The 144,179-nt window shown below is 35.8% G+C and overlaps 5 protein-coding genes across 12 annotated transcripts in view; all 5 read left to right on the top strand.

Annotated features, from left to right (window-relative positions):
- The window catches only part of LOC120623536 (inter-alpha-trypsin inhibitor heavy chain H3-like), a 41,287-nt gene extending 9,979 nt beyond the window's left edge, over window positions 1-31,308 (top strand). The window contains exons 8-29 of the mRNA XM_039889590.1: window positions 59-259; window positions 1,505-1,640; window positions 1,863-1,982; window positions 2,602-2,739; window positions 5,321-5,487; window positions 6,822-6,968; window positions 8,471-8,650; window positions 10,131-10,209; window positions 11,592-11,705; window positions 14,593-14,640; window positions 15,581-15,622; window positions 16,615-16,662; window positions 17,930-17,980; window positions 19,834-19,911; window positions 21,892-21,957; window positions 22,244-22,297; window positions 23,129-23,182; window positions 24,703-24,768; window positions 27,181-27,225; window positions 28,197-28,312; window positions 29,731-29,891; window positions 31,177-31,308. Coding sequence (XP_039745524.1) covers window positions 59-259; window positions 1,505-1,640; window positions 1,863-1,982; window positions 2,602-2,739; window positions 5,321-5,487; window positions 6,822-6,968; window positions 8,471-8,650; window positions 10,131-10,209; window positions 11,592-11,705; window positions 14,593-14,640; window positions 15,581-15,622; window positions 16,615-16,662; window positions 17,930-17,980; window positions 19,834-19,911; window positions 21,892-21,957; window positions 22,244-22,297; window positions 23,129-23,182; window positions 24,703-24,768; window positions 27,181-27,225; window positions 28,197-28,312; window positions 29,731-29,891; window positions 31,177-31,225 — 2,160 coding nt within the window. The 3' untranslated portion in view covers window positions 31,226-31,308. The remainder of the gene's footprint in view (window positions 1-58; window positions 260-1,504; window positions 1,641-1,862; window positions 1,983-2,601; window positions 2,740-5,320; window positions 5,488-6,821; window positions 6,969-8,470; window positions 8,651-10,130; window positions 10,210-11,591; window positions 11,706-14,592; window positions 14,641-15,580; window positions 15,623-16,614; window positions 16,663-17,929; window positions 17,981-19,833; window positions 19,912-21,891; window positions 21,958-22,243; window positions 22,298-23,128; window positions 23,183-24,702; window positions 24,769-27,180; window positions 27,226-28,196; window positions 28,313-29,730; window positions 29,892-31,176) is intronic.
- Window positions 31,260-52,418, top strand: LOC120623445 (inter-alpha-trypsin inhibitor heavy chain H4-like). Of its 4 annotated transcripts, none has more exons than XM_039889476.1 (21): window positions 31,260-31,320; window positions 34,530-34,670; window positions 36,721-36,917; window positions 38,173-38,283; window positions 38,355-38,608; window positions 39,428-39,531; window positions 40,158-40,298; window positions 40,986-41,186; window positions 41,773-41,884; window positions 42,467-42,571; window positions 43,448-43,585; window positions 44,109-44,275; window positions 44,533-44,676; window positions 45,391-45,576; window positions 46,318-46,414; window positions 46,875-46,940; window positions 47,701-47,754; window positions 47,854-48,096; window positions 48,955-49,100; window positions 50,142-50,320; window positions 52,263-52,418. In XM_039889476.1, the coding sequence occupies exons 1-21, from the start codon at window positions 31,318-31,320 to the stop codon at window positions 52,303-52,305; spliced, it is 2,832 nt and encodes a 943-aa protein (XP_039745410.1). In that variant the 5' UTR covers window positions 31,260-31,317; the 3' UTR covers window positions 52,306-52,418. The 4 variants fall into 4 exon arrangements, with proteins under 4 accessions (XP_039745410.1, XP_039745409.1, XP_039745412.1 ...); XM_039889475.1 differs by having other exon boundaries at window positions 50,139-50,320; XM_039889477.1 differs by lacking the exon at window positions 31,260-31,320 and adding an exon at window positions 33,599-33,692 and having other exon boundaries at window positions 50,139-50,320.
- A 2,381-nt stretch (window positions 52,419-54,799) lies between these two features.
- On the top strand, window positions 54,800-86,781 carry LOC120637764 (inter-alpha-trypsin inhibitor heavy chain H4-like). 5 transcript variants are annotated; one of them, XM_039909774.1, is made up of 24 exons: window positions 54,800-54,957; window positions 56,648-56,791; window positions 58,263-58,459; window positions 58,959-59,069; window positions 60,074-60,327; window positions 60,591-60,694; window positions 65,179-65,319; window positions 66,899-67,099; window positions 67,563-67,677; window positions 69,671-69,802; window positions 70,558-70,695; window positions 72,191-72,357; window positions 73,362-73,505; window positions 73,674-73,862; window positions 74,139-74,235; window positions 75,689-75,754; window positions 76,475-76,528; window positions 77,966-78,040; window positions 80,559-80,651; window positions 80,724-80,792; window positions 82,232-82,321; window positions 83,579-83,724; window positions 85,281-85,459; window positions 86,611-86,781. In XM_039909774.1, exons 2-24 carry the CDS (start codon window positions 56,657-56,659, stop codon window positions 86,651-86,653), a joined length of 2,940 nt encoding a protein of 979 aa, XP_039765708.1. In that variant the 5' UTR covers window positions 54,800-54,957; window positions 56,648-56,656; the 3' UTR covers window positions 86,654-86,781. The 5 variants fall into 5 exon arrangements, with proteins under 5 accessions (XP_039765708.1, XP_039765707.1, XP_039765705.1 ...); XM_039909773.1 differs by having other exon boundaries at window positions 80,559-80,792; window positions 82,253-82,321; XM_039909771.1 differs by having other exon boundaries at window positions 80,559-80,792.
- A 2,890-nt stretch (window positions 86,782-89,671) lies between these two features.
- LOC120637917 (inter-alpha-trypsin inhibitor heavy chain H4-like) lies at window positions 89,672-111,292 on the top strand. Its single transcript, XM_039909984.1, has 22 exons — window positions 89,672-89,897; window positions 93,066-93,233; window positions 94,469-94,665; window positions 95,892-96,002; window positions 96,104-96,357; window positions 96,666-96,769; window positions 96,892-97,032; window positions 97,642-97,842; window positions 98,353-98,503; window positions 99,045-99,176; window positions 99,331-99,468; window positions 100,983-101,149; window positions 101,441-101,587; window positions 101,691-101,888; window positions 102,524-102,620; window positions 103,601-103,663; window positions 104,654-104,707; window positions 105,271-105,300; window positions 106,542-106,559; window positions 107,984-108,150; window positions 109,377-109,552; window positions 111,171-111,292. The coding sequence occupies exons 2-22, from the start codon at window positions 93,075-93,077 to the stop codon at window positions 111,211-111,213; spliced, it is 2,748 nt and encodes a 915-aa protein (XP_039765918.1). The 5' UTR covers window positions 89,672-89,897; window positions 93,066-93,074; the 3' UTR covers window positions 111,214-111,292.
- Window positions 111,293-115,013: 3,721 nt separating this feature from the next.
- LOC120637916 (inter-alpha-trypsin inhibitor heavy chain H4-like) lies at window positions 115,014-140,891 on the top strand. Its single transcript, XM_039909983.1, has 27 exons — window positions 115,014-115,106; window positions 118,393-118,560; window positions 119,435-119,631; window positions 120,890-121,000; window positions 121,102-121,355; window positions 121,697-121,800; window positions 121,922-122,062; window positions 122,652-122,852; window positions 123,412-123,559; window positions 124,118-124,249; window positions 124,443-124,580; window positions 126,169-126,335; window positions 126,628-126,774; window positions 126,877-127,074; window positions 127,882-127,978; window positions 129,103-129,165; window positions 129,884-129,937; window positions 130,554-130,583; window positions 131,116-131,133; window positions 132,111-132,140; window positions 133,750-133,794; window positions 134,604-134,636; window positions 135,202-135,249; window positions 136,735-136,761; window positions 138,264-138,436; window positions 139,006-139,163; window positions 140,695-140,891. Exons 2-27 carry the CDS (start codon window positions 118,402-118,404, stop codon window positions 140,747-140,749), a joined length of 2,928 nt encoding a protein of 975 aa, XP_039765917.1. The 5' UTR covers window positions 115,014-115,106; window positions 118,393-118,401; the 3' UTR covers window positions 140,750-140,891.
- Window positions 140,892-144,179: the final 3,288 nt, after the last annotated feature.

The following is a 144,179-nucleotide window of genomic DNA, read 5'->3' as shown; positions in this document are numbered from 1 at the left end:
TGATGGAAAAGTCACTAAGGTTTAGCCTCAGGTGTAGCTGATGACTTATATATTGCAGGTAAATGATGGATATTTTGTTCATTTCTTGGCCCCGACTTCACTTCCGCCATTGAGTAAGCACGTGGTGTTCGTGCTAGATACTTCTGGATCCATGATGGGCCGAAAAATTGAACAGCTGCGTAACGCCATGGATGCCATTCTATCGGACCTCAACCCAAATGATTATTTCAATATAGTTGAATTTAACTCCGATGTTACAGTAAGTTGACTAAATATGGGTATTATCATAATTTAAGAGCTTAGAAGACTATTTCGTTATCATAAGAGTATTGTGAATTATTGTCTCATCCACCATGATACTAATTAGTGGTTATTTAGGTACGTTTACACTATTTAAAATAGCACCAACATGAAAATCGAACAGTTAATTTTTTTTTTATAGCTGGTAGTAATTGATGGTTAGTTGGAAACCAACGTATCATCATCATCGTCATTATCATATCAACCCATAACCGACCCACTTCAGGCCACGAGGTCTCCTTCTCAATGAGAAGGGGTAGTCCACCACTCTGGCCCAGTGTGGATTGGTGCGGTGGTATAAGCCGAGCAAAACTTACCAGAACAGGCAAACAAGACGTGATACAAAGTTCAGACCGGAACAAAGCAATGCTGCTTTGCGGCATAAATTGGCTTGGCGGAAGTACTTCTCCGGACGAACTCTGTTATAAAATTAAAATGTCTTGATGTGGACCCATTTAGTGCGTGTGCTTATGCATGTGTTAAAAATACCCCTAGGGTAGAGAGGTAAAGAAAGATACAGAGCGAGACTCTCACATCAAAGTTGTCAGGAAAATAAAACTATAAAAAAAGGCGTGGTTTTCCTACATAGGACATAAATTGAAGAACCAAACTGTTTTCTTTAAACGTTATTACAGAAAGCAGTTACTGATTTGTCTTTTACTTTACTTCTATGAAATCTTTAATATATAATTTAGATGATTATAACACATGCGTGCTAGATATTTTACAACAACTATTCTACAATTACTCAGAGAAAAACAATCAAAGAAAGTTTTCAAATGAACGGGTAAGACAAAAAAGGGTTTACGAGTTGAAGAGTTCTTTTCCAAAATGTGCTTAGTTTGAATAATGAACGAAAAATGATGAATTATAACAACTTTTTAGTTTATAAATAATGGACGATGTTGATGATATATTATTATTTTTTTATTAAAAATATAATAATATTTAAAATTACTGATACTTAATTTTAGCAAACTATGCCAAATTAATATTCAATACACTCAGGAATAAAAACTGAAAACAAAATACATAAATGAAAATGCAAAGGTTCAATTTCTTTTTTACTTATTATAGTAACTGCTCTCTGCCATGGACGACAAATCGACTAATCAACTTTTGGTAACATTACCGAAATAATTGGCACTAACCTTAGTTACTGTAATACTTATTTTTATTTATTTTAATAATTTAATACTAACAGGTGCACGAATTGAAGGAGGCCGATGATGTGCAGTCAGATTGGAAGAGTCACGCCACGTTGGTACCACCTTCTCGCGCCTCGCCGGAAAACATTAATAAAGCAAAAGTTATTGTATCCGAGCTCGATGTCTCCGGAGGTAACTTTTGAAGTTATACTTCTTTTAGCGTGCTGGGGAAAAATTATGAGAATAATTTTTTACGATGCGCGCGCACACCATCACATAAAACCGACCTTCTACCCCTTCGTATAACTTATATGCCATATTATGTCATGGTGATCTGTTGAGTATTTAAGGCTTGAAAGCGTGTAAAAATTTTATTTCGTTTCTTTTTACATTTTTTAATTGACGCTTCCGCAGTAACCAATATCTTCAACGCACTGGATGTGGCCATCAATCTTGTTAGACAAGATGTTCCTGAAAGAAAACGAATCAGAATCGACAGTTGGGAACGCGGGTACCAAGGGAACTGTCACAAACATTGAACATGGGATAAACAAAAAAAGTAAGTGTCCACTAAGATCGGTAGAATATCAGATTCTAAGAGTTCACCATAACGTTCATGCCAGCGTGGTGGACTGCGGCCTAAAATTTTCTCATTCAGAGAGGAGACCCGTGTTGTGTACCGGGCAGATGATGGGTTAATGATGATAGTTATGATGATGATAATAGAGAGCGCTTGAAGTGCTTTAGTCTTCTAAATACATATATATCACTATAAACTTAAAGAGCTTTAACTCATATGGGACTTAGATTTATGTAGCGAAGAAGATGCTTAATAACTTATTTTTCCATGACAACACATAAATGTATGGAGTGGCCTGATATAGAATACATTACACATTTTGCTTCCTATTTATTTTAAATATTACATTAAAATATTATTTTATGCTTGATAAAAAATAATGAACCTTACATTTATCCTAATGATCCTTATAGGTACTCTATATCCAACTCTATATCTAGTAGACTGCTTTCAGAAGTTTCACTTCTGCCGTGTGTGAATTGCGCACAAGATTAACTTATTGCATCTGTCTTTATGTCACGATTTATGTTACGTAGAAGATGCTTAATTACTTATTTTTCCATGACCTTTCAGAGGAGTTGGAGCGCATGATAATCTTTTTGACGGACGGAGATGCCAACGAAGGTGAAACTAGCATCGCTCGCATCACTACGTCAATAACTAAGAAAAACTCTGGAGCGAAACGGGCGGCCTTGTACTCATTAGCTTTCGGTACGTATTTGCATCGGGAAGTAGATTATGCACTAGAACAGAAATGATTCTATGGTCATGTAAATTCAAAATTCAAAATTCATTTATTTCAAGTAGGCCTAATACAAGCACTTTTGAAACGTCAAGTCTGTCCGTGTGTAGTGACTCTACCACCGGTTCGGAAGGCAGATTCTACCGAGAAGAAGCCGGCAAGAAACTCAGCAGTTGCTCTTTTCCAACATCAAAAATTTACATTTTATATTTTAACATTAATTTTTCTATCTTGTGAGAGATGAAAGCGGAGCCGGATGCTTCCAAGCAACCTTGTCATTAAGAAACTCATCAATTGTATAATAACCTCGCTGTAATAAATGTGTTTTAACACATTCTTTAAACTTATGGATTGGTAGGTCCAAAATTACCTTAGGAATCATATTATAAAAGCGTATACTCAATCCCACAAATGACTTCTGCACCTTTCGCAGACGATATGCAGATGTCACTAATTTATGACCATTTCTTGTAAGTCGACTGTTTATATCCACTTTTTGTTTATAAAGACTAATATGTTGTCTTACAAATACTATATTGTTATAAATGTATTGTGAGGCTACCGTAAGTATACCAATTTCTTTAAATTTTTCACGGAGGGATTCACGTGATTTAAGTTTATATATTGACCGTACAGCTCTTTTCTGCAATATGAATATAGTTTCAATATCAGCAGCTTTGCCCCATAATAAGATCCCGTAAGACATCACACTATGAAAGTACGCGAAGTAAACAAGTCTTGCTGTTTCTACGTCAGTAATCTGTCTAATTTTCCTGACGGCGTAGGCAGCCGAGCTTAGTTTACCTGCTAGTGTATCTATATGGGTACCCCACTGAAGCTTACAATCCAAGGTCATGCCCAGAAAAACTGTGGAACCTTCCATTTTTAGTGATTCTCCATTTATTATTATATTTTTATTAACTTTCTTTACATTTGGTAAAATAAATTCCACACACTTAGTTTTTTTTGCATTTAAAAGTAAATTATTGACAGTAAACCAGTGCGACACATGCGACATAGCACGGCTTACATCGTCAGAGTTGTCTCTACCTCTATCAGTTTTAAAAATTAGAGATGTATCATCAGCAAACAGTACAATGTCACAGGTTTCACTGACATGGTGTGGTAGATCATTTATATACACCAAAAATAGAAAGGGACCCAAGATTGAACCCTGTGGGACACCCATTGACGTAGCCGACCCCTGCGACTTAATGTCTTTTATGCAAACCCTTTGGGTTCTGTCACTGAGATAAGAGGCAACCAAATTTAGTGCAACGTTTTTGATACCATAATGGGCTAGTTTAAGAAGCAAGGTTTTATGATCGACACAATCGAATGCTTTGGATAGATCACAAAAAACACCAATGGCATTCTGCGAACGTTCCCAGGCATCGTACACATGTTTTAAAAGTTTAGCGCCTGCATCCGTGGTGCTACGACCTTTAGTAAAACCGTACTGCTCCGGATGTAGTAAGTTATTTACATTGAAGTGATTCAAAAGTTGATTTAATATAATTTTTTCAAAGACCTTACTAAGAGCTGGTAAGATTGAAATGGGTCTGTAATTGTTAATGTCGTTTTTATTGCCAGATTTAAATAGAGGTATAAGTTTACTATGTTTCATTAAATTTGGAAAAGTACCTCTATCAACACATTCATTAAAAAGTATGGCTAAGTAAGGGGCAATAACGTCTATAATGTTAGATATTACCATTACAGACATACCCCATAAATCACCGGTTTTTTTCTGTTTCAACAACTTAAAATTCTTTATTATATCATATGCAGATATATGTTTAAAATTAAATAAAACGTTGCACTCATTAACGTTGTTCCTCAATAAACTCTGAGCTGCAGTAGGTGAAGAATTAAGTGAATCAGTCAACAAAATAGGAACACTCTGAAAAAAGTTTTCAAAGGTACTTGCAACCTCACTGTCAGCGGTAACTTTATTATCATTAATAATTAATTCAAAGTTTACGTTGCGAGATTCTAATAATACGTTACGTTGTAGATTATAATAATATCAAAGAATAATGGAGTTTATTTCATTTTCCTAAGTGATTAACACAGTCTTTAAATACTGTATTGTTTTCCTTTATGTGATATTTCTTATAGTATAGTGACACAGCAAGTTTCATAGACTCTCTCCATGTCTTCTTCTGTTCCTGGGCCACTGGTGCGGTTCGGCCAGAGCGGGTAAGACTTCGCCTTACTTTTCGGGGGTATTGAGTTCGATCCCCGATACGCACCTCTAACTTCTCCGAATCTTGTGCGTTTTAATTTAATCAATAAATAGCTTGCTTTAATCATTTGCTCTAACGGTGAAGGAAAACACCGTGAGAAAACCTGCATGTCTAAGACTTCTCCATAATGTTTCCAAAGGCGTGTGAAATTTACCAATTCACACGCCAGCGGTGGTGGACAACGGCATTTAATGATAATTCTGAGAGGAGACCCGTGCCTTTTAGTGCTGGCAATGGGTTTATAATGATGCTGTTTTCTTGTTTGGTTTAGGTCAGTAAAGGATTTTTTTTTTATTTATAGGTGAAGAGGCGAACCGTATTTTTTTACGCGAGCTCTCTCTTCGTAACGAGGGTTTCATGAGGCATATATACGAGGCAGCTGATGCGGCGCTACAGCTGCAAGACTTCTACCGACAAGTATCCTCGCCACTCCTCTCTCACGTACAGTTCCTCTACCCTCGCCGACAGGTAATGTATTCGTTTTATTACTATCTGCTAAATTTAATCTCAAAGGAAATTATCCACGATTCATTTTTGGTCCAAAGTGAAAGTGACAGTCAAAAAAAAAATTTGGTGTATTTTTTTAATACTAAAGCTCTTAATAATAATAATAAATGCTTTAATTCAGGCCAAATACCCATATCACAAAAATGAAAAAATTAAAACAAAAAATACCGTGAAGATAAGCAAATATGTACAGACTATTGTCTATTGTATTGATGTATTTTAAATCAATACTAACTTAAATCAAATTAAAATTGCAAATAATACAAAATAATGAAAAACCATTTTAAAATTTAAATAAATATCAAACTAAAATTACAACATTTCAAAAACTAAAACAATAAAATAATTCTAATAAAGTTTATTTTCGATTCGCAATGCGATGTTGTTTTTACAGATTCTTATTATAATTCAGATCTGATCAGTGACTCTGATTTTTATTATGACTCTAAAGATTTTTTTATAGACTAGAGCTTGACTGCAATCACTCCTAAAAGTGGTAATGAAGCGTTAGGTCGAGCTTGCTTATGGAGATGATTATTCCATTATTATTTAGTCCAGTTTACCCTACGAGTATATATAACTGATACCCGCTAATTATAAGGAAATAGCGGTAATATGCATACACAACTATTTATTTCTTAATAAGTAATAATGTCTGTATTTCTATTATGTTTTACAAAAAACATAGACCGTAAAAATAAACAAACATTTCATTTTTTAGAAAGAATGCAGACTTTAGAACTCAACTTTCAAAAACGACTCAACTATTTTTGTTTGATAAGCGTAATTTTTTTTTATATTGTGACATTAATTTTACAAGTAATACATATTAACATTGTTATGGTTTAACCATAAATTATTACGAATTTTACGGTACACCACCGTGCTGTCGACAACAGTTAATCACGAGAGAAATTGTCCGCGTTAATTACGTTTTCACTGTTTTTCCTTGGATAAAAATTAGCCTGTTACGCTCCGTCCTTTCAACTAACTATATGCCAAAAATCAATTCCATTTGTTGCTTAGTTAGGGCCCATATAATATTAGTTATTTTATACAATATAATATTTATTACTTTCGCATATATAATATAATATTAGTATGGATATGGATTAACCTTACATGTACCGTTAATATGTTTTTTATTAATTTCTCGGATTTAAAAGTAGACAGGATAGTGGTACCTCCGTACTCACTACATCTATATAGATATTTTATGTTGCATTCAATTCTCTTTTCCGTGATTGCAGGCGTGCAAATCTTATACTACGTGATCAATATCGTTACGATTCCAGATAAAAGAAGGTTCGGTGAGTCGTAACCTGTTCCGCACTATTAACTCGGGTGCGGAGGTGGCAGTGGTGGGTCAGATCGCGGAAAATGTTACAGAGATTACGCCGACAGTTCGTGGTTTGCGAAGCAGTGACAATGGCCTCGGCAGGGTATGTATTTTTTACCCTCTTCTTCTTGAAGTTTATCTTTTTAGAATCGTTGTGATTTGAAACTCCATGAAATGGAAATGCGTCACGATAAAGAAAGAAGCAATGAGATAGAACTATATTACCATGGAAACTGAACAATATGTAGATGAAGAAACAAACACAAATTTATGGGAGAGACTGATATAGATAATAGAATACACTACACATTTTAAATATTATATGAAAATATTATTTTATGCTTGATAAAAAATAATAAACCTTACATTTATCCTAATGATCCTGATAGGTACTCTATATCCAACTCTATATCTAGAAGACTGCTTTTCAGAAGTTTCACTTCTGTCGTGTGTGAATTGCGCACAGGATTAATCCATGAATGCTGGAATTCGGTAATTTATTACACTCAAAGAAACTCTTATAGCCTAAAACATACAGGCTAATTGCAACTTATAGGCTTGAATTTTCCATTTTTATGTTCCACTTCAAGACGTAAGTTTCTGCTGGGAGGCTTCGGCCGTGGCTAGTTACCACCCTACCGAAAAAGCCGTGCCGCTAAGCGATTTAGCGTTCCGGTACGATGTCGCGTAGAAACCGATTAAGAGTACGGGTAAATATAACTGGCAAACTCCCTAACAGATTAGGGAAATTGCAGATTAGGGAAATTACCTGGTGAAATTGCAGTCAAAGGCTAATTTGTAGTGAAAAAAAAAATAGTAGTCGCTGGTTATCTCAACTGCTGGTGAATGAAGTGAAGATGCAATAAATGACAATATTTATTTGACATAAAATATGAATCATTCTTCACTTTGGTTTAAGGTAGGTACAAAGTTTTCTTTATAAACATTACCATACCACATTACCATACCACATACCACATATAAATAGCATTAAAATATATGGTAAATACTGTTTTTAAACAACCACACTTATCAGTTACATTAGATACATCTAGACAGGCATTGAATTGTGCATTGTGTCCAAAACCAGTAAAAACACCCCGCCCACGTCTCACTTTACACTCGCGGAATGTTCTAAGTCACAATTTTTTTCACATTTCCCATAATACAGTTTGAAAAGAATAGCGTTATTGAAGTTATACTTATTTTGGCGCGATGGAGAAAAATGATGAGAGTGAATTTTTGCGATGCGCGAGCACGCAAACACCTGAATTCTACATCGTAAAGTTAGTTCTAGGTGGCATGGAAACTAGGTTCAAGTTGTATATTCTAGTATTTTTATATTTAGAACACGTGTTTCGAAACAGTACAAACAGTGTGAATAAATAAATATTATGACGTGAATAAAATCTTTTTGATTATTTTTAATATTTATCGTTAATCACTACTGCATTTTAGTTATTTTTTTTCCATACGTCAAAGAAGTATAACTTCTAACGCGTGTACATAAAGTACACACACTCTTTTTCTTTTTTTTACACCTGTCAATTTAGTTTCGTTTAGGGATCTGTGAACCTACATCTGAATCCAATCCAATGGTTTCAGACACGTTACGAAACAACTTCGAAAGTGGTCGTAAATCGCACTACGGGCGAGTATTTGCCCCTGGAGCGGTTGTGGGCGTACCTCACCATCAATCAGCTGCTGGACAAACGAGATGCTGGAAATTACTACAGCACGGATGAGAACAGCCCCGAGGAGAGGGCGCTCTCTATAGCCCTTACGGTGGGTACAGACCGTCATCGTTGACGTCGAATTGGCGTGGTGGGCGATGACCCTGCTGCTTTCTGAGTCCAAGGCTGTAGGTTCGATCCCACAACTGGACAATGGGTGTTTATCTTGGGTCTCTGGGTGTTTATCTAAACAACGTGTAACTAAACAGCATTTCTGTTGAAGGGTGTATAAGTATATTTCATAAGGTAAAAATATGAAATCATAAACAGAATATTTATTTTTCCATACAAACTTGTTCAAAACATTCTAAGTGCTTACTTATGACAGCTTTATTGAAGATGAAAGACCGACACGTGCATAGTACTTACGCTACGCGACGCGTACTAAATAAGAAAGTGGCAGGAGTCACTTGATTTTACTTTCGTATGTGATGTTAGGGGCTGTGTCTGATTTATTTCAGTAAAAACTTTGGCAATGGTTGTTAAAAAAACTATTGGCCTTTTGGCTTCACAGATAAGTTTCAGAGACAGTAAATAATGTACCTCTAAAGCATATAAAGTATTATATCGGTTCTATTTACACCATGTACATTATTCATATTCAGTACCTACTCATAACACAAGCTACGTTGACTTTGGGTCTAGATGGCGATATGTGCATTGTCGTAATATAATATTTATTTATATATCGTAGCTCTGAAACATCTACTACAATTAAGTAATAGAGAATAAACAAAAATTTAGGGAAAAAAAAAATTATCGGTGCCTTTATCTTACTTCCCTAGTGTCCAAATATTATGAAAAACTTTTTTTATAGCAATAATTAATTATACGGTCTGTTATTTTCTGATGTTACGTGGAAAAATATCGCCTGTGAACAGAGCAACACTTCGCAGGGCATACAAAAACACGTTTGACAAATTGCTGCCCCGTGTCCGTAAACCTGAGGCGCATTTGCAAACACCCTTCAAACTGGAACACAGAAATACTGGAACACAAGGAGGCTTAACATCATATTATAGTAGCTCATATTTAAGTATGTTTTAGTATATATCAGTTTATTCTTATTTATATTTATTATTATTAGTATTTTATGTGTGTATTCTTGATAAGTATTAGTGTGTAATTGTTTTTAAGTATGTTTATAATAATAATACATCCCACCAATCGGTTTCCCTTGGTTTTCCTAATCCTAAGCTTGCCTCGAAGACATCGCTACTAAGCGATAAGGCCGCCCTTTGTATCCTACTTTTTAACTTTATTTTTGTTGTGTCCATTGTTCTTTTTTACTATTTGTGGTGTACAAATAAAGTGTATAAATAAATAAATAAAATAAAAACATTTACGCCTCAAATCGTCGGACACAGGGAGCGTGTTGCAGGACGTGCTCCTTGCAAACCCTGTCTAGTGTTTCTCCGCTTATCGGAAATCTGCTTGGTCCGTTACCATAAAAGATGGACAAATGCTGTCGCGGACTTTTTTTTTTTGAACTTTGAAATGGGAACAATCTAAAGATTTAAGTTTTTTTTTAGTACGCGTTCGTGACACCCGTGACGTCACTTGTAATAGTCAAGCCAATCGCAAACCACTCTGATGTTCACGAAGTACTATGTAAGTATTGCGCTAACGCTATCTTAAAATCACTAAAGATTTAAGGTCTTATTAACAAACGAGGCATAACGTTGGAATAGTAATGCACTTTTGTCGGCCTCCCTAGCTCTAGCTCAGCGGTGAGGGGCAATTTATAATTTTGAATTTTCTCCGGTCCGGTCTGAGGCTTCGGCCACGGCTAGTTACAACCCAACCGACAAAGACCGCAAAGTGCCGCAAGCAATTTAGCGTTCAGGTATGATGTGACTAAAAACCGTTTAGGGCTATGAGTTTGATATTACTGCCATACCCCTAATAGGTTACCCCGTTTACCGTTACATACACCCGTTACATCTTTGACTGCATCATCACTTACCACCAGGAGAGATTGCAGTCAAGGGAACTTGTAGTGGAATAAATATAAAATACATTTTAACTGACAGCAACTTTCAAATGACAGAGCGTGAAAAACCCTCGAAGACACACTGCTGTTATAGCTAGTTTCCCTCGTATTTTATTTGTATGCAATTACACGTAGGTAATCGCTTTGTAATTTCGATAAGTATTATGGCTTACTTTATAAGACTCATTTTCGCTAATAACGGGTCATCACTATGCCCGTGATATATGCACGCATCGCCGTTTTAGGCGATTCAGTTTTCTTTTGAACTCCGCTCTGAACAAGACGATATTGCTACCCTTTCTAATTAAGGAGAACGACCCTGCGCCGCGACAATTTTTGAAGGTGTAAGTGCTGTGAGACTGATTCGCCCTGAAGAAAGACCACCCCCGAAAACGAGTAAATAACGTAAGTCGTAAGTGGCTGTCAAATTTACTTATCGTGTGTATTTGGTATAGATAAATACTTGGGAATCTTTCTATTGCGTTCGTCACCACTCCGCCATATTCAAAATTGTCTTCCGCAAACAAACCCCCCACTATTTACACGCCCCTCCGACTGCCTGTTGACTATTCCGACGTTATGTCAGGTTAATAATAAGGAACTTAATGTTAGTGACAAATATAATAAAGAAAAAGAGTATGTGAGTATTTACATAGGTTATTTCTATGTAATATAAGTCACCCAAAACAAAGGTATGTAAATAAATGTATTGTAGTCACATTTTCTATACTTAAAACTCTTAAAGTTGATAATAATGTTGCACTGAGGACATGACTCGTGCACACTTGTACTACAATAATCAACAAGATGTTACTGGAGGTTTCCATCTCGCGCTTTTCAGCGGCGAAGATGTTAAAATGTCAGACGGCCTTAACTGACGTTTGGGGGAAAGGCGAAAGTATGGCAATACCATAGATTCAAAATAAATGCCAAATATCCCCCCGGATACAAAGTACTTACCACATGGAGTGGAATAAAAGACTAAAATGAAATATTTCAGCTACATCCTCGCGTACACCTCGTACAAGTAACTGGCCAGTTATGAGACCGATTGTTCCACAAGCGATGACGCAAAGCGATCTCGAGAATCAACCTACGGGGCGGTTTCTTGATGGTGAGCAAATAATTTTAATGCCTTAAGCCTGCTTAGCCTTAAGCCAGTTTTTGCTAAATCTCGGAAACGTTTAAGTCGTATGCCTAATGATTTGGATAATGCTTAGAAAAAAAAGTTTCGCCAACTCTTAGATGATGACTGACGTCGTTAGGCGCCATCTAAAGTTAAGACATCGATTTGGCGGTGCGTAATGTTTAGGGAACTCGTAAACTGACACTTGGCAGATAAAATAAATATAATTCGGGTTTCAGGTTTTTAATTATTCACAAGTTAGCTTGTCATGAGTTGCCTAGTGAAAATCGATTGGTGATAAGTAAATGTATGCCCAGGAATCTTCTTTGATTAGCATTACTTACTTAGGTCCTTCATTGTCCGTCTTTAGCATAAACGGGCATTATTCAACGATCAACAATATACAAGATATGCTGTCAGTCGGCTTGTTTTTCTCCTTTAATGAGGGTCAAAAAGCCAACAATTCGACGGACACGCATATTCGCTATTTGCGCTACGCGTTTTATTGCGTAACCATCATGTCATGTCAACAGTTGGAAGACCACTGCTTCACATAGGTATTTTGCAGGGAATTCCAGAATTTCAAATACCAAGGTCTTGTGCTAGCGGCTCCCTTCGACTCTCTTTATGTCATCCGTACATCTCGTCGGGGGTCTAACAACGCTGCGTTTTATGCGTGTGATTGTATTGGCTCAGTTTTGAATGATATAAAAATTTATGACTTAAAAACCCCCGAATTTCAATATAGTGTACCTTATTCTACAAATCAAGCCCTTTTATTTGATACCCGTATTGATTTATCTTTTTATTACTTAAACTATTAAAATTATTGTTCTTCGCATCCTGAAACTCACGTGAGTTTATTTGGACGCTGCACATTCCTCTAAATTCTAATAAGTTTAAATATATACAATATCATATTTTATCATGTTTAAAAGCAATACAACGTACAGCACACTAATAAATCCAGTGTAGGTAATTCTGTACTGCGAGCCATTGCGTCGCTCAGTAGATACAAGCGACCGGTTTGGCGCTGCCCCGTGTGAAAACGTTATAAAGGTGTTCCAATATTACTAAGTGTAAAGGTTTTTTATGTTAGGTTTATTTCATGATAATATTTTTTAAAATTCTTTTTACGTTACTCTCCGTCACTGAATTTCTCAACGTCAGGGGTAGTTCATTTATTAGTCTAGATTGTTCTCTCGCCGTAATAATTATTCCCTCCTGTAAGGTTTTTTTTTCATGTATTCTTCTGGTTATTATTGCCGACTTATACGTATTATTTTCATTGTATTTCAAAAGTTCTCGATGAGTAAATGTAATTTAATTTTTTGTTTTGCTGGGAGTGTTTTGCATTGCTTATAAATCCATGTATCGTCGTGTTTGTGTTTAAGTTTTAAATTGTGAGGTACAATTTGTTTTAATATTCTCAGGTGTAATTTTTTTATTTGTTCAATGTATGTATATTTTAAAAGTGCGTCCGTAGCTGCCAAGGCCATAGTGTAAAATACTTTCGCCTTAAGCTTTATAAAATTGTACTTTAATTTTGAATGGCATTTTTCTTTCTAGTAGACTAATTTTTGATAATAATTCACGCAATTTAGAACATACACTGTCGATGTGTGGGCCCCCGCTTAATCTGTTGTCTATTATTAGACCAAGGTATGAATGGTGTGTAACTTGCTCGATTAATTCACATTTGGTGAATTGCAGTTTGTGAATGCTCTGTTCAAGTGCTCCTTTTTCAGCATTTCTATCTACGGCCAATATGCAGGTGTCGTCTGCATATTGAAAGGCCATACATCTTTGATGACGTTGTTGATATCATTAACATATGCTAGGATGCTAGGTAGTGTAGGGGGCCGAGCACAGATACTGCTCTGTTCAAGTGCTCCTTTTTCTGCATTTCTATCTACGGCCAATATGCAGGTGTCGTCTGCATATTGAAAGGCCATACATCTTTGATGACGTTGTTGATATCATTAACATATGCTAGGTAGTGTAGTGGGCCTAGCACAGATCTCTGAGCTGTTCCTATGGATACCGTAGCCTTCTTACTCCGTGATTACCAACTTTCACTAAATACGAGCGATCCTTTAAGTAATTTTGGTTTCATTTTAGTAATGGGCCTCTAATTCCCGTATCTTCTAATTTTTTTAAGAGGATATCATGTCGCAGTGTGCTAAAATCTATAAAAACCGCAACTACGTGGTTTTAAGCGTTCAGGTTTTCGCATATGTAGTTCGATAATAATTGTGTGGTGCTTTTTTTGTTGAAATACGAATTGGTTTGCGGATAAAATGCTATTTTTATTGTAGATTGTGTGCATTCTATTGCTTATGTATTTTTCTACTAGTTTATCGAGGACTGGTAGTATTGTGATAGTTCGATAATTTGCATATTCGGTCTTTTTACCTTTTTTTAAAATAGGCCTGTCTATTCCTTAGTTAAGGAAGGTTAGTTATAGATTTTAATTCTAGAGGATAGATTCTCTTTTTTTACAGATACGAGTAAGTTGACTAGTTTTGCTACGGCGCGTGCTATATTTTCTGAGAGAGTTTATATTAATTGGATGAATTTGGTCAAAGCCTGTTCGTTTTCATACTTTTTAAGATTTTGAGAATTCTTTGGTTCTAGCCTCTTTATATAGCATTGACACATTGTTCGAGATAGTATAGTCTCCTTTATTTAATAATGGGGTATTAAAAAAGCATTACCCTGCAGTATAGTCTGTTCAAATATGACGTATGACGAACACAGTAGTTATATTATAAGACTTCTATATTAATATAACCTACTAAGTAATTTTAAAGACTAATTATATTTATTTTTTAGATATTAATTGTATTGGGATGAAATCTTTTTTTTTTTGCAGGGAAAAGTTTCAAACCCATGATAAAAAGTGGTTATACTGCATTATCTGGTAAGTTCGTGTCTGACTTTATTTATTGTGATTAAGCAACATGTACCCGATTTACCAAATACTGTTGAAGGGTGCATAAGTATATTTCATAAGGAATCCCTGTAAAAATATTAGATCAAAAGAAGCATATTTATTTTTCCATACAAATACATTCAAAACAATCTAAGTGTTTACTTATGACAACCTTATTTCAGATAAAAGACCAACACGGCATAGTACCTACGCTACACGATGCGTACCTAATAAGCTAACAGTAGTCACTTTTAATTTTGCATGTGATGTTTAGGGCTGGATTTGATTTCTTTCAGTAAAAACTATAGCAGTGGTTTACTCAAAAACTATTAGCGTTTCTGTTTCACAGATAAGTCTCAGACACAGTACATAATGTACCTCTAAAACCTGTGACGTATTATTTCGGTTTTTATATTTTCGTTTTTACACGTTGTATATAAAAGAGAGGCTGACAAATCATCTATATTATAACTCGATTCGATACACAGATTAAATAAACTTAGGTTTGATTTAATAAACTACTGTACAAGTGGCAAACGTAAACTGCGCACATCGCGACTCTATCTGGTCTAGGGCGCCCAGATACTTTTTTTTTTCCATTTTTCGAATGGACATTTGCCGATAACCACCTGAATGGTTGCTACGGCGTCACCAGGGGAGTGGGGTGAGCGCGAGAGCTCGCCATGAGAAGACTCCCAGGGCTCGACGACATCTCGGGAGGGGGGAGCGCCCAGATACAATGAAGCAACCCCTTTTACACGATTTGAGTGGAGGAGGATAGTGACGCATGACAAGCTGTACAATTAGGTTTTGATTATTCGAATCCTGTTGCTATGTCCCGATAAGCATATAAAAGCTTTTTGTTTTACATTGCTGTATTTTGGTTTATCTATTTTACCAGCTCAATTGTTTTTTTTTTCATTTGCAGACTCTTCAAACCCAACAGGAGCTGTAGTTCTAATTTCATCAAGTAAGTAATTCTAAATCAAATAAGTTTAGTCTTGTCTTGTTTTGTTCTTCTTTTCTTGCGACCTAGTGAAAAGCCAAAAAAATAACAATGTGATGTCGTAACAAACATGTTTTTGTGTTATTGTTGCGCATTACAAACGCCGCGCTGGCTAAACCTTAGGAGATAGATCAATGTTTACTATTTCTTATTCCTCAACTAATTAAATAGATACGATGCGCTGTACATTAAATGTGGAAATTAATTTCTTAGAAGATATCAGGGATTTAAAAAGCGCCAGCAGAGTACAGAGCAGCTGGCGGGCCGTAAATCACGTCTGGTCCGGTTAGCAGTGGTTGGTGAGAGCGGGGGGTATGCCTATAAAAAGCGTTCGACTAATCATAACATTATTTATTAATGACTCCAAACTGCCCCATATGCAGTAGTAGAATGGCACCCGTGCGAAGCTGAGGCGGGTCTATAGACTTAACTATAATTTAAAAACTGTAGTTGTTCGTCTGTTCGTAAAATTGGTCCCATCGAGGTTCGCAATGCACAAAGAAACAAATCTAAAGTAGACACGGACCGTGGTATTCTCACGGATTTCATGTGATACTATTGCAAACAGTTTCTAAAATAGTCTAAAATAGACTACGGTATTATCATGGATTTCGTGTATTACTACCTTTGCCCGCAATTTCTAAAACAGACCTTGGCATTCGATTCGATTCGATAGATACGACAAACCGTAAGTTTTCCCGAAATAAAAAAAAAAACTTTTTGGTCTCGAAGATGCAAGCTATTCCTAAGTAAATTTCGCCAATGTAGGTGTGAAGCCATGCTTATAAATGTGAAAGTATCTTTGTTTGTTTGTTACCTATGTTTAGCGAAACCACTGTACCTTGGAGATAGACATTGAATAGTTTAAATGCGAAAAGCACCACCGCGTCGTGCCCGCGGTATTTAAAAATTAAGGCCTTGGTTTCCTATTATTGGTATGTATATTTGTTTTACAGCTCGGCTTCATCGTCCCGAAAGTTGGAATAGCTATAACAGACATCGAGGTAAGTGCTTTAACATTTATAACGTTCATAATTTGGTTTCATTATAATGCACCCGATGCGTGCCGTGGATGTTCGCTCTCTTGGTGTCGTTAAGCGATATTCCTGTATTCTTGAGTGGTAGTAGTCAAAACTCTCTCTGATCAGCGACACTCCTCGTCTCCTGGCCCGGATTCAAACATTTTGTATTGTTCGTCGCGAAGGCTCTACCATTAAACCTGCAGTGCGCTAATTATAACCTTCATGTATCAACGTTACAGCCCAAGTCGCTTTAAGGGCGTCCATGTGCCTCCTCGCACATGGCCAGTTTAATGAACGTCTGCACTGCCTATCGAAGAAACACTAACCAGAAGTTACAAAATTTAAAATCGAAAGAACACCATTTTCGACTGTCTTCAAAAAACAGGATTATGTGTACCCACTTAATTAATAATTTGTTTCAATGCTATCGAGGATGTTGATCACATTTTGGTGGAATGCGTCCGAAGCCAGTTTGAAAGACTCTCAATCAGGGCTCACTTTAAACTTGATTTGCGGGAACTTGGTGTATGTAACACTGTTTGGCGCATCCATTATCTAAGGAGGCCAGAAAACTTTATGACATATATAAAGTGTCCATTAAGCGTAGGCAGTAATGAAAATCCTTTAAGTAGCTCCGATGTGCATCCTTATATTTACAGATTATTAGAATCACTAAGTAAGAGTAATGTCAGTTTATGGTAAAGTTGGCCCTTATTTTCGTGGGAACGGTCAGTTTGCTCGGGATGTCTTTTTATTAAAAGACACATGGCGATCTCGAGTATGCAAGCTATCTTTTTGCAAATATCTCCAGGATCAGTTTAGCTTCAGTTTAGCTGTTTATAAAGAAAAAGAATTTAATAAAAAATAAGATTATAAAGAAGCCATACTTTTAAATGCGAAAACTTATGCATTAACCTTGATAGCATTTTGCACATATATAGCTTGCGTTTTGATGATATACATAGGATACTTTAAATCCCTGAAAAGCACCACAGTGTCTATGTCGTAGTGTTAAAATAAACAATAGATGTTCTCTTCTTTAATTGGTACTGATGTATGTTACACAACAACATGTGGTAGAAGGTGCAAACTGAAAATCAGCGCTGTATGCCCCCACTGTTTGGCGCATGCAGCACAATGCTGAGATGGCACCTTTTTCTAGGTTGTGCCACACTTAACATACGCGGTACTGTAATGTGTGTCGCAATCTTAGAATATTTTTTCTTTCTTTTGTTTTTTTGTTTTATAGATCGTCTCAATCAACTTGGACGTTGGAACTTTGGCAATCACAACCATCAATGTAAGTGCATTGATCACGTTCATATTTTGGAAAATAACTTCTTTTCAATGTATTATCATTGTTTTTTTCTTTTAAAAACATATTATTCCGCCATCTTTCCGCCAAATTTGCAAAGAGTACACAATGTGAAATAAATATCATGATGTTCGTTAAAATATAACGCAAAAAAAAAACAAAGCACTATGCCATTTAGGGTTTGCATGTTTTTAAATTAGCGATTAATGCCCGTTTTCACTAACGACGGACAAGGCAATGTTCAAGTAAGTAACGCCTAATTAAAGAAGATTTTTAGGCATAAATTTACCTTTAACCAATCGATTTTCAGTAGGTAACTTATATTACCTAACTTATCTATGGTTCTTGCCACAAGGTGTGCCAATTTTTAAAACCGAATTTATATTTTTTTCATCTGTCAATTGTCTACGAGTCCCCTAAACTTTGCGATCCGCCGAATCGGTGTTGTAACTTTAGACGGCGCCTAACGTCGTTAGACATCACATGACAGTTCGTGAAAGGTATTTATTACTCTGGGAACCACCTAAATCACAAGGCATCCGATGAATGCGATTCCTAGGTTTAGTGAAAACGGGCATAATTACTAATTACACTTTCGATGGGCTGAGTTCCAATCCCAGCACAGTGCGTTTCAAGCGTTTAAAATATCTGAGAATTTGTCTGAATCTGTCTGAGAATTTTCTATAATATTCTCAAAGACGTGTGGCGTTCACCCATCCGCACTGGGTCAGCATGGTGGACTACGGACTAAACCCCCTTCTCATTGTGAGAGGAGACCCGTCCCTTTTATTGGGCTGGTAATGGGTTGATATGATGGTACCCGCGTTCGCTCATAAAATCAGTACGGGGCGAACGTGTTTACTTCGCCGTTGGAAGTTGGAGTTTTCCCAAATAGGTTATAAACGTTTGCCAAAAATAGAGTGTGAGCTAGCAACATTATAAGGGTGTGAAGAGATACGGGGGGCGTGTGCGGGGCGTTTTCACTACTTTCTACACAATGCATTGCATGCAATACGGGCTGAATGAGGATTCTGTATCTACTTAATTCTATGGTTATATTTACCTATGGCCCTTTGTTTTGTTGTTGTGTACGATTTAATTCTAAAATAATGTCCTTTTATCTTATAAAGATATTTTAATTTTGCCGAAACTGTCTCCAGGATGCAAAATCCATAACTATCTGCTAACCTAAAGATCAGTTTTTTTCCTACTACTAGTTAGCCCTTTTGCTGCACTGCAATTTACCTAGCAGGGGTATGACAGATATATGAAATTCATCACTTCTACCGCACACTGGACGCACAAGCAAATCAAACAAAGACGTCCCGCTAAGCGATTTAGTTTTCCGGTGCGTCGCGTAGAAACTAATTAGGGGTATGACTGCATCATCATGTTTGATGGGGGTATGATATTTATTATTTATGTACCATAAATTGCGATTGTGAACATAAGATACATGAAGTGTACAAAGTAAATCTTATCTCTTTAAGAGATCTCGTCCAGCTACCCCAGGATGTGAGTAAGAATATTTAATTGTGGTATAGGTCAAATAAAGGTACAATATACTTCATAATAACTACTAAGGATATTAAATACCCGCAGTGGACTGAAATAGGCTGATGATAATGATCGGTTTCTAACGCGGCATTGACATCGGCTGGGACGCTCAAATGCTTGACTGCTCGTTGGTAAGGTAGTTGCCATGGCCGAAGCCTCCTAAGTCAGTACTACTATTAGTAGACTAAGGAAACATATACACATCCAAGCATTGACTAAGGCGAGAAAAAGTAACTACTCATTATTCGGTTTATTTTGATAACGTTATAATATTTCCTCAGATGGCAGACCGGGAAAGGAGTCAGAAGCGGTTTATGAAACTACTACTGACTACCATGTCTATGGAAGACATGTTGAAGGTAACTGTAATATTATAAAGGACAAAATTTGTAATATTATAAAGGACAAAATTTCGTAAAGATAGGCTTATTCCACTACAAGTTATCCCTGGACTGCAATCATCCGCCCGCTACCATCTTACACTGCATTATTTTTTTTTATACAGAGAAAATGCCTTACTGATCTTTTGGTAGTAACGGAATAGTTGTGTGGATTGCACCCACTAAAAACTCTGTGCGTCCCTCGACGGATCTATAAGTGAGAGTACCGGATTCACTTGCGTATTCACCGCATTCTCGCCAAGGTTGACATAAAGTATTGTAGTATACGCTTTTATAATATGATTCCTAAGGTAATTTTGGACCTACCAATGCATAAGTTTAAAGAATATGTTAAAACACATTTATTACAGCGAGGTTATTATACAATTGATGAATTTCTTAATGACAGGTGCTTTGAAGCATTCGGCTCCGCTATCATCTCTCACAAGATAGAAAAATGAATGTTAAAATGGAAATTGTTTATTTTGGAAAAGAGCAACTGCTAAGTTTCTTACCGGCTTCTTCTCGGTAGAATCTGCCTTCCGAACCGGTGGTAGAGTCAATACACAAAGACAGACTTGACGTTTCTTAAGTGATTATATTACCTACCTACCCTACTACTTGAAAAAAATGAATTTTGAATTGTTTGGACCGCCAATGTATTCAGGGTGCCATTGTCGTCGGCAGTCTGAAACCAAATACCGCAACATCACTTGGTACGTTATGATGCAGTGTAGTATGGTAGCGGGCTAGTCTACCGTAAACCCATACCACGTCACGTCTTTGTCGGTGGGATAGTAGCCACGGCCAAAGACTGAAAGTTGGATAGAAGCAGGCGTTACGTTGCGAAATTCCATGATATACGGTGAAAATTAAGCTTAATTTGATACACTCCGCAAAAAGCAGGAGAATCTGTAGATCTAAATTTATAATTTCTTCTAAATCTTTAATAATTGTTTGTTAATGAATTATTGTTAAGACTAATTAACAATTATTCATTGGAAAGTCTACATCTCCTGAGGGTGCTCCGGTGTCGGAGTGAAACGTGCGTAGTACATTGCCGAAGATCTGTTTGGTGTGGAGTATAATGATGCAATAAATAACGCCATACAGATTATTCTACTTTTCGCGGAGTAAAGCAAATTAAGCTTAATTTTCATGGTAGGGCCGAAGCTACCGGACCAAAGTAGAAAAAATCAGGAACAGAGTAACGCGAGTGTTCTTACTAATTAATCGGTTTCATTTTCATTAACAGCCTATGACAGTCCACTGCTGGACTTTACCTTTTCCCACAGGGAGGATTTTCCCGTAACCATCACGCTGGGTAGACAGGTTGACGGTCGCAGTAAATGTTAGTAGTAACACTAAGGACGCTGCTGCCCGATCTCAGTTATATTCCTTAGTCGGTACGGTAAGGGGCGGGGTGGTGACTACTGTATTCTGAAATTCCGTCACCACACGGCCATACGGCCGATTGGCGCAGTTTGCAGCCGCCCTGCTTTCTGAGCCGAAGGCCGTGGGTTCGATGCCCACTACTGGAAAATGTTTGTGTGATGAGCATGAATGTTTTTCAGTGTCTGTGTGTTTGTATGTTATATTCTAAGTATTTATGACGACACAAGATACGCTTACTTTGGGGCTAGATGGCGATGTGTGTATTGTCGTAGTATATTTATTTATTTATTTATTTAATTACCATACCTACTAATAAATCGTTTTATGTTGATAATATTTTATTAATGTTACACAGAAGAAGCGGAACATAGGGTTGTTACAAGCAAAAATAAAGGTATATGTAATATTAACGAATATCAGGACTTTACTCAAAAGAAAAAAAAACTATCTAGAAACTTTGATTTACACCCATCGCTATTTACCTGAATACTGTATGTTTCCAGATACGTCGCATTATATTAATAAGAGGATAATAATATTAATAATGTATTAATATATCCACAGATGGTAACTTATTAGAATCAATAGTTCCCAATCCTGTCGTCAAGATTCACAGAAGCAAAAGTCAAGGTAAAAAAATAACGGCATGTTATTATAGAGAGGAAAAGAGTTTATTTAATAGAAGGCAATGGGTCGTAACAAATTGTTATATTATAGCACTAGCGCCGGCAAAAGAGTCTGTACATGTAATTTTTTTACTCATTCAGATTGTACAGACTTGTTCATCGCGGATCTACAAGTCTACCTGCAAGCGCGTCTGTGTCGGTGGTGTAGAAGCCACGACCAAAACTACCAGATCAACTAACTAAGTAACTTTTCTGTTTATGTTGATAATATTATAATATTTTTTCCACAGGTGAAGTATTACAAGAAAATGAACTTAACGAGTACAGACCAAGCAAAATTCAAGGTAAATGAAATATTACGTTATATCAGGACTTTACTTAAAACAAAAAAAAATATCGATGTAGAAACTTACACCCACCGCTATTTATTAATTCTTAGCTGTATCGAATACTGGGTCAAATTAATGTTTTCAACTGGATAATGTGATCAACTGGAGCAAATAAAAATTATTTATTATAATTATTTAGTACAAGCACACCACGGGGTTACCTTAAAGTTGCCTTATTCGTCTTCCCAGGGTTTTAATAGAATTTGGCGAATGTCAAAGAATTATATAAATGACACAAATAGCTATATATTAAATTCAAAGTCCTGACTGACTGATAATCAAACGCACAGCCTAAACCGCTGGGGTTAGAAAATTTGAATTTTGAAAGCAGGTTTCTGTAATCATGAAACCGCACACTAAGAAAGGATTTTTTTGAAAAGCCAAGTGGGTGTAAATAGGGCACACAACTATTTACACCCACTTGGTAATTTTGTATGAACGTCTGTCATTTTCAATTTATATCCATGAATCTTGGTAGGTACTTTAGCACCTAAAATTAAGTGAAGCTAGGTGTGTACCACAGTTTTTTGAAATTTCTACCCCCAGCGGGGTTAAATAAGGGTTAAAATACGGCTGAAAAATGTACACACAGCCTAAACCACTGGTCCAATTATATTTTCATTGAGAATGAAAGACTTGTTCGTCGCGGGTTACTGGCACACCCTACAAGCGCGTCTGTGCAAGTAGACCAAGACCAAAGCAGAGAAATTCAGGAACACACTCAGGCAACAATTCGTTTTATCCTTCTCTGTTTGTGTTGATAATATTATAATAATGTTTCCACAGGTAAAATATTACAAGAAATTGAACCTAAGGAGTACAGACCAATCGAAATTGAAGGTAAATGAAATATTACGGTATATCAGGACTTTACTTAAAACAAAGAAAAACATATGTGTACTTATGTACACGCGTTAGGAGTTATACTTCTTTGGCGTAAAAAGATAAGAACCTTTTCAAAAATTTTATCGCTCGCCTTATTTTACGTTTGCAAAAAAAGACGACACCAACAATAGAAAAAAGGTATTTAACACATTGAAAGTTTAATTATAACGCATTATCAACTTAAATAAAGTTTATTTAAATATTACAAAGAAAAAAATATTTCTACATAATTAAAGAAATGGGCATAATAAACATAAGTAATTAAATTTGGAATACTTATTATCGAACAACCAAGTTTAACTTCACATTAAAATTTGAAATGTATGTACATTTGAATCAATGAAATCACCAGAATGAGCCCGAAGACTTTGACAACGCATCGTAAAAATTTACTCCCATCATTTTTCCCTAACGCGCCAAATGAAGTAAAACTTCAAAAAGATCGATGTACCGGATACTGGATTAAATTTATGATTTCAACTGGATAATGCGATCACTGGGTCAAATGAGAATGCATCTAATATTTATTTATTTAGTAACAGCACAAGGGGTTACCTTAAAGTTGCCCAATTCTTCTTCCCAGGGCTTTAAATGAATTTGGCGAATTGCAAATAATTACATAAATGACACAAATAGCGATATAAAATTAATAAGTAGAGAATAATAATAAATAACGCAAATAATAATAATACTTAACAAAAAAATTTATGAATTAAATCACAGATTAACATCCCCTTAATAACATTTTAATTTTCTTGAAAATAATATCATGTCTAACTTCAGATTATTACGAGTTAGATTATAGAGCATGCGCGCTGCACGAGCCAGTGGGGTGCGCGTAGTCAGTTTATGTCCGTTTTCACTAACGACGAACAGCGCAATGCCTATATAAGTAACGCGTAATCTAAGGGGAGTCCTACGCAAACATCAACCGATCACAAATAGATTTGGTGAAACGTTTATTTTCTTTAGACATCGCCTAAATCGAATGCCTAATGATTTAGGCGATGATGTCTAAAGAAGCCTGGGTTTAGTGAAAACGGGCATTCGTTCTGAAGGTATTTTTTCGCCGTCATGCCTTCGTTCGCTTAACCAGTAAACGCCGAGTTTGAAATTTACCACTTCTACCCATATCCCTCTCCACGAATGTCATTCAGTATTTTACAGGAAGGATGGTGGGGTGTGACACAGATGATCAGTAAAAAGGGCTGTTTCGACGCCTCCTGTAAAACAAAGTGCGGTGTGGTCCACAGGACCTCGGTTGCACAGTTAAGCTATGCCGTCGAAACGGCGTTCATCTGATTGTAACGTACCCAGTTCATGTGAGAACCTCTCAGAACGAGACCTAGTACACGTTCGAAGACGTGGCTCGGTAACCTAAGGAAGTCTTTCATTCCCCAGAGGACTGATATTGCCGTCCAGTACCTACATGCAAACATTATTATAACGGATATTAATAATTAATATTTCAACAGATGATGACACAGTCGCAACATTTGTGCTTAGTCCCGACTTCAATACCTACAGAAGCAAGAATGAAGGTTAGAATGTATGGCATATTATAGAGTTTATGGAACAAATTGTTATGTTGAAGCGCTCTAGCGGCGTTCCGCGGTGTGCGCAGTGAAAAAGTCTATATAGGTAATTTTTGAAGTGAAACTTCTTTATCGGCGTTGGAAAAAAATTTACCGTCACATTTTTCCGTTACGCGCCATCTTTTCCTGTTACGCGCCGTCCTCATTTCTGAGTCACATTTTTCGTTATGCGCAATATTTATTTCTAATACATAGAATACGTGGGTGTAATTATGGTATTTTTTTTAAATTTCGTTTTTGGTCGTAAATATTGGTGAATGTAAATACTTTTAAGCGGTATTTTTAGCAGAAGCGCACTGGGCGCACCAGCGTGGTGGAGACGCGTGCTCTGTAGTGGGCCGGTATATATATGATGATAATGTAAATAATCTTATATCTTTAAACGATCAATTCGTGTATATATATAATTGGAAACTCAGAATCGGCTCAAACGATTTTCATGAAATTTAGTATACAGGGGGCTTCGGGGGCGATAGATCGATCTAGCTAGAATTCATTAATAGAAAATGACATTTTATTTGTGTTTTCCGGTAATAACCGATTTGGTACAGACAAAGTTGCAGGGGTCAGCTAGTTTTATTAAAACTAAAAATTATTAATTAATGCAACTGTAATCTAATAAATATCAAATAATTATAACAATGAAATAAAAAAGTCTACGTGTGTACACTAATACACACACTTTTTTTTTGAGAGTAATTTTTTTCATCGCGTAGCACTGGCGTAGCTTGTATAAAGCTAACTTCGAATAAGTTGGTTCATCGACGTGAATTTCAGTTTTTCACAATTTGCTAACCACGGAGTATCCTGGGTAGGAAGTGGCTACCTATGTTTTAACACATTACACAACATATACCTATAATCTATATACTATTGCTGATGTTTTAAGTGCCATTGTAACTGTTCCAAATGCAGATTTCATTAGATTATATATTATTTTATTATCTTATTTTCTTAAGTGGCACACACAATCCTATGTTGGCAAAAGTTACTATGATATATTTTAATAATAGTAGAAGAGCTTTTTTGTGACAGTGCTCGAAAAAGAAGAAATTTATTTTTTCAAGTCAAGTGCCTCTTTTCGAGTCCCCTAATCCATCTGTATATGCTCGCTATATCTCATGAACATGAAGAGAGTTGTTACACAGCTTCAGTATATTTTTCTGCTTTTTATTATTATTATAGCTGTGGATTTATTTAGTTAGTTTAGTAGTATTCGTTTTATTGTTGTATTTTTTTTTCTTTTCGATTGATTTTTGTTAAACTAAGCATTTAAATTAAAATATTAAAATGTGGTCAGTGGATGGCTACGTATTTCCGTGGTGTTACCTGATACAAGGTGCCAACTGAAAATCAGCGCTGTATGATCTCTGGCGCATGCAGCACAATACTGAGCTGCACCTTTTTTCTAGGTTGTGCCACACATAACATATTATGTGTTGTGAATATTGTAATGTGTGGCGCATTGTAAAAAAAAATTTTTCTTTCTTTCTTTCTTTTTATAACAACTATTGAAAAGAATTAAAAAAAAAATTTTTTTTTTTTTTTCACACATGATGAACTAAAAAGGTAGGTAAATCGGATAATATTCGTTTTAAGGGCTAAGTTAGGCTAATTTTAACCTATCAACCAACCTATAATAATAATTTAAGGTGATTATACTATGGTATCAAGCATGCTTAAGCTATTTATTATATTATGATACCAATAGTGTGAATGTGTATGTGAATCGTTGTTAAATAAGAGCGCTATAACACTAGCGAGTTCCAAGCGAAAAGCAACTCTCGTACTTTACATATTATAAAACAAAGTCCCCCGCCGCGTCTGTCTGTCTGGGCGCGAAAACTGAAAAACTACTATTTACACTAGGTTTTCACTAATGAACAGGGTGGTGATTTCACTAATGAATAAATGAGAGTGGAATCATTATTATCTACAAAAAAGGCTATATGTCTAACTCTTATAGTTCAATCAAAATATCCGCTTTTCGTTATGTTATAATTTATCAAAAAAAACACTGGTAAGATCCAAAGATGGTGACATTTATATGATATTATATCCATGATCCAATCCTTATCCAAAATCCAAATAAACAGTTTGATAATTAAGATTGATTACGTACCTGCAAATTCCTCTAAATTATTCAAACTGGACCTATCGTTTAGAAGTTACGACGGGTATAGAAATGCTAAAAATGCAGGAAAAATTTCACGGACGGCCCGGCCCGGCCTCTTATAATATGGCATTAATTATGCAATTAGATGCTAGGTTTTTTTAATACATTAAAACCGATTTGGTGCAGCCAAGTTGCGTAGGTCAGCTAGTATTGGATAATAATGACACTTTTCTCTTTTACAGAGTCGACAGATCCCAACTATGAAGTTGACTCCAATGAAAATCTTGGTATGCGTACTTAATATTATATGTTACTCCAATACAACGTGATCAAAGTTGGCCGGACTGAAGTTAATCACATTTGGTCAAATATCATCGCTAGCATGCAAAAGTCCACTGCTGGACTAAGGGCCACTTGCAATGGGAGGGTTTGCTCATATTCACCACGCTGGTGACCGCAGTAGATGGTATTAGTAGATGACGCTGCTGCCCGTTCTTCGTTATATTTCCTTAGTCGCCTCGCACGACACCAATGGGAGGCTGACGGGTGGTGACAGATGATTTATAGTTGTCTAATGACGGCAGATCAGAATATGATCTGCCGTCATTAGACGACTATAAATATCCGACTGACACCGGAGCATCTTGAGGAGATGTTGCCTTTACATTGAACAATTCAAGTCATTGTGAAGTCGGTGTCGGAGCAAAACGTGCGAAGAGAGTTCATTGCTGAAAATCAGTTACAAAGTGAAAGTCAAGTCAAAAATACCTTTATTCAAGTAGGCCTAAACATTCAAGTCTTTGTGAAGTCGGTGTCGGAGCAAAACGTTCTTGAGAGTTAATTGCTGAAAATCAGTTCCAAGGTCAAAGTCAAGTCAAAAATAATTCACTTATGATGCGGACATTGCGTGAGAATATCAGTCTATTGTGATGATGGCGATAACCATATTCTTAAACTTAAACCTAAAGCTACGAGGGCTACCAACGCGCCCTGGTCTTAAAAGAAGCCCATAAAAAATTTAGCCGGGTGGTCTTTTTTGTTATCACCGTCTCATATTGTTATTAAATATCATACGAAGAGCGACCTGGATAGAGCAATAATTCACCAAGCTTTTTAATCGGTAACGTTGTCCTTTATACTTTTTGATGTGGAGTATGATAATTTAAGAAAAAAATTTTCCCGCTTTTCGCGGAGTACAGCAAATTAAGCTTTATGTCATTGTATTTGTGATTTATTTTAATTATCTAATCATCCTCAGAGAACGCCATATATGCTTTTGCACGAATAGAATCCGCAGGCAAGAGCAACGAGTCTTTTGTTGTACTCCGAACCAATGAAACCCAAATAACTCTCAAGCTTTCGACGGACGATAACGTGAGTATTATATTCATAGCAGTTTTGATAAATAAAAGTCACATATAAACTTTCATTCTACTACCTACTACGTTGCATCGCCCTCCTTATACGCCAGCTAGTGACAAATATCATAATCAATAAGGGTTATTTATTTCCAGTGTTTTCAAACGGATCACCTGTGAATAGCAAAGTGAATAAAAATTCAATAGTTTAAAAAAATAAAAATTTAAATTACAAAGTTTTTTGAAAAGGATTGCGACATTCTGTAATATTCAATGACAAGGTTATATTGACATGACATCATGACATCATCACTATCTAACCCTTAATTTTCTGCTCTCAATTATTTTAACAAATAAAAATATTTATAATATGTTAAATTGATATTAATGAATTTTAAATAGAATATAAAATGAAATAGTGGATATTAAATGAAAGTGCGGAGTCCTAGGAACATTTTACTCTTTCATCAATAAATAATAATAAAAGTTTTACTTCAATCGCGCGGAAATGTTACACGCACACACTTTTTTTTTGTTATCCCCATCTCACTGTAAATTAATATTAAGATATGAATTTAGAGCAATTCACACCCAAGCTTTTTTATCGTTTAAGTAATCCTTACCATAATAATAGGATTTTTCTGGAAACTTACGTTTTATATAGAAGAATATTTAATTCGGAAATAATTAAATAATAATTAAAAATCATAAAATAATATACAATTGCACTTGCACTAGCAATTTTATGTAGCCTAGTAAACTGCACAACGGATTTATTTTTGCTTCTAATATTTATATTGTTACAGTTCATTTTCTTTTTAAATTTTGTTATATTTTTATGGACATAAATTAAACTACATGTTCATCACTCAAACATTTTTCCAGTTTGAACCGAACCCAAGGCCTTGGAATAGAATAGAAAAACTGTATTGCAACACAACACAATATGAAAAACACAAGGAAAACAGTAATAGTACTTAGTGCTAGGAGTGGACGCAGAAAGCAGGGTCGCTGCCCACTACCTCAAACGGCTGTCTACGTACCACCCTGTGTCTTTCAACCTAGAAAGGTGTTAAGCCTTACGGACCTGTAATGTCACTGGCAACCACGGCAAGACCGGCAGGGTGATTACGTATCTCGCGACAGCAATGCGACAGGCGAAAGGCGTAAATCTTGCAATCACTGCTGTCAAACGTCACTTTTCCGTACAATAAATAAACAAAAGTGACTTTTGACAGTGATTGCAAGATTTACGCCTGTCGCATTGCTGTCGCGAGATACGTAATCACCCTGCGGATAACAACAACGCTGCTTGGCGGCAGGAATAACAACCGAACGAACGAGCGCCGCCACAAAAAGCTCTAATACTACTACTACTACTACTATTAACTTTGTATGCGATGTTTCAGTATTTTTTATGTGTTATGTGAACAGACGCCGAAATCGCATGGGGGAGATGAAGAATGCACGAACTCGATAGCAATGGACGAGAATGGAAACACGGGAGGCTTGTGTGTGTATATCTCGCGGTGTTACGACTTCCGGAGTATATCTGCTGAGGATTATCTAAATAGCTACTGCGTCGTTGACAATAGGTACCTATCATCAATCATTCATTGCTTATTATACTGTCCACTGCTGGACTAAGAGCCTCTCCCAACGGGAGGGTTTGCCCATAGTCACCACGCTGGGTTGATGAGCGCGGTTGGTACATGGTATCAAGTAACTATAAACCCAAAAACTTTGAATTCCTATGTTCTTGAAGTGAGATACGTAGAAATTTGCATGTACTCGTATGTTATGCGCTTTAAATAATGAAAATCCATGTAAATTATTTTGGAAAATCTCGCCTTGACGTAAAAAGTATTTGCTGTTTTTGTTAAGTTTCCATATCTGAAATTTAGAAAAAAGGTTTCTCGGAAAGGTCGGAAATTTTTATGCAAGTCCTATGTTTTAGTATATAGTAGTAAACTTATATTATCTTGTATTACCTTACTTCCCGCGCAAAGAAGAAGCCTCCGTGGTTCGTTTCGTTGGGGGAAATGCAGTGTTATGTTACGATGATATGTCACGTTAGGCATTTTCTGTGTTTAAAAAAAGGAAGGTCTTCAAATGAATTGTTAAGGCTATTCTTTATAAGCCCGGTTTCATGTTTCCCAGTGTTTTTAGAGTTCGTTACCTAAACTGATAAGGTTTTTTATCCCCCCATTGTCTCTACTGAAGCTTACAACCCATGTTCACTTCCAGAAAAACTGTAGAAAGATGGATTTCTCCAATTTGGAAGACACTCCATTTATCATACTTCGTACATGTTAACATGTTTCTTTTTAAATTCACAACTAGATAACTTACAGTGACCTAGTGCGACACATCCCGGTTTACATCCACAGAACTATAAAATACTTTATTTTTATCACTCTTCTGTCAATCATTTGTTTGAAGAACCTTTTAAAATTTAATTTATATCGATGATTCGTACATATGTGCTTAGTTCAACATATTCTGGTAAACATATAAGTATTATATGGTTTGTTGTGATTTAAAGACATGTTTCACGCTTTTGATTTTTTTGGACAGAATAAGAAGTGAAAATTCTAAAGAATCGATTATTTGAAACTCGATGAGAAGAATATACGCCACGATAAAGAAAGAAAAAACGATAAAAAAGAAAAACATAAATGTATGGGAGAGATAACACATTATTTTTCCTATTAAAGTTATAAAATTTTAAAGCTAGCTAAAAAATTATAAACCTTAAAGTTTTTCTAATACTTCCGATACTCTATATCCATCTCAATTTACTAGCCTACTTTTCAGAAATACCACTTCTGCCGTGTGTGTGAAGAATTAATTTCACAGGTTTATTTTTTTATTTTTTAGCTATGCCGGCATTTGCTGCCCAAGAAATCACGTCGATGTCATTTTCTAAAACACCGATCAAGAGCGTGGTGTGCGAGAAACCGGGGCGCTTGAACAAGCTAAAATTAGCATTAAAACCGATGGACACACGGACAGGCGACCATGGTAAAACTATCGGAATTCCTTTTTGACCGCGGCAAAACGTAGATAATTATTAATTAAATCAAATAATATGTTTCCCTATTATGATTTCGTGAAATAATAATGTTTTGTTAGGATCTAGGAATAAAAATACTTTCGGCATTCTTTTTTTTAAAACTACTTACTTACAGTGACAGATGATATTCAATCAATATGTTCTTCTCTTTCCTTATGTAAATCTCTATTGGTAATAAAAAAACAACTTAGCAAAAGGTTTCTGATAAGTTGTCTCCGAATTTTTACCTTTGCCAAGCATAGAATGTAGCTTTCTATACGTGAAAAAGGTCGATCCATTACATCTATACGAAAAGAAAATCATTCTTTCAGCGTTTTTATATAAGTATAGAAATGACGCCATCAAATGGTAATCAATAGAAAGGTTTCACGACATACATAATCATATAACTATTATCTTATATACATATACTATTGGTTACTCAGCAGGGTATAACGTCGGTCATAAAAATCATATTTGGCTCTTTGTGGTTTTTAATTAGCTTCTAAGTTATAATTATAATATTTTGGTAAATATTCTGCGACAATAATTGTAAGTTACAATAACTTTTTGTGAATAATGAAAATATAATACTCTTGTAATTACTAATTTTAGTTTTATTCTTTCAAAACAAACCTTAAGGATGGATTTAGATTAACCTGCAAGATGTTTTCTTTTGTTATTGTTTGAAACTTTGCACAAATCCAACCCTGATTTAATAAATACAATATTTTGTGTCCTCTTTCACCAAACGAGTAACTACTGGACCATTTAAAATATTTGACATTGCCTATATCGTGATAAAAGCAATTATAATAATATATATAAATCAAATGAAGCGGTGATATCCTAGCGGTTAGGACCGTGTTCATTCCGCGGCCTCTAACTTTTCAGAGTTATGTGCATTTTTTTTTTATTTTATCCAAAAAAAAACGCACATAATAATAAATCGTTGGAGGAAACCTGCATGTCTGAGAGTTTTGCATAAAATTGCCACAGGTGTGTGGGGTCTACCAATCGGCATTTTGAAGGCCAGCGTTGTGGACTGTGGTCTACACCCTTTTCATTCAAATTGGAGACCCGTGCCCTGTAGTGGTCCGATAATGGGTTGTTAAAGATGATGTTATTGGATAGAAGCAGGCGTTACTTTGCAGAATTCCATGATATACAATGAAAGTAAAGCTTAATTTGCTATGCTCCACGAAAAGAAGGAGAACCTGTATAGTGTAATTTATAATTTCTTCAATCTTTATACTCCACACCTCAGGAGATTTTAAATAATTGTACAGATTTTCCTTTTATTCGCGGATATCAAGCTTGATTTTTATTTTGAATGATCATGATGATGTACCTAAATCAATAAATATATTCGTAATAACGTATTGACGTCATATAAACTTATAGTTGAATTTGTAGAGCGGCTCTTAAACTAGGCACTATCATAAAAATAAAATTGCCGGTATTATTATATCCACTATTCGTTTAAGGATGGTACTCACCGGGAGTATTCGCTTCGCAAACTTCGTGTTGTAAGCCTTTGTATAGCCAACTGTAGTCGTAGTACAAGATTTGCTCGTCCGCAATCTAGGAGTCGTTTGCACATATCAAATTCGATACGTCAAAGTAAAATGGACCTATGTCCATCGTCGTAGAGTCGCAAATTTTGTACCTCCGATTCTTGTTTCACAAACGTGTCAGCAGCCTGAGCTAAAGAACTGTAGGCAAATTTAAGCTTTACCGAAATGCGAATAAGATCCATTTTACTCCGGTTTTGAAGTATTTCCATACTCGAAAAGACTCTTCGATTGCCAGCGAGCAAATCTTACTAAGGCTACAGGTTCATTTGCGAATCAAACAATGTTATAAAATAATATTGGAATAGAACTTATCTTAATTTACATATATTTACTCTTCAATTAATTGATATAACAAAAGGATTAAATCCTTTTTTCATAGCAATTACTTAACATCCGAACAATATTATTTAAATTAAGTTAGTTTCAATATCTTTTAAGAAATGTATAGTTACAAAGCAAAAAGGCTTCCCATCCCATTGCAATGCCCCGACGCGACGGGGGTCAAGTTTAGATCTCACGCATTCTTTCGCGATTCTTTTTGCTGCACTTTTGGAATGTGCTTTTCGTACCTCACAAAATATTTATGTTTTTGTCGATGCAATAATTAACAAATGTGTTTGCAAAGCGAATGCCCCCGGTGAGTACCATCCATTACGCTGTGCAACCGGTTTACTGAGAACACCTGTATTAAAGACTTAATAAGGTTTTTCCTTATACTGGCATTGGGTGTCTCATATGTGTCTTCTACTGAGCCGAAATCGCAGGTGAGTATGATCATATTTATAAAATTTTGATCTTATTGCACTGGGTAACTTTTATCTCAGCCTTTAGAAAGATCCGTAGCTGTCTTCGGATTTTGCTTCGAAAATTTAACATCATCTCAGCCCCTATCACTCAGTAATCTTCAATGAGTCTTCAATGTTATCGTCGATTCCGCTGTAAAGAAAACAAAATTGTCGTCATCTTCATCAGGACTTCCACTTCCGGGCAAAGGTCTTTTGTAGGGAGTTGAAATACCACAGTCTTATGCTGCTAGGTTCCAGCGGTTCGCTCCGATTCGCTTGATATAATCTGCCCACCTCGTATTCGTGTCTTCAAAACATTTACGGACGCGAGGTCACCATTCCACCACCCTTGGATGCCAACGTCAAAATAAAATTTTAACGAAATTAAAAACTGGAATAATGAAAATTATTAGGGTATCATAGAAAACATTTTTAATTAAGGAGGCGTGTTTAGGGGAAATTACAGTTTGAACTTTAGCATATGCAGATACGTTATTATGTTATTTGCGTGTGTGTTCGTCTGTAGACAATAAATTATTAAAGAAGCCATTTGTTTGTCCTTACTTCACGCCCTAACCAAGCTACTAATGAACTTGATTTTGGTATAGAGTTAGTTGAAAGGACCGAGAGTAACATAGGCTACTTTATATCCTAGGAAAAAAATCGGTTCACCGTAAACCCGTAATAAATGCAGACAACTAGAAAAAGACTAAGTTGCGCGGTCCGGCCAAACTGTTATATTTTTACTATGATTCGATTGTATGAACCAAATTTTCGCTTAAAATAATATTCATATTATAAACTTTTCACATTTAGGTGAGCGTCATGAAGCGTCGATGGATTGGGGCTGTGATATGTGCCAATATATTGCTGTTTGGTGTACACTCAGCATCTGTTGGATTCCCAAACATTCCAAATAAAGACGATTTAAGTGTAGTCGGAGTCAGTATATACAATGTAAGTACCTACCTGTTAACGACGAAGAAAACCCCAATCTTGACATATTGAAATTATTTCGTCAACACCTCGATACCCTTTGTCCTTTATTCGGTCCTGGAGAGATACCAGCGTTCCACCGTTTCTAGCAGTAGTACCAATTCTAAGTAAAAATGTTTGCATTTAGAATGATAAACAGATGGATATAAATACTCATAATTAGACACTGAACCGAACCGGGAGCATGATAGGAAGAATATCACCCTGGGTATCATCATCTTGACGGCCGATTGGCGCAGTTTGCAGCGACCCTGCTTTCTGAGTCCAAGCCCGTGGGTTCGATTCCCACTACTCGAAAATGTTTGTGTGATGAGCATGAATGTTTTTCAGTAGCCGAGTGTTTATATGTATATTCTAAGTATTTATGTATATTATTCATAAAAATATTCATCAGTCATCTTAGTACCCATAATACAAGCTACTCTTACTTTGGGGCGAGATGGCAATGTGTGTATTGTCGTAGTATATTTATTTATTTATTTAAATCAACCCATTGCCGGCGCACTACAGAGCACACGGGTCTACCCCCCTACATTGAGAAGGGCCTAGGCCGTTGTCCACCACGCTGGCCCAGTGCGAATTGGTGGACACCCCCGCACCTGACTTAGGCGCGTTGAGCACTTTTTTGATGAATAAACATCATGGAACACGCGTCATCGTCACCGAACGCTTTTCATGAGCTATATGTATACTGTATAAAATATGTACATACAATTAGTTTCACTTTTATCGGCAGTCCCCAAAAACTGCCCGCGTTTTTTTTTTATTAACTAACGTTTATTAATCATATAAATCGATATAATCGGGAATATTTAATACATTGTAACATGGTGTTAATATAAAGCAGGTAGCGCAACCTTTAAAAACAGGATTACTCGAGAAATACTGCACTATAGAATGTAAACAAGATTTAAATTTAACTTCAACCGGTAATCATCAATGCGTACGTAATTACTTACAAGTTCAAAAGAGGAAAAACAATTTGTACTAGTTTAAATGCAATGGAAATTAAGAATATGTTTTCCTTAACAAATATAATAATACTGTTAAGCACAAACTATGTGACTAACAATTAAAATTAATTAAGTGGTTAAAGGCGGCGATAGCCCAGTTGGTAGGAGCTTTGCTTCACTTTCGGGGAGCCAAGTCCGAATCCCAGCACCCACCTCTAACTTGTCTAAGTTATGTGTACGTTTTAAGTACCCAATTAAAATATCACTTGCTTCAATGGTGAGCGAAATGTCATGAGGAAACCTTCATGACTTAGAGTTCTCAATAATGTTCTCAAAGGTGTATGGCGTCCACAAATCCGCACTGGGCGGACTATGGCCTTGACCCCTTGTCATTGCGGGAGGAGACCAGTGCCTTATATTGGGCCTGTAATGGGTGGATATGACGAAGTGGTTAGGGTTTCGACCTCCATTTCGTGGGAACTGAGTTCGATCCCTCGCACGGACTTCTAACTTTCTGGATTTATGTTATCTTATGTCCTTAATTTAAGCAATTAAAATTCAAATTGCTCTAACGGTGAAGGAAATCATCGTGAGCAAACCTACACGCCTCAGTATTCCCATAATATTCTCAAATTCTCAAAGTGGTAGGTCTACCACTCCGGTCTAGACCAGCATGGACTTGAACCCTTCTTAATGTCAGAGGAGACACGTGCCCTGTCGTTGGCCGGTAATGAGTTAATAATGCTAACCGACAGTCCTCTATCCAGAGCATGCATGGAGGTAAATGAAACACCGACACATTTAAGCTCCGATGTAGAGGAGTAGCAGAGCATTGCGCAGCATACCTTGGCTCCCACGCAGCAACTTCTTAAAGCACTTAGGTTCCTGGGTGGCCTGCTAAGCTTCTAAAGTGGCTGGCTGGAGTGACCCAGCGGGGAGCCGTACCAGTGGCACTACGTACAGCGGAAGGTTCCGGCCGACCAAGTACAAAGACAAGTCCAGTAGAAAGAAGAAGAGTTGACAATGATGGTGATGATGACTAACAATTTATCCCGCAGCCTATCGACGATGACATAACAGATGACGATCCGACTGCGCCCATGAAGATGACGCATATGCGCGTTCGCTCCGAGATCGCTATGCGCTACGTTCGCACGGCCATCATATGCAACGTGCACAACCCCCGTAGGAAATCGCAAGAAGCCACCTTCAATCTACTGCTACCTGACACCGCTTTTATCAGTGGATTCACTATGTGAGTACTATAATTCAAAGATAGGTACACCCGTAGCACCATCGCAAATGCCCTGCATCATCAACAGCGAGATAAATATCTCATTCCTAGCAGTGACGTGCATTAAGGGTTATGCAGATGATATAAAATGAAGAAAGTCTCCAGTACGAGTTATAAATAAGGGTAGGCTTTTAATAACTCTTACAATGCCTATCCTCAAGTTTTTTATAACTCGTACTGGAGGGTTTCCTCATTTTGTATCATGCACGCCATTGATTCCTAGAGACGTCAAACTTCATCATCATCATATCATCATCATCATCTCCCACAGTGAAAAGGTTTTAGGCCGTAGTCCACCACGCTGGATTGGAGGACTTCACGTCAAACTGTATGCTGCGTTTCATTATTAAATAACCTAGCCGCTGGCCGCTTTCTTCGTCCGCGTTTATTAAGTTTTTTTTTTAATAATTAAATTTTTTCTGGGATAAAAAGTACTGTGAGGGCGTTGGAAGTACTTACACTTATAACACGACTTTTTTCGCAGTCGTTTGCAGTTCTTGCTGTTCGACTAAGGAATTCTCTTCCACACAATATCCTCGAGTGTGTTCAAGTCGAAGCCGAAGCACTATCTGGCTTCTCTATATTATTAGTTTATTAGTACATATCTTTCATTCAGTATTTCTTATATTATTGTATGTAATTATACATTATAGTTTACATTTGGTATATATATTATATCTGTGCATATCTATGAATTGTATGTCTTCGTTTCTTTAAGTACCTACTCAGCTCTTCTCTTCATTTCTCATATTTTTGGGCTTCTGGCACAAATCTCTTTAGAGATAAGTTGTCCTTTCGAACGTACTGTCCTTATTTTCTTTTTTTTGTTGATTAATAAATAAATAAAGTCCTTTATATTACTCTCCGGTTTTCAACGACCAATTCAAGTTGATTGGTTGCTAAGTTTGGGCGTACACGCAAGACAAACAAACACACTTTCGCATTTATAACATTAGTTAGGATTTAGATGTTAAGAAAAATAAACTTTATATTATATTTAATATATTTTAAGTAGTAGAACTTTTTGTGACAGAACTCGTCCGGGAAAGTACAACCGCCACGGCGCCATGCAGATAAGTGTGACATCGTGATCCTTGCATGCACTGCAAAGATTTAGTCTTTCTCTGTTTATATTATAGGCGATGGTGGTTTTTTTCTTACCATCAGGTGGGCTATCTACTTGGTCTATTATAACTATCAAAATAAAATGTTTAAGGACGCTCGGTAAAGAAACCTACGACGCATACGTGAAAGAGAAAGAAGTAGCTAAACAAATATACGACGATGCGGTTAAACAAGGAACTTCTGCGGCCCACGTTGCTACTACGTAAGTATATAATTATCTTCTGTTTATTTTATCGATGCTTAAAATTAAACTATGTGACTATACAAACTCAGAGCTCGTGACTCCAACCAATTCACGATAAAATTCAACGTGGAAGGCAGGACTAATGCAACGTACCGCTTGAGGTATGAAGAAATGTTGGTTCGTCGAAATGGCGTCTACAACCATGCTATCAATCTGCACCCTGGGACGCTTGTGCCAAAAATGGACGTCGTTGTACACATAAAGGAATCACAAAAGATATCTGTACTGAGAGTGCCAGAATTAAGGACTGGAAACGAAATTGATGCGACGGAGAAAGATGCACGTGAGTCCTATTTTACATTATCTTAGTTATTTTTACTTCATCAAAATCCACGGTCCTGAGCCGTTTTTCAGCGGCTCATAACGACTAGTTTGTTGATGTTGTCTATCCACCTTGTTGATGGCCGACCCACGCTGCGTTTACGGCAGGGAGTTGCTGTTCCAGCACATTAGCAGTTATCCATAAATACTAATAACTAATTTATAGCAAGTTACTGAATTATTATCAAATAATTAATTTGCTATAATCCGAAAAGTGCAAGAAATCTGTACGATGCAATTGATAAACTTCTCCACAACATTTGTTGGTGCCAAGTAGATTTTTTTATCACAAAAAATACTAAATAGGAACTCTGTTTAACGTTTAGTTTTATAATATCTTAACTAGGAGAGTGTACTTAACTTGTAATTATTACATTTTACATGGCACCGACTTAAGAATGTTCAAAGTCGGTTTTTTTTTGTCTATTTTAGAAACATACAGAAAGAAATTCTCTTTTTACTTTATTTATTCTAACTTACATTTTTCTGTACATAAAAGAGATTATATAAAACACATATAAAAGAGATAGGCATTTTATACGTCAAAATAATCACCTTAGTGATATAATAATAAGTAGGTACTTGAAGTAAATTGCTGAGTGCAGCAGTAAGTGCTAATAGGTACAGCTATGTTTTTATGGCGATATTTACCTTAATTTTTTTTGAATAATTATATTATACCTACCGATATTTTCTCTAATTGTACCTACATAAAACACTCCATTAGAACTATAAAAAAATATTTTTTACTGTACTTGAATTCGAAGTCATAAAATTACAGAAAATACAAAGGCAGTGATTAAAAGAGGCAATAACGAGCGAGAAGCTACAATTACTTTCACTCCTGATCTAGCAGAACAAAAGAGACTTGCTGAAATATATGCGGTAAGTAGATTTTGGACTATAAATTTTTCACTTATTTCTCAGTTCAACTCTTCAATAATCATCGTTTAAAAAGATAAGCGGGCCACTGAAGGGAACGGAAATTCGTATCAGGGTTTTTATGAAAAAAAATGTAGGTACACATTATTTTTAAAAACGAACGTTTACCGACTCCAACAAGAATTCCCTATTATCTATTATTTATTATTTACTAGCTGATACCTGCAACTTCGATCGCGTGGATTAAGGTTTCTATTCCCGCGGAAACTCTCTTATTTCCCGGGATAAAAGGTAGGCTATGTTCTTTTCCATGTCAAAGGCTATATGCATGCCAAATTTTATCCAAATCCGTTCAGCCGTTTTTGCGGGATTGAGTAACAAACATCCACACTTACACTTTTATAATATTATTAAATAGGATTTATATCCTTGGTATAGGTACTTACAGCTAACCAAAGCGTAGACTAAGTCATTACATATTTAAGAAGTACATAAAAGAAAACAAACTCGCTTCCATAACTCTCTTATTTTACATTAACTTTATGTTAGTATGAAATCAGTATTAGGTAGTGATTATATTATAACAGAAAGATTTTGTTCAAAAATAATAAGATTTTGGTCCCTTTTAGGAAAAAAGTATGCGATCAGCCGATCCTGATTTTTTTAGCATTGGTTACGATAGCGGAGAAGAAGTAAACAAGAATGAGGGCCTATTGGGCCAGTTCATAGTACAGTATGACGTGGATCAGCCAAAGAATGGAGAAATATTAGTAAGTTACTTTTTTACACTTTACAGTTATTTTTAAATATTTTTCCATCATAACCTGAAATAGCATAAAGTTAATAGAGGTAAGTATTTAATGTCCATTTATCTTACTAGCGCATTTTTTTAAATATGCAAAATCCTCTGCAAACAAACGGTTTGGTGTTTCTGAGACCTTGAAACCAAATGATGAGAAAAATTATACCTATAATGAGAATGACACCTATTTATACGTTTCCTTCCGGACCTGAAATATAAAATTTTTATAATCTATTTATTTAAGTAACTTGTATAGGTCATGAAGGTTCATTCCAGTCCCTTTGTTATATGAACCTCCTAAAACCTCTTTAAAAATAAATCTTAAACTACTAGAATTTGACGAAATAGCTCACTAACAAATCCAAAATAATTAATCGCAGAAAAACTCAAAGTAATATAAAGCTTATTAAGCCATAGTAGTAAGTAGATCGAATTGTGAATTTCAGTTTTTAAACAAGCGCGGATTTACCATGGATTTTTTTTATTGTTCTTGGCCTCCGTTTTAATCTAATGTTTTATCTGTATTTTGAATGAGTGACAAAAATACGCACTAACATACACTCTTACGCCTTTATAATATCAATAATAGCTTAGTTGAAGCATTCTTTCAACGGTCGAACTATACTGATGAATAATGAAACTATAAATATTTCAGGTGAATGACGGCTATTTTGTACACTTCTTTGCTCCGAAATCCCTACCGCCCCTGAGCAAATACGCGGTATTTGTTCTAGATACGTCCGGATCTATGGGAGGGAACAAGATATCTCAACTGAAAAAAGCGATGAATACAATTCTCTCCGACCTCAACCAGAGAGACTACTTTAGCATCATTGAATTCAATTCACGTGTCACAGTAATGCCATTTTTTTTCTATTCATGCAAAATACTGTTGCCGCGTTTTTAAGACGTCCACGTTCATTACAGCCATCTTGAATTTCAAATTTGTCATAGTGCTGTATTCTACACACAGCGGCGCATATTTAGCGGAACACAAAAAAAAGGTTTGATATCAGTGTCATATAAGGTTGCTGGCTGGTTTATAACAAAAGAAGTGTAGTAAGTAGATTTTAAAATCAAACCATATTTTTTTAATTATGGACCTTTTTTTGTCTGCTAAATATGCCGGTGTGTATATTAGTGAAGCCCTTTTATTTGATACCCATATTGAGGGAGTTGTAAAAAAATATCCGCCATTTTCAAAACCAAAAGTTTTTCAGCGTCATGTATACTGAAATAACTAATTACCATAAAACTCACTTTCCAACTTTTATTACATATAGGTATTACTCAATATTAATTGATCTTAATTCTATCGTCTTATCCTTAACAGAAAATGAGACTTGTTCTACGTCTTAGCATGAATAAATATGACATTTTTGACACTCAAATTGCTAAAATACAATTTGCCGTGGAAGCTTATATAAAATCCTTAACTGTAGGTTCACACCTTGAAAGAAGCTAAAGATAAGAAAAAGATTCAGCATGTAATTGCTTCACCTGAAAATATAGCGGCAGGAAAAAACATAGTATCCAGATTCCGACCTTCTGGAGGTAATTAACTTGAGTTATGTTCTCACTTACTGTAGACGTTGTAGTTCGACCTTAATTAATTTTTATTTTTATTTAAAACATTATTAAGGTTTTATTGTCAAATACTATACTTTTTTAAATTACTGATTTCGTCAAAGCTACACGACAAATTTTTCTGTTTAAAAAAAAAATATAATCCAAAATATGATTAAGTATATGTGCGTATGTGTGTCAAATACATGGTGGTGTGTAAATTTTATTTTTATTGATTCAATGTATGTATAAGGATAATTACATACTTCTCTATATAAACTACCAATTTTCGTAAAAGGAGCACAAAGTTTTTTCTATACATAATTATATATGGATAATGGAGAATCTGCCATATTTTCCGTTCTTTTACTCGATTTAAGTTTCTTAGTTATCAAAGTAAAACAAGTTTTTCACACATTAGGGATAACTATAGTGCGAGTTAATATTATATTTAAGAAAATTTAAATTACTCCGTATCTGGAATAGAATATATGACTATCCGAGTGCTTTTGAAGATTTCAAATAAATTCAGATGAACATCTCAAAACTTGTAATTTTTTCTTCAAATAGGTACCAATATTCTTCATGCTCTAGAGCAGGCTATGAATCTTATCCAAAACGTAGTTCATCGACAAAATCTCTCACATTATATAAACGGAACAGAAACTAAAGGAAGTAAGTATGAAATTATACAATGTACTTAATATTCTTTATCAGCAATTAACATCAAGCTTAATTTGCTACATTCCGCGAGAAGCAGGAGACTCTGTACGATGTAATTTATAATTTTTTCAATCTTTAACATCCACACCAAACCAATCTTGTGCTATGTATTCTCTACGCACGCTTCGCTCCGATGCCAGAACGTTCTCATGAGATGTTGACGTTAAAATAAACAATTGCTCACCAACTTATAAACATTGTTCATTAAAAAGTCCTCAATAAAGTGCATTGTACATATTTTCCTGCTTTTGGCGGAGTATAACAAATTGAGCTAAATGATTTATTAAATACCAGCTGTTGCCCGCGACTTCGTCTGCGTTTGATTTTTTTTTTTGATGTGGCATTGAGTTGAAGATCTAAAAAAAATAAAGTATGTAGTATCGCTAAGCCTTCAATGAGGGGTTTGCTGCTGTCCGCTGAGGAGTTCTGTCCTCTATCTCCAACCACAGTTTGGGCAAAATAAGACACATATTATAACCTCTATAATACAAAAATAATTATTTCAATCGGTTATAATTTGTCGGAGTTATGGTGTAAAATCGTCAAACACTCATCCCCTCACCCAAAGGACCCGAGATTAATGTCGGAATAAAAAGTATCCTATATTACTTCTAACACTTCCAAGAATATGTGTACAAAGTTTCATGAGGATCGGTTAAGTAGTTTTTGCTTGAAAGCGTAACAAACAAACTTACATTGACATTTATAATATTAGTAGGGATCATGGAATTCCGCAAAGTAACGCCTGCTTCTATTCAATATCTTATGTCAGTACTCGAAATAAAGTAAACTTAAAGAAGAAAGTATTCAAATTAGAATCTTTTACAGATGAGTTGGAGCCCATTATTATCTTTTTGACGGACGGTGACCCAACCGTGGCAGAAACTAATACGGATCGTATTATAACTTACCTGTCCGAGAAAAACTCTGGCGAGAAACAAGCACCTTTGTTCTCACTTGCATTTGGTAAATTTTCAATATAATTACTATAAGTTTGACTTTTCGGCGGACTTGAAAAAAATGGAATATTTGTTATGTTATAAACCTATATTGTTTTTTTAATCGATTACATTGCCAATTATAAACCGATCAGGATGATTCTTCTTTTTTAGGTAGGTACGTTATACCTCAGAGGTGGTTCCAATTTTAATTTGTTGGTGGTGTTCTGTAGAAATCGAGGGAACTCTTCTAATATTATAAGCACACCTGAGCCAAATGAGTTTTTTTTTCATGTGCATCTTATTTTAAAAAATTGCAGTGCATCTTATTTTTGTTTCCGAGCGCAGAAATACTTGAACATCGGAGTAAAATATTTGCGGTGTGTCTCAAATATTCTTACAATCTGCTGGAGCTTTTGACAGAACGTTCGTAAATAAAAAAAAACAAGACCAGAATTTGCGACTCTAAATTTACTTTGACGATACAGAGTTTGTTGTACGAAAACTCGATTGCGTGCGAGCAAATATTGTACTAAGGCTAATATAAACAGGCAATGACGCGGACCGCGTTTTCCTGCGCAAGCTTTCTCTCCGTAATGACGGATTCATGCGGCCAATCTACGAGGCAGCTGACGCGGCGCTACAGCTCCACAACTTCTACCGGGAGGTGTCCTCACCGCTCCTCTCAAACGTCAGATTTCTCTACCCTCGCCGACAGGTATTCTTAATTTCTGCCAACATTAGCGTACAAAACAAATAATTCCTTTGTACGATATGTTTCTGACGAATTGTGAAAAAACTTACGATGACCGAGCGAAAAGTAAACCGAAATCTTAAACGGATAGGCACGCACGATTCAGGCTTGCCTAGTGTGGTTTCCATCAGAAACCTATTAATATATAATATTTATGTTCAAATTGTTAACTGTTAATAAAGATTTTTTCAATGTATTGATAATGTGTTTAAAATTTTCAGATAAAAGAAGGGTCGCTCAGCAGTAGCACGTTCCGTACGATCAACGAAGGCTCCGAAGTGGCAGTAGTAGGCAGGATCGCTGAGAATGTAAATGAAATCACGCCACAAGTTCTTGGTTTAAGAAGCGACGGAGATGGTGGAAGGGTGAATACAAATATATAAATAAATAAATATTCTACGACAATACACACATCGCCATCTAGTCCCTAAGTAAGCGTAGCTTGTGTTATGGGTACTAAGGTGACTGATGAATACTTTTATGAATAATATACGTAAATAATACAGATAAACATCCAAAACATTCTAGTTCTTCACACATACATTTCGCAGTTGTGTGTATCGAGCCCACAAACTTGGGATCAGAAAACAGGGTCACTGCCCATTGCACCAATCGGCCGTCGACGTTACTTATATCAATAACGTATTAACAATTTACAGCGTTTGCAAATGAACTCCTCCGGAAATGCTTAACCGATGCTTATGAAATTTTGTGTGTAGGTAAGAGAGTTGGACTTGGTTTACCCTAAGTAGTAAGGGTGATCCAACCAAATTTTTTTGGTCCAAATTTAAATTTTTTTCAAAAAAAGAAAAATAGTTAAAAATTAATTGAAATAAATATAAATATGTATATGATTGAGCATTCATAAATATTTTTGATAACCCCAAATATGAAGAAACGATTTTGAATTTGTTTGAAAGGTGATTTAGGCCAGGAGTGTTCTTAGCAGCTGTTTGATTAAAAACGGTCCAAGATGGCCGCCATAAAATGGCGGATTACATACAGAACTCCCTCAATAGGGGTAAAAATTTACTGCATCGGGGGTTTTTCAAATTTTTAATTGCATTTCTTGTTTATAGAAACTTTACGAGATCAATCCCAAAGTGCCGGTGACTCGTGAGAAGAACGATTACTTGCCCCTGGAACGGCTCTGGGCATATCTCACTATTAAGCAGCTGTTGGACAAAAGCGACGCCGGAGATGATAGCCTCAGCGACGGCAAGTCAGACAGCCCCGAGCAGAAGGCTCTCTCCATAGCATTACAGGTTATGAGCTACAACGATAAAATATATCATCATGATGATGATGATGATATATTTTATCGTTGTCCAAGTGTATTTATCACTAATTATTCATTTATATTTTAATATTTATTACTGCAACGTACATATAAAGTGTACGTCTATGTAGTTTGTTTTTATATTATTTATACATAAAAAAGAAAATAAAATATTATAAGGATATAATAAAAACACATCTATGTAAAGAAAACTATTCCTTGTGTTTGTTTTAATTTATTTTGTATCACTCATGCGGGGAAAGTAGTATCTTGACGCTCGCTGTTGCGGTTGAAAAAGAACCGTTTGCCCATTTTAAAATTTGAGTGCGACAAGAATAATTTTAAAATGGACAAACGGTTCTTTTTCAACCGCAACAGCGAGCGTCAAGATACTTTCCCCGCATGAGTAATACAAAATAGTATGTGCGACATCGATTACCCACTCAAGCGAGTGACCGCACTCGCTTCTCTCGTGCGTTCAACTTCGCTTTCGTGGGCAATCGACAACTTGTCGCACTAGTTGCACAATATACTATTATCACACTTGCTTTTTTATATTTTCTAAATATATTTTACACTAAAGAGTAATAAAATGATTGTTTACATTATAAGACGAATTAGAGAAAATGGAGCGTATATGGACAAACTGCTACATGCTTGCTACGGATTGCCGTATTATTCGAAAATTGTATTAGAATTTTATAGATTTGTGATTTTCTACTTTTAGTACTCGTTCGTTACACCCCTTACGTCGCTTGTGGTAGTCAAGCTGAACAAAACCGATGTTGTGGATGCTGTAAATGTCGAGTCCGTTGACGAACCAAGTGAGTTAATATTATGTAGCCTTAGTATAAGATAGCAATCGTGGAGTCGCTTTCGAGTTTTAAACTCTGTACCTTCAAAGTAAAATGGCTCTAATGACACACTTTTCAGAGTCATAAATCCTGTATTCTTGTCTTGTAAACTTTCTGTCACGAGCCCGAGCTAATGATGAACATTAATGTTTTTCAGTGAGGGTGTTTATATGTATATTATAAGTATTTATATATATTATTCATCAGTTATCTTAGTACCCATAACACAAGCTATTTGGATTAGGCGCTTATTTTGGGGACTAGAGGGCGATGTGTTTATTGTCGTAATAAAATACAGTATTTTATTTATATTTAAACTATTACTGAATTTTAAGAAGTCGTAAAACAATTTTTTTTTAAAAACATTGGATTTTTTTATTTAAACCTGTATATAAATATATGGGTAATAAAAAAGCATTTAATTTTATAGGTTTCATGCCGTATAGATGTGCACCGAGTTCGCTAATGCACAAAACCTATACAGGCGTTGCTTCTGGTAAGTATATTTTAACTGCTTCGTTGGCCACTGGACATAATATTTTAACCATTAGCATGTTAGTATGGATCACGAGGTCCTGAATTCGATTCTCAATCCGCCGGCTAATTATAAGATAGACCAAGCGCTTGGGAATCTGATATAAGTATAGGTTGTAAGGTGTTAGGACTTCGGCTCACTTTCGAGGAGACCCTGTTTGAACCGTGGCACCCACCTCGTAAGTTTTCGAAGTTATGTGCATTTTAAGTAATTTATCTCTTGCTTCAAAGCTGAAGGAAACATCGTGACGAAACCTTAATCCTTATGTATAATTCTCACGCATGAGAGTTATACATAATGTTCTCAGAGGTATGTGGAGTCCACCTAATCCGCACTGGGTCAGCGTGATGGACTACGGCCATTACCCCTTCTCATTGTGGGAGGAGATCCGTGCGCAGTAGTGGGCTGGTAATGGGTTGATATGATAATGATACCTATAAAAACACATGTATACGAAATGGGTATAGTATGATTTAAACATCCAGTCCTGACAGGTATAACAAAATCACCATCATCAATCCATTGATTGCTAGTTCAGGGGAGAGATAGAATGGTACTTGGTGGGATTCGAACTCCAAAAGTGAAATCGAGCTCGTAGTAGCACGTAGCTCGAACTGGGTTATCACCGCTTACAATAATAAATTACATTCTAATATTAATACGTATAATAAGTATTAATTATTTGTGATAATGCGAATATTATATGGAATTATTGTTACAGGTGCCGGGCTTAGCGTGTCCTCAAAAGATGGACCTGTACTGTTTGTTCAGACAGGTAAATTTTTTAATACATTGTTTCACTTAAACATGGCACCGAAACAGTTTAATAACTGTTCTTAGCGTAGAGCGTATTCTTTATTGTTAATTTTTACAGCGCGACGTTTAACAATAAACGGCTATGGCGGTGGTTCCGGAGGATCTAGCAGTGGTTCTGGAGCGAATAAAGAACCTCTTAACATTAGTGGAGGCAATATTGGGCACGGAGGCGGTGGCGGTGGCGGAGGCGGAGGCGGAGGCGGGGGCGGAGGTGGAGGTGGAGGCGGAGGCGGGGGCGGAGGCGGAGGCGGGGGCGGAGGCGGGGGCGGAGGCGGAGGTATTGGTGGTATTTTTAAAGAAAGTAAGTGTTGAGTTCCTTTACATTAATTATATGAAAACATTAATCAAACTCCCTGGCGTCTGTACTATGGTCACAGTAGGTATATATATTGCGGCAGTATAGAAACTATACCCGATTGTTGTAATAATTACTGAAGCCTCTTGGAGTGTTAGGGTTGTCATTGTAAATTATGTAAAATAAAAAATAAATGGTATCTCAGCTTAGGTAATGAGATCATTTTGGATTCATTCATTTTTCATGATCAAAGGATGCCAACGAAAAACAGCTAGCGAGCATTACAGTAGTCGCCTGTGATGAGTAACATCCGATAACTCACCGTGGTAATAAACCCATAATGTTAAATTGACTATTTGACATGGCAGCCATCTTGGATATCTTAAATATCTCTTATAGTTACATGAGAAGCTGAGAGCCCTTAGTAGTTTATATCACTAAACACTACTGACTACTTAACGTCACAGTGGTCCTAAAAGGGTTCCTTTTATACAATTTTATTACCTACGGAATCCAAAAACATAGAAATATCTTGTTACGAATAATAAATTCACCGTACAAAAAAAATGAAGCTTAATTTGCTATGCTCGGCTAAAAGCAGGATAATCAGTACGGTGGATATTGTTGTTTTAAGAATTAGTTATTGTAAAGTCAACATCTACTGATGATGCTCCGGTGTCGGAGCGAAAAGTTTGTAGAGAGTACATTGTCGAAGATTTGTTTGGTGTGGAGACTGGGATATAAAGATTGAAGACATTACAAATTACACCCTACAGATTCTCCTGCTTTTCGTGGATCATGGATTTCCCCAAAGTAATGCCGGCTTCTATCCAAAAAGTACTTTATTTCGTTTTGCTTATTTAGCTTGGGCAGCAAAGAAACCTAATGAAGAAAAAGTTCAAGCTAAAGACTTTGAATGGACTTCGTTGCTAAACGGAAAGGGCAATGATTCTCTTGTCTTTAAAGTAAATGGTACTGAAGTCATCCTTAAACTCACGAAAGATGTGAATGTAAGTACTCAAAGTAATTAGAAATATAGATAAGTATCTACATAACTCGAAGAATTTTACTACGACTAAAATAACGTTTAACTTTTGAAAGTAATCCGAAGTGGCATTTCCCATACAAAAATATAAATAAGGATTTTTCGGTTTATTATAAACCTACCTACCAACCTTATACTAATGCTACGCGCTATCTGACAAACTACCTAAGTATTACAGCAAATAAAAAAAACAAAAATCTTAATATTATTGTTTTAACAGGCTTTTTCATCATCATTATTGACACACAATACCGTCCGACTTTAGAGCAAGGGTATCCTGTCAGAATAAGAAGGGCGTAGAAATTTGTCCATCACACTCGAGAAGCGGAAATTGGTGCTAACTTGCCTTTAAGAATATCATGAAGAATTCTCAGGCATTTAGGTTTCTTAGCGATGTTTCCTTTCATCGTTAAAGCTCCGTTTAATATCAGCTTCAATGTCACAATAATACGGAATAGTAATATAAGACGGCCGATTAGCGAAGTGGGCAATTACCCTGCTTTAGTTTAATGCCTTAGGTTCAATTTCCACAGCTGGAAAATGTTTGTGTGATAAACGTGAATATTTTCACTGTGTTAATCTGTATTATATCACCTATTCATAAATTATTCATCACTGATCTTTCGGAGAAGTTCCTTTTCGCACGAATCGCAGATTTCTCTTATAATTATTGCTCCTAAAAATAAATTAGCCGAGCGAGGAATTAATGATTTTTTTAGTTAGTATCTTAATTTTTTCGTACACTGCCTTGTTTATGAGATTACTAAGAATCACGAGCTCCCTAAACCTGATTTGTCCCCGGGTCGGCTAGCTAGAAATTCACTGGACTATCCCCAAGTTTGCTTTGATCATGTGAGTATGTTGTAGAACAAATTAAGCTGTAGTTTTCATTTACCATCGCTGCCATGTGACAATGATTATTTACTTCTATAGTTCGATATACAGTTACTGAAGTGAACTGATAATGTTTCCCTTTTCTATTTTTATATTTAGTCTGTTTCAGCAGATACCAAAATCGAAAGGAGGAGATACCGAGTGTTTCAACAGCCTACCGTTGACGGCTAAAGCAGTGGTTGCAACGAATAAGGGGCCCGGTAGTGTCTGTGTGTACATCAAGCGGTGCGCCGCCGCGCGAAATATCACCGCAAACGTATACCGTACCAGCTTCTGCTTCGTCAATGATGGGTAATAACTGAGTTATTCAATCTTATGTTATGGCAACACTATCCAAAAATAAATACACACATTCTTTGCGCACAAAGATAATATATATTGTAAACATAAATACAAGAAAAATAAAAATGCGCAAAGGCGGTCTTATCGCTTTAAGCGATCTCCTCCAGACATCCCATTATGAAAGAAGAAAATGATTATGGAAACGGGATAGTGCAATTTTTTAAAAATATGTCATAACATAAACTACGTCAACTATATATAACAATAATACATAAATAGCTAATACAAATACAAATAAAATAGAAATAAATACATACAATATAAATATATATACAGAACAAATATATAACTTTACTAACTGTTGCCCGCGACTTCGTCTGCGTTTGATTTTGTTTTTTGATGTGGCATTAAATTTAGTTGTCGATCTAAAAAAAATTAAGATTTAGTATCGCTAAGCTTTAAATGAGGGGTTTTGCTGCTGTCCACTAAGGAGTTCTATTCTCTATCTCCAACCACAGTTTGGGCAAAATTAAACACATATTATAACCTCTATAGTACAAAAATAATTATTTAAATCGGTTATAATTTGTCGGAGTTATGGTGTAAAATCTTCAAACACTCATCCCCTCTCCCAAAGGAACCGAGCTTAATGTCGGAATAAAAAGTATTCTATATTACTTCTAACACTTCCAAGTTTTTGCGTGAAAGCGTAACAAACAAACTTACATTCACATTTATAATATTAGTAGGGATGACTACGTAGATAAATAATATTCTTTTAAATGACTTTTGAAGATGCAAAATATTTAGTACCTAGTAGAGATTGTTGTGACAGAGCTCGGCCGGTGAAGTACTATCGCCATGCTTATTTCTGCCGCTTAGCATTTTTGCAATGCTGTATTCCGGTCTGAAATTGTCTATGCCTCAAATTGCCATGACACAGGGCGGCAAATTGTAGTATGTACTCCTTGCATGCCTTGTGAAGTGTTGCTCTGTTATAGCCGATGGTTTTAGTTCAGGAGGGCTTGGAATTGGAAATTGGAAAACCCAAAAGTGCACGCCTCATAATCACATTCATTACAATAAAATTGAGATTATTTGTAAATAATAATTAAACTACATCTAATAATACCGTGAAATGTAATAGGCTTCTATTCCTCAAAATGTTGTACGAAAGATTATGTATCTTTTTAATAGATATTAAAGGTGCCCAAAAATGGGTACCAAATTAAAGATTTTGAAATCAACTTTCGTGGTTAATTTTTTTTTTAAATATAATTTAAAAATGTATCCAATTTTAATTACAAGTTTACAGCATTGGTTCGTGTAATAAGTATTAAGATTCCGATTGTTTGCTTAAAAACTTTTTTTGCATTATATTACACCATTTATATAGATAGCCTCGGGCAAAAATATAATGCATTAAAATCTTATTCTTTGTTGTGGAGACTATATATATATATATATATATAATAATTCTACTACCAAGCGGTTGAATTAAAAATCTATACTTATAAAAAAACTGTAACGGGAAGATTTATGTACATTTAGTATATTTTGAAAATTTTGGCCGGGGGATGCTTTATAATTGATACGGAGTTCAAAACAGATTTTTATTTAATTTTTGTCTGTCTATCTGTCTGTCTCTCCGGGCATCATGTGAAAACTACTGAATGGATTTAAATAAAATTTGGTATAGTGGTAGCGATATTCGGGGTCAACATATTGGATACTTTTTATCCCGATAATCTCCGGGAAATGGGTAGAAAGTTTTTCTAAGATATTAAAACGGATAGTAACCGATTTGATGCAGACGAAGTTGCGCGAGTATTCAATAAAGTATGAAATGAAATTGCGGTTTCTTAACATATGATATAATTATGCTTATCCTTGGTAATAAACCCTGTAAACTTATACTATAAAGTACTTTCACATATTGTGTCTCCTTCAGCTATGCTGGGGTCTGCTGTCCAAGGAGTGAAGTTGACAAGTAGAATACTTCGAAGACTGCGATCACCTGTTGATTTTAACAATGCATTTGTAATTATCATCATAAAATCAAAAAAGCTAATACGGTAAATAACTGTATGCACTGATAAAATAAAAAATGTTTAGCTCTATATTTTTAATTTTATTTTCCTGTAACCTACTCTCACACACCAATGATCCAATAATCGGACAGCAGCAGCAGATCAGCAAAATCCTACAGGGTGGTATAATCTGCCCAAAACTCTTTACTGCTGTTTTAAAAAGAAGACTGAAACGGAAACTTAGCACATTTATGATACTACCGAATTTACGTCAAATTCTACAATTCTAAAAGTGGTTAAGCTGATTTTGATGATGATTTTGGTCTTACACCTATTATTGTAACTTGACGGCCGATTGGCGCAGTGGGTAGCGACCCTACTTTCTGAGCCCAAGGCGTGTGTGATGAACTTGAATTTTCTCGGTGCTGGGTTGGATGCAGATAACCTTCGTATTATAAGTATTTTATTCATCAAAATATTCATTTATGTCATACCATCGTAACATACGCTTACTTTTGAGCTAGATGGCGATGTGTGGGTTTTCGTTGTATATTTATTTATTAAATAATAAAACATTAATTTATTACAATGAATTCGAAAGTAAGTTTGCTTGTTTGTCCTTCTGCAAAGCAGCAATACAACAGTAAAGATACAGAACAGTACCTATTACAGTAGAAGAAGAAAACTTTGGATATATGCAAAGAGAAGCCAAACTATTGCTTCCAAGATTAGTCTTGCAAGTTAAGAGTGCAGTAGTCGAAAAAAACGCAAAAAAGGGTGGGTAATTAAACCTTACCATAATATTATAAATGCGAAAGTAGGTTTATTTGTTTGATTGTCCTCCCTTTACGCCCTAACTAAGCAACCAATCGTCTCGATTTTTGAAAGAGAGTTAGTTGAAAGGATGGAAAGTAATACAGGCGTCTCCTGCGATGGCGTGCACGATACCATATTTAGCCCCAAAGTAAGCATAGCTCCGTTATGGGTTCTAAGATAACTGATGAATATTTTTATGAATAAATAAATATACTACAATACACACATCGCCTTCTAATCCGAAAGTAAGCAAAGCTTGCGCTATGGGTTCTAAGATAATACTGATGAATATTTTTATGAATAACATACATACTCGTATATACTTTTAATATACAGATTTAAGAAACAGAACATGTGAACATGTTTAAGAAACATACAGTGTCTGGGCACTGAAAAACATTCATGCCCATCACAAAAACATTTTCTAGTTTTGGGAATCGAGGGACTCAGGAAACAGGGTCGCTGCCCACATATTTTTACACTTACACTAACGCTTTGCTTGGTGAAAATAATCCTATGAAAGGATCGGTGCAAAGCCAAATAGAGGTAACAATTATACAAGCATTGTATGCTTGTATAATTGTTACCAAATAAACTAGCAGACCCACTTAAGTATTTAAAATATTAGTTAGTATGGCTTGAATTAGGATAATAAGCAGGTCATAAGCATAGTATATTGTTGGAGCACGTGGGGACTTGGAATAATACTATATTTCACTTTTACATTTGACATATAAATCATAGTTTCCCCCTACAACTACTTGATACAGAATGAATGCTTGAGAAGGTAATGCTTCTACTTTTATACGGCTCAGGTTACAGCTACCGTTAACAATGTTGACAACTAAACGAACCAATAATAATATTTTACGATATTAGTTTCCGGTAAGTTATTTCACAAAATATATTGTTATTTTTCTATTTGGAAAACATTAAATATTTAGATAAGTATTATTACAAATTATATTTTATATTTATTACGCAACATAGTACTATTAAAGCGATTATATATTAATAAATCTTGTAGTGACGTCACAGCATGTTTATGGCGTAGCGTAGGTATCAGCCATAGGTTGTGATCAACCGCTTAAATAATAATTATTCATAGCTCAAAGCTCGTACATAATGTAGCGCTACTCAAAGGATTTAAATGCAAGTCAATGGTCATCATCATCATTATGACTCATTACCGGCCCACAACAGGGCATAGGTATCATATCAGAATGAGAAGGATGCTAAATGCGTTTTACTAGACTTCGCACGCCTTTGAGATATATAATGGAAAACTTTCAAAGCATGCAGGCTACCTCACTATATTTTCCTTCACCGTTAAAGCTAGTGATATTTTAAATTCTAAATTTTATCGTTTTAAAAAAAAAAATTGCTTAAATTTAAAAATTTACATAACTGCGTAAAATTAGGTGATCAAACTCGGTCACGAAAGGAAAGCCGAAGCTCTAACCACTAAGCTATCACCGCTTCAATTGACTAGTCAATGGTCAGTAAATAAAAAAAACAAGTTACATAATATTTATGATACCTACTTAATAATAATGATAACATTTTACAATATTTTATTTTAAGACTGTTGCTGGTAGTCTTGACCTTTAATGGCCTTGTTCGTATTTTCCTTATAATCGAACTTCACCACAGAGTATCTACTACTGTCTCACAAAAAGTGACCGCAAATTTTGTTTAATATATTAAGTAAGGCTTTGCGAGGGTGGTGGTACCACCAGTCGGCTTGGTGTGCTGTGTCTAATATCGACGGATTTCTGGATTTATAAATATCTACGGCAGGTATCGTACAAATCGTTGACAATCAGAATATTATAAACTTCAGATAGTCGTACCAAACAAAAGTTATATTGTTTGTGTATTTTAAACAGTGATATTAAATTGTGATTTTTTTGAAAACGTACTTAAACTTTATGAAAGACTCAATGTGATTTTTGTAAATGAAATTTTATTTTTTGTAAAATAAATGTCAGTATTTATTACTCCACTGCGCATATCCTAACCTAATTGTTAAAGTGCACTGTGAGCTAAATATTTTAAATTTTCGGTATACCTAATTGACTGTTAGTAAATTACAAGACAGTTCATGAAATAAGAATATAAGAATGTTATGAAACGTGTTATCTGATTTTTTTCATTATTTAGAGAGGGGAGATAACCTTGCTTAGTTATAAACTAGGAATAAGGCGTACGTTAACTACCTTTTTTAACTCCAAATTATAGATATCTGAAAAAAACCAAAAACATGTAAAATATAAAAGGCAAAATAATATTAACTCAACGGTTCAATTCCAGGTGGTATTTAACCGCTATTTCCTTGCAGTTACAGAAATTCCGCGTCAATAATTCAATTAATTATTGACATATTATGAATCCTTTATTATTTTATGTCCTTAAACATTAATTATCAGTTTGAAATCATTAGCAGTATTGAAGACTAGCGGACCCGCGCGACTTCGTCCGCGAATTAGTCAACTTCAAAAAGTACGACTACTTTCTACTATATTGTGGAGGACTGTTTTATAGAACTTTAAAGAAACAATTCCGATATATTTCCGTCTATTATTATATATTTCCGTATACTTACTACATATTTCCGTCGTTTGGCGTATCGTTTACCGTTCACGCATCGCACGCATCGGAATCTCTTAAAAGGATAGTTTTTGCAACATTTCTCATTAATGATGGTAGCCATTGGTCGTAGCGTGATTTTATATAGCCTTATTGATACTAACAATCCAAAAAAAAATCGAAATAGAAATACATTTTCTGAAATTTCAACGTTCAACCAAACAAACTCAAAAGCTAGATAATATTTCAACTATGCCTATCTAAAAAAAACCATGTCAATCTAAAACTCCGTTGCGCGGATTTTTAAAGACAAATGCGGATTTTGATGAAGACAATTGCGATGCTATCCTGTAGGAGCTGTTTGCTTTTCCGGGATAAAAAGAAGCCTATGAGCTATTGCAGGATGGTACGCATGCATTCGATCGTTGTCCCACATGCCTTGCAACTTGCTGTTATCTGTGAAGAGTTATGTCCTTTATCTCCGACAATATTTATCAGATCCTCATTAAAATTAAACTATACACGCTTAATAGTAAACACTTTCAAATAAAAAAAGAATTATTAAAATTGATTCAAATTTAACGGTGGTATGAAGTAAAATTGATAAAAAATTTCATCTCATTTCCCGGGGGAAACTTACTGTTTATCGGGATACAAAATATCCTATATGTTGACCCGGAACATCAGCTACAACTATACCAAATTTTATTGAAATCCGTTCAGTAGTTTTCACGTGATTTCAGACAGACAGACAGACAGACGGAAAAAAATTTAATAAAAATCTGTTTTGGACTCCTATCGTTTATAAAGCATACCCTGGTCAAAATTTTCAAAATATATTAAATGTATAGAAATCTTCCAGTTACAGATTTATTATAAGTATAGATGTCTTTGCTTTCAGATAATCAAAATGTACCGTCAATGGCTGGGGACGGTGTTATGCTTCAATATTTTGCTGCTTAGAGTACATTCAGCAAATAATAAATTCTTCCCGAACATACCAACTACAGATGATTTGAGTGTGGTTCGAGACAGTCAGCACTCTGTAAGTACCTAATAATAATAATATCCATATTGCCATGATATGACCAACTGGGGAGGTATCTCAGTTTGATTTTATGCGTGTTAAGTATAACCGGCGATCTTTCCCGATTATTTAAAAGTATGTGGAAGTTAAGACAATCATGCGTGCGTGCGTGCGTGCGGGCGTGCGTGTATTTGTGTAGACGAACACAGACATGCGTTTATGGGTTAAAATTTATAAAAAAACAAAACACGACTGAATTTTGCACGAAATTTCACATTTGAAAATTGAAGTTGGCTTTTTTATTTCAAAAAATTTATAGTGATATCCCAAGATACCTCACACTCCTTTAAATCTGTTCGGATACTAAGAAATTATGGCGAAATAAATATCCTCACGTATAAATATACACATGAGTAGTGGAACCTAAAGAACAGGAATATCCACCCAACTTCAGAACAACAGGATGCATACCTACCTACCGACTAGATATTTTTTTGCATTTTAATACAACCGACCAACCTCGGTTCTCCGAATACATTACAAGTATTGACGACTCATCTAGACTCCAAGTTTTTTATCCAAAACTTTTGATTTTTGTTGTTTTAGAATCGCTTCCCGATCTCTCTATATATATGCTATTCCGATTTAACAAATATTAATTGCTACGTGATAATAAGATTTAACTTGGCTTCTATAAAATAGTTAAGTGCGCATACAACCAACTTCCAATATAGATTTAAGAAAATAGTGTAATTTGTTCTCTACTTTATGTTTTCTATTAGTCCTAATTACTAATTATTACGATAACGTAAAGGGCAAAGTTTACTAGGTACTTTAACTAAATACCAAAAACAATGAAACTAGATTTAGTTAAATTGGCATTGTGAATATAGTTTCAGGTTTAATAGTTGTTTATGCAACTGTTGTTTAGTAATTCAAAATTCAAATTTAAAAATATTTTATTTCTGTAGACCTTATTACAGGCACTTATGAAGCGTTCATACATTTAACATGTTATACTAATGTTAGTGATGGCGATAGCTGCATTCGTTAACTTAAAACTAAAGTTAGGAGGGTTCCAAACGCGCCCTGGTCTAAGAGAGAGAGAGTAAGGGGTATAAGTTTAGGTTCTTGGCTTCGCCTCGTGTAATAATAGTATCACATGAGTGTTATAAAAATAAGCTAACTGTTTCAGTTTCTTTTATAGAGGATTTAAAGCATGGGAGTAGATAATTTATGATATATTTGGCTATAATGAATGCGTTCCAGCAGTACAGACCACGTACCACAAACGAAATTATATGCGTTTTTAATCTAGGCAATTTATTTAAACACTCATGTTCATCACACAAACAATTTTCAAGTTGTGAGAATCGAAGCCACGGTCTTTTACTCGGAAAGCAGGGTTACTGCCCACTACGTCAAGCGGCCGTTAAATAATGATAATGATGATTAAAAGTCAACTAAACGAAATCAATCAATTCCACAGGATATCGACGACGACATCACAGACAATGAATCAGCTGCGCCCATAAAGATGACGCACATGCGCGTTCGTTCCAAGATCGCTATGCGCTACGCACACACAGCCATCACATGCAACGTCTATAACCCCAGCAGGCGGCCGCAGGAAGCCAGTTTTAATGTCCTGCTACCTGAAACCGCCTTCATCAGCGGGTTTACTATGTACGTATTCAAGTAAAAGATCCTCATCACATCTTATATTTCGATGTACAACAGCCAACCAACAGTAAAAAAAAATTAACAAAAGTAAGCAAACTTTAACAGACTCCAGAGAAGTTTGCTTGAAACAGTTAAGAGTCCTTGGAAGTAAACAGTATTCTTCCAAGGTTATAGATTATTCTCTGATGCTAAGGGCAGACCAACTCGTGTCCATGATTACGTGCAAATTCAAAAGACCAATAACAAACCCCTACGACTTAAGTAAGAGTTTTTAGTAGTTAGAAAAAAGAAAAAAGAAGTTACAAATGTTCACGCTACCGTGGACGAGGGCTGAATGTGTTTGCGCTTGCCTTAGCAGTAGGTCAACATAGAAAATTTTCAAGGTCAACATAGAAAGGACGGATGTAACATTAGTTTTCATCCCAGAAGAACAAACATTTCCCACAGGGTTTATAAAATGCCTGAATATAAAGCTACTTACAAATAAGATCTGACTTTTTAGGACTCTCGGTCAAGAAACCTATGACGCATATGTCAAAGAAAAAGAAGTAGCCAAACAAATTTACAACGATGCGGTTGCACAAGGAGTTTCCGCCGCCCACGTTGCTACCAAGTAAGTAAATCAACATTTATCATACATATTACTAACCCATAAGTGTCCCGATGCTGGCCAAATACCACCTCTCTTATAGGAGAGAGTTGTTAAGGCCTTGGACATTCTACGCTGTTGTATGTAGTATTAATATAACTAGCTAACCCGTGCAACTTCGTCTGCACCAAATCGGTTATTACCGGAAAAAAATGAATAAAATGACATTTTCTCAAAATGAATCCTAGCTAGATCGATTTATGGCCCCCGAAACCACTTGTATACAAAATTTCCTGAAAATCGTTGGAGCCGATTCCGAGATTCCAATTATATATATATTTATATATATATATATACAAGAATTGCTCGTTTAAAGATATAAGATAAATATATTACGATAATACACAAATCGCCATGTAGCCCTAAAGTAAGCGTAGCTTGTGCTGTGGGTACTAAGATAACTGATGAATAATTTATGAATAATATACATAAATACTTATAATAAACAGATTAACAACCAACCAACTGAATCAAACAGAAAATTTCTAAAGATTGTTAAACTTTAAAATGATGTTGGAAAAGAGCAATCTGCTGAGTTTCTTGCCGGCTCTTCTCAGTGGAATCTGCCTTCCGAACCGGTGGTAGAGTCACTACAAACAGACTTGACGTTTCATAAGTGCTTATTAATTAGGCCTACTTGAAATAAATTAATTTTGAATTGAATTGAATTGAACTGAAAAACATTCATGTTCATCACAGAAAAATTTACCAGTTGTGGGAATCGCACCCACAGCTTTTTATTCAGAAAGCAGGATAACTGCCCACTGCCCCAATAGGCCGTCAAAATAACAACAAACAATATAACAATTTATAACTCATGTTAGTTATATAACCCGAATCATCAACTAATTAATTTCAACGTCAATGTCAACTATCAGCAACGATCTGGTGATCCGCAAACAATCAGCTTTATGAAGAGGCTTTTTTAAAGTATGCATTTAAATAAACTTTGAAATAATAAAACGCAGAGCTCGTGACTCCAATCACTTCACAATAAAATTCAACGTGGAAGGCAGGACTAATGCAACGTACCGCTTGAGATACGAAGAGTTGTTGGTTCGCCGAAAAGGCGTGTACAACCATGCTATCAATCTGAACCCTGGCACGCTTGTGCCCAAAATGGACGTCGTTGTACACATCAAGGAATCACAGAAGATCACTGTACTGAGAGTGCCAGAATTGAGGACTGGAAACGAAATTGATCCAACAGAGAACGACGCACGTGAGTCCTTATTGTTTATATTTAGGTAGAGGATATTGCTGTACTACAAAAACCTGCTATCCAATAGGAAGATACAAATCACAATTATACTCAGTTATAATACCATCTGTTACAAAATATTAACATAACAATGAATGACCCAATGCTGAGTACAGACCACCTCTATTATAGGAGAGAGTGGCTTAGACTTTGGAATTTCCACGCTGTTCTATGTAATATTAATATAATAAATATCAGTAAAATGTATTTGGCAAAAATTACAGAAAATACGAAGGCAGTCATTGTAAGAGGCAATAACGAACGAGAAGCTACCGTTACTTTCACTCCTGATCTGGCTGAACAGAAGAGACTTGCTGAAGTTTATGCGGTATGTTGTTGTGTAAAGGGTGTACTCTGATCATCATCATCTGCCTATTTCAGTCCACTTTTGGACTAAGACTCTTCATTAGCACGCTATCTCGGTCTACTGCTGGTTAGCTGAAATTAGTTAAACACAACTACGCTATTCATTCAGTGAACAGAACTTATAGAGAGGACTCGACCGGATACAATTCCAAAACTTTGCAAACTGCATGTTGTTAGTGCTCTTTATAAATAAAAAAATAAAAAAAATAAACTGAAACGCGACCTGCACTTTTAGATATGCACTTTTTTTTTTGTTGCCTCAATATAAATAAACCAAGCCTAGCTGCATCGGAATAAAAGCTTTTGATATAATTAGGGAGTTTTAGAGTTAATTCTTGTAGATACCAAGGTAAAGTGTAAAGCTCTTTCCATATCTATCTATCTATAAATCTATATATCTATCTATAAAGATATTCCAAATCTACATATCTATCTATAAAGAAGTGAATGTACACTAACGAAAATGATAATTATTCCTCCATTTTGTAGTTGTGAATAAAATGTTTTCTTTGCTCAGGTTTTATTTATTTATTTATTTATTTATACTCTTTATTTGCACACAAATAAAAATACAAAAAAAGAATAAAAGAAAACACAGACAGAAGAAGTATACAAAAGGCGGCCTTATCGCTTCGTAGCGATCTCTTCCAGGCAACCTTAGGATAAGGAAAACAAAAGGATAACATACTGCAGGTTGTGCATATTAAAAAAAAATACATACTAATAACTACATACTAATACTTAAACTAGATTACACAAATAAAATAATACATAATAAATTAAATAATAAAAAATAATAATAAACTAATATATACTATAACATATCATAAATACATTAACAACAGTAAATACTATTACAAGTCGTCTTCAATTCAAACTATAGTGGTTTTTGACAGCTTTCTTAAAAATACAAAGTGTCTTAGACTGCCTTATGTCTATTGGGAGCGCATTCCATAGCGCTATGGCTTGCACTGTAAACGAGTGCTCATAGAACTTAGTTCTATGAAAAGGCGTACTCAGAGTCAGCGCGCGACACGATCTTAAATCAGATTGCACTCCCAGAAAAGTAAACTTCTCCTTAAGATAAGAAGGAGTTTTTAAATGAAATAAAACACAGTACAGAAGCGAAAGTACATGCAAATCCCGGCGACGGCGAATAGGGAGCCACTTGAGTTTTTGTCGAAATTCGGAAACGTGGTCATATTTGCGTAGGCCAAATATGAACCGAATAGCAAGATTTTGGAGACGCTCAAGTTTGTTAATCTGGTCTTCAGTCAAATTAAGAAAGCATGCATCCGCATAATCGAGAATTGAGAGAAGGAGAGAATGGGCTATCATAACTTTGGTTGGGATTGGCAGAACAGCACGTAGGCGTCGCAATGAATGCATTGTCGCAAAAGTTTTCTTACTCAGCTCCTTAATATGCGTTGACCATGATAAATCCTGATCTATTTGAATGCCAAGATCTTTAACGGTGGCACTAAAAGGAATAGCGACACCATTATAAACAATAGAAGGGATGTTCTGCCAATCAACTTTTGAAATCATTCCCGGACTGCCAATAATTATTGATTGTGATTTTGCGGGGTTCACCTTCAGCCCATACTGCTTGCTCCATTCACAGATCAGTGAAAGGTCAACATTAACAGCAGTAATAGCAGAGCCAAGATTTTCAAAAGTTGAGTGGCGATAAATCTGGACATCATCTGCATACATGTGATAGAGAGAAGCTATTTTTTGAGTGATAGAATTAATGAATATGGCAAATAGTAAAGGAGATAACACGCCACCCTGAGGTACCCCGGCCGTAACATCACACCAAGATGAAACGGACTCATCAGTCCGAATGCGTTGTCGACGACCAATGAGGTAACTCCGAAACCAGTCTATCGCCGATGGAGATATGTTAATAGAGCGCAGAAGACTAAGCAAGATATCATAGTCAACGGTATTGAAAGCGTTACTAAAATCAAGCAGAGTCAGAACAGTAAGCTGCTTATTATCCATCGCCCACCGAATGTCATCGGTGACTTTGACCAATGCTGTAACCGTACTATGACCAGGACGAAATCCCGATTGCAAGGGACTAAGAAGATTATTTTTATTAAGAAATAGGCTTAACTGCTTGTAAACTAATTTTTCAAGGACTTTTGACAAGAAAGGTAAAATCGAAATGGGACGGAAATCTGAAAGAGAAACAGGTCTAGCCTTTTTAGGGAGAGGAATAATCTGAGCATTTTTCCACGCATCGGGAAATTTGCTACAACAGATTGAAAAATTCAGAATATGAGTTAAAATGGGAGAAATAACATCAAGAATAGGAATGATCATATTACGGCTAATGCAATCAGTACCGACAGCATTCGAGGCGATGGACATTATACTCTTCTTAACATCACATTCAGAGAAAGACTCGAAGTTAAAACAGAGAAAGTTTGGAGTTGAGGGAGAAGAAAGAGTTCTAAGTGTATTTTCTTTATCGACACCATCTATTGTATCGGAGGTAGATAAATGTTTGTTCAGGAGTTCAATATCAATGTTAAAAGAAGTCTTATTAGATGATTTACCAACTCCAAGTGACTCGAGAAACTTCCATGTTTTAGCAGTGCTACCACTTTCGACTGATTTATGTATGTGGCGTCGTTGGGCATCTCTACACAATGTATTACAGCGATTCCGTAATTTATGGTACTTTAAACGGTTATCAACCGAGTTATTAACTTTGTATTTGTATTTTGCGGAGTTCTTTTTATTCATTGAGACTTTGATTTCATCCGACAACCACGGTGCTGGCAAGTGCTTCATCTTAATAGATCTTATCGGAGCATGCGTATCATAAAGCTGCGTTACAAGAGTATTAAATATCTCAACCTTCTGATCAATTAAGTCAACAGCTGTGATAGCATTCCAATCCAAGAGGCTGGCATCATTACAAAGGCGACTCTTGTCAATCCCTCCAAAGTTACGCTGCAGAAGTATTCTCGATTTTGCTTTATGAGGACGTATTTTGTAGGAAAGATATATCAATTCATGATAGGAAAATGCATCAGCAGGACACTGGCCGTGCTTAAAGACAAAGTCCGGAGAAGAAACCATTATAAGGTCAAGAAGAGAGGGAGTACAGCCAGGCGAGTAATGTGTTGCAGTAAGAGGCAGAACAGATAAATTACAGGATTCCGCAACTGACATTAATTTCTTGCTACGAAAATCATCTTTAAGTAAACACGTGTTAAAATCACCCATAATAATAGAGTGGCTGTACAAGGGGACAAATTTTTCAAACATTGATTCTAATGAGCAAAAGTAATTAGAAACAGAGGGCGGGCAGTAAAAAACACCGAGAAGAATTTTGGTATGCGATAGGAGAACTTCCACCATTAAGTGCTCAGCCGCATCAGGTTGCGGGGGTTGTGAAGACAAGCTAACTATAGAGAAAGGAATATGAGAACGCAAGTAGATCGCTACTCCACCACCTCCTTTACCAACCCGGTCATTGCGGATGAGCCGAAAACCTGGCAGTGAGTATGATGTTGAAGGTAAACACGATTTTAGCCAGGACTCAGACACAAGAATGGCGTGTAAATTACGGGAATCAAAAGATGCAAGCATATCAGGATAGTGAGCCGGAATGCTTTGAGCATTAATATGAATGACATTAAAGGTTTTCAGGCAATCTGAGAAACAAGAATCAATGGTTACATCAAGCGGAAGGAAAGATGTACTGTGAAAACTATCATCACTAGAAGACAAAGACTGAAAACAATCACTATCTACACCGTTTGACGACATATAATAAATAATAAATAATAATAATAATAAAAATATATAATATACTATTTAATAATTACAATCTAATTATAGGTACCGAAGAAAAAGATTAAAAAAAAATTAGGTATCTCAAATATTTTCCTAATCCGCCAGCTGCTAACAAAAACACTATAAAAATAACAGAGAAACACACACAATATTACACAGTAAGTAACAAAATATCGAAAATAATTGACAACAAAAAAAAACATCTAAAAATAAAAATAAAAAAAAAATAAAATTAAGTATAAGTGTGCTGCAAGCCTTATATTGAATAAATATGAAAAATTTCTAAACGAGATGTCGAATGTCAAAAGTGATACCTCGGTTGTCAGTATCAATTGTCAATGTCAACAAACCTAAGATGTCAAACGAAAAATTGTAAACACAACAAGATTAGGATTGAACGTTCTTTGATCAAAGATAACAAGTAGAACTGAACTACAAGATTGGCAGTAATAAAATACTTTTATAGCAATAAAATACTTACAGCACACTGAAAAGAAAGTTACAAACGGAAACCAACTGCAATTATTTCTTGATAACTCGCTTAGCTCTCGGGTTGACCGATCTGGAGTCCTTAGGTTTTGTCATCCCTGATTAAAAATTTCTGGTATATTTAATTATTATTCTTTTCAGGCAAAGAGTTTACAATCCGCCGATCCCTATTTTGCTAACATTGGTTACGATAGTGGAGAAGAAGTTAACAAGAATGAGGGAGTATTGGGACAGTTTATAGTACAGTATGATGTAGATCAGCCAAAGAATGGAGAAATTTTGGTGAGTTTCTTCTTTTACCCCAACTTGTAATGTATGTATTTTCAGTGGTGAATTACGGCCCTTCCTATTTTGAAGAGATTCCCGTGCCCTGTAGTGAGCCGCTAATGTGTTGATAATGAAGATGATGAATAGCTTATATCATACCCTATGATATTTTGCAATAGAGTTAATTCATTCATTCTTCATTTTTCCCTTTGCCACGCTGGCAAATTCCAGATTTATTATGAAAATTGAGCCTAATATGCTATAGTCTGCGAAAAGCAGGAGAATCTGTATGGTTTAATTTATAATTTCTTCATTCTTTATACTCCACACCAAGAGATCTTCGGCAATGTACCTTCACGCACGTTTCCCTCCGAAACCGGAGCATCGTCAGGAGATGTTGACTTTACAATTAATAGATAACAATTATTCACTGTGAAGTTAATACTTAATGTGATGGATAGCGGAAAACCATAACCTATAAAAGAGCAACACACCCCAGGGGATACAAGAAACACCTCCTGCAACGTGTCACCCAAAGTCTATCAACTTTATGGGTAGGTGATATTACACTAGCAAACGCGCCCTACAGATCGGAACACAGCAATGCTGCTTTTCTACAGTTATAATTGACGGATCAAGCAGATGGCCCACTTGATAGTAAGTGGAAATCTATCGCCTATAATCAGAGCACTTCTCAGGGCATGCAAGGAGCACGTCCTGCAACATGCCCTGTGTCCATCAGTTTGAGGCGTAGGTTTTGAGCCTCACGTACCTGTTACAGCGGCAACCACGCCTCTCAGACAAGAACACAGCGTTGCAATAATGCTGCTTGGCGGCAGAGATAAGCGTGGAATTAGTACGTCTCCGGTTGATCTGTGTTACAAAAAGCTCCGTACCACTGAACTGCTTTACAACTAAGCTGCTGTGATACTTAAATATGAAATCTTTTTTTTACATCTACACTTATATACACCATAAGGGCTACCTGAATCACCCTCTGTAAGTTCTGCGATTTTGCGTAGTTTTTGAGTTGTGATTTTTTTCTTTTTTTTTTGACCAACCCCGACTTGCAAGAGCCAAGCCCTAGTGGTGTTATATCTCATGTATGAGCTCTGTCACAAAATGCTCTTTCACTACTAAACAAAAACTCCACCAGCCAAACCCTTGAACATCTTTTTCGGGAATGTCCCCGCTTCGGAAGACTCCGCCTGGACCATGAGTTCCTTTGCGGGCACCTTGGGGTGTCCCCCTATGAGCTGCGCTCTCTGAGGCGAAAACGATTTGCCTTGCAATCTTACACCGACATGTTAAACTCCATCCTGAGTGACCTCAAGCGATTCAACGCTACTTAGATTATAAATTTTTTGTAATAATTATTATAAGTGTGTAAATTTTATAGTTTTAGTTTATCTATGTGTATAGGAAGAACAGCCTGGCCGATGTATCATATCGCAGAAGCAGGGTTAAACTTTTCTTTTTCAAAAATTTTATCTTACGAAACTGTTAATTATAAGCATATAAAATAAGATAATGTAAGAAAACTAAATTAATAAAAAAAAATACATCATTCATCATTGCCTCATAAATGTTTCAGGTGAATGACGGCTACTTTGTGCATTTCTTTGCGCCGAGCTCACTACCGCCTTTAAGCAAGTACGCCGTGTTTGTTTTGGACACATCAGGCTCCATGGCAGGAAATAAGATCGTACAACTTACTAAAGCAATGAATTCCATTCTCTCCGATCTCAACCCGAGAGACTATTTTAGCATCATTGAATTCAACACATTAGTAACAGTAAATAATCTACCTTTCATTATAATCTTCTATTTAAAATCTAGAATCTATTGAAATTAACAGGCTTTACTTTTTATGTTTTTTTTTTCCTTTTTGCTTCTTTGTCATAATAATAATATTCTTTAAATTGTTATGCATAGCCTGAGGTTACGTTTGAAAATATATTTTAAACTCAAATAGAGAGTTTATATCTCATGGCTGGATCCAATACTGTGTATTTGCTTTATATTTACACTAGCGGACCCGCGCGACTTCGTCTGCGAATGAATCGTCTTAAAAAAATAGTCGTATGTCCAATATAAAAGATTCCGATATTCCAATATAAATGAATCCTAGCTAGATCGATTTCAAGATATAATCTCGGAACATATATATATATTATATATATATACAAGAACTGCTCTTTTATAGATAATAAAATATTAACTTGAAGGGTTACAGACGTCTTGTTGACACTTTACAGGTTCACGACTTGAAGAATGTCAATAACCAAACGGACAATGCCTCGCCTGTACCTGCTTCGCCTGAAAATATAGCTGCAGCGAAGAATATAATATCTGGATTTTATCCTTCGGGAGGTAAGTAACTTCAATTACTTAGTAAGATGCGTGTACCTAAATAAAGCATACTTATTGCATTATTAATATTCGGTTATTTTTGTGTCATTGAAACTATTATAAATAAATAAATAAATAATAAATATACTACGACAATACACACATCACCACCTAGCCCCAAAGTAAGCGTAGCTTGTGTTATGGATACTAAGATGACTGATGTATATTTTTATAAATAATATACATATAAACACCCAGACACTGAAAAACATTTTTGCTCATCACAAACATTTTCCAGTAGTGGGAATCGAGCCCACGGCCTTAGACTCAGAAAGCAGGGTCGCTGCAAACTGCGCGAATCGGCCGTAATTTATACTATAAGCTCCATACTACTAACTAAGTTGCGGTGATATTTAAAAATGAAAACTTTTTTACATCTACACTTATATAACCATAAGGGCTACCTGAATCACCCCCATGTATGTTCCGCGATTTTGCGTGGTTTTTGAGTTAAGATTTTTTTTGTATTTTTGCACGCCTCATAAGCGAAGCGTTGAGGTGGGTATTACTGTCAGTTTACGCACACCGAGTGATTCTCCAACTTAAAATGTCACTTTTTTTTATTCCTTATTGCTTTTATAAGTGAAATATAAATAGACAAATGTTGATAAAAAATACTATTTTTAAATCCCCTTTTTATTATTTAAACTAATTAAAAATGATTTATGATGATGATATTTCAGGATGAGAAAGTTCTGTCTTGGACGTCCGTGTATGTGCGGATCCCGTATCTTGTGGTCACGATAACGAGCGAAATACTTCACTTTTCGAGTTGGTTTTTTTTTTAAAGGCATCAGTATTTTGAGGAATAGAAGCCTTTTGCTTTTTACGGTATAATTAGATGTAGTTTGATTATTATTTACAAATAATCTCAATTTTATTGTAATGAATGAGATTATGAGGCGTGCACTTTTGGATTTTTATTATTGACTAGTTCCGATTTGCAAGAGCTAAGCCCTAGTGGGACCTCTGGACAACCGCTTGACACTATTTTTTGGGACATTTTTTTGTATATAAGGAATAGCTCAAAGCAGGGCTTCCCAACCTGGGCTCCGTAGGAAGTCCCTACAGATGGGTGCGGCGCGGTTCCTTCGGTACTTAATTTTTTTTTTATATTCTTTGGCCGTAACAAAGGCCGTTGTTGCACGGCTTGTTCTACATTTTGAAAAATTGTTAGTTTTTTTTTCTTCTTAATTCTTTGTTAATAATTTTATAGTTAGTTTCATAAAGCGAGTGTTTTACTTTTTGTCTAGCTAACAATTAGTTACCTATCTTTTTTCTGCCTAGACAAATCTCTTAACTTGTAAGTGCGCCGCTAGCTTAATAAGGTTGGGATCCCCTGGCTCAAAGGATAAGCAAGTTAAAGTGGCAGTGGGCGGGTCACGTCTGTCGTAGGCCGTTGGGGCAGACGGATTCTGGAGTGGGTACCGCGAATAGTTAATGCAGTGGGGGACGACCTCCAGCCCGCTCAACCGATGACCTAAAAAGGTGGTTGGAAGCGGCTGGATGAGAAAGGCGGTGGACCGTGTGTGGTGAAGCGCTCTTGGAAAGGCCGATCTTCAGCAGTGGACGCTTGTAGGCTATTGATGATTATCTTTATAGATCAATGACGGGCGATTGGCGCAGTGGCCAGTGACCCTGCTTTCTGAGTCCAAGGCCGTGGGTTCGATTCCCACAACTGGAAAATGTTTCTGTGATGAACACGAATGATTTTCAGTGTCTGGATGTGTATCTGTATTTTTAAAGTATTTATGTATGTTATTCTTAAAATTATCTTCTTAGTCTTCCAGTCTTCTTAGTACCCATAACACAAGCTACAATTACTTTGGGGTTATATGACGATGTGTGTATTGTCGTAGTATATTTATTATTTACGCAAGATGCCGACTATTTTTAATGCTTAATAATGCTATCAATAAAATTACTAATATAACTTATTTTATTATTTCATTAGGTACAAACATCTTTCAAGCTCTCGAGCAAGCGATAAATCTCATACAAATGCCAGCTCATCAACAAAATCAAACAGAATCAACCAATAGCACGAGTATGGTTGATTGTTTAAACGGAACAGAAACGAAAAAAGGCAAGTATATGAAAATATTTCATTAGCATATATAGCAACGCATTTAATTGGAAAGCCGGTTTTTCTGAGTGTTGATAATAACAGGATTATGTTTAAGATTTTTCACATAAAGCCGGTTCATTTTAGGGGATTAAAAGTAGCCTGTCTTTATCAGGCCCATAAACACTTTTTACAGAAAATCACATGTATCCATCACCATTATCAACATATTTTTTGGCAGTTTTTTAACAGCGAGCGGCGTCTTGGTCTTATCCCAACCTTTGAAGAAGAAGAAGAAGACTTCACCAAGCTCAGCCATTTCATTCCTGGGATGTTAATTCTTTGGCAAAATTTAGTATTTGTTACGGTGTTATTAGTTTTATAATAAAAATGTTTTATTTTTTAGCCTATCTAACAAATAAATAGCTATTTTAACTATTTTAGTAGTTAAAAGACTAGTTAAAAGTAAGTCCGCCGCTAACTTAATAAGATTGAGAACCCCTGGTCTAGTCTGAAACTTCATCGTACCCACAAAAAACTTAGCCGGTATCTGATATTTTTATCCTGACTTTAACCAGGGATAGGGTGTTTTTATTTGTATGTTTTTTTTGTACCTTTTTTGGCTCAACTAGTGCGTTCGATTTTGATGTATTTTTTGTATAATTTTTATCTGGTACATTAAACGGGTACCGTGAGTTTTAAAAAACACGAAACTTGCTGGTTTTACTCTTATCGTATTTTCTTTCAGTATGTTGTTTAATTTTTTTTTTTTGCAGATGAGCTGGAGCCAATGATTATATTCTTGACTGACGGTGAACCAACAGTGGGTGAAATTAATACCGATCATATCATAACTTACCTTACCGAGAAAAATATTGGCGAGAAACGAGCACCGTTATTCTCACTTGCTTTTGGTAAAACTAAATGCAATTAATAATAATAATAAGTTAATTATTTATACCGTAAGTAAAAAAAAATACTAAAAACAACAAACAATAAAAATGGAGTGTGTGTGCAGAATAAAGACAGCACGGCGGAAATTAAAGAAATAACTTTTTTTTTTTTTATAAATAAATATACTAGGACAATACACACATCACCATCTAGCCCCAAAGTAAGCGTAGCTTGTGTTATGGGTACTAAGATAGCTGTTGAATATCTTTATGAATATAATACATATAGATACTTATAATATACAGATAAATACCCAGACACTGAAAAACAATCATGTTCATCACACAAACATTTTCCAGTTGTGGGAATCGAACCCACGGCCTTGGACTCAGAAAGCAGGGTCGCTGCCTACTGCGCCAATCGGCCGTCAAATCTTGGTTTTGTATGCTTATAGTGTTTTCAATGTATAATATAATATACGATTAACTACACATACTAACCTCACAATGTAAACCAAATAATTGTTAAAATTATTATAATTACGTATCAATAATAACTATTGAATTAATAAAGACCTATTTATTAGGTATGAATTGAATAAATAAATATACAACGACAATATACTGGATCAGTGCAACACTGATCCAGTATATTGACACTGATCCACTGAACCACTGATTCCTTAGTGTTGATCTGTTTATAGGCAAAGAGAATACAGAGCAAAAAACAAGAAACAGTAACGTCTACATAATATATATAGTATTTTTTATATTGTCTCATTTTTTAAAAGCGTTCTTAAAATGTTATCATAATCGTATAAAGCGGGCAACAATTTAGCCAGAAGTGTGGTCAAGAATAGTTAGTATATAAAATTTTTTCGCCGTGAAAAACGACATATATTATTGAATAATATTATAAGCATTAAACATGTACAAATAAAAGTTACCTACTATTAACAACTGCCACTTAAGGGCATGGTACCCAAAAGGCTGGTGCTATAACCCCGTTGAATCGCGTGATTTAGTCGTTGGGCTAAATGAGCGCCAGCTACACTGGCAACAATGGTCACATATATATACACAATGGTATATAACAGCCAAAAATGGTCCACATGTCTGGTGACTTGAGTCACCAGACATGTGGACCATTTTTGGGACACGACATTAATTAAATCTATCGTGGCCCATAAATTAATAGCTTAAGTTCTTTCAACCTCATTCAGCAAAACTCAGCACCTCTATGTTTCCATATTCAAAGTCAAAGTCAAAGTCAAAGTCAAAGTCAAAGTCAAAAATATCTTTATTCAAGTAGGCCCATAGGTGGCACTTTTGATGCGTACATAAGAATTACACGGTAGGGAGATGATGGCGATAACCACATTCGTAAACTTAAAACTAAAGCTACGAGGGTTCCAAACGCGTCCTGGTCTAAGAAGAAGCCCACAAAAAACATAGCCGGCTGTTTTTTTTCTTGTTATCACCATCTCACAATGTCATTTTAAATTATTATTAACAGGTGAGGATGCTGACCGCGGTTTCCTGCGCAAGCTGTCTCTCCGCAATGACGGCTTCATGCGGCACATCTACGAGGCAGCTGACGCGGCGCTACAGCTTCACGACTTCTACAGGGAGGTGTCCTCACCGCTCCTCTCTAACGTCAGGTTCCAGTATCCGCGCCGACAGGTATCTAAATTAGCTCCAGAGCAAAATACCAGATTCCCAAATTATCAGATTATCATAATACCAGATTCTCAACTTACCAAATTATCATAATAATAAATAACAATAATAACTTCACAATCTTGTTCCTCCTTCCCCGTTCTACCACAGAACAGCGAAACACCGTGAGCGGTGGCATCCTTATGTGGGTGATATTCCATCAACACGCACGAAACGTTTTTTATCCACGTTTCTGATACGTGCCGCTAAGATGTGGAACGCCCTCCCGGCAACTGTGTTTCCTGCCATGTATAATTTGAGTACCTTCAAGGCTAAGGTGAATAGACTTTTTCTAGGCAAGCGTGCTCCAACCTAGACCTCATCATTGCTTTCTAACGGGCATGACTGTCGTCAAGCGCTGGCCTATCGTTAATAAAAAATAAAAAAAACTACGACAATGCACACATCGCCATCTAGCCCCAAAGTAAACGTAGCTTGTGTTATGGGTACTAAGAAGGCTGATGAATATTTTTAAGAATAATATACATAAATACTTATAATATACAGATAAACAATGTCTGGGTCACTGGAAAACACTTATGTTCATCACACAATCTTTTTCCAGTTATGGGGAGTCGAACCCACGGCCTTTGGACTCAGAAAGCAGGGTCGCTGCCCACTGCGCCAGTGGCCGTCAAAATCATATATATATAGCATCATAATAATAGATTCTGAACATACCAGACAAACAAAATAACATAAGTCCAGTTTAACACAAAACATGATTCAAAATGCATGGTACAACGCACCAGATAAACCTATTTAATTTAAACCTAGTTCTTAAATTAAATTTGTTTGTTACTGCATTTTGCTAGTCTGGTATGTTGAGAATCTGGTATCATGCTCTTGAGCGCCTGCTTATTTTAGACAAATAATTCATAGCGTTCCCTCTTCCAATATGTTTAGAGTTCGAAGACGATGAATATAACATTAACCGTATATAATAGTTACATTATTTAACTTTTCAGATAAGAGAAGGTTCGGTTAGCCGTAGCCAGTTCCGAACAATCAACGATGGATCGGAAGTGGCAGTTGTTGGAAAAATCGCTGAAAATGTCAACGAAATCACGTCAAAAGTGATTGGTCTAAGAAGTGATGGGGACGGTAGTAAAGTGTGTACCTATTAAATGAAACGCATTTCATTTTGTTTCTACACTAAAATTTTACAAAGACTGTACAAATTTTAATACCAACTCAATTTAATACTTTCGTGCAACGTTCTCATTCTATATATGTTTTATGCTATTATGTTTTTTTATATTAATTTATCTGTTTTATAGAAACTTTACGAAATCAATCCAAAAGTGCAGGTGAATCGTGAGAAGAACGATTACTTGCCTCTAGAACGCCTCTGGGCATATATTACTATAAAACAATTGCTGGACAAACGTGACGCCGGCGATGCTAACCTTGGCGACAACAGCTCAGAAGACAGCCCCGAGCAGAAGGCTCTCGCAATAGCATTACAGGTTATGAGATACACTATTATTTAGGAACATTAACCATATTTATCCAATCTTTATTAGTGAACTACTAAAACTAATATTAAAATCTTAATAAATAAAATTCTGAATAATTAATATTGTTTGATCACTTATTTTGATATCGGTTATCTGTTCCGTTGTTTAGTCCGTCCGCCTTTAAACATAGCTTATTTATTGTTTTAAATTCTAGTTAGGCATGGATTTTTTGAAAAGATTTGTTTAAAAAAAAATATTTAGTTTTTTTTTGTTTTCTGCTTACAGTTCTCATTCGTAACGCCACTGACGTCGCTAGTGGTAGTCAGGTTGAACAAAACCGATGTTGTGGATGCTGTGGACGCAGAAAATGTTGAAGAACCAAGTAAGTTGTAGGCTTCCTAACAGCTGCAGGCACATAATATTCTGTAACGCAATAAAACATTTTATACGAGCTTTTAACACAGTGTAGAGTTAATTTTGTTTGATGGACAGAACGAGGCAAGTACCCGCACGCTAGCGCACACATTTATCTACCAAAAGGATGATAATACTAGTAGCCCCAATTTTTAAAACCAGGATATGGCGATCTGTCCACTTTGTCCAATTAAAAAACAATATTTTTAGTTACTGTTATCAGTCAAATTTTGGGAAGACTCTTGCAACCCGAGCTGACTAGGAATTTCAGGAATTTCAGATGACGCTCAAATTGGCTCTCGTGGCGGAGTATCAACGGATTCAGCTATTTTCAGCGACTAATATGTAAATAGAAAACTTTAAGCATATTTCCGAGACTTCAATCAGGCATTCAATCAGGCGTTCAATCTTGCCAACTACAAAATCTTTAGGCGTAAATTTGCCTGCACGCCTAGGGAATTTGTGAATCTATCTGGTACGAAAACCAAAACAACTATGTAAAGGGGGGCAACCCACACTAGCAAATACAGGCTAGAATATGGTGTACGTCAAGGAGGGTTGATCTCTCTGGATTTATTTAAGATTTATGTCAATGGCCTCATTGGGAGGCTAAGAGGCTCTGAAGTCTGTTGTCATGTTAACAATACATTCTATGCAGTCGATATAGTGCTTCTCAGCCCCCCAATAAATGGACTTAGGAAACTGCTAATGAATTTTGGTGAATAGTACATACATAGTCTCGAATATAATGTGGCTAAAACCGAAATGCTCGTCTTTAGTCTTTGTAAAGATTCGGATGTTCTGCAGTGTTTTTAAATGGATCATCCATTCTGTTTGTTAAGAAATTTAAATACTTAGGGCATATTTTGACCGATTATGATCGATAGCACGAAGATTCAGTCAATGCTAAGATGACCTTGTTTAAAGCATTTAGCAGCTACAACGCGCTAAGAATACAATACAATAACGCTTTTCGCATTCTAATGAAGCTGCCACGTTTCTGTGTTAAATCAATGTTTGGTACAGCGCGAGTTCCTGACTTCTTTGCGATTTTCAGAACAAGGACGGCCTCATTCTGGGAAACACTTATACTCAGTACCACAATCATCGTGGGCATTTAGAAACTGAATACTATACCAATATTTGGCTTACATATTTGCCAAATATATTGCGTGCACCGGTACGAGAATAATAATGTTAGATTTTAAGTTAACTTTACACATAAAGTAAAATGTACATACGATTTATATTCTAAAACTAATCCTATGAATATAAATTATTGCCTGGGATTTTTTTTTTATTATAGTTATAAATAGTCAGTTTCAAGCAAGAGATCTGCTACTATACATTGTACATGCCTAATTATAATTTTCGTTATTTATTTATATTTATACAATATGTGCATTTATGTCATTCTGTAGGTTTCTTGCGGTATAGAAATGGGCCGTCTGCGCCGATGGCAAAAGTCTATGCAAGCGTTGCTTCTGGTAAGTTATTTAATGCTATTTAGGTTTGCAAGACTTTGAAAAAATACACTACTAACTCAACGTTTAACGACTTATCTAAACTATTTAGTTCAAGACGATGAAGTAAATAGAAAGAGGTCTATAAGGTAATTTCTGAGATGTGAGTTCCTCCGTGGTCTACACTTTGAACTTTTGTTAAACCTCATTTACATAAATTAGTATAAAAAGAGTTTATGGATTATAACGTACAGATCTTGAAAAAAAATCACAGGAACGAGGGTAGTAGTAAAAACTAGTAAAGGCACTAAGCTTTTTGTGGCAGTGCTCGTCCGGTGAAGTACTACCAACATAGTAGCATTGTTGCAATGCTGTGTTCCGGTCTGAAGGATGTGTAATTACAGTCTCATGAGGCTTAGCACCTACGCCTCAGGTTCAGGACACAGGTCAGCACGTTGCAGGACGTGTTTCTTGCATGTCCTGCAAAGTGTTGCTATGAGCCAAAAACCTTACCTTACTTACCAAGTATGGTAGTGAATCACCGCTTTAGAAACCCCACTAGCCCGATCCGGGCATCGAACCCAGGACGTTGTTATTTCGACAAATCCGACGAGGTAACACCCAGTGTTACCCACTTCACCAACTAGGCAGTAACGTTCCATGCATACAATACTATTATAGACGTAGCATCAACCATCTGTGTTTTATATGTTACGGTTATTTTTTTCTTTTACTCTTTGACAGGAGGAGAATTAAGCCTTAGCTCAAGCGATGGACCAGTACTGTTCGTTCAATCAAGTAAGTTATATTTTCAAATTTTGTTGTCAAAAATCAGATGATCTTCGCACTGCCAGACACAGTGCCTTTCGTAGTGAGCACTACAAAAGGCACTTTGCCAATGTTTTTTCATCTGTCAGCTGTGGAGGTGGCTTACCAAGCGAATTTACAACGCGTTTAGAATAATCGCATTCTAATGAAGCTGCCACGCGTCTGTAGTGTTAAATACAACGCGAGTTCTTATGTACTTTTCGATTTTCAGAACAAGGACGGCCTCATTCTGGGAAACACTTAGACTCAGTACCACAATCATCGTGGGCACTCAGAAACTGAATACATTACCAATATTTGGCTTTTTTTTTATAATTTTTATGAGTGTTTTTAACTGTGTGTGTGTAGTAGATCGAAACTGCAACCGATGTACTGTTCCTACTAGATGACGCTACAGTCGCTATAAGACTGATGTGAAAGGCATATACTAATTTCGCCATTGACGGTAGGAGAGCCGTAGCTTAATTAGAGAAAGCGCTAAAAGACCGCGATTGCCAGAGAGTCGCAGGTTCAAATCCTGAAAATGTTCATATGCATTTTCAATTTATAAAATAAATATTTGGCTTATATATTTGCCAAATATTGGTATTGCGTGCTAAACCAAAAATCTTCAACCGATCCACCAGATCTATCTGTAAGCCGATTTTGACTACGTCCCTGGCGTAGTGGAGTGCTATGATTTTAAAAGTGGGAGGTTCCAGGTTCGATCCTTGGAAGGGCCAATTTGGGAATTCTTTAATTTATAAAACTTTTCTGGTCTGGTCTTGTAGGAAGCCGTGCCGCCAAGTGATTTGAGTACCAGAAACCGATTATAGGTGTGGGTTTCTTATATTGCAGTTAAGTGGCAAGCCGAGTTCCTTACATGCTCTGCTTAATGTTGCCTTGAGGCGATGGCTTTCCACTTACCATCAGATGGGCCATCTGCTTAGTACGTCAACTATCGTCAAATTTATTCACAGCCACGGACGATCTGACTTAAAATTCAAAAAATTCAAAATTCATTTATTTCAAGTAGGCCTAATAAATAAGCACTCTTGAAACGTCAAGTCAGTCTGTTTGTAGTAACTCTACCACCGGTTCGGAAGGCATATTCCACTGAGAAGAGCCGGCAAGAAACTCGGCAGATTGCTCTTTTCCAACATCATTTTAAAGTTTAATAATCTTTAGAATTTTTCTGTTTTGTGAGAGATGAGAGCGGAGTGGCCTGCTTCCAAGCAGCCTTGTCGTTAAGGAATTCATCAATCGTGTAGTAACCACGATTTGTTAAATGTGTTTAAATATATTGTTTAAACTTAGGTAAAGGTTAAAAACATCTCACTTACCCAGAATCTGGTTACGCCCATAAATGGTTCGTTGTAAATTCATCAACTCCTTCACTTTGTTAATGCTTAATGTTTCTTTTTGCAGCTAGACGCTTAACCCTGAACGGTTTTTCCGGAGGCTCTGGCGGCTATAGTGGAAGCGGAAGTGGTGGCGGCAATGGTTTGAACGGTTTTTACAGTAACTTTTCTTTAGTGCCACCAACTCATTAACTGAAGGACGTCCACGGCGGGAAATAGATCGTGTGATATTCCCGCAGTGGACTACTAAAGATACCTATACTATATACCTTAAACATTGAGTGTACTAGTGTTGCCCAAATGCAAGAACAAGACGAGACTTAGCCAGTCTTGGTCTTGGTCTTGCGCCAATACACCTGGTCTTGGTCTTGGTCTTGGTCTTGCGCTCCCAGTCTTGGTCTTGGTCTTGGTCTTGCAGCAAGAGTCTTGCAAGTCTTGCAATTACCTATTAGTCTATTACTATTTATTAAAGTTTACTTTAAATCTTAGAAAAACGTATTAGAATTGGAACATTGTGAGCTTGAATTAACATAGCCATAGTAAAGATCAAGCAGATTAATAAATAACTGAAGATTTGATAAGAAATTCGAAAAATCAACTGACCTATATGTCGTTTTCCATGGAAGTAACTGTTTCTTAATAAACATTTATGATTTATAAGCTTACATTTGCTAAAACAACTTGTAAAAACTTAAGAAATATAATGACTAAATGTACAATAATAGTACCTAAGTAATTAGTTTAAAACCATATAAGTAATCAATATTATAATTACTTACTAGAATGAATTATTATGACATCTACTACCTATCCTCACCATTTTATCCTAATCATAATACTACTTGCGTGATCAGTATAATGTATTCATTTTCATTCTAAGCACTCTGAAACTTATTTATTCTTTGGAACACCTGTAGGTACTCTTAAAATTCGAAATTATTTTGCATGAATAGTGTCAAATGTTATGATTTCGGCGCGGCGGCAACGATTGTTTTAGATTTCAAAAGAAGCCGCCGGCGCGTGTATCATAACCATGTACTTCCGAAAAGCGGCAAATTTCTTTGAGAAGTAAGTACAAAACCTTTGATGCCGCATTATCAAAGTGCCGATGGTTAAAACATAACTATGCATGCACTCAGTTTGATTTTAATAGATATTTTTTTATTCGCTATGTTTATGGTATTAGTCGTAATGCGCATAGGTCCAGTTTTTCATATTCTTTGATATAGTTTTTTGCGTCTCATAGAATTCCTAAGCGTACCTACCTACCTATACACCGAACTGTTACACCTAACTACTCCGTGAAATAGCGCTAAGTCCTAGCTGCAAGACGCAAGAGTCTTGCAGGCTATGTCTTGTTCTTGCTCAAGTCTTGCACGGTCAGTCTTGGTCTTGGTCTTGCTAAAAATACGCGGTCTTGTTCTTGGTCTTGGTCTTGCAAAAACGCAAGAACAAGACCAAGACTGCAAGACCAAGACTGAATTTGGGCAACACTAGAGTGTACCTTCAAATTAAGAGTGAATAGGCATCTTCTAGGCAAGTGTAGCTTAGGCTGCATCATCACGTACCATTGTCTATAAACATAAAAAAACGTGTGTGTACTGATGTACACGCGTTAGAAGTTACACTCCTTTGGTGCAATAAGATTAAAATTAAAAATCTTTTCACAAATTTCATCTTTCGCCTTACTCTACGTTTGTAGAAAAAAGGTATTCCATATATTGAAAGTTTTATTATAATGCATTATCAGTTAGTTACTTAGTTAGTTAAATAAAGTTTATTTAAATATCACAAAAAATATATTTCTATATAATTAAAGAAATATAACGGATAACCAACATTAAAATTTGAGATTTATGTACAATTGAATCACTGGAATACGCCCGCAGACTTTGACAATTGAAAGTATACACTGTCAAACCTTATAGCTTCAGGGTGTTGGTTTTTTGTGACGGTGTGCGCGTGCATCGCAAAAATTTACTTTCGTCATTAAAAATCCATATTTTTTGGTGTTGCTCCACGGTCTTTGTCCACTTGCGTACAGCTCATGCGAATCGCGTGTGGGATCGCCGTTTCAGCACATTGCGACCGTTCTCTTTCGATTTTAGTGAGGTTTATATAAAATCCCTTAGGAACCGTTAGTTTTCCTGTAACAAAAAGTAGCCGCCGTTCTTTTTCCTTTAACTACTCTTACAAAACCAATAAAATACTGTTAACCAATAAAAAATCAAGTTTATTGATTTTCTAGTTATGGCGTGAAGGATAAACAAACACACATACTTTTGCATTTATAATATTAGTTAGGATCGTTAATATTAGTCACAATAACTTTGTTTTTGCCTAAAATTGATTGTAGCGATCTGGCGCTGCTAGCTATGAAGCTGTAATACAAGTGTCAAAGGTACTAAAATTGCACATAAAATACTGTAATACTAGTTCCAGAGTACTTCCATATGTTCACATACGGTGCTTCAAATGGAAAAAAAGATTTCAAATGTCATTTGTATAAGGACAGGTCAAGTGCTATTAATAGAAGTCAGTTTATGTTTTTATATTTTACACAAAAGTAACTTATCATAGCAAAGATCGCTAGATTTATATTAAACAAATAATTTCTTATCACCCAACCGGGCCTATTCTGATTCTAAACTTCCTCATAGGACACACAGGGCAGTCCGGAAGCCCAGGACAGCCCGGAAGCCCAGGACAGCCCGGAAGCCCAAGACAGCCCGGATATCCCGGACAGCCCGGATATCCCGGACAGCCAGGAAGCCCAGGACAGCCCGGAAGCCCAGGACAGCCCGGATATCCCGGACAGCCCGGAAACTCAGTACAGCACCGATACCCAGGACAGCCAGGAGTTCCAGGACGACCCGGAAACCCAGGGCAGCAAAGTATAACAATAGATATTTTCGGACTTCTCCAAAATTCGATACAATGGAATTTTGGGGTGGAAGTAGTATTATGTTAAAATTAAACGTTTAAACGGTGTGCACCAATCCGCACTGAGCCAGCGTGGTGGACTACTGCCTTAACCCCTTCTCATTTTAGGAGGAGACTCGTGCCCTGTAATAGGCCGGCAATGGGTTGATATCATGGATTCCATCCCTAGCAGGGGCATTTTAGGAATCTACTTTTTTAATTACTCTGTCTGGTATAGTGGGAGGTTTCGGCCGTTTATTGTTACCACGCATTCGTGCCGCCAAGCAATTTGCGTTCCTGTACGATTTCGCGTTAAGACCGATTATGGAAATGGGTTTAACATAACTGATATACCAGACTAGAACACATATTTTGAGATTGTTGATGTTTTGTTCGAGAATTAAATCCTTAATAGCTGATAACCGCGAGGATTAAGGTTTCCCGGGATAAAACGTGCTATTCCAATCCATCTCTGTAACAAATTTTAGCCAAATCGGTTTATTCGTGATGGACAAACAAACATACAAACGTTTGCATTAAATTTTTTTTTAAATATTCTTGCTTCTGCGTGGACTTCAGAATTGGGTCCATGAAAGAAATGAAAAATGTGAAAGTAATTTAAAATCCCTGGCCATCTCTTTCCTACGGGAAAACACTGCACCGTTTAGACCGTGATAACCAAATTACACGCAGACGAAGTCGCGGGCAGAACCTAGAATGGTTTAAAATAACAATTACTTCATAAACAAATTATTGGTGTGCAGCAGTTATTTATGCTTTTCCCACGATAACTATTAAAAATCGGGATTAAAAGTAGTACCTAGTAGTAGCTTCTGCCCACGACTTCGTCTGCGTAAACTTCGGAATTGGGTCTAAACCTTAATAATTTTTAATCTTACCACGGAAACTATTTGAGAGGTCGGTATAGAAAGTACATGCCCTTTATCATAGCATAGGTGTCATGCATACCAAATTTCAAAGCTGTCTGCCCGAGGCTTACCTCGTAAACAATTTAAAACTTTCCCTCAGGAACTACTTAAGGAATCGGGATAAAAAATAGCCTATGTTCTTTTGCATGACAAATGCTACAGGCATGCCAAATTTCATCCAAATCTGTTCAGCCGTTTTTGCGTGATTGAGTAACAAACATCCAAACAAACGCTTTCACATTTATGATATAAGTAGGATTCAAGGGGTTCAAAGTCAATGGTTGTCATATGAACTGTTATTTTAAAATCTTCCTGATTTAAGCGATCGTAGCAAGCCCCGTGATGTTGTCATTTGTAACAAACTCAATGCATTTAATAACAAATGAGCATTCGTTGAAATCACAAATTGTAGTTAGGATGAGTTACGATTAGAATTTAATTTCCAATCAAGAGCGTATATGCCAGAATTAACTTTAGACAAGGTTATGTAACTACGCAAACAGGTCCACTATACAGAAGACACTTTGGATTGGAAGAAGAACCCGGCTATCCAGGACCTAAAAGGAAACCAGGTAACACTTCACAAATCGCACAACTAGGTAAATCTCAACAGCCAGGATAATTTGGATACCTGCTCGGTGGATTGAAACAACAAGTTGCTATATCACTAAATGAATGTTGTAACATAATTTTGACCACATCGTTAACGTCACTGAAATTATGTGATAGGTAAAATAATAAGTTAAAATTGAAGATGAGTTACGATTGGAATTTACTCCGCTATCATTGGCACGTATAGCGGTGTAAATTTTATGAAAAGTGACTGTTTTCAATCTGATTCTACGGTTATAGGTCAAGCATATCAAGTATTAGCATTCCCAACCCGTGTGTGAGTCAAACTTAAATCGTAGACATATGCTGCCGCGAAATTTTCTTTAGAACTTTTAAAGAGGAATAATTTCGTCATACATTGTTTTAGCGTAACTTTAACCGTATACGCATCGCATCGGAAGCTCTCAAAAGGAATATTTATTCCCGTTTTTGGAACATTTTTCATTGAACTCTGCTCCTATTGGTCGTAGCGTGATGTTTTATAGCCTACTGCCTTCCTCGACTGTATAACACAAAGAGATTTTTCCAATTCGAACAAGTAGGTCCTGAGATTTGCGCGATGAACGAAAAAAAATTAGTTAAAGTCATTCTGGCATTGCTAGTTTTAAATCTGGAAGAGTATTGAAATAATTAGAGTAGGTACCTCATGGGTACGTTTGGTTCAGGGTACGAATACAATGCGATTCTTTGTAACGGGTTCTTTGTAGAAACCGGTTAGAGGTATGACTACCGTACTCCATAACAGTTTATCTCGCTACCATCTTAGACTGCCTCATAAATAGTTTTCAAGGAACAATTTAAATTATACCAATGTTTATGACATTGAGTTTGTGGGTATTTTGTTATAAATACGACTGCATTATCGATACACTTCATTCCTCTATGGACTCGAACTATGCAAAGATACCTCCCCGTGTCTTATCAATGACGGCTGACTGGCGCGGTAGGCAGCGACCCTGCTTTCTGAGTCCATGGCCGTGGGTTCGATTCCCATAACTGGAAGATGTTTGTGTGATGAACATGAATGTGTTTCAGTGTCTGGGTGTTCATCTGTGTATAAGTATTTATGTATATGATTCATAAAATTATTCAATAGTCATATTAGTACCCATAACACAAGCTAAGCTTACTTTGGGGCTAGATGTCGATGTGTGTATTGTCGTAGTATATCTATTTATATTTTATAAGTTAAAACACTGTGTTTCTGGTGTGTTTAGGTGTTGTCACAACTGCTAACAATGACGATATATATAACCTACAAGCCTATAAATGGACATCATCGATCTACATATGGGGCACCGAGTCTCTCGTGTTGGATGTGAATGGAACTGAAGTCCTCCTCAAGCTCTCGCAAGATATTATTGTAAGTAGTCGTATAGGAGTTCTAAAGTTAGTAAGTAAATATGCTCCTAACCCTACGACCTACAAATACTATACATTCCTATGCTATGTTTGTCTGCTTCTCCTTCTTTCACGCAGCAACATTCCAAAGGAAATAGTCATGCAGTACCTACACAAGGAACACATAGAGGGGTTGAGCTACTATAATTATTTATGCTTATAAGTGGATGCGCGCAACTTTGTCCGCGTAGAATTTCAGTAATCCCGCTTGAAACAAGTCCCCGTCACCAAAAAAACAAGATACAGCCAAATCTGAAAGCAAATAAACGTGAAAACACAAAAAATGGATGGATATATATTTTTTTTGTCTGGTGGAAGGCTTTGGCCGTGGCTAGTTACCTCACAGGTTAGCCCGCTACCATCTTAGACTGCATCATCACTTAAAACCAGATGAGATTGCAGTCAAGGGCTAGCTTGTAGCGGAATAAAACGAAATATATAACTTGAAAAATTAAATATCTTAATATATATAAATCTCCTGTCACGATGTTTGTCCGCGATGGACTCCTAAACTAGTTAACCGATTTTGATAGTCACATATATATCTTTTATATAAATGTATATATTACTATACATATATATACTACTATACATATATGTATATATATACACTACTATACTCATTTAAGGCTTAGCGATACTGAATACTTTAAAAACAAAATCAGACGCAGACGAAGTCGCGGGCAACAGCTAGTTTTTCAGCTAAACCTTTTTTTGTTCATTTTCTCGGGATCATCCTATTTTCGTTTAGAAAGGCGGAAGCTTTTACATCTTATGCAAAATTAATGTTTACATTCCCAATCCTTTGGAGCCCAGATTATAGATAGCTAGGTGGTTGCCCAGCTATCTATAATCTCTGTAAATATGTGCAAAATTTAATTAAGGCTGAGCCGAACATCTTTAATATAAACAATGAAAACATCACTTGCTTTTACGGTGAAGGCATCCTTCCATCCATCCATTATCGTGACGATACCAGCATGCTAGGAAGTTTTCGTAATATGTAGCCTACCACTCCTTACTCCTACGTGATGTACTACGGCCTCATCATCATCATTTCAAATCGACGTCCACTGCTGGACATAGGTATTTTGTAGCGAGTTCCACAATACACGGTCCTGGGCCGCTTGCCTCCAGTGGCTCCCAGCGACTCGCCTGATGTCATCTGTCCACCTCGTTGTGGGCCTTATCGCTTATTTGCGATCTCTTCCAGGCAACCTTAGGATTAGGAAAACCAAGGGAAACCGATTGGTGGGGGTGTATTATTATTATATACATGCTTACGAACAATTACACACTAATACTTATCAAGATTACACACATAAAATACTAATAATAATAAATATAAAAAAATAATAAACTAATATATACTCAAACATACTTAAAAATGAGTTAGAGTTAATCACTGTACTGTGCCGGTAATAAATAATGTGATAATGATAAGACGAAAATTTTAGGTAACGCAAAACTTATAGACTTCCGCATTCATATTGATATGTTTTTGATTTGTTTGAACAGCCACCAAAATCCGAAGGAGGAGACACAGAGTGTTTCAACAGCCTACCTTTAACCGCTGAATCAGTAGTTGCAACTAAAGAGGGCCCCGAAAATGTTTGCGTGTACATCACGCGGTGCGACGCCGCGCGAAACATCAGCGTTGCAGCATACCAGACCAGCTACTGCTTCGTCAGTGATCGGTAATACTGAGACAATTAATGCAACTTTATATTAATTAAAGAACTAAATAAGGTATATTAAAGAACTTTTTTTTTCAGTGCTGATATTTTAATATTTGATATTTTTGAGGGCCGATTGGCGCAGTGTGCAGCGACCCTTGTATGTATATTATTCATAAAAAACAAAATTCATCAGTCATCTTAGCACCCATAATGTGTTATGGGTGCTAAGATATAGAGGTACGCTTACTTTGGGGCTAGATGGCGATGTATGTATTGTCGTAGTATATTTAATTAGAAAAAAAAAAACGTTTTTTTTTTTTATTATTTTACTTTAAGTTAGCCGTTGACAGCAATCGCACCTGGTGGTAGGTGACGATGTTGTCTCAGACGATAGGCTAACCTGTTAGGGAGTATGGTAGTCATACCCTTTTCGGTTACTACGCGACATCGCGCCGGAACACTACGAGTAAATCGCTTAGCGGCATGTTTTTGTCGGTAGGCTGGTAACTAGCCAACGCCGAAGCCTCCCACCAGACCAGACCAAAGAAAATTCAGAAATTAAAAATATCCAAATTTCCCCTGTCGGGGATCAAACCCGGGACCTCCCACTTGAATCCGCAGCGGTAAGCGTTGTGACAAGGTCGTTATCAAAAAGGAGGTTGTATGTGTCTCTTGACAGTGTCTCAAGATGGCTTCTTCTCCGGGAGACTACATCTTACGCTCCCGACATTCGGATCATAGAAACTCCTGTAAAATAGAACTAGGACAAAAGACCTTGTTGTAGGTGTAGGTGTCTCTTGACGGTGTCTCAAGACGGCTCCTTCACCGGAAGACTACATCACTCTGTCATGGATATCAGCACGTTCTTGAGGATGAGCGGACTAGTCTTAATCCATCCATCCAATTAGAATAACAAACGGGTTTAGCAGTTACATTAAACTCATACGATGTTGTGTGTGCGATTGCAGTCATAAGCTCACATGTGCTGGAATAAAAAAAATAAAAAAAATCTCTGTGGCCCTAATGTCGGGAGTGTAAAATAATGAGTGTGTGTAGAAGTGGACTAAGACACGTATCGACGTCGGTATAGCGGAATCCAGCAAATTGTTTAGCTTACGATAACATTCACACTGTACAAGAAATTTGTTAAAATAACGTATCCTTTTCAGGTATGCTGGAGTTTGCTGTCCAAGAAATGAAGTACGCCAATAATACTTACGCCTTTAAATACTTGTACCTTTAAAATTAAAATGCGTATACTTCTACGTTCACAAGTCTCTGAAGGCTTCAATATATGATTGTGCTTAAAAAATTTAAACAATACAATGTTTTTATTTTCATTTGAATTTGGAATTTTTATTATTTATATTTAATATATCATACTAATATTATAAATGTCAATGTAAGTTTGTTTGCTACGCTTTCACGCATAAACTACTTAACCGATCCTCATGAAACTTTGTACACATATTCTTAAAAGTGTTAGAAGTAATAAAGGATACTTTTTATCCCGACATTAAGCTCGGTTCCTTTGGGAGAGGGGATGATAGTGCTTGACGATTTTACACCGTTATGGTGTCCCACAAATTATAACCGATTTAAATACTTATTTTTATACTGAGGTTATAATATGTGTTTAATTTTGTCCGGAAAGCAACAAACCCCTCATTTAAGGCTTAGCGATACTGAATACTTTAATTTTTTTTTAGAACTGCAGCTAAATTTAATCCCACATCAAAAAACAAAATAAAACGCAGGCGAAGTCGCGGGAAACAGCTAGTTTGTTTTATAAGTATAACCTAAAATAAGCTATGTAAAACTAAATAAAATCTAAAACGTCTTCGAAACCGCCGCAGCGAGGCACAGTTCCTAAGATGCTGGTAGCATTGCCCCTTTGGATGGCCAAACTAATTCGTTGGCCAAGGTAACTGCCCGCTCTAGGATCACCGGTAGACTCAATAACCCTTTTCGATAATTCTTCTAAAAGAGCTCGTGCCTCCGGAGCCCACGGTCCCAAAGTCTCTACTCCAAAAGGAACAAAAATGAATCTGCTATCCAGGTATGCTTATAATAAAATGTTTGTATTAATTTATTTTCTTCACGTTCAGAATATTGATAATCCTCTTCTTTTTTTTATCTATCTATGAAAGCTTTGTCTTAAATGATGGACAGAGAACCTACGACCCAAATGGCGGAAAGTAAAAGCTTAAAATTTGGGCAGAATATTTTTGAAAACCCTGGAGTTGTGCTAAGAAATGATTTATTTTTTAATTCTAGCCCAAAAGGATGGATTAAGTAAGTTTGTATGGAAATTAAACATTTTTCAAGACATTTTGCAATTTTCATCCATGATATGTACTGTGTAAGGCTTTGGTAAAAAAATATTAAACTCAGTTTTTGATAATATACCAAAAGCTTGAAAAAGGGAATGATAGGCAATTATTTACAGAGAGGGTTTCAGAATCTAGCCCCGCTACGCTGCTTCAATGCGGGTTGGCGGGCTGCAAGGATTATTTTCCCATAAGATTAGTGATAGTAGCCGGGACTGTCCAAGGCAAGGGGATAGATACCGCAAATTGTATAACACCACGCTGTTGAGAACATTTTACAGAAATATTCAACACCTCAAAAATCTAACCCAGGTCTATGTAAAACATGAAAACAACTAGACAATGAAGCAATTGTAGTTCAAAAATGCAGTCTTTTAGCGCCTACTTCCACCTACCGGCTACCTGTGATTCATTTCCTGTGACGGCTGATTGGCGCAGTGGGCAGAGACCCTGCTTTCTGAGTCCAACACCGTCCAACTGGAAAATGTTTTTATGATGAACATGACTGTTTTTCAGTGGCTGGGTGTTTATATGTATACTAGCTGACCCCAGCGCCATCTGTCGGGCTGATTTGTGAATCTAAACTATCCAGGGTGTCCCCCAAAGGCATTCCAAAAGATTCATTCAAATCGGCCCAGCCGTTTAGGAGGAGTTCAGTGACATACGCACGCACACAAGAAATATATATATAAATATAATAAGTATTAATGTTTATTCATTAAAAAAATATTCATCAGTCAACTTAGTACCCATAACACAAGCTATGCTTACTTTGGGGCTAGATGGCGATGTGTGTATTGTCGTAGTATATTTATATTTATTCATTTGATGCACCTAAAGACTGTCGACCTAGTCCCCACTACCATAATTCTAACAAAGTTCAAATTCAAAATTCATTTCTTTCAAGTAGGCCTAATATACTAGCGGCCCAGTTTGGAACGCCTTACAAAAGACCTATGTCCAGCAGTGGACGTCAATCGGTTGAAATGATGAAGATGACTAATATAAGCACTTTCGAACCGTCAAGTCTATCTGGTTGTAGTGACTCTACCACCGGTATGGAAGGCAGATTCTACCGAGAAAACGCCGCCAAGAAGCTCAGCAGTTGCCAACATCAATTATTTACAATATAAATTTTAAATTCATTCTTCTGACTTATGTGTACAAAAGTACATAATATGTAAGATGTGTGTGTATAATAGTAAGAGCATAAAGTGTCGTATCTAGGTGTGGTGTGCAGTGACGTGCATAGAGGGTAGGCACAGGGTATGCAGATGATATAAAATGAAGAAATCTGCAGTACGAGTTATAAATACTTAAGGGTAGGCTTTTTATAACTCGTACTCGATATTTTCAACTCACTATAATAGCATAGTGAGTTGTGTGAGAACTCAACACACCTTTGAAAGTTTCCTTTGTTAAAGTGCACTTTTTATTATCTCAATATTGCATCAATGTTTGGGAAGGCACTGGCCCCTAAGATACGGGATTTCCTAGTTTAGGGGTCAGGAATACAAAGATTTATTGTACTGAGTTTTTCTAGTAAATATTTTCTATTTTTTCTTCTATATACCTCTTAATCATTTACTGAATAAGTGGGATTACACATTTCTTCACCACTGAGAGTACCTTAATATGGATATTAAATTAAAGGGCTTCACTAGTAGAATAATGTACACCGTGACAAATTTCAAATCAAAAGCCGCAACCACAAAAAGGCGAATTATAATATATCTTTTTTTTTCCTTACAACTCCCTCATTATGTATATCAAATGTAAGGGCTTGACTAGTAGAAAAATGCACGCTATATCGAAAGACTGATTGTTTTTTTTTTTTATTTATATAGACCATTAATAATTTATTTCATGAGTGTGTAAGTAAAGAATAACTACTTATAACATGATACAAGTTTCTTTATGTTCGACCGGTTCCGACAATGAGGAAAAATTTAGCTCGTCGGTCATCTCTGAGTTGGTGCTTGATTTTTTTCTACATGATTCTTTGCCCGAGTCAGTTCAACTTCGAATTGGCAGTAGATTAACGTATTTAAGTGTTCTAATGATAATTTCTACAGATATAATAACAGAACCTGGGAAGATAATTGAAACCAGTGAGTAGGTATTAAGTAAGTAAGTTTGATACCTACATAAGATCTTTTAATAGTATATAATAATTGCGATTTATTATTTAGTAGCCGCTATATACTTAAATAACACACTGTTAATATTGCAGATTTTAGTTTCCACAAAGATGCACACATACCTGTGACCTTTCCTTCATCTAAAGCCCTGATTGGTTATATATTTTAGTTATAGATACATTAGAAGATCACGAATACCAATACACTCTTTCGCACGTATATATTATGTACTCTATGTTCTAAATTCTGTGGTTTTGTGTAAAGAATGTGGAAATATCGTGAACACATCTTTATGCGTATGAACGTGTTACTGTTTATTTTGAATTATAATTAGATAGTCCTTAGATATACTCCTTTTTGCTGTTACCATAGTAGGTAATCTGTGACCCCGTCATTTGAACTCAAATGTAAAAACAGCTGATGTCATTATTATGAAAAGTTCGCTTTGTTTAGTTATTCGTCCATCCGTACGTTATGTTATAAAGAGAAAATAATTTTAGTTGCTTTTTTATAACCATATCTGCACCAAAAGAAGCTGAATTTCCAGAATTACTCAAGTACCAAAAATTTATTCAAAAAAAATTGGATCTTTAAGAAAATTGCAATAATGTAGCCAAAGTAGCAAAATTTGTTTATAAAATTAATTACGGTTGGTTGCTTGGACGGGATCGCTTTGTAGGGATATTTGTACCTTCTATCTTATCTTCCTTTTGTATCTGCATTTTTGATTTTTGTTTTTTATGTTGTGTAAAATAAAAGCATTTTCATTAATGTATTCATACTTACTTGGGGTGCGCTGACAAAACTATTTGTGACACATAAACATTATGTACAACGTAATCAAAATACTCATTATTACGTACAAAAAGTCTACTAGGAAATATATCTTACTTTTATAGTTAAGTAACAATAGCAGTTTTTATGTTCCAAAATTGTATTAGATTGCCGGTAGGAACAAAAATCGGTTACATTTGCATCGTATTCAAATAAACAGTTTTATAATAAACATAATATGTCTGTTGCTGCTACTGTCACATATCTCTCAAATAAATTGTTGCTATGGGATACTTTAAAAACAAACGCGGACGAAGTCACGAGCACCAACCGATACAAATGTAAAGTTGTAGGGAATATATGGACGTATTTACCAGTTTGAATCCAGTTTCAAAACACACACGCAAGAGGCAAACAAGTTTGCATCCTCATCTTTTATATTATTTTCTCATAACCTCTTTACATTATTTATTAAAAAAAGGTTTTTTATTTTCATTTTTCATTTATGCCAATAAAACAAAACAAGGTGTTTTCGTCTTAAAAGGCGACTTTATCTAATTGGCTGTCCCATAGATTAAAGAACATAACAAAGATATTTAAGAAAAGCGATATTCAGTATAAATTTATGCCACTAACACAATTTCAGATAGTTATGCAGTATTAACTTATAGTTAGATGCTAATAAATAGAATATGAGAGTATAGAGTAAAGAGTTATAAAAAAAAATGTTTAATTTGAAAAAAATATGTTATGATTATTACTTTTTTTTAAATGTGAAGAAAAAAGAATAAACTAACATAATATTTTCGACAAAACTGTTTATTTTAAAAAACGGTAAAAAACTAAATAATAACCGAGGTGTATTTTTTACACCCTGATGCATTAAATCTTAAATTCATATTAGAGGAAAGTAAGTAAATCTGGGTTAATGCTCTTATACTCAAAAACAAATAATTGACAAAAAAAAACAAACTTCTAACTCCTGCAAATTCATTCGTCCTAACATCGCAATCACTCAATAATATGACCGCGAGTCTAAATATGGTATTTTCTCATTGAGACCAAGTAGTAAAAAGGCTAATAAGATATGGTTTCAGTTTCATATTTTGGGGTTGCTTCAATGTTTATGATGCATGAATTTACGTTAAAGTACAAGGTCAAGTATATTTCGATAAAGAATTTTAAATATGGGCTAGCCGATATTGAGGTACTTAGGTGGCTGGACACTTGTTTTGTCGAAAATGTTGTTTTGATAAAATCGAAAGAATAAAAAAAATGGATTAAGAAATAAAGGCTAAAAACATCAAAGTGGTTCGCGAGACCAAGATAGGTGCCCTACAAGAAGCAACAGGTCCATATAAAAATGAACTGATTTAAAAATTACTCGAAGCAAATTGAAAAATATACGAAAATTAAAAACAAAAAATACAAAGAGGCAAAGAAAATTGAAACATGAAAGAAAACTAGAGATGGAAAAGAAACCCTAGAAATATGAAAAAATATAATACTAGTGGCAATATTATTATTTATAGTGAAGGTGAAGAGGATATCCATTGAGAAACGGACACTGAAAGATTTTCTTTCGAAAAGCACCATTAAGTTCGCTCAAATTACATAACAAATACTCAAATCGCTATCTCAAAGTGGTGTGCCTATAATATATGGAGTTCCCTTAATTTTCCCAGGATCCCTCAAATAGATCTTCGCCAAATAACAAAAGAACCACCTCCGAGGTAGAATTTACCAAATAAAATAAGAATCATCAAAATTGGTTCATAACTGACGGAGAAATCGCGTAACAAATATACAAAAAAAATAAAAAATCTAACCCTCCTTTTTTTTAATCGTTGAAAAGGAATGTTTTTTTTTTTGACATACATTAAATTTCTGTTGTACGTAAGTAAATCTTTTAACTCTGAACTGCTGCCCTTTTCACATTAAATATATCATCTGGGAAAAGGTAGCACGATATAATGACCCGTCAATTTAATTTATCTCAACAATTTATGAATAACAAAATTATAACTATAGGTATAATTGTAAATAACTTACTTTTCCTCGATGACGTTATTTAAGTCGCAACAGGCGGTCAAACAAAACATCAATCAAACCAAACCTTTAGCATGTATGTCCGCAGCATGTTTACAGGTAGGTGTTTTTTATTACAGTTGAAATAACTAGTATTTTTTGTGAATTATGTAAAAAATTTCATTAATAGTAAAAAAAGTTAAAGCCTCTCTTAATTAGTAATAAATATTATTATAAAATATTTTCACTTTGTATTGTAATTTCGATCGATTCGATTGATTTGATTTGTAATTTCGTATCGTCGGTAGATATATTTCGTAAATAGTAATGCGCTCTGTTCAACGTTTTCAGATTAACAATATGAAGCGTTGGTGGCGGATGACCGCGCTGTTCTGCATTGTGTTATCGCTCAGCGCGCAGAAATCATCTGCGGCCCATGCAAGTTTCCCGAGCTATCCAAGTTTCCCCAGATTTCCAAATGTAGATGATCACAGCGTTATCGTAGGCAGCAGTTTTAAGGTACGCATTTAGTAAAGAATTAACGTAGAGAATTCTCCCTGACACACTCCTCGCTGCATTTGGATTCGCCTCCCTGGCTCTGTATCCGCGCTGACAATAAAGCGTTTTTATAAAAGCAACACACTGCAACACTTGGATAATTCCGGCAGTCGATTCGCCATCTCTGCAGTGACCTTAATTAACACCATCCTAGTTTCGCAGGCTCTCTCATAGTCCATAAACGCCAAGCAAATCGGCCGGTTATAAGTAGGTACTCTTCCGTCTTCTATATAACCTGCCGCAGCCTATGAATGTGGTGGGAGACTGGAATGACTCTCTAAAACAGCTCGTATACATGATCAAGCAGCGAACTAGTATGTGTAAGCCATACAGCTATTAGGTATCTTTTTTATTTATTTATAGTAATAATGGACGGACTAAATTGATGACCCACCTGATGGTAAGATGGAAAAACACGTATGCAAAGTACCGCCTAGTGTCAAACAATCTGATGCGTAAGTCTTAAACCTGTGTGTCTGTTATTACAATGCACAATGCTAGAACAATAATGGAACACATCAATGCTGCTTGGTGGAAAAACAATAAGCATGGTGGTAGAAATTCCGCGGACAAGCTCTGTCACTAAAAAGCTTTACATTTAGTCTGGCGTAGAAATAAGAAGGGCGTCTTACCTTTTTATTCAATGTTCATGAAAACTTCATAGAAATAAGACCGCGGTAACTACTATGCCAACTACTATAACGTGCATTACTTCAAAGACTAATATCTATGACCATGAAAGTATGAGAAAGATGCATTATGAAAATTAAGCTTAATTTGCTATTCTCCGCGAAAAGCAGGCGAATCTGTATGTGGTGTAGTTTATAATTTCTTCAATCCTCATACTTCACACCAAACAGATCTTCGGCAATGCAGCCTCCACGCACCGGAGCAAAACGTGCGGATGCATTAAAATGATATACGTCCTGTATATAATTTATTGGAGTAATTCTCCTAGTTATTTAAATCCATAAGATACATAGTTCTACAAAGATCAGCGATCATTTTTGCAATCAGAACTTCGCACTAGTATCCACTAGGATTTTTTTTCTACTTCCCCTGCCCTGGCCTAAATGATCAATTGACCTATTATAATTTTATTTTCGAAAAAATTTCAACGTGTTGCTATTATGTAATATTTAGATCGAGAATAATTGACAGTGTCACCGTGTATCTCAGTTCTTTAAATTCCGCAGCCGGTAAACGACGACCTCACAGACGATGAGCCCGCTGCATCCATCAAGATGACGCACATGCGCGTTCGCTCCGAGATTGCTATGCGCTACGCCCGCACGGCCATCATATGCAATGTGTACAACCCCAGCAAGAAACCGCAGGAAGCCACTTTTGATGTGCTGCTGCCTGACACAGCCTTCATCAGCGGATTCACTATGTAACTAAATAGCACGCACACACTCTCACACACATGTAGACACACACATGTGTACACACCCACATATGTGTGTGTGTGTGTGTGCACTTAATAGCTACTTGCGTAAATGGCAGGTATGTGCACCAGTTACTTTCAAATTCAAACCAGTATTTGAACATACACCTGCAACCCGTCGCATCGATTGTGAGTTGTGACGTATAGGCAACCGATATGCCCCGTCCATGGACCCCTTGCGGCCGAACGTTATTATATTATAAACATCTCCAATCTATAGTATATCCGTGTAATGACCTGTTAGCTATGTGATTTATTACATAGTCACCACATTCATATTTCAATTTAGATGATTATTTAGGTTTCAGAACAAGTTTTCAAACTATTAGGTTGTTTAGATATTAAAGCATATAACACGTATATTTCGATTAACTCTCATTGATTTATTCAGTCGTACCGATTATAATTTATATAATGTGTACAAAACTTTAAACAATATATAAAAATCCTTATAAATTATATTACGGATCGGATTCCAAGTGCTGCGCGGCTAGATCCAAGCAAACGATGATTAGCGCAACCTAGCGAAAAGGAAAATGAGAACCTCAAGTACCACAACCTTCTGTACCCGAGGTAGATAGTAGTCAATTTGGGAATTTTCATTATCTGAACTTTCTCTGGTATGGTATAATGGGAGGCTTTGACCTTGGCTAGTAATACCACACTACCGTCTACCTCTGCCACACGTATCTCTAACAGGTTGACATAAGCATCAGGAATCAGGATGACATTGCAGCTCATGGCTGACTTTTGTGAGTGGCTGAGTGTCAGTCAGGTCTATTTAATGATCAGAATTCTAATGGCTTTGGATGGTTTTTAACGATTATTATTCTATGTAAGCAAAAATAACCGGGACAAAGACTTAAAATGTTTATTGGGGCAAAGAATGGACGAATATAATTTCCCAATTCTAAAATTTCTTAAAGGAAACCAAATTCCTAATAATTTTTGGGCCGACTGGGCATTGATCCCAGGACCCTGTGATCCGTAGTCGAAAATGGAAACCGCTTGATAGCGTGAATATTCTATAGACAACTTTTATCAACACAACTAGTAATTAAATACGTATATTATCTTTGTAAACGACATTGTTGCGTCATAAATATGAGTTAAAAAAAATCATGTGTAAAACAATATTTTTAACGTAGTTCATATTGTATTCCATATTTTAGGACTTTGGGTACAGAAACCTATGAAGCATATGTAAAAGAAAGGAAAGAAGCTACTCAAATATATGACGATGCGGTTAAACAAGGAGCTTCTGCTGCTCACGTTGCTACAAAGTGAGTAGATTACGAACAGATAATTAAGAATATTTTATAAAATCTTATCCTTACCTCAAAAAAACCTTAATTAAATAATATGTAAACTACTGCCATCACAGAGCACGTGACTCAAACGACTTTACGATAAAATTCAACGTCGAAGGCAGAAGTAATGCAACGTACCGCTTGAGATATGAAGAGTTGTTGGTTCGTCGAAATGGCGTCTACAACCATGCTATCAATCTGCACCCTGGCACGCTTGTGCCTAAAATGGACGTCGTTGTACACATCAAGGAATCGCAGCAGATCTCTGTACTGCGGGTGCCTGAATTGAGGTCCGGAAACGAAATTCATGCGACAGAAAAAGACGCACGTAAGTTTAAACATTTACGAAGCTTCATTTCAGTTTAATTCTAGACTAAAAAACCGTGCCAAGCGACGCCCATAAACCAACGGTTTTTATTGGCTAGAGTTGCTACCAAAAAAAACACATATATTAATTATTTTAAGCTAATTTAAACTAAAATCTTCTGGATACAGTTTTCTACTCTTATGAATTTGAATAGAGAAACATTAAATAAAAAACAATATTGTTGAAGTGGAACTTGCTTTAAATGTATACTAACAATAAAAGTGCATCTAATTAAATAAAAATGAATAATGAATCAATAATACAAACAGAAAACGCTAACGCTGTAATTCGAAGAGGAAAAAATGAAAGGGAGGCTACAATTTCATTTACACCTAATCTGGAAGAGCAGAAAAGACTTGCTGAACTATATGCGGTATGTTTTATTACAAAACTCTTTATAGAATGGGCCAATGTTAGACTAACGAACGCATTTAATCGTTAGTTTAGTTTATTCCAATCATATTGCTATTAAATAATATAAGTTGATGTTTTTAGGAAAAAACGAAAAAAACAGCTGACCTTGATTCTTCAAACGTTGGCTTCGATAGTGCAGAGAAAGACAATGAAGTTGAGGGTCTCTTGGGTCAATTTGTAGTACAATATGACGTAAATCAGCCAGAAAATGGAGAAATTTTGGTAGGTCAAAGAACATTTTTTTTTAAATTATCTATAGGTACTATGTGCTAACAGTTACTAGCTAATCCCCACGGTTCAACCCAAGAGAAGTACAGGTCGCAACGTAATGATACAAAGTCTAAAACTAAATCATTATCATCATCATCATCATATCAACCGATAGATATCCACTGCTGGACATGGTCTTTTGTAGGAAGTTCCAAATTCCACGGTTTTGTGGCGCTGGGTTCCAGCGGCTACATGCGACGCGCTTAATGTCGTCTGTCCACCTCGTTGGGGGTGCGCTGCGTTTACCAGAGTGGTGCTGCCATTACAGCACTTTGGGACCCCAACGTCCATCCTTTGTCCTAACTATGTGCCGGCCCATTGCCACTTCAGCTTCGCGACTCGTTGAGCTATGACGCTAACTGTGGTTCTTCTACGAATTCCCCCGAATACGAATTTCTGATTTGATCACGTGGAGATACTCGGAGCATAACTCTCTTCATCGTCGGCTGAGTGACTCCAAACCTTTTTATAAGGCCCATATACAATTAAAACCATCGTCAAAAAATATGGGCAATAGGTAAGCTTATTTGGCTGGGCTAATATGAAATTTGCTAAATGCAGGTCAATGATGGCTACTTTGTGCACTTCTTCGCCCCGAGCTCGTTACCGCCGTTGAGTAAGCACGTGGTGTTTGTACTCGATACATCCGGCTCCATGGGTGGGAATAAGATTGAGCAGTTGCGGAAAGCCATGATCGCCATTCTTTCTGACCTAAACCCAAGCGACTATTTCAGTATCGTCGAATTCAACTCAGGTGTTCAGGTAAACATTATATATTAATATTTATTTAAAAACAGGCATCTTATTTTTTATTCATAACATTATTCTAACCACTATACCATTTACAACATCGTGGTATTGTATTTGCATTTTAATATCATTTTCTCTGTAGTGTACAATGTTATGAATTTTATTCAATTTATTATTTATTTTGTTGAAATCAGCATTCTTTTTTATTTTCTTAATTCTGTGGAATGAATTGCCAAGAGATATAAGACAGTCATGGACATTATATATATTAACAATATATATATTATTATATAATTTTATGTATTACAATATGTAAAGTGTATGAAATTTATTTTATCACTGGTTATCAACCTGTTGCGCTATCCCATTTTCCCTTACATGATTCTTCAATCAAGGGCTGCCTAAAGGAGATCTCTTAAAGCAATCAGACCGCCTTTGCGCATTTTATATATATTTTTTATTTTTTGTTCTCTGTAATTTGAGCAAAGACTTTATCTATATATCTATCTCTTTTCTGATCAGGTACACGAACTGAAAGAAGCCAAGAAAGCACTGACACCTTACTATACAAATCCCGATTCTCCTGTCGGTATAGTGCCTGTACCTGCACTTGCATCACCAGATAACATAGCTTCGGCAAAGATTATTGTAACCAGACTCATTGCTGTGGGAGGTAAAAATCTTATAGTTTATTTAAACATTTCAATTATTGTAAGTATTTTGGTCTAGATAACTAGTTCATTAGTAGAAACTGACTGAGATGAGAAATAATTTTTGTAAGCCTAAAATGTTAAAACTATTGAATTACGTTCGCAGCTTACGTCGTAGAGTTATAGTAAAGATGTTTTATTGGTGGTAATGTTAGATCATAGAAAGACCATAGCACATTAACTGTACAAAGCTTTTCGCCAAACGACGGCTCCCATCGGCTGAACCACTATGCGAGTCATAAGGTTTTGGTTTTTTACAACAGCGTAGGTACAGTAGTTACCACTGAGTGTAAGTGGTAATGTTTTAAAATTAAATGTTTTGTTAAAATTCGAGTGCTGTGAGTCTCGTCTGCGGCGACAAAGTGACGCGTACATAACATTTCCATATGTTCCAATTAAGAGGGGTTCTAAAGTAGGGGATTTTTGTTAAAACATTCATTTTACACTTAATTAACTTATCGATAACCAACGAATACCAAGCTTTTATTTTTTGCATTTAAACAGGTACCAATATATACAAAGCCCTTGATGTGGCCATTAATATTGTACAAAGCCGAGATCTTCAGAAAGCTCAAACAAATTCGGCAAATGTATCGTTGATATCTCAGTATAACAACGGAACAGACCAAAATAAAAGTAAGAAATTTTTTAAGTCGAATATTTAATTTAACATAAATGTCTTAGTTAAAATGAACATTCTTGTATTTGAAAATCTAAGGTCAACTAATTATTGAAATGAATATTTCTTGTATTATGGTATGTACTGTTTTAATTATAATTATGCTTTCAGATGAGCTGGAACCCATTATAATCTTTTTAACGGATGGCGAGCCAACCGTGGGTGAAACCAATCGTGACCGCATAATCACGTACTTGTCCGAGAGAAACTCTGGCCCGAATAAAGCTACTTTGTACACACTTGCTTTTGGTAAATATTAGAGCTTAACTTTACTACGTTACTACGTTATTGTTTATATGACTGTGTTACATATCCATACTTTTAGTATAAAAAAGCGGACCCGCACGACTTCGTCCGCGAATAAGTCGACTTAAAACGAACCACGTCAACTATGACTATCCAAAAAAAATCTTAATCAATCGAGAACTCCGGTACGCGGATTTTGAAAGACAAATGGGAAAAAAATAGCGATGCTATCCTGTAGAAGCTGTTTGCTTTTCCGGGATAAAAAGAAGCCTATGAATTATGCCAAACTATATGGTAGGTATCTCTGCCATATTTTAGCCAAATCGGTTCATTCGTTGTGGCGATAAAGCGTAACAAACATCCATCTATACATACATACATCCATCCATACATCTATTCTCACAAACTTTCGCATTTATAATATTAGTAGGATGGTACGCATGCATTCGATCTTTTTGTCATATGCCTTGCACCTTGCTGTTATCTGTGAAGAGTTATGTCCTTGATCTCCGACAATATTCATCAGACCTTCATTTAAATTAGACACTCTGTCAAATAAAAAAAGAATTATTAAAATCGGTGCAAATATAACGGAGATATGAAGTAAAATTGGTAAAAACTTTCATCCCATTTCCCGGAGGAAACTTATTGTTTATGGGGATAAAAAGTAGCCTTTATATTCACCCGGGATATTAGCTACCACTATACCAAGTTGTATTTAAATGCGTTCAGTAGTTTTCACGTGATGCCCGGACAGACAGACAGACAGATAAAAATTTAATAAAGATCTGTTTTGGACTCAGGATCGATTATAAAGCATCCCCCGGTCAAAATTTTCAAATTATATTAAATGTACAGAAATCATCCAGTTACAGTTTTATTATAAGTATAGATGTGAAAGTGTGTCTTTTTGGCACCCGTTCAAACACTGCACCCAACTTGACGAAATTTGGCACACAATTAGCTTTGTTTAATTTGTTTTTTGCTTTTAATTTGCATTGTCGACCTTTTCTTATAGTCATAATTTACCAAGCAGATGGCCCATCTGATTGTTGTTGGAAAATAATGTCTTATACACAAAGCAACACCTCGCAGGGCATGCAAGGAACCTGTCCTACAAAGTGTCACGTTGTGTCCATGAAAATGAGGCGTGGATGTCTCAAGCCTCTTCTGTCTGTAAATTGTGATTATATCCGCAGCCACACCCTTAAGACCGGAACACAACCAAGCAACAATGGCGGCAGAAATAAGCATGTCACAAAAAGTTCTACTACTACTAAAAATCTAAATAAAATATTACCAGGAAAGTATCTGGCGCCATTTCCACTAGATTTCCCAAAGAAAAATAAACCTCGTGCTAAAAGTCGCAGGCAACAGTTTAACAGTATTAATAGCAATGAACTTATTTCTAGGCCTTAACATTTATTATTCTATAACTTGATAGCGGCTTTATATAAGGTAAGATAGTGAAAGCCAAGCTGCAATTTTGTCTAATCCCGAACAACCCGTATAAACAGGTGAAAATGCAGACCGCGTTTTCCTGCGCAAGCTGTCTCTCCGCAATGACGGCTTTATGCGGCACATCTACGAGGCAGCTGACGCGGCGCTACAGCTTCACGACTTCTACCGGGAGGTGTCCTCACCGCTTCTCTCTGACGTCAAATTCTTATATCCCCGCCGACAGGTAGGTATTTTAATTGGGGACTACGTAGATAATAATTTATTCTCATAGTCAACCGACGACGCTAAAACGTACATAACCCATACCTAACGTATCTCTTCGGGGATTCGGGAGTGTTCTAAGCTGTTTGATGAAAATCGGTCCAAGATGGCCGCCACAAAATGGCGGGTTTAATATTTTTTACAACTCCCTCAATATGGGTATCAAATGCATGACTAGTAGAATAATATACACTATATAGTCGGGGGTTTCTTAAATTCTTTATTTATATATTGATCGTGTGATTTTTCTCAGATAAAAGAAGGGTCGCTGAGCCAAAGTCGGTTTCGCACTATCAACGACGGTTCGGAAGTGGCTGTAGTGGGTAGGGTCGCTGATAACATCAATGAAATCACGCCTCAGGTGCTTGGATTAAGGGCAGAAAGAGATGGTCGAAGTCGGGTATGTTATCTAATTCAAACTAAAATATTACTGGCTGTAGGTCGTTTTGTACCTATATATTTGAAACAGGATCTCTCTCCATATTTGACATTCTCATCCGCAGAAACTTTACGAAGTAAATCCTACAGTGCCCGTGACTCAAAACAAAGATGAGTACTTGCCCTTAGAGCGGCTTTGGGCGTACCTCACTATCAAACAACTGCTGGATAAAAGTGACGCCGGCGATACCAGCCAGAGTGGGTCAGAGGATGACAGTTCTGAAGAAAGACCTGAGAAGAAAGCTCTGGCTATCGCACTTAAGGTTAATTATTATCCGTTCATAACTCGTTTTATCAGAATTTATCTCTTTTCTGAGACACCCCTATTTTATATATCTATTTACGCATAAAATCTTCATTGTTCGTATCCATACCTATACGTCAAACACAAAATAGTCTTTGGTCAAAAAGCGTATTACGTAATCACTCTTCTCACACTTGTTTGTGATACTTCACAGTATTACTTGTGAAACAAGTGATACTGTGAAGGAAAACATCGTGAGGATACTTGCATGCCTCCTGAGAGCTCTCCATAATGTTCTCAAAGGCGTGTGAAGTCCACCAATCCGAACTGGGCCAGCGTGGTTGACTACGGCCTAAACCCTTCTCATTGTGGGAGAAGACCGGCAGGGTGATTACGTATCTCGCGACAGCAATGCAACAGACGTAAATCCTGCAATCACTGCTGTCAAACGTCACTTTTCCATACAATAAATAAACAAAAGTGACGTTTGACAGCAGTGATTGCAAGATTTACGCCTGTCGCATTGCTGTCGCGAGATACGTAATCACCCTGCCGTGGCCGTGGCCTGCAGTGGGACGGTAAAGGGGATAGATAACATGATGAAGTTGAATAAGAGTCAGTTAGCATGCCTGATAATCGTTTAACATGTTTTAGTACTCGTTTGTTACGTCTCTGACATCGCTAGTGGTTGTCAGGCTGAACAAAACCGATGTCGTAGAGGCTGTGGATGTGGAAACTGTCGACGACCCAAGTGAGTACCTACGAGTATATTACCATCTGCGCTTGCCGATATAATTTCGGTGATGTGCACAGGGTTTTTAACGGGGGTAGGCATGAAGCAGTAAGATGGCATAAAATGGGGAAAAACCCTCCTCCTATAAGTTTAACATAAAAGTATTAGGTTAGGCAGTGCTTTTGAGCGTCTAAGAAGTGCACACCATTAATTGCAATATGGGCATGAATCAACTTGGTTCCCAATTTTTGATTGTTTTCCCAATTGGTTCAATTTTTGTTTTTCCCAATTTTTGATTGTTTTCTTAATATTGTCATGACAACTTAGACACCATACCATATATTTGAAGTTATTCACTCACTTCTTACAAAACGATGAGTGAAAAGATAAACGATTTAGCTTTGACAAAAGTTAAAAAAAATTAATGACTGCCTTCTTCAAATCCCGTCCATCTGTCTATCCGTCTATCCGACAGTCACTGGGCTGAACCGTAATAGCAGAAGTTTTTTTTACAGTATGAGTTTTAATTGCCGCTTTAACAACAAATAATAAAAAAAAAAAAAATAGTGCCAGCTTAAAAGGAATGTGGTTTTTGTTTGATTTTGCTTGATATTACTCATAATGATAATACTTTGTAGTGTTTCATATCGCACCTTAGTACCTGATATCTCCTAACGCCACTTAAACTCGCACTCAGCCGGTTTTTTTATTCTATCCTTCTTATAAGGAAAAGAAAGATAGGGTATATTAATTTTATAAATAGGAAAGTGGAATGGGAAAGTGTGTTCGTTTGTTTGTTTGTTTGTCCTTTCTACACAATCAATTTGATTTTTAGCATAGCGTTAGTTGAAAGGACGGAGAGTAACATGAGCTACTTTTCATTCCTGGAGAAAATGCGGTTCCCACGTGATGTGTAAAAAATAAACGCGGATCATTAACTCATCATCATCCGCTAATTTCATATCATGTAACTTTTATATTATTATATCACTTTGTAGGTTTCTCGCCGTTTAGTGCGTCCTTTCCGCTCAAGAATTTGACCTATACCAGTGCAAGTACTGGTAAGTGCAATTTTTTTTTGTTTTAACAGTCCGTTACCCATCTTGTACTTGTATTTGACGACCTCTTTGGAGCAGCTGCTGCGTTGAGCGCTGTGATTTAAATGCGAGTGCCGGGTTCGATCCCCGACAGAAGCAAATTTGGGAACCATTATTTGTGAATTTTCCCTGATCTGGTCTGATCTGGAGGCTTCGGCCGTGGCTACTTACCACCCTACAGACAAAGAAGTGGAGATAAGTGATTTAGTGTTCCAATAAAATGTCGCGTAGATAGCGATTAGGGTTATGGAATTAATATAACTGCCATATCTCCAACAGGTTGGATTTCAGTCAAGGGCTAAAATAAAAAATAAACAAAAATCCACACTGTGTATTTTTCGCCTAGCGAGAGAAAGTACTTGCCTGTCTGAAAGTTCTCCATAACGTTCTCAAAGGCCTGTGAAGTCACCAATCCGCACTTGTCCAGCGTGGTGGACAACGGCCGAAGTCCTTTACATTCTACATTCTGAGTGGAGACTCGTGTCCTGTAGTGAGCCAATAATTTTTGCAGATAAATATTTGAATTTTATGATGATATCTAAAATTATAAAAATTTAAATTCACTATACTTAGATATTTTATAATTGAATTTATCTAATAGTTATTTTAAATCTAAAACATCGCATTAATCTGTAAAGATGTTTAAATAAACGTTCTCTTATTAAATTTGTGTTATGTCTGTTACGGTAAAGAGGCGGTAATGACTCGATATAAAGTTATGTGTGGGCTTTTATTATAATGAATTCTCCGTACCAGTCTGTGTTATGAAATTGGTCCAGCGCGTGCCTCGGAGAGCACGTAAAGCCGTTGGTCTCAGCTATTATCACTAACTAGTGATAATAGTCGTTAAAACCGACCAACCTGCTTTTGCGAGGTATGGTGGAGGAGAGCCAAGAAGTGGAACGTTATTAGGCTGAGCTTGTTGAGATAATTTTTACCGATCGTATTCTTCAGATGAGGGGCTTACCGTCGCTTCAAGCTTAGGACCTGTGCTGTTTGCTCGGGCAAGTAAGTTAACAAATTTTAGATAATATAAACGCGTACTTATGCATGCATTTAGCGCTTTTGGTTTTTTTGGAAGATCTTCTGGAAAATCGTAGACTAACTGTATCTGTATATTAAAGATTTTCGCAAAAAAATAACTGGGATACGTTAGAAATAACAGACGTGAGTAATAGAACGTTCTATTACCTATGTCTGTTTGTCTGTATGTGTGTTGGTTTGTAAGCGCATCACACAAAAACAACTACCTATTGATTGAAATAAAATATACTTTTCATCCCGAAAAACAAAGGATAGACGAGAAAGTTTTTGTCGATTTTACTCCATAACTTCGCCATTTTAATATTTTTCCTTTGATTGGGAAGTTTTTATTATAAGTTTGATTATGTGTTTGAACTCTCTATACTAAAGAATTATCAGTCCTGTCTGTATTTAGTTGCTGCTAAGTCCACTTAATTCGATATTCGTTATTATATGCTTTACGATGCGATGCTTACTATTTTAGATATGCTTACAGTTAAGAAATAAAAAAGTTTTGAACATTATTTCATCAATGTTTATTTCTACAGCCAATCGCCACAACTCCGGCGCCAGTTTCGGTAAGTTTTTTTTAGTAACTACTACTTAAAGTACTTAACTACAATCTCTAATAAAATAAATTTATTTAGGGTTTTTTAAATATACAACTACAAGTAAGCCCTTGAGTACAAAATCACCTAATGGTTAGTTACGATGCAGTCCAAGATGGTAACGGGCCAACTTGTTAGGGGTATGGCAGTTATATTAAACCCATATCGGGATATCGTACTGGAACTCTAAATCGCTTGGCGGCATATCTTTGTGGTAACTAGACATGGCCTAACCTGATGCCCGGCCGAAATTTCTGTTTTTTCTCGTTATTTATACTCCACAATATAAGAAAAAAACGTGTGTGTACTATGTAGACGCGTTAGAAGTTATACTTCGTAACCAGATAAAAATCTTTTCAAAAATATTATCTTTTGCTTTATTTTAAGTGTGTAGAAAAAACTACACTAACAATAGAAAAAAGGTATTTGATACATTGAAAGTTTTATTATAACGCATTACCAAGTAAAAAAAAGTTTATCTAAATATCACAAAAAAAATATTCTTACATAATTAAACAAATTCACTCACATAATTTATCCATAACGCGCCAAAAGAAGTATAACTTCCAAAATCAGACTCTTCAAGTAGTAAGTAGGCTACAAAAGGCGATTAGTTGCATTACTAGGCTTTTCATCTGTCCATTCTTTTCTGGTTTTTATTTCCATTCATGAAAATCTGCATATATTCATAAAAAGACCCGCAAACAAAAATAATGATCGCTCTATGTCAAAATTTGAAAGGCGCCAAAAATCCTTTTTGCATAGATTTTTGAAAATATTTTATATGCTCGTTCCTCAGTACTAAATTTACGCATAAGCAATATTTCTTAAGATCTACTATCAAGGTACACGATAGTGTGGTCAGCCAAGTTGCAGCCAATATTATACGAATCATTTATACAATAATTCACTCTTGACGGCCGATTGGCGCAGTTTGCAGCGACCCTGCATTCTGAGCCCAAGGCCGTGGGTTCGATTCCCACAACTGGAAAATGTTTGTGTGATGAGCATGAATGTTTTTCAGTGTCTGGGTGTTTATATGTATATTCTAAGTATATATATATATTATTATATATTATTCATAAAAATATTCATTAGTCCTCTTTGTACCCCTAACACAAGCTACGCTTACTTTGGGGCTAGATGGCGATGTGTGTATTGTCGTAGTATATTTATTTATTTATTTATTTAATTCATTTTATTTTTTTTAGGTGGTGGACCCACTAGTGGTAAGTCAAACAAAAGTTCTATGTTTTTAGTTGGCTTTATTGATAATAATAATAATAATAATAATAATAATAATAATAATAATTACAATCTTTCGCCATCCCGGCGAGTCACTCAGACATGTGCTTTCGGGATGTCCCGCGCTTACTAACACAGGCACAACCAAGCAGCCAACATCCTTCACCGAGAGCTTGCTCTAAAGTACGGTCTCTTGGATCAGGGGCTGCCGTACAAGTACACACCGGTGCCTATTGGGACCGGTCTATTATTACCGACAGGACGATCTTGGCTAATAAGCCAGATATTGTGATAATGGACCGGGCGCAGTCTCCATTCCACCAAAAACACCCTAGTTTTTGGTGGACATCTCGATTCCGTATGACGAGAACCTCGTGAGAGCTGAGACCGAGAAAAATGTATCTTGATCTAGCTCACGAGGTTACCGCCATGTGGCACGTGGAGTCCGCTGAAATCATCCTTATAGTTATATCTGCAAATGGTTTAATCCCAGTTAGCCTAGCACACCATCTAAGGCGACTGGGGTTCAGTGGCAATTCACTGGCAGCCAAGATGCAGAAAGTGGTGGTGCTGGTCTCGGCTAGGATAGTCCGCCGATTTCTAAGCCTGTCGCCCTGACCCCCGGCCGTCTGGCCTCCCCTGCCGAGGTGTCATCCTCCGCCCGGTGCAAATATGTATTTATGTAATGTAAATTTAAATATATTAATCTCTATGTACCTAAGTAAGTATATTAATGTTGTTTTGGCTCATTTTATGTATTTATTTACACACGGGCGTGAGAGTAAATCTCGAATAATAATAAAATATTTTTATTGGTTTCATCATTGCTAGAAACAGTTTAGTATAAAAAAATGTCAGTTTTGGCTTCAGTATCGGTTATACAGGGCATTCCAATAAATCTTCAATGTACAGATTTCGACCCGGCATAGTTTTAATATAAGTAATAATAATATTTTTTTTTGTAAATGTACCTAATTATTAACGAATAATTACATTCACAAAAAAAAAGAAAGGAAAGAAAACCAAGGTTAAAAAAATATTTTTATAATTTTATTTGATACCTACTCTGTATTCAAAACTCGATCCTCCCCGCTCCCAAAAGGGAAGCCCAAATTTCAAATTGTGTCCAAAAACTCCGGGCCCTCTAGTTTTCGGTTTCTGAAGCTCGGTTCGAACTTAAGTGCAGTTAGAAGTTTTTATCATTCAGTAAGTACTTGGAAATTGTTCATTGTAAAGTGAAGTTCTGAGGTGTCAGAGCGAAACATGCGTACAGAATACACTGCAGAAGATCTGTTTGGTGCGGAGTGTAAAGATTGAAGAAATTATAAATTACACCGCACAAATAAATTCTTTGACAAATTAACCTGTGTTTATATAAGTTATAACACTGTGTTTGTGGTGTGTTTAGGTGCTGTTACACATAAACCGTATTCTCCGCCAATGGCTGACTATGAAAATGATTATGACCTAGAAGCCTATGAATGGACGTCATCGATCCAAGTATCGGGAACTGACTCTCTCGTATTGAAAGTAAATGGAACTGAAGTCGTCCTCAATCTCTCGAAAGATCTTGTTGTAAGTAATTATTTAGGAGTGGTGACGTTAATAAGTAAACATGCACCTGCTCCTACGACCTACAAATACTATACATTCCTATGCTGTGTTTGTTTGTTTGTCCTTCCTTCACGCAGCAACATTCCAAAGGAAATAGTCATGCAGTACCTACACAGGGACCAAATCGAGGGGTTGAGCTACTCTGATAACACTGGTCTGCAAAAAAAAAAAAAAGGTTTTTTTCTCCTTCTTGTTTTCATGCATGAATTCTTCATATTTTGTGCTCTAAGCACGGAATCTGACATACAGTTAAGTATGTCAGATACCGTGATTTTTTAGATTTACACGTAGATTTCATATATAATATTTAATTAACAGATAATATTATTAAAACATCAATTATTATAACGAAATGAAAATAAATATCTAAGTTTTACATTGAAAAATCCTAAATTATAGTCACAAAATGAACAATGAACAAAATGAATCGGTCAGCTATCTCATTATATGGTGAGAAAATTTGTTATTTTGTAGTTTTTTTCCTTTTCATTGTTTCTATTGGAGTTTCTTGGCGAATTGACCAGTCAGAACAGAAATCGGCAAGCATTGCTGCTGACCATATATTTTATATTTATTGTTTCTGCTGATAAAAAAATACATAAACTACACATAAAATACTCAAAACCAATATAGGGAACATGAACTTTATGCAAAACTTACCAAAATATTTGATACAAAACGTCAACAATTAAAAGACTAGTTTTCACTCAACTGTTGTAGAGTCACAGCGAATACTGCGCATCCGCGTCTGTACTACCATAAAAATCACCTTCGGCACTTCCCTTCTTTCTCTTACAACTCGCTAAACTTTTTTGTACATACACTGTTTGCATTTACACTATTTGTAACATTGACGCGCAAAAAAATTAAAAAAAAAACCCAAATTTTTGAAATTTGAAAAAAAAATCATAGAAAAAAACCTAGACGTGATGGAAAAAATCGGCCAACGGGGATTCAGAACATTTGAATCGTCGTATTTATGTCAAATTTTTTTAAAGGAGAATGAAAATAATGTAGATTCTGCTGGGCCAGCGTGGTGGACTATGGCTTATACCATTCTCATTCTGAGAGGACAACTATCCACTGTAATGGGCCGGTAAAAGTTTGATAATGATGAGACGAACATTTTAGGTAACCTAAAACTTTCACACTTCCGCATTGCTAAGGGTTTTTGTTTGGATTTGTAGCCACCAAAATCGAAAGGAGGAGACCCCGAGTGTTTCAACAGCTTACCTTTAACGGCAAAAGTGGTTGCAACGAATGAGGGCCCCGCAAGTGTCTGCGTGTACATCTCGCGGTGCGACGCCGCGCGACACATCAGCGTTAATGCATACCAGACCAGCTACTGCCTCGTCAATGATCGGTAATACTGAGCTAATTAAAGCAAGTTATGCAATGAATAAGGTTTATTAAAGAAATGCCCCAAGGCACTATAGTTATTCGACTTCTGCATGCCAATTCGCCATAAAAGTGTCCACATTTTCAGAGCACATAAAGTGTCATCGCCGACTTAAGCGTTTTTTTCAAATAATGTATTTCATTGTTGAGTAACATTTAAGGTGTCTATTTGTTTATGACGTTACATAAAGACAATTTCAGCAATGGGATGCACCAGCGTAATTCATCATTTTACTACAAACATCATACTTAGGTAGGCACGCTTTATTTACGACAGGCTTGCGACAGGCGTAAATGTCGCGGTCTTGCTGTCAAATGTAAATTTTTGCATACAAAAAAAAATATAGAAGTGACGTTTGACAGGAAAGATTGCAAGATTTACGCATGCCGCAAGCCAGTAGTAAGATACGTTATCATCCTGCTGCAGCAGCTTCTCTGCACCTCTAGTATTTCTAGTGACCATTCTTCAGGTTTCTTAGTCATTGATTGTCTGCAATGACCACGAACGCTTATCATATAGGCGACAACTATACACTATCATTCCATTGGTGTTACATTGACTTTTCTTAGCTTGGGCGACGTACCTATTAACAAGAGCAATGGAGAAATACAAAAGCACACATTTATGACTGAAATATAAAGGTATGGAGAATATTTCGACGTAGTAAAAAGGCACGACAAAAAGGCACTTACCAAAAGAAGAAATAAGATAAATACACTTTAACTTACTGTTATGCCCATTTTTACTAACGACGAACAAGGTAATGCATAAATAAGTAACGCCTAATCTAAGGATTTTTCTAGGCATACTACATTTGAAATAGTTATCACCTATGAGTTGGTGAAACGTTTTTTTCTATAGTCATCGCCTTAGGCATTCGATTTAGGTGATACCTAGGTTTAGTGATATTGTATAATAATACTTTAAAAAATATATACAAAAAGTTTCTAAGGTTATTCCCTAGATCGTACTGAAATCCACGGCAGAGTGATGTAGTCTCCCGGAGAAGACGCCGTGTTGAGACACCGTCAAGAGACACCCACATCCTGTAGGGGTATTTTGTCCTAGCTCTACTTAGAAGGACTTTCTATGACCTTAATGTCTGGAGCGTAAGAAAAAGAGTGTGTCAAGTAACGGAGTGAGACAAGTTAAGTCGTCAGTTCTGCGGAATCCTGCAAATGGTTTATAGTCTAGTCAACAAGTGCTTATTTGACCAACTTTTTTTAGCAGTCTCCGAAAATTATGATCGATGTGTCATTCGATTTGGAATGACAACTAGATGATTTTGAAAAAAATTAAGGTCCGCTTGCAAAAAGTGTAAAAGTTATTAACAATTAAAACCAAAGCCCCTTTTTTTTAGTTAATTGTTAATAACTTTTACAATTTTTGCAAGCAGATTTTTATTTTTTTCAAAAATCATCTTGATGTCATTCCAAATCGTTTCATTCGATCATGATTTTCGGAGACTCCTGAAAAAAAGTTGGTCCTTGTTGGCTAGGCACTTGTTGACTAGATTATTAGCTTACGATAGATAACATTCACATTATACAAGAAATTAGTTAAAATAACGTATCCTTTTCAGGTATGCCGGAGTTTGCTGTCCAAGAAATGAAATAGACAAATAATACCTAACCTTTAAATACTTTAACCTTTAAAATTATAATGCGTTACATGTGCATTCGCCTCTGAAGGCTTCAATATCTAATTAAGCGTAAAAAATTTAAACATTAAAATGTTTATAATAAAATGTTTGTATTATTTTATTTTCTTGAGGTTCAGAACTATAATACACAGTTATTGATAAGAAGAAGAAGAAGAAAAAGTCTTTATTGCACATACAAATATAAAACAAGGTTAACAAAAAATAAAATAAAAACGATAATATACATATGCACAAAGGCGGTCTTATCGCTTGAAGCGATCTCCTCCAGACAACCTTTGGTTGAAGAAACATATTAAAGAAAACGGGATAGTGCAATACTTAAATTGTGCTAATTATAAACATGGCATACTAATACTACATATATATAGTAAAAACATATATATTTATATATATGTATATATATATATATATATATATATATATATATATATCAATATACTTATAAACTTAAAACCATACTTTAAACATACACATAAAATACATAGATATTTTGCTACATACTAGACAGGAAATAGTCTTTTAGCTGCGATTTAAAGATGTTTAATGATTTGGACTGTCTTATATCCCTTGGCAGCTCATTCCATAAATTAACCACCTTTACCGTAAAAGAATTGCCATACGCCAATGAACGACTAGCAGGAACGTGTAACAAGCTGTCATTATTTGCTCGCAGATTTAAGTGAACATTGCTACCAAGAAAGGTCTCGCTCTCGCTCTCGCTCTTTTAAATATGGTGGAGTTTGCGGAATTGAATATAAATAATATCCCGAATGCTTCAAAAAAGGGAATGTAAGTCGTTTATTTACAGAGAGGGTATCAGAACATAGCCCCGCCACGCTGCTCCAATGCGGTTAGGCGGGCTTTAAGGATTATTTTCACATAAGATTAGTGATAGTGCCTAGTGATAGGGGTTTCCATACAATAAATAAACAAAAGTGACGTTTGACAGCAGTGATTGCAAGATTTACGCCTGTCGCATTGCTGTCGCGAGATCATCCGTGCGTGACTGACCAGGGCAAGGGGATGGATACCGCAAATTTTATAACACCAGGCTGGTATCTACTATGAATATTTTACAGAAAAATCCAATACCTGAAAACTGAACCCAGGACCGCCTAGACTATGAAGCTCAAATTTACACGTATTAGCGCTTGCCTCCAGCCTTCACCAGTGATTCATTTTATGTACAAACTGTAGCTCTAGTAGGGGCTCCACCAAAATTCAATTTCAAAATTCATTTATTTCAAGTAGGCCTAATATAAAAGCGGCCCAGAATCGTGGAGTTTGGAACGCCCTACAAAAGAGTGGGCTAGAATTATTTTTCGGGGGGCCGAGTTCTAGGCCGCACTATTCGAACACTAGGGCGCACCTCTAACTTTTCAAAGTTATGTGCGTTTTAAGTTATTAAAATATCACTTGCTTCAACGGTGAAGGAAAACATCGTGAGGCAAATCTATCTAAAATTATCTCCTGCTCGCGGAGTATATCAAATAAAGCTTAAATTTCATAATATAGTATGGATTTCCGCAAAGTAACGGCTGCTGCTATCCATCTATAAAATTAAGAAGTAAAAAGGAACAATAATAATAACAATAACCAAAAAAGCATGTTACATTGCATTGTTACCATTTTAATTGGTTTTTTGATATACTGACGTGTTTTCAAAAAACTTCAATTCCTCACTGCTTTCAAAAATAATGCATTGTGCACAACAGAATTTGTAACAAATTCAACAAACTTAGGAATTGGACAGAAATGTTCAAAACAAAACAAAAGCGCGTCAAGATTTCGAAAACCTCAACCATTAACAATAACTCCTTCCCAGACCAGATTCAATTTGAAACCTCGAGGGACGACGGAATTTGTGGGGTTTTTTTGAAAAATTATCAATGACAGCTTCACAATGATGGAATAAGGTCTTTTTGGGGATTTTTTCGTTTTTAAAGCCGCCCTTTCTGGGCAGGAGTCAATGGGGCAGGGGTCAGTGGCCTTGGATTATAAAGTTTGGAGGTTTCGAGCGTCAGTTATTAGTGGTTTATGGCTTACGTTGTATTGCCGTGGAAATTGGAATTGCCCAAAAATTCGTACTTAATGCAAGAGACCCGTATTGCACGCCTCATAAGCGAAGCGTTGAGGTGGTTATTACTGTCAGTTTACGAACACCGAGTGATTCTCCGAGTTAGAATGTCACCTTTTGTATGTTTTATTGCTTTTATAAGTGAATATAAATAGACAAATGTTGAGAAAAAACACTATTTTTAACACTCATGATATTTTTAAATCTCTTTTTATTATTTAAACTAATCAAAACATTGCATTGCATGCCTGAAATTTCTCCATAATGTTCTCAAAGGTGTGTGGATTCCACCAATCCGCACTGGGCCAGCGTGGTGGACTACGGCCTTAACCCCTTCTCATTGTGGGAGGAGACCCGTGCCCTGTAGTGGGCCGGTATTTAATATAATGATGATCATGACCTATGTCCAGCAGTGGACGTCAATCGGTTGAAAAGATGATGAGGATAATAGCCTAATATAAGCACTTTTGAAACGTCAAGTCTATCTGTTTGTAGTGACCCTACCACCGGTTCGGAAGACAGATTCTACCGAGAAGCCTGCAAGAAACTCAGCAGTTGCTCTTTTCCTACCATTAACTAAATAGTTAATTTACATTGTACATTTCACATTTGAAATTCATTTTTCTATCTTGAGAGAGATGAAAGCGGAGCCGGATGCTTCGAAGCAACCTTTTGATTAAGTAATTCACCAATTGTATAGTAACCTCGCTATAATAAATGTGTTTTAACATAGTCTTTAAACTTTTGCATTTGTAGGTACAAAATTACCTTAGAAATTCTAATGTAATTTTACCTTATAAAAGCGCATACTTACCAACGATATACTGTACCAACGATGTGTTTACCACTGCGAAGTCGCCATTGCAGCCGGCCACTTTGGCCGGTGGACACGTAAATTATATGATTTTTGTCTCCTGTCTGTGCTGTAAACCGTACAATGCTCTAAAGCACTAGTTACAAGTGTAAAACATATAGACGGGATTGGACTGGCGCTAGGTAAAGCGTATACCCAAGAATTTCCAGCAAGGTTACAATGGGTATTATCAAATAAAAAAAACATCGAGGCCAACCAAGGCGTCGCAGGCACGAAAAACGAGAAACAGGCACCTATTTAGACACAGAAACCAACGTAATAAGTAAAAGAATAAAATGTTGAGTTTTCCTCAATAATTTGGTCACGGCGCAGCCAATTAAAAACCATCCGCCAACCTCCAACAAATCATACGCCGTTGCTCTTGGCTGCGCGAGTGATACGAGCATATAGTGTCGTACCTGTGTGTGGTGCGTCTGTGGCATCGTAGCTTCAAAACAGATGAACAGATTTTGATTTAGTTTTATTTTTTGTTTGAAAGGTGAATTAGTCGTCAGTGTGATGTTTGATGAAAATCGGTCCAAAATGGCGGATTACATATTCTTTCACAACTACCTCAATATGGGTATTAAATAAAAGGGCTTCGCTACTAGAATAATATACACCATGACAAATTTCAAATCAAAGATGGCCGCAACCACAAAAATGCGAATAGTGTGTAAGTAAAGAATAACTACTTTTAACATGATATAAGTTTCTTTATGTTCGACCGGTTCCAACGATGAGGAAAAATTTAGCTCGTCGATTATCTCTGAGATGAGTGCCTGATTTTTTCTACATGCTTTGCCTGAGTCAGTTCAACTTCGAACTGGCAGTAGATTAACCTGTTTAAGTGTTCTAGTGATAACTTCTACAGATATAATAACAAAACCTGGCAAGATAATTGAAAACAGTGAGTAGGTATTAAGTAAGTAAGTTTGATACCTACATAAGATTTATTAATATTAATATTAAGTGCGGAAATAAATAATTGCGATTTATTATTCATTAGTCGCTATATACTTAAATCACACACTTTTAATATTGCAGATTTTAGACCTGACACACAGACCTGTGACCTTTCCTTCCTCTAAAGCCTTGATTGGTTATATATTATGTACTACATAATTAAAAATTACCTACAAAAAGTCTACTAGGAATAAGATAATAAATAATAATAATCTTATTAATATTAATATTATTAATATTATTAATATTAATATTCTCTATCTTACTTTTATAATTAAGTCACAATAGCAGTTTTTATGTTCCAAAATTGTATTAGATTGCGGTAGAAACAAAAGTCGGCTATATTTCCATCGCATTCATATAAACAGTTTTATAATAAACATAATATGTTTGTTGCTGCTACTGCCACATATCTCTCAAATAAATTGTTGCTATGGGATGCTTTAAAAACAAACACGGACGAAGTCACGGGCAGCCGATACAAATATAAAGTTGTAGGGAATATATGGCCGTTTTTTCACTAGTTTAAATCCAGTTTTAAAACACAGACGAAAGAGGCAAACAAGTTTGCATCCTCATATTTTATATAATTTTCTCATAACCTCTTTACATTATATATTCAAAAAAGATTTTTTTTATTTTAATTTTTCATTTATGCCAATAAAACAAAACAAGATGTTTTCGTCTTAAAAGGCGACTATATCTAATTTGCTGTCTCATACAAAGATTACTATTTAAGAATAGCTATATTCAGTATAAATTTATGCCACTAACACAATCTGAGATAGTTATGCAGTATTAACTTATAGTTAGATGCTAATAAATAGATTGCGTAGAATATAAGAGTATAGAGAGCAAAGGGTTTAAATAAAAAAACGTTTAATTTGAAAAAAATATGTTATGATTATAAATGTGAAGAAAAAAGAATATTATGCCATAATATTTTCGACAAATCTGTTTATTTCAAATAACACACTAAATAATTACTGAGTATTTTTTACACCCTGATGCACTAAATCTTAAATTAATATTAGAAGAAAGTAAGTAAATCTGGGTTAATGCTCTTATACTCAAAAACAAATAATTGACAGACAAAACAAACCTCTAACTCCGGTCGTCCTAACATCGCAATAATTCAATAATATGACCGCGAGTCTAAATATGGTATTTTCTCACTGAGGCTAAGTGATAAATAGACTAATAAGATATGGTTTCAGTTTCATATTTTTGGGTTGCTTCAATGTTTATGATGCATGAATTTACGTTAAAGTACAAGGTCAAGTATATTTCGATAAAGAATTTCGAATATGTTGTCGGATTGACACCGATAAAATCGAAAGAATTAAAAAAATAGAATTAAGAAATAAAGGCTAAGAACATCAAAGTGATTCACGAGAACATGATAGGCGCAACAGAGCAATACAAGAAGCAACAGTTACATATAAAAATAACTGATTTAAAACTACTAGAAGAAAATTAAAAAATATATGAAAACTAAAAACAATAAATACAAGGAAGCAAAGAAAATTGAAACATGAAAGAAAACTAGAGATGGAAAAGAAATCCTAGGAATAAGAAAAAATATAATTATAGTGACAATATTTTTATTTATAGTGAAGGTGAAGAAGATATCCACTGAGAAACGGACACTAAGCCAGATACTATAACAAGCATAGAATTGTGATTCTGAAAATGCAGAATGAATATTATCCCAGCAACTTTTCTGAGAAAACACAAGGGGAGAACTATGGGTTCAATGCTTGATATGAACTTGATGACTGAATTTGACACTTGCATATGTGACTTTTGCAAGTAAAATAATTAATTTCTTACAATTAACAAAGTTCTTCATTCTTTTACAAGTTACGCATTTTAACGTCCTAACGTCCTAATATTTATAGCCTATTAAGCGCCTGTTGTTCCATATTTATAAAATAGAGTTTATAAGGAAATATATAAGACTGTTACTGTGTTATCAAAAACTAAGAATCCAACTTTTAAAATAAAAATTAGATTTTTAAATAGATATTTATTTATGACCAAAAAACAAAATCGTTGACCATATTAATTAATTCCTTTCCTCTAATAAAAATTACACGAATAATCTTAATTAACCATCGGGGCCGACTGCTAATCATAATAATTTATAAGCTTAAAACGGGACGGATATAAATAAAAAATATATTGACAAAAAAAAACGAGTTTGTGATACGCAAGAAATTAATATTTTCTATAATATAAAGCCAGATAAAATTTAAAAAATACTAGATCTACTTTGTATACGGTTTTATAAAGTACTTGTTACTTAACGTTAACGTGTGTAGTAGTTTTCAACATTTTACTTCACACCGACTTAAAAATGTTTTAGAAGATGTATATTTCTTACTATTGTTATTTTACATAGTTGTTTTTTTTGTGAAAAAAATTTCCACGAATAATGCTTTTCGAAACATAATGCTCAAGTTACATAAAAAATACTCAATGTGTGCCTATAATATATGAAGAATTCCCTAAATATTTCCAGGATCCCTCAAATTGATAAGAACCACCTCCGAGTTATTATTTACAAAAAAAAAACATCAAAATTGGTCTATAATTGATACAGTAATCGCATAACAAATATATAAAAAAAAACGAGAACCTTTCTCCTTTTTTAAGTCGGTTGAAAAGTTTTTTACCATTTTAAGCCACGTTTACCTACATTTAACGTTGATTCAATTTCCATTGTACGTAAGTAAATCTTTAATTAACTAAATTGGAAAAGATAGTACGATTTAAAGACCCGCCAATTTAAATTAGCTAAACATTATAATTTTGTTATTTATGAATAACAAAATTATAACTATAGGTATATATGTAAATAACTTACTTTTCCTCGATGACGTTATTTAAGTCGCAACGGGTGGTCAACCTTTAAAACATCAATCAAACCAAACCTTTAGCATTTATGTTCGCAGCATGTTTTTAGGTAGGTGTTTTTTATGATAGCTAAAAAACAAGTATTTTTTGTTAATTATGTAAAAAATGTCATAAATAATAAAAAAGTTAAAGACTTCTATATATATAAATTAGTAATAAATATTATTATAAAAAATTTGCATGCCATTATTTGAGTATATTATGATATTACCTAATAAGAACGACTAGGTACTATATTACCACATTTAGCAAATAAAAACTATTTGATTTGATTTGATTTGTAATTTTAGTCGAAAATAGTAATGCGCTCTGTTCAATGTTTTCAGGTTAACAATATGAAGCGTTGGTGGCGGATGACCGCGCTGTTCTGCATTGTGTTATCGCTCAGCGCGCAGAAATCATCTGCGGCCCGTGCAAGTTTCCGGAGATTTCCAAGTTTCCCCAGATTTCCAAGTGTAGATGATCACAGAGTTATCGTAGGCAACAGTTTTAAGGTACGCATTTAGTAAAAAAGTAACGTAGAAAATTCTCCCATTCCTCGCTGCAATTGGATTCACCTCGTCGCCTGGTCCTGTATACGCACTAACATAATAGCGTTTTATAAAAACACTGCAACACTTGGATATACCGGTAGTCGATTCGCCATCTCTGCAGTGACCTTAATTAACACAATCCAAGTTTCGCAGGCTCTCACATAGTCCACAAACGCTAAGTAAAGCGGCCGGTTATAAGTAGGTTCCGTCTCCGTCTTCTGTATATACTCTTCTGGTCTAAGGTGCCTTTACGGAAACTGGCTTGTTCAGGAAGCTGGAAGTCGTCAAACCTACGAGCGTGACAATTCGTAAGGACTCACTAAAACAGCCACACAGCTATTAAGTATGATGTCTTCTTTATTTATTTATAGTAGTAAAGGACGGAATAAATTGATGACCCACCTGATGGTAAGATAGAAAAACATGTTTGCAAAGTATCCCATGTCCAACAATCTGAGGCGTAGGTCTTAAGCCTCTGTGTCTGTTATTACACTGCCAACCACGTCCTTCACAATGCTAGAACAATAATGGAACACAAAACCGCTGCTGAATAATTGTTAAGAATTATTAACCAGCTTCTATCCAATATTTAGAAAGATGCATTAAAAATTATATACGTCCTGTTTATATTCTCCTAGTTATTAAAATCCATAAGATATATAGTTTTACAAAGATCAGCGATCATTTTTGCAATCAAAACTTCGCACCAGTATCCACAAGGATTTTTTTCTCCTTCCCCTGCCTTTGCCTAAATGATTAATTGTTACCTTTTATATTTTTTTTTTTATAAAAATTTACAGTGACACCGTGTATCTCATTTCTTTTCATTCCGCAGCCGGTGAACGACGAACTCACAGACGATGAGCCCGCTGCATCCATCAAGATGACGCACATGCGCGTTCGCTCCGAGATCGCTATGCGCTATGCCCGCACGGCCATAATATGCAATGTGTACAACCCCAGCAGGAAACCGCAGGAAGCCACTTTTGATGTGCTGCTGCCTGACACCGCCTTCATCAGCGGATTCACTATGTAAATAAATAGCACGCACACACTCTCACACACAGACACACACATGGGTACACACACACACACACACACATGTGTGTATGTGCGTGCCCTTATCAGCTACTTGCGTAAATGGCTGCCCTTATCAGCTACTCGCGTAAATGGCAGGTATATGCATGTCGTTTGCACCAGTTACTTTCAAAGTATTTGAACATACACCTGCAAACCGTCGCATAGGTTGTGAGTTGTGACGTATAGGCAACCAATATGCCCCGTCCATGGACCCCTTGCGGCCGAATGTCATTATATTATAAATATCTCCAATCTATAGTATATCCGTGTAACGACATTTAAGCTATGTGATTTATTACATAGTCACCACATTCATATTTCAATTTAGATGATTATTAAAGTTTGAGAACAAGTTTTCAAATTATAAGGGGGTTTAGATATTAAAGCATATAACACGTATATTTCGATTAACTCTCATTGATTTATTCACTCGTCACGATTATAATTTATATAATGTTTACAAAATTTTAAACAATATATATAAACATCCTTATAAATTATATTGCGGATCGGATTTCAAGTGCTGCGCGGTTAGATCCAAGCAAACGTTGGTTAGCGAAACCGAAAAGGAAAATGGAACCTCAAATACCACAACCTTCTGTACCCGAGGCAGATATTAGTCAATTTGGGAATTTTCATTATCTGAACTTTCTCTGGTATGGTCTAATGGGAGGCTTTGACCTTGGCTAGTAATACCACACTACCGTCTGTCTCTGCCACACGTATCTCTAACAGGTTGACCCGCTACTATCTTAGACTGCATCATTTAGCATCAGTAATCAGGATTACATTGCAAACTTTTTTTGGGTGTCTGTCAGGTCTATTAAATGATCTGAATTCTAATGGGCTTTGGAGGGTTTTAACGATCATTATTCTATATAAGCAAAAATAAACGGGACAAAGACTTTAAATGTTAATTCGGGCAAAAAAGGGACCTATACAATTTGCCAATTCTTAAAATTCTTAAAGAAGGAATATTAATAATTTTTGCCCCGACTGGGCATTGATTCCAGAACGTTGTAATCGGTAGTCGAAAATGGTAACCGCTTGACAAACGTGAAAACTTCTATAGACAACTTTATCAATACAACTAGTAAATAAATACGAATATTATCTTGGTACACGACATTGTTGTGTCATAAATATGAGTTAAAAAATCATGTGTTAAACAATATTTTTAACGTAGTTCATATTGTATTATATATTTTAGGACTTTGGGTAAAGAAACCTATGAAGCATATGTAAAAGAAAGAAAAGAAGCTAAACAAATATATGACGATGCAGTTAAACAAGGAGCTTCTGCTGCTCACGTTGCTACAAAGTAAGTAAATTACGAACAGAGAATTAAGAATATTTTATAAAAGCTTATCAATACATCAAAAAAACCTTAATTAAATAATATGTAAACTACTGCCATCACAGAGCACGTGACTCAAACGACTTTACGATAAAATTCAACGTCGAAGGCAGAAGTAATGCAACGTACCGCTTGAGATATGAAGAGTTGTTGGTTCGTCGAAATGGCGTCTACAACCATGCTATCAATCTGCACCCTGGCACGCTTGTGCCTAAAATGGACGTCGTTGTACACATCAAGGAATCACAGAAGATCTCTGTACTGCGGGTGCCTGAATTGAGGTCCGGAAACGAAATTCATGCGACAGAAAAAGACGCACGTGAGTTCACACATTTACGAAGCTTAGCAGCAAAAAGAGTTCCTTCGCTTAACGATGATTTTAATTCTAGACAAAAAAAACCGTGCCCATAAAACAACGGTATTTTATTATCTCGAGTTGCTACCAAGAAAAAACACATACATTAATTATTTTAACCTTATTTAAACTAAAATCTTATGGATACAGTTCTCTACTCTCATGAATTTAAATAATGGATTTTATTTTACCTAGAGAAACATTAAATAAAAAATTTTTGAAGTGGAACTTGCTTTAAATGTATACTTATAATAAACGTGTATCTAATTGAAGAAAAAATAATAATGAATCAATAATATAAACAGAAAACGCTAACGCTGTAATAAAAAGAGGAAAAAATGAACGGGAGGCTACAATTACATTTACACCTAATCTGGAAGAGCAGAAAAGACTTGCTGAACTATATGCGGTATGTTTAATCATTAACCTCTTTATAGAATTAGCCAATGTTAGACTAACGAACGCATTTAATCGCTAGTTTAGTTTATTCCAATCATATTGCTATTAAATAATATAAGTTGATGTTTTAGGAAAAAACGAGAAAAACAGCTGACCTTGATTCTTCAAACGTTGGCTTCGATAGTGCAGAGGAAGACAATGAAGTTGAAGGTCTCTTGGGTCAATTTGTAGTACAGTATGACGTAAATCAGCCAGAAAATGGAGAAATTTTGGTAGGTCAAAGAACATTTTTTTTTAAATTATCTATAGGTACTATGTGCTAACAGTTACTAGCTAATCCCCACGGTTCAACCCAAGAGAAGTACAGGTCGCAACGTAATGATACAAAGTCTAAAACTAAATCATTATCATCATCATCATCATATCAACCGATAGATATCCACTGCTGGTCATGGTCTTTTGTAGGAAGTTCCAAATTCCACGGTTTTGTGGCGCTGGGTTCCGGTGGCTACATGCGACGCGCTTAATGTCGTCTTTCCACGTCGTTGGGGGTCGACCAACGCTGCGTTTACCAGAGTGGTGCTACCATTACAGCACTTTGGGACCCCAACGTCCATTTTCTCCGATGCCGGCCCATTGCCACTTCAGCTTCAAGACTCGTTGAGCTACGAGTATGTATCTTTGGTTCTTCTACGAATCCCCACATTTCTGATTTGATCACGGAGCATAGCTCTCTCCATCGCCCGCTGATTGACTCCGAACCTTTTTATGAGGCCCATCTACAACTAGAACCATCGTCAAAAAACTTGGGCCATAGGTAAGCCTATTTGGCTGGGCTAATATGAAATTTGCTAAATGCAGGTCAATGATGGCTACTTTGTGCACTTCTTCGCCCCGAGCTCGTTACCACCGTTGAGTAAGCACGTGGTGTTTGTGCTCGATACATCCGGCTCCATGGTGGGGAATAAGATTGAGCAGTTGCGGAAAGCTATGATCGCCATTCTTTCTGACCTAAACCCAAGCGACTATTTTAGTATCGTCGAATTCAACTCAGGTGTTAAGGTAAACATTATATATTAATAATTATTTAAACACTTGTATCTTATTTTTATTCATAACATTATTCTAACCACTATACCATTTATAACATCGTTGTATTGTATTTGCATTTTAATATAATTTTCTCTGTGGTGTACAATATTATGAAATTTATTCAATTTATTATTTATTTTGTTGAAATCAGCATTCTTTTTTATTTTCTTAATTCTGTGGAATGAATTGCCGAGAGATATAAGACAGTCACAGACATTAACTTTAAACATTATATGATATATAATTTTATGTATTAAAAGTATAAAATACTTGTAAAACATAAAATTATATAAAAGTATGTTATGTATTACAAGTATGTAAAGTGTATGTTATTTATTAAATCACTGGTTATTAACCTTTTGCACTATACCATTTTCCCTTACATGATTCTTCAATCAAGGGCTGTCTAAAGGAGATCTCTTAAAGCAATCAGACCGCCTTTGCGCATTTTATATATATTTTTTATTTCTTGTTTTCTCTGTATTTTGAGCAAAGACTTTATCTATATATCTATCTCTTTTCTGATCAGGTACACGAACTGAAAGAAGCCAAGAAAGCACTGACACCTTACTATACAAATCCCGATGCACCTGTCGATATAGTGCCACCTGCACTTGCATCGCCAGATAACATAGCTTCGGCAAAGATTATTGTAAACAGACTCATTGCTGAGGGAGGTAAAAATCTTATAGTTTATTTAATCATAAATCTGATACGATAATCGTCTTGATAACTAGTTCATTAGTAGAAACTGACTGAGATGAGAAATAAGTTTTGAAAACCTAAAATGTGAAAACTGTTTACGTTCGCAGATTTAGCTTACGTCGTAGAGTTATTATAAACAAGTTTTATTGGTGGTGATGTTAGATCATAGAAAGACCATAGCACATTAAGTGTCCAAAGCTTTTCGCTGAGAGACGGCTCCCAGCGGCCGAACCACTATGCGAGTCATAAGGTTTTGGTTTTTTACAACAGCGTAGGTACATTAGTTATCTCAGAGTGTTAGAGGTAAAGTAGTTTTAAACCTAAATGTTTTGTTAAAATTCGAGCGCTGTGAGTATCGTCTGCGGCGACAAAGTGACGCGTACATAACATTTCTTGCGACTTGTTATTAAAATTTTCATATGTTCGAATTGAGTGGGCGTAGTAGTAAGTAGCGGATTTTTGTTAAAACATTCATCTTACACTTACGAAAACCGACGAATACTAAGTCTATATTTTTTGCATTTAAACAGGTACCAATATATATAAAGCCCTTGATGTGGCCATTAATATTGTACAAAGCGGAGATCTTCAGAAAGCTCAAACAAATTCGGCAAATGTATCGTTGATATCTCAGTATAACAACGGAACAAACCAAAATAAAAGTAAGAAATTTTTAAGTCAAATATTTTATTTAAGATAAATGTCTTAGTTAAAATAAATATTGTTCTATATAAAAATCTTAGCAGACGCTAATATAGAACCTTCCGAAATATAATTTTGTTGGTCAAATAATTATTGAAATGAAAATTTCTTGTATTATGGTATCTACTGTATTAATTATATTTATGCTTTAAGATGAGCTGGAACCCATTATAATCTTTTTAACGGACGGCGAGCCAACCGTGGGAGAAACCAATCTTGACCGCATAATCACGTACTTGTCCGAGAAAAACTCTGGCCCGAATAGAGCTACTTTGTACTCACTTGCTTTTGGTAAATATTATAGCTTAACTTTACAACGTCATTATATATAATATGATAATGTTACTTATCCATACTTTTATTATAAATGTGGAAGTGTGTCTATTTTTTGTTACCGGCTAAACCACTACATCTTGACGAAATTTGGCACACAGGTAGCTTGCATTGTCGACCTTTTCTTATAGTAATAATTGACCAAGCAGATGACCCATCTGATTAGCAACACCTCGGACGGCATGCAAGGAACCTGTCCTACAAAGTGTCACGATGTATCCATCAAAATGAGGCGTAGATGTCTCAAGCCTCTTCTGCCTGTAATTACATCCGCAGCACAGCATTGCAACGATGCTGCTTGGCAGCAGAAATAAGCATGTCACAAAAAGGTCTACTACCACTATAAATCTGAATGAATAAAATATTACCAGGAAAGTATCTAGCGCCATTTTCATTACATTCCCCAAAAAACCTCGTGCATGAAGTCGCAGGCAACAGTTTAACAGTATTAATAACAATGAACATCTTTCTAGGCCTTAACATTTATAATTGTAGTACTTGATAGCTGCTTAGCCTGAATTCTAAGTTACCTCGATCGTTGCTGATCTATTGTGATGGCCGGTATCTAAAGTTATTTAACAAGTACTAGTGGCTACCAGGAACAGCAGAACTTTCTGGGCTAGAAGTTGTTTAGGCCACCTCAGAGAATACTGTGTGTTAAAATTAAAGTCAAATACTTTAATTCGTTGATAAACATAGATGGGAAACATAGATGGAACTCGGTTTTTTGGTCGTATAAGTACACCACACACACATTCAATGATTCTTGAAAAGGCGTCCATCTTTGGTTTGACTAATAAACAGTTTACATCATCTTAAAAAAACGTTTGAAAAACAACTCCTTTGCGCTAAGAATTATGTATGTACGCGTATGTCTACCGACTTAAATATTGAAGTATTATATTTAGTACTTTATGTACCTGAATTGCCACATTGCGCAAACCAATAATCGAATAAATGATTTTATTTTGCAATCCTTATTTTTCTTATCCAAGCGGTGATAGCCTAGTTGTTAGGATATCGGCTTCAGTTTAAGTCCCAGCAAAACCCCTCAATCCATGAGTTATGTACGTCTTAAACAATTGAAATATCACGTATGTAATACCAGATAATTTCTACCGCGCACTTGTGGAACTCAATTCCAATCTGATGTGTTTCCTACAATATACGATCTAGGGTTATTCAAGGGGCGGATAAACCAATTCCTTAAAAGCCGACAATGCATCGGTTAAAAACTTGCTGCAACGGTGAAGGAAATCGTGAGGAAACCAGCATGCCTGAGAGTTCTCCATAATGTTCCCAAAGGCGTGCGAAGTCCACCAATCCGCACTGGGCCAGCAAAGAACTACGGCCTTGAACCTTTATTTTTGTGCAAGGAGATCAGTGCGCTTTAGTTAGCCGGTAATGGGTTTATATGAGGATGATGATTTTCCTTTTCCATTCGTTATCTATTCTCTATATAAGGAAAAAAGAGATCTTTATATAAGGAATGATAGTGAAAGCCGATTTGCACTTTTGTCTAATCCCGAACAACCCGTATAAACAGGTGAAGATGCAGACCGCGTTTTCCTGCGCAAGCTGTCTCTCCGCAATGACGGCTTCATGCGGCACATCTACGAGGCAGCTGACGCGGCGCTACAGCTTCACGACTTCTACCGGGAGGTGTCCTCACCGCTTCTCTCTGACGTCAAATTCTTATATCCCCGCCGACAAGTAGGTATTTTAATTGGGGACTACGTCGATAATAATTTATTCTCATAGTCAACCGACGACGCTAAAACGACCATAACCCATACCTAACGTGTCTCTTCGGGGATTCGGGAGTGTTCTAAGCTGTTTGATGAAAATCGGTCCAAGATGGCCGCCACAAAATGGCGGATTTAATATTTTTTTACAACTCCCTCAATATGGGTATCAAATGAATGACTAGTAGAATAATATACACTATATAGTCGGGGGTTTCTTAAATTCTTTATTTATATATTGATCGTGTGATTTTTTTCAGATAAAAGAAGGGTCGCTGAGCCAAAGTCGGTTCCGCACTATCAACGACGGTTCGGAAGTGGCTGTAGTGGGTAGGGTCGCTGATAACATCAATGAAATCACGCCTCAGGTGCTTGGATTAAGGGCAGAAAGAGATGGTCGAAGTCGGGTATGTTATCTAATTCAAACTAAAATATTACTGGCTGTAGTTATTTTGTACCTATATATTTAAAACAGGATCTCTCTCCACATTTGACATTCTCATCCGCAGAAACTTTACGAAGTAAATCCTACAGTGCCCGTGACTCAAAACAAAGATGAGTACTTGCCCTTAGAGCGGCTTTGGGCGTACCTCACTATCAAACAACTGCTGGATAAAAGTGACGCCGGCGATACCAGCCAGAGTGGGTCAGAGGATGACAGTTCTGAAGAAAGACCTGAGAAGAAAGCTCTGGCTATCGCACTTAAGGTAAATTAATTATTATCCGTCCATAACTCGTTTTATCAGAATTTATCTCTTTTCTAAGACACCTCTATTTTATATATCTATTTACGCATAAAATCTTCATTGTTCGTATCCATACCTATACGTCAAACACAAAATAGTCTTTGGTCAAAAAGCGTATTACGTATGTTTATATCCTCACTGGCACAGGGTAAAGATGAGATTTTCGACAAAGAATTTCAAAATGTTGCCCACCGATAAATATATAAATAAATAAATACAGATTGACTTAATTAAGTGTGAAGTAAAAACTTTAAAACCTAAGAAAAATGTATATGTATAATTGTTCTTGTTAACTTATTTTTTTTACGAATTCTAGTCAACGAATTCCATTCAAAGTTATCAACCGTTCGATGACAACTAACTAGTTAAATAAAAAAAGTTTCTTTAGAAGATTTTATCCACAATAAAAAAAAATACAGACTCCTTTATTATTCATCTGAGTTTATCTTAGATATAAACAAAATCACAAGAGTTTATCTTAGATATAATTTTCACAATTCTGTTTTTCCGTTTGTTTGTTACGGCTAACCATCAAACAGAACTGAACCGATTTTGACGGAACTTTCACAAGCAATGCACGGGGAGTAAACATAGTTTCCTTTCTATTTTACTTTCATTTCTAAAGGGATTGAAAGACAGAAGACTAGTCTTACTTCTTTTAAGGGTTTAGAATTTTGGTATTCAGTTGGACGGTAAAGGGGTTAATATGATGAAGTTAAATAAGAGTAAGTTAGCGTGCCTGATAATTAATCGTTTAACATGTTTTAGTACTCGTTTGTTACGCCTCTGACATCGCTAGTGGTTGTCAGGCTGAACAAAACCGATGTCGTAGAGGCTGTGGATGTGGAAACTGTCGACGACCCAAGTGAGTACCTATATTACCATCTGCGCTTGCCGATATAATTTCGGTGATGTGCACAGGGTTTTTAACGGGGGTAGGCATGAAGCAGTAAGATGGCATAAAATGGGGAAAAACCCTCCTCCTATAAGTTTTACATAAAAGTATTAGGTTAGTCAGTGCTTTTGTGCGTCTAAGAAGTGCACACCATTAATTGCAATATGAACATGAATCAACTTGGTTCCTTTTTCCCAATTTTTGATTGTTTTCTTAATATTGTCATGACAACTTATATTATATATTTGAAGTGATTCACTCACTTCTTACAAAAAGATGAACGATTTAGCTTTGACAAAGGTTAAAAAAATAATAATAATATTAACGATAACCCCTATGTACTTTTATTGCCATTGTCGTGATCTTAAAAAATAAAATGGTGCCAGCAGCGTCTTGTGTTAGCCAATACCATATGCGCTATGAGTGCATAGTGAGTTAACTTTTTAATACAAGCTATGACACTCATTGAGACTACCGGAGAGCAAGTACAGCCGAACCGACTGCCTGCTTCAAATCCCGTCCGTCCGTCCATCCGTCTATCCGCCAGTGGGCTGAACCGTAATAGGAGAGTTTTTTTTTACAGTATGTGTAAATTTTTTTTACAGTATGTGTATTATTGCCGCTTCAACAACAAATAAAAAAAAAAAAAAAAAAATAGTGCCAGCTTAAAAGGAATGTGTTTTTTGTTTGATTTTGCTTGATATTACTCATTATGATAATACTTTGTAGTGTTTCATATCGCACCTTAGTACCTGATATCTCCTAACGCCACTTAAACTCGCACTTAGCCGGTTTTTTTTATTCTATCTTCCTTATAAGGAAAAGAAAGATAGGGTATATTAATTTTATAAATAGGAAAGTGGAATGGGAAAGTGTGTTCGTTTGTTTGCTTGTTTGTCCTTTCCTCACGTAAACAATCCATTTCATTTTTAGCATAGCGTTAATTGAAAGGACGGAGAGTAACATGGGCTACTTTTCATTCCTGGAAAACAAGCGGTTCCCACGGGATGTGTAAAAATTAAACGCGGACGATTAACTCGGGCATGCGATAGTTTCATATCATGTAACCGTTATATTCTTATATCACTTTGCAGGTTTCTCGCTGTTTAGTTCATCCCTTCCGCTCAAGGATTTGACCTATACCAGTGCAAGTACTGGTAAGTGCATTTTTTTTTGGTTTAACAGTCCGTTACCCATCTTGTACTTGTATTTGACGACCTCTTTGGCGCAGCGGTGAGCGCTGTGGTTTAAATGCGAGTCCCGGGTTCGATCCTCGACAGGAGCCATTTGGGAATATTCTCTATAACGTTCTTAAAGGTCTGTGAAGTCACCAATCCTCACTTGTCCAGCGTGGTGGACTACGGCCGATGTCCTTTACATTCTGAGTGGAGACTCGTGTCCTGTGTGTGTAGTGAGCCAATATTTTTTGCAGATAAATATTTGAATTTCATAATTCAAATTAACTATACTTAGGTATTTTATAAATTAATATATCTAATAGTTATTTTAATTCTAAAACAACGCATTAATCTGTAAAGCTGTTTAAATAAACGTTCTCTTATTAAATTTGTGTTATGTCTGTTACGGTAAAGAGGCGGTAATGACTCGATATAAAGTTATGTTGAATTACTAAGTCCGGTCTGTCAGTCTTAGTTATGAAATTGGTCAAGTCCGTGCCTCGGAGAGCACGTTAAGCCGTCGGTCTCAGCTATTATCACTAACTTGTGATAATAGTCGTTAAAACCGACCAACCAGCTTTTGCGCGGTGTGGTGGGTCTTTGATTCAAAACCCCTTCTATGAGAGAGGAGAGCCAAGAAGTGGAACGTTATTAGGCTGAGCTTGTTGAGATAATTTTTACCGATCGTATTCTTCAGATGAGGGGCTTACCGTCGCTTCAAGCTTAGGACCTGTGCTGTTTGCTCGGGCAAGTAAGTTAACAAATTTTAGATAATATAATCGCGTACTTATGAATGCATTTAGCGCTTTTGGTTTTTTTGGAAGATCTTCTGGAAAATCTTAGACTAACTGTATCTGTATATTAAACATTTTTGCAAAAAATAACTGGGATACGTTAGAAATAACAGACGTCAGTAATAGAACGTTCTATTACCTATGTCTGTTTGTCTGTATGTGTGTTGGTTTGTAAGCGCATCACGCAAAAACAACAGCCTATTGATTGAAATAAAATATACTTTTCATCCCGAAAAACAAAGGATAAACGAGAAAGTTTTTGTTAATTTTACTCCATATTCGCCATTTTAAAATTTTTTCTTTGATTGGGAAGTTTTTATTATAAGTTTGATTATGTGTTTGAACTCTCTATACTAAAGAATTACCAGTCCTGTCTGTCTTCAGTTGCTGCTAAGTCTACTTAATTCGATATTAGGTATTATATTGTTAGCTTTTAGAACTAGAGACTGTAATGTGGGCTGAAACCCTATTATGTGGTATTATAATAACTTTTTTATTTCTTAACTAATTGTTCTTTAAAGTTAAGAAATAAAAAAGTTTTGAACATTATTTCATCAATGTTTATTTCTACAGCCAAACGCCACAACTCCGGCGCCAGTTTCGGTAAGTTTTTTTTCGCTTTCGTGTAAATTACTTAACTACAATCTCTCGTAAAGTTAATTGATAATTTATTTAGGGTTTTTTAAATATACAACTACAAGTAAGCCCTTGACTACAATCTCACCTAATGGTTAGTTATGAGTCCAAGATGGTAACGGGCCAACTTGTTAGGGTATGGCAGTTATATTAAACCCATTTCGGGATATCTTAATTTGCTAATTTATTAATTGCTTGCATTACTAGGCTTTTCTTCTATCCGTTCTTTTCTGCTCTATATTTCTATTGCTATGCTCTATATTAAATTCATAAGAAGTTGATTCAAAAATAAAGATCGCCCCATGTCAAAATTTTAAAGGCGCAAAAAATCCTGTTTGTAAAGATATTTGAAAATACTTTATCTGCTCGTTCCTCAGTACTAAATTTACGCATAAGCAATATTTTTAAGATCTACTATAGGCACACGATAGTGTGGTCAGCCATGTTCCAGCCAATATTACACGAACCATTTATACAATAATTCACTGTTTTTTTTCAGGTGGAGGATACGCTAGTGGTTAGTCAAAGAAAAGTTATATGTTGTTGGTTGGCTTATTAATAATAATAATAATAAAATATTTTTATTTCTTTCATCATTGCTATAAACAGTTTAGTATAAATAAATAAACCGGTTCTAGAGACAAAAATGAAAAAATAACAGTTTTGGCTTCAGTATCGGTTATAGAGGGCACTCCAACAAATCTTCAATGTACAGATTTCGACCCGGCATAAATTTATTATAACTATATATATACTACCTACAAATCCGAATAATTTGCGGCTGTTTGTCCTACACACTACTGTACATACACCAAATGTTTCATGTAGGACCGCGGACAATCTGACCTAAAAAATCTCACTCAAAAAAGGCGTACCCACAAAAAGGGCAAACAACACCACGTCCTTATTTGTCTTTTACACATTTAAAAATGGATGTATTTATAAATAACTTAATTATTATTATATGACATTATAATAATTAATTTCCAATTTTTTTTTTTGTATAAAAATAGTTATTAACAAATTATTATTAAAAATATTTGCAAAAATATAAAGGAAAGAAAAATTATGTCATTCTTCAATTTGCACATGAAGGAAAAATTCTCATTTTTTTTATTGCAGTTTCTCTAATATTAGTAACCTTTACATGCAGCGGCACCTCCGCTAGATTATTCCATATTTTGGCCGCAGTAAGGAGGAAAAGTCGTTTTCGCATAATAAACTCTTTACCATCAAATCAAAATGGGCCTAATGTTATCCTATAAATACAGTCGCAAATCCTGTACCTCTGATTTTTGTTTCACGAATGTTCTGTCAAAAGGTCTCTCACAGTCGAATTAATATCCAATGGCGTGCTAAACGTTATTATGATTTAAGCTCTTAATTTTTTAAGTTTGTGTATCGTTAAACAAATCGATAAAGTAAGTCACGTTAAGTTTGACATTTATTATCTAGTTTGTCACAAACAAGAAAAACCTTTATTTTTTATTTCAGGTGGACATTCGGCATCATATGGTGGATATGGTAAGTTTAACAATTAGTTTCGAAAAGTTAAACTAGCTACCTACCTATTACAGTAGTCTTAATCACTGACGTAATAAGAAATGAACTTCGGGTCAGCGCTCAAAAAAGTCCGAACCAAAAGGGTGTGAAAACGCAAAAACGGTATGAATTTCGCGCCAGTCTTCATTTGTTCGACTAACAGATTACACGTACAGAATGGCATACTGCATGGTAAAAACATGCAAAAATTACTCAACTTATTTATGAAATGGTGACGGCGTATTTTTTTCAGGAAGTAAACGATTGTTTTATCATCTCAAACTATTGTTTTGCTTAGAAGCACAGTATTTTATTCAAATTTTGCATTATATCTGTAAACCGATCACGAAACCAATCAAAATAAACAATAACTAGCGTATCTGTCCTTTTCGTACGCGTTGCGCTGCATAGACAAAAATAGATAGATAACGAACGATTGGAAAAAATGTAAAGTAGAGTCGCTTATTGTATTTAAAAAAAAAATTGTTGCGATTATTCATTTGTGGGAAGGTAACCCTACACATCATCACGCTAAGACCAATAGCAGCATAACTTCTTCTTCTTAGTCATTTCAGTCTTGACAGACTGGTCGTGGTCGTCATCTGGGTGTTGTGGCTCGCTTGACAATACTTCGCCACTCTTCTCTAACGGTTGCCTTTCTTGCGCATTCATGTAGAGGAGCCTCGATTGTAGCCTTCACTTGGTCCGTCCATCTCATCGGTGATCTTCCGCGTGCTCTGGTACCTTCTACTTTACCTTGAACCACAAGTCGCTCAATGGACATGTCATTACGCCTGGACACGTGACCGAAGAAACTAAGAATTCGCACTTGAACTGCAGAAGAAAGGCGCTGGTTGATGCTGAGGAGCATAACACTAATGAATAATGTTTCTAAATCGTGTTTTTTTCCGATGCGTGCGCTGCGTAAAAGATTAAAGTTGGCAAAGTTTTCCCCTTTAAAAGTTAAAAAAAATCCGTAACAGCTTTTAAGCATGGTTCAGTACCTATTTAATGGTAACCAAATTTGTTCTGAAACAATGCATTGGTGTTTGCGAAGGTGTTTTTATAAACGTAATTTTAATCCTTATCCAAATAAATACGTTATTCATCACAAGTATTTAATTTGCCCGTATTTGCACGGGCGAAGGTGCAGGGCACTGCTAGTGGTAAGATAAAACGATTTATTTAAGTATACAATTTAATTCAAATTCTTAAATTTTTTATTCATGTAGTAGTTAAAGTCACAGGCACGTATAAAGCGTTGATACATATAATATGTTACAATTAATGTTAGGTGATGGCGATAACTACATACGTTACCTTAAAACTAAAGCTAAGAGGGTTCCGAACGCAACCTGGTCTAAGAAGAGCCCACAACAAACGTAGCCGGGTTTTTTTTTGTTATCACCATCTCACAGTCGAATTAATATTAAACCTTTCAACGACTTTTGAAACGTTATTATGATTTAAGCTTCAAATGTTCCTAGTTTGTTTATCGTTAAACAAATCGATAAAGTTAGTCACGTTAAGTTTCACGTTTGTTATCTAGTTTGTCACAAACAACACTGAATAAAGATTTTTTTCATTTCAGGTGGAACTCATTCCCTACCATCATCAGGTTATGGGTATGGAGCTAGTAAGTTTAGCAGTTTTTTTTTCTAAAAGTTAAACTCATTAACTTTTACAGTAGCTTTAATACAAGATTTGCTCGCTCATAATCGAGGAGTCACTTTTGCATATCATACTCTGCGGCTTCAAAGTGAAATTGGACTAGCGTCACTGGGTTATCGGCTAATCTCAGGAACTGCTAGTTTTATTTCAAAAAATATTTCAGTGTTGAATAACCCATTTAATAATGTTTTTTTTTTAATTAATTTTAACGAGGAAGGTCTATACATCATCACGCTAATGGCGTGCATAAGTTTTTCTGTCAGGGTATGCGTTAAAAAAAATATTTTTAATTTTATTTTGAGAGAGAGACCTACCTAAAAAATTTTTTGATACCTACTTGGTATTAAAACTCGATCATTCCCGCTCTCAAAAGGGAAACCGAAGCCTTACCCACTGCTTTTTTTTTTAAAAAATGGGTTATTAAAAAAAATAATCGTCATCTCATCTCAAATAGTTGAACTTGCAAGTACAAACAAAAGATATTTTGTAAAGATTTTCAAACGGCACGGTGAAATCGTGCGCTTGATTTTTAGAAATGGCAATCGGATACAGCCCTAACATCACATACAAAATTAAACCGTACTGATGAAACTATGCACGTGTCGATCTTTTATCTTCAATAAACCTTTTTTTTCTCGTTGGGAAATCCTCATGGGTACCACGGCAGGGAAGGCACAGTGATTCTTTCGGATTCGATAAAGTTAGTCAATTAAAGTTTGACATTTATTATCTAGTTTGTCACCAATCTCAAAAACCTTTATTTTTTCATTTCAGTTGGACATCATTCGACATCATACGGTTCGCATGGTAAGTTTAACGAGTTTTTTTCGAAAACTTAAACTAACTTCCTTTTAAAGTAGCCTTAATCGAGCGCTTAAGCGCTCAAAACGTCCAAAATAAATATAAAAACGCAAAAACGGTATGAATTTCGCACCAGCCTTCATTTGTTCGACTAACAGATTACACACAAAATGGCATACAGCATGGTAAAACATGCAAAAATTATTCAATGTAAATGATGATGGAGTATATTTTTCAATTCAATAGAATTGTCACAAGTAAACACCAAGGATGTTTTAAATTAGTTTGTATGGAAAAATAAATATGCTTCTTTTGATTAAATACTTTTACAGGGAGATTCCTTATGAAATATACTTATGCACCCTTCAACAGTATTTCGTAATTCCGTTACACGTTGTATATCTTGGAAAAAAAGAAAAATTTATACTAACTAGGCGCTATTACTTTAAGGGATCTCGGCGTAATCTTGATAATATTTAATCTAAGTTTTTATTGTTTGCTGACGGTACCATCAATACTGTACAGTAATTATACAGTTAATACAATTCATAACATACTGTTTTTTTTTCAGGCAGTGGATTCAGTAGTGGTAGTGGATACAATAGTGGTAATAAATACGGTAAGTGCGAATTTTTCTTAGTTAAAAATTGAAGTCTGTCTCTCCTGTTCATGGTCTAGTTGTATGTTACTAGGTGTTTTTCGATGAGTAGTTCCCACTCCGGCACATGGGGACCCCTACATCCGAAAGACCTCCAAATTCAAATTCAAATTCAAAATTTCTTTATTCATGTAGGCCTATCACAGGCACTTATGAAGCGTTCATACATACTTGTTGACATAATTGTAAGGGGATGGTGATAACTTCGTTCGCCAACCTAAACCTAAAGCTACGAGGGTTCCAAACGCGCCCTGGTCTAAGAAAAGCCTACAAAAAACTTAGCCGGGTATTTTTTTTTTTGTTATCACCATCTCACAGCAAATTTAATTAGCTGAAGCTAGAGCATTTCACACCCAAGCTTTTTTATCGTTTAAGTAATCCTTAATATTATAATAGGATTTTTCTGTAAGCTTACGTTTTATATAAACTTTGAACTCATTGAGAGACATCTCAAAGATTTCATTTGGTACTCCGAGCTACATACCTCACTGACTGTATGATGATGTAACTCTCTCCATCGCCCGCTGAGAGACTCGTGACGTTTTGTACTTTTCCATACAGTCAGCATTATTACAGATAAATTAGATTGGATGAATATTATTGCACTCATGTTAAAGTTTTTCTACTTAATTTATTAAGAGGGGTGAATAGATAGTTGATTACTTCTTTTTAAGACAGTTTTTACCGCTAGATTCCATTACCTAAACAGAAAAAGATTTAACAAACAAAAACGAAGTAAAGGAGAAAGTTAGATAAAAGAGTGATATCATAAGGCTACCTCTGTTTCCCATCATACGGTTCGGAAACCTAAAAGTAGCCCTAGTGCTTTGATGTAAGTAAGTAGAAAGTAGGTTTCGTACTATATTATATTGCCTTGTAATCATCAGCCTTTTAACATCCCAGTAATAGAAACAAGCCTTCCCTCTCAGAACAGAGGGAAGACGATAGATTCACCACACTGCTCGGCATACGTTGGTGGGTATTAACGATTTTTGCCACAATTTCACATAAAAATATGTTTTAAAATTGCATAAAGTGGGACATACTTGAAAATTGAAATAAATAAACTTATTTTTTTATTGATAACATGTCACTTGCAACTGCCGAGCTAGCACGGGCGGGTGATAAAAATTTTATCCCCCGATTATAGCCCCAGACAAGGAATATAATGAACGTGTCAACCTGATAAATCACTGGAACATTGAATAGGAGAAGATTACCCCCGTTTATTAATACACATATGTTATATGGATATCATTTCCATATAACATTGTGCACAGTGCTCTGAGAGTTGATAAAGCTGTGGGAGAAGATAAATTTATATCCTTTCCCCGGGGATATAATTGTCTCCGGCCCATGGTAGCCGTGCTGGGACCTAAAATAATCCTGAATTTCCTAGCGGTGTAATGTTTGCAAAGGTAAAAGCATTTCGTATTTTTATTTCAGCCAGTGGCGTCCCTAGTAAGCCTTATGGTATGTTAAAACTATTTATTTAATCATAATTCTAGTTCAAATTTTTTTTATTCATGTAGGCCTATCACAGGCACTTATGAAGCGTTCATACATACTTGTTGACATAATTGTAAGGGGATGGTGATAACTTCGTTCGCCAACCTAAACCTAAAGCTACGAGGGTTCCAAACGCGCCCTGGTCTAAGAAGAGCCTAAAAAAAACTTAGCCGGGTAACTTTTTTTTGTTATCACCATCTTCCAGTAAATTTATATTAAGCTGTGTAGCTAGAGCAATTCTCACCCAAGCTTTTTTATCGTTTAAATAATCCTTAATATTATAATAGGATTTTTCTGTAAGCTTACGTTTTATATGAACTTTGAACTTATTGAGAGACATCTCAAAGATTTCATTTAATAAATTGTTATAAAATAATATACAATTGCCCTTTTATGAATTTGCAATTTTGTGTAGCCTAGTAAACTGCACAACGAGTTTATTTTTGCTTCTTCTATAATTTTTTTTACCGACTACACTTAAATAGTTATTGAACTATCCTTGATCAAGACGTTCTTAACCTCAATGATACGCGTGTTATAAGAAAGAGGGAGAAAGGTTCCCTAACCTAGGCGATTAGGCCGTCCCTGTCCCGAACTTTCTCATCATAGTTCGCTTGGACTCCGTTCACTGCCAAAACTACTTGTCGCGGTTTTTTGATCAGGAGCCCCAAAATTACTATTGCAATGGGATTATGTCCCTACCTACAAGAGGGCAATAAGTTATCGAACAAAATGGTACCTTCATACTCTAGTAAAATGTAAATAAACTATATTAAAAAAATGTTATGAATTTTCTTAAAAAATGCGAAAAAAACTTTTTCCCCAACCTAATAATTTATCCGATATAATATTATATCGGACTATACATAAAATTAATAATAATAATTACGTAAAACGTAATTTGTTCAAATACAAAAATGCTTCTTAAAATTAATATTATTAAGTAATTATATAATAACCTTTTTGGACAAAACAATCAAAAAAGAAAGAGAGAAAGGAAACATCTTTATTAATATTCTATGTCATATACATCAATTAATTATTTAAATTATGCATGCACTTTAGCGTAAGGCTCCACTCTACCGCCTCCATTAGGTTTCTGAGCAGTTGTAGAGCAAATATTTATTTCTTGCTTTTTAGTAGTTTAACAAAGTCGGTTATTTTGTCAATTGTTTTTACTGTTAAAAGACAACTGAACTCGCGTGATTTTTTGTCGGAGATTGCCCGACAAGTTTCGAACCCATTCGGGGCTCTTAGTAATAAGCATGTTCGCGCGTCGTGACACGACATACGCTAAGACTCGTCGGAATACAATGTCGTTATATAGGAAACACTGGAGATGACGCGACAGTCGTCCAACGATAAATTAATCGCCACGACATATCACGCACGCAGCCCAATTCTCCAATGTTAATACTTATTTAATAATATACAATACATTAATACTTATTTTTCTGTTTTATTAGCGGTTCCTATACCAACAACGAATAAGACACCTTCCCTCAATCAGCAATTAGAAGCTGAGTATCACTTACAAGGATATACGTGGGCACTTGAAATACTGAACACTACGGAAGGTGCCCTCATATGGGACAACTCTGGATCGCCAGTTGTCCTGAAGCTTTCTAAAGATCTCGATGTGAGGATAAAAAATGTTTACTTTTTTATTTTTAGCAATTTCCCTTAATGAAAACCCCACCCCAGTTGGGGCTAAGCTTAAACATTAAAATTATTTAAACATTATTAATTTTTGAATAACTGAAAAAAACAAATTAATTAGTTGAATAAAAATAATTAAAGTGAAGCACAGGTTATTCCCATTAAAGTGATAAAAGTAGCAAAATTATGATTAGATTAAAATATAAAAAAAACAGAGATACTGTAAATTACATCATAAATAAATAAAATGTTGCAATTATTAAGTGTTAATATAATATAAAACGATTTGTATATAAAGATAACAGATTAACTAACTCATATGCCCGCACAGCCTTCTGATTCTAATTAAATAAATAAATAAATATACTACGACAATATTAGAAGATTACGTATAGGCGGTCCTAGGAATTTTGTTCGAAAACCGGGTTGTGGCATATTTGAAACTCCCTCTGAAGGCAGCAGAGCAATGACGTGGTAACAAGGATGAAGGTCGCGGGCAACAGCTAGTACAATATAAGGAGGTAAATATTAATTTTATGATTTGAATAGCCTTCGCAGACGGATGTAGGAGACTACGAGTGCTGGCCGGGGCAACCGGTCGGGTCGCCGAAGGCGGGGGTGATGTGCGTGTACCTCACACGCTGCCTCGCTGCTCGCGAGTACAATTTCCTCGATTACCAATACAACTACTGCCACGCGGGTCATGGGTAATCATACCAATATTACCTATCTTTAAATATTTGAGTGATCTTTCAACAGACATACCGTGTTTTTACAAACGGAATCTCCAATACGCATAATGGGTCCGGCGGAGTGGCTATGCCAGACCCTTGCCAAGTAAGCTACACGGGTTTCTAACTCACCGTCTTACTGTAAAGTCGCAGGAACACTTTTACAAATAAAAAAACTGCGACAAAAAAATTATTTCAACAGCCAGTCTTTCCGAAAGAGACCGTCAAGGATTAACAATCGATTTCTGCAAACTACTTAGTATCCAATAAAAAACATCCGTCAGTTTCGAACATTTCAGTATCCTCAGCCTATTACCAACTTCTGGACAAATGTCATCTCTCTCGAGGTGAAAGAGATAGAGATACATTCTGGAGCCCTCTGCGGGTTAGCGAGATAATAACTGGGACCGATTGCTTAACGTGCTCTCCGAGACATGGGGTTTTATATCGCCCATTTCCTAACACTGATTTGTCACTGATCAGAAACCCAATTAAAAAAAAAAATTGTTCCTTTCCCGGAATCGAAGTTAGATCCTCATCATCCGTCGTCAAGTTTGAGCCGTTATACCATTGAGACGGCAATGCAACCGTTATTGTTTATTATACAAAATCACTATCCCATATGATTTTTTTGTTATATAAGTATCAGAAATTACAAACTTAAGCTTATCTTTATGAGATCTCTGCCAGCCACCCTTAAATGTGATATGACCTTATAAGGTCAAATAAAAGTACAATATAAAAATATAGAATATTAAAAAAGTATATTTTTATGTATTGAGTATAATATACATAAACTCTTAAATACATCACACCCAGTCAAGTCAATATTTTGTATACTTTACCTGCTGTAATTAATATTGTTTGATTTTCTACCTTATCTGTAAGTATGATTGTTATATTCCACATTTACTTTCTCTACCGTTAAGTTTATGTATTAAAGCTTAAAGCTTCAAGCTTTAAAGAATGTATAAAAAACATTAAATACATCGAGGTGTCATACTATTGATTAATTTCTTGTTGACAAAGTTGCCTGGAAGCAAGTCGCTCCGCTTTCATCTCACGCAAGATAGAACAATGATTGTTAAATTGTAAAATGATGTTCAGCAAAAAACTCAGCAGTTGCTCTTTTCCATCATCAACAACTTACATTTTAACATTAATTTTTCTTCATCTTGTGAGAGATGAAAGCGAAGCCGGATGCTTCCAAGCAACCTTGCCATTAAGAAATTCATCAATTGTATAGTAACCGCGCTGTAATATATGTGTTTTAACATATTCTTTAAACTTATGCATTGGTAAGTCCAAAATAACCTTTGGAATCATATTATAAAAGCGTATACTCAATCCCACAAATGACTTCTGCACTTTTGCAGACGATATGCAGATGACACTAATTTATACCATTTCTTGTAAGTCGACATTGGAATGCGTGACTTCATCTAGTAGATATTACGTATTAATTATTACAGCAAAAATTAAAACTGTTTGCTTTCTTACTCGACAGGTATGTGTACGCAGGTGTTTGTTGTCCCAGTAGTGAAATCGAGAAAAAGCCTTAATAGGCCCTTATAGATGCGTATCTAGTTACATCAATCGATTGTTTATATTTAATAAGGTGTTATGTTGCTTATAAATATGCATTATAATGGACATAATACCGTACCATATACTTATATATAAAAAAATACATAAAATAAAGGACTACCCACTTTACATGTTTGTTTTATTTTCTTGGCAGAACTTCACTCGACTAATGGGGTAAGTGGGAATCGGTGCATTGCCTTAAATAAAAGCAACAAAAATCATTACAGAGTGTTTTCAAGTTTAGTAACTATCATATAAACGGTGATAGCCCAGTGTGTAGGACTTCGACTTCACTTTTGGGGGGCGAGTTCGAATCCCAGCACGCACGTCTTACTTTTCTGAGTTATGTGCGTTTTAAGCAATCAAAATATCCCTGGCTTCAACGGTAAAGGAAAACGTCATCAAACCCAATTATAATAATAAGGATTACTTAAACGATATAAAAAAGCTTGGGTGTCGATTGCTCTAGCTTCATAGCTTAATATAAATAAACTGTGATATGGTGAAACCAAAAAAAAAAATACCCGGCTAAGTTTGTTGTGGGCTCTTCTTAGACCAGGGCGCGTTTGGAACCCTCGTAGCTTTAGATTTAAGTTGGCGAACGAAGTTATCACCATCCCGTTACAATTATGTAAACAATTATGTATGAACGCTTCATAAGTGCCTGTGATAGGCCTACATGAATAAAGAAATTTTGAATTTGACAAAATTTGGGTAAGTGGGAATCGGTGCATTGCCTTAAATAAAAGGAAACTCAACAAAACTCATTACAGAGTGTTTTCAAGTTTAGTAACTATCATATAAACGGTGATAGCCCAGTGGGTAGGACTTCGACTTCACTTTGGGGGGGCGAGTTCGAATCCCAGCACGCACGTCTTACTTTTCTGAGTTATGTGCGTTTTAAGCAATCAAAATATCACTGGCTTCAACGGTAAAGGAAAACGTCATCAAACATAATTATAATAATAAGGATTACTTAAACGATATAAAAAAGCTTGGGTGTCGATTGCTCTAGCTTCATAGCTTAATATAAATAAACTGTGATATGGTGAAACCAAAAAAAAAAATACCCGGCTAAGTTTGTTGTGGGCTCTTCTTGTGGGCGCGTTTGGAACCCTCGTAGCTTTAGGTTTAAGTTGGCGAACGAAGTTATCACCATCCCCTTACAATTATGTAAACATATATGTATGAACGCTTCATAAGTGCCTGTGATAGGCCTACATGAATAAAGAAATTTTGAAAATTTTATATTACTCTACTCTACTCTACTAGTATTTTGTAGTAAACAAGGTAACAAAAAAGTGCAGTGCAAACATATAGGAACTATTTTCGTGCTGCAGAAGAAGGCTGTTCGTGCGATCCATAAAATAGGTCCGAGAGGTCTCGCAATGATAATTGACAGATACATTTTAAGATGTTAAAATAATAACAGTCTTTAGCCAATACATATTTGAAAATTTAATGTATGTTCACAAAAAATCTAAATTTAAGAGAAAATGTGACTGCGATAATTTGAAAACTAGAACCAAAAATAAACATGCAGTTCAATATACTAGAATAAATGGTACACAATTTTACAATAAACTACCAGTTGATATCTTGGAGATGTCTCTTAAAGAGTTCAAAGTTTGTATTAAACGTAAGCTAATAGAAAAGTCCTACTTTAGTATTAAGGACAACGTCAACGATATAAAGACTTGGTTTAAATTATTGCTCTAACCGGTTGGTTTTTCAATAGCTTTAAATAACAATGTGAGATGGTGATAACAAAAAAACCCGGCTAAGTTTGTTGTGGGATTTTTCTTAGGCCACGGCTCGTTTGGCCTCGTAACTTTAGTTTTAGTTGACGAATTTTGTTAACAATCTAATTCTTAATCATATTTTACCTGTGTAGTGCCAATTATGTGCCTATTTGAATAAAGAAATATTTGACTTTGACAAACAAACACACATTTTCGCATATTTAATGTTAGTATGGATAGCATCGATTAAAGTGATCACATAGTTCTGCAATATTCGACCGGTTCCTAAATTGAGGAAAAATTTGTCCGTCGATAATTTCCGAGGATAATTTCTGCACTTAATGGTTTCTTTATAGTCAGTTCTATTTCGACTAGACGGTGTATTTACGTAAGTATTGAGTTCTCTTGTGATAATTTCCGTAGATATCCTATTTGAACCTGTTAATAAACCAGTGAGTGATATAGAATGTATAGCAGTTTTTAATCTTATTTAAATTATTAAGACCATAAATTAATTATTGCAAGTTTTATACTATTAATTTGATATATTTTTTATCAAAACAATTATTAAACATGATTGTTAACAGTTAGCTTATTACTTCCACGCAAATTGAAATTCGAACCTTATTTTTTCATACGGACGAATAAAATAACTTACGTGTATTGAGAGGAACAAAACAAAAACAAATCAAATCTGTCGAACCATTTTACAATTTATGCGAGACACGCACGCCTTTTATAGAAACAGATACCGCAAATCTCGCAAATAAATAAGATTAAAAGAAGAGTAAATGACTTGACTCGTATTTTCTTTGCATAAAACGAAGGATAAGAGAAACGTAAAGAAAAAATGGCGTTAAGGATTTTAAAAAAACTATGGGAAAAAGATATGCATACATATCTTTACTAATATTATAAATGCGAAAGTATCTTTGTTTGTTTGTCCATATTTTAAGCCCTAACTCAGCAACCAATGAACTTTATTTTTAGCGTGGAATTAATTGAAAGGGCGGAGTAACATACTTTTAATCCCAGGCAAACTAACGGTTCCCACGGGATTTGTAAAAAACCGTGATAAATGCCCACAAAGAACATGATATATGTTGCCATTATTTTGAGCTGATAGTGATAACTACATTCGTTAGCTTAAAACTAAAGCTAGAAGGGTTCCAAACGCGACCTGCATGGCTAGCACTGGCAGGTGATAAAAATTATATCCCCCGATTGAATCCTCTAACAAGGGATAAAATTAACGAGTTAACAACCTACCACAGTAGGCAACAGGGAGAAGTTGACCCTCGTTTATTGTTACATGCATATTATTTAGAGGTTATTTCCACATATGCGCCAAAGCTCGGAGAGCTGATAAAGCTGTGGGAAAAGATAAATTTGTATCTTTGTCAGGGGGAGAAAATTGATCCCTGCCCAACCTAGACATACTGGTTTAAGAAGAGCCCACAACAAACGTAGGCATGTTCGACATATTATCTATTTGACATCGGTCCTATGTAAATCGGAGCAGTCTTTACCTACGGTGCAGAGGGCGCCGGCCTCGCCACTTTCAATTAACATATTTTTCAGTATTCCATTTCAATATAACATAACATAACATAATTAACACATAAATCCATAAATTCCATTTTCAGAGTAATAAAATAAAATA

Source organism: Pararge aegeria, chromosome 4, assembly GCF_905163445.1.
Source record: "Pararge aegeria chromosome 4, ilParAegt1.1, whole genome shotgun sequence".
NCBI classification, from domain to species: Eukaryota; Metazoa; Arthropoda; class Insecta; order Lepidoptera; family Nymphalidae; genus Pararge; species Pararge aegeria.
Note: the sequence above shows the minus strand (reverse complement) of the source record. Positions and strands in the feature narration are given on the sequence as shown.

Coding starts and splice junctions, on each gene's coding strand:
- LOC120623445 (XM_039889475.1), top strand. Junction 36,918..38,172: donor TTTATCAGTGGATTCACTAT/GTGAGTACTATA, acceptor AAAATGTTTAAG/GACGCTCGGTAAAGAAACCT. Junction 50,321..52,262: donor TTCTGCTTCGTCAATGATGG/GTAATAACTGAG, acceptor TGTCTCCTTCAG/CTATGCTGGGGTCTGCTGTC.
- LOC120637764 (XM_039909771.1), top strand. CDS start 56,657: ATGTACCGTCAATGGCTGGGGACGGTGTTATGCTTCAATATTTTGCTG. Junction 60,695..65,178: donor GACTTGCTGAAGTTTATGCG/GTATGTTGTTGT, acceptor TATTCTTTTCAG/GCAAAGAGTTTACAATCCGC. Junction 73,506..73,673: donor GTGATGGGGACGGTAGTAAA/GTGTGTACCTAT, acceptor TCTGTTTTATAG/AAACTTTACGAAATCAATCC.
- LOC120637917 (XM_039909984.1), top strand. CDS start 93,075: ATGAAGCGTTGGTGGCGGATGACCGCGCTGTTCTGCATTGTGTTATCG. Junction 96,358..96,665: donor TGCGACAGAAAAAGACGCAC/GTAAGTTTAAAC, acceptor TAATACAAACAG/AAAACGCTAACGCTGTAATT. Junction 101,588..101,690: donor AAAGAGATGGTCGAAGTCGG/GTATGTTATCTA, acceptor TCTCATCCGCAG/AAACTTTACGAAGTAAATCC.
- LOC120637916 (XM_039909983.1), top strand. CDS start 118,402: ATGAAGCGTTGGTGGCGGATGACCGCGCTGTTCTGCATTGTGTTATCG. Junction 121,356..121,696: donor TGCGACAGAAAAAGACGCAC/GTGAGTTCACAC, acceptor TAATATAAACAG/AAAACGCTAACGCTGTAATA. Junction 132,141..133,749: donor GGCATCATATGGTGGATATG/GTAAGTTTAACA, acceptor TTTTCATTTCAG/GTGGAACTCATTCCCTACCA.